The following is a 144,179-nucleotide window of genomic DNA, read 5'->3' as shown; positions in this document are numbered from 1 at the left end:
ATATTACGCCATCTTCAAGTAACAGTTGAGGCAACAGAATAAATGTAGAGGCATTACAATGAATCCCACTTAATACAAACAACTATACAGACCAACACTTCTCTACAAAATTTTTTTTTTCCTCATTGCCAGTTAAATACAGAGTTTTGCTTTCATAGCTTAACAATGAAGGGTCATACACTGAAGCCAATACATATACCTAGCATTTCAAAGCTTGTCCACATACATAGCTGAAGTCAATTACAAGGTTTGGCTTAGAAATGCTAGGGGAACTTCTTTGTAGTTTTCACAGGTATTAAACTTCATCTTGCACACTAAGGTCATCATACATACAGGGCAAAGGCAGAGCTTTTATATTTGCATTTATTCTTCATTTGACTTTTTAAAACACTATGATAGTTGAATATTAAAACAAAAACAAGAGCAAGTAGTGAGCATATTATTACAGTCCTTCACTCATTCACTACTGCACATTAAATGCCAGCAGTGAGTGTTATTCACTGGACCATTAAGAGGTCTGACACTGAACACCACCTCTGGGATGACGTTCATCATCCTCATGTGCTTCTCCATCGTAGTGGCGCCATCTTTCCTGATTTGGATCAAAGTCCACTAGTTCTACTTGATCCATCTCATCAGTCTCTTCCACTTCCTTCCTCTCAGATAGGAGTTTTTCCAGCAAAGACAGTTTTTCAGGAGAAAGAAAGCCATTCTCAGGAAAGTTTACCTTAAATTTGATGATTAGGCGACTCTTTTCATATGGTCTACGATAAATTGGCATGCCTTCATTTAGTACACACTTGATATCTCCATGCTTGACAATCTGACCTGGATGATAGGTGATGACTATGGTTCGGTTGTCAAGAGTAGATACTGGCTTCTGGAAGCCACACAATGCTTCAACCAGCTGTATGTCCATGCACATGAAAAGGTCTTCTCCTCGTCGGGTAAAAACAGCATGGTCCTTCTGATCTAACACAATGATAATATCGCCTGGCTCCAGTCCTGGTTCTTGGTCTCCTTCACCATGGAAGGTTATCTTCTGGCCATCTTTCATGCCTTTGTCAATATGAACTTCTAGAATCTTCTCTCGAACTATCTTCCTTCCTTTGCAGCTTTTACATCTATCTTTAGGACTGATCCGCTCCCCATGGCCCTGGCACTCCATGCACACAGACTGAATTTGCTGAACCATTCCAGGTCCTATCTGATTAATTCTTATTTGCATTCCAGTACCTCAGCAATTGGGACAGCACTGTACTGCTCCTTTCTTACCTCCTCTACCTTCAAATTTTTCACAAATCACATTCTTTTGGAGATCCAGTTTTCTCGTTGCACCATTATATAAGTCTTCTAGCGTTACTGAGAGCTGATGTACAACATTTTTAACTCTCCTTTCTCTCTGCATCCTTCCTCCTCCTCCAAAAAACATATGAAAGACATCCATGGGGGAGCCAAAACCGCCACCTGCTCCACTCTCTTTAATTGCCTGTTCTCCTCCTTTGTCATATAATTCCCTTTTCTTTGCATCAAAGAGAACTTCCTTAAGAAATCTGTTTAAACTTCTCTCCTTCATTTGGATTCTTATCAGGATGGTACTTCAAGGCCAGTTTCCTATAAGCCTTTTTCAATTCTTCCTGAGTAGCATTGGGTTTGACCCCCAAAACATCCTAGTAAGTTGCTTCTTTCACCATCTTCTACTGCCGGTGCGGGCTGAGGCCAGTGTGTGAGGGAGCAGGAAGGAGCACGGAGCTGTGCACAGCTCAGGCAGTTACCACTCCTCCGCCTCTCACCGAACGTTCTGGAAAGTTCTGCTATCACATGTAGCTTTACACAAACTACCACAATCAAAACACTCAACTGATAAAATTCAGTAGAGTTACACCTTACTGCCTTCTCCCCAAACTGCAAAATATGTATAAGCCTATGGATTGTATCAATGTCAATTTCTTAATAGTATACTATATTTGTGTAAGATGTTAACATTGGGAGGGGCTGAGGAAAGACTGCATGAGACTGGCTGCAATCTCCTGTCAATCTAAAATTATTTCAAAATAAAAAGTGACATATACTATAGTACATACATGACATTTTGAAATTATTTTTTCACTCAGCATCTTCCCCTCTAGGCCATCCAAGTCGTTACATGTATTAATAGTTCATTCCTTTATATTAACCAGTAATATGGTATGGATGTACCACTGTTTTATCACTATTCACACTTTGAAGGACATTTGGGTAGTTTCCATTTATTGACTCTTATGAATAAAACTGCTGTGAATGTGTACAAGTTCCTGCATGAAAATATGAAAATAGTTTCCTTTTTTTTTTTTCGACAGAGTTTTGTTCTTTTATCCCAGGCTGGAGTGCAATGGTATGATCTTGGCTCACTGCAACCTCCACCTCCTGGGTTCAAGCCATTCTTCTGCCTCAGCCTCCTGAGTAGTTGGGATTACAGGCACCTGCCACCATGCCTAGCTAATTTTTATATTTTTAGTAGAGATGGGGTTTCACCATGTTGGCCAGGCTGGTCTTGAACTCCCTGAAATAAATTTCCAGGGAAGCAATTGCTGGGCTTTATGTTAAGTCTGTTTTTAGTTTTGAAAACAATTGCTGAACTATTTTCCAGAATGACTGTAGCATTTTATATTCCCATCAGTGGTGTGTAAGTATTGTTTTCTCCACATCTTTGCCAGTATTTGGTGCCATAACTATTTTTTTAGCTGTTCTGATAGATATGTAGTGATATCTTTTTATAGTTTTCATTTTCATTTCTCTAATGGCTAATAATTATGAACATATTTTTATTTATTTGCCATCTGTGTATCCTCTTTGATGAACTGTTTATATCTTTTGTACATTTTCTAATTCAATTGTTTGTATCCTTCTGTTTGGTTTTGAGAATTTAACACATTGTAGATAAAAGGCCTTTGCCAGTTATGTGACTTGGAAATATTTTATCCCAGTTCATAATCTTTTCATTCTTATAACAGGGTTATTCACAGAGGAAAAGCTTTTAATTTGAGTAAAATGTATCAGTTTTTCCTCTTATTAATCATAGTTTTGGCATCAAGTCTAAAAACTCTTGGCCTAGTTCTAAGTCCTGACGTTTTTCACTTATATTGTTTTCTAGACATTTAATAGTTTATTTTTATATTTTAAATCTATGATCCATTTTGAGTTAATTGTTGTTTAAAGCATAAAGTTTAGGTTGAGGTTCATTTTTTTGCCAATAAATGTGCAATTATCTATTGGCTTTTTAAGTTGATCTTAATTCTGGCAAACTTGTTGAATTCTGTTATTAGTTAGAAGTTGCTGTTGATCCTGATGCCTTTGCTATATAACATTATTATCTCCAAATAAGGTGTTTTATCTCTGCCAATATTTACATACCTTAGTTGCTTTTCTTCCTTGTAGAGTTAGCCAAAACCTGTCACTGTATATTGAACTGTAACAATGAGAACAGGCAATTTTTTCTTATCCCTGATCCTAAAGGGACTGCATCTGAGTTTCTTCATTAACCATAATATTTGCTACAGGACTTTGATACATACCTTCACCACAGTAAGGAAATTCTCTTCTGTTTTCACTTACTAAAAAAAAACTATTTTAAATAACTGTGGTATCAAGTAATTTTCTGTATCATCTGAGATAATTATTTTTCTCCATTAATATTTTAATGTGGGAATTACATTGATAGATTTTTCTAATGTAAAATCACCCTTGCATTACTAATATAAAGCCTATTTTATCATAATATACTCTGGTTCACAAAATTGGATTTGGTTGCTGATATTTTATTTAAGATTTTTACCTCTATTGCCATAAGGAAAACTAGGCCATGATTTCCTTGCATTAATCTTACCTGGTTTTAGAGTCATAATTTAACTAGCCACATAAAATAAGGTGATCAGATTACTCCTATTTATTTTTTCAGAATAATTCAAATAAGAAAAGAATTTTTCTTCCTTGAAAAATGAGAACTCGTCTGTAGAAATATCTTGGCTTGATGTACTTTGATTATAATTTCAATTTACTTAACACTTATTGTTTAACTCAAGCTCTTTTTCGTCTTTTTTCTTGTCAATTTCGATGACACTATTTTCTGTAAGAACTTTCCTTGGATTCAGTCTGGTATTCAATATTGTGGACACATATTTAAGGTCTCCATGGGGATTACAGAGAGCATAAGAAAAACATGTCCCCATTTACCCTAGCATAACACCAGAATCATCATCTGAAGCCTATTCAGGGACATCCCAGAAGTTCTGATGGGATCTGGCATGTCCAAAGACCTGCAGGGTCCTGATGGTCCACACTGCTGAAGTATATAATTACTGGGTACAAGCATGACATTTGCTTTCAGACCATAGTTCTCCATGTTCCCATAATATAGCATATTCAATATTTTATTTCCCCTCTTAGAGTTGGTTTCCAGCTCTCTTTCCTGTATTCCACAACTTTCTTGTCCTGACTGGCTTAATATTTACCTTTTCTTGTTATCAATAACTTTCCTCTAGACTATAAAATACTTTCTGCCTCTAATTATATCTGGGCTGTGGACGTGTAACAAGCTATGAGAGAGGTTCTCAATTGAACAAGATATAAAATTTAGCTGTGACTACTTCAGATTCTTAGCTATGTGTCTGATGGTTGCCTATCCTCTAGCTTCACTCACTTAACTACAAAAAAATAATTAGAAGAAATGGCTTCATTCAACACAAATTATTCTCTTCAAGTTCTCATTTTTCTGGTAGGATAACTGAACACCATAGCAATGTGTCTGCCCTCACAGTGGCTTGTCTTTACGTTATTATTTGTAATCTGAAATCAAGTTAATAGCCCCATGTTTCTCCCTAGGATCCTCACTGATAAAAAGCCATGTGCAGTTAAAAAAAATAGTTTGGGGGTATATTCAACTGGTTTGGTTTATAGTGAAGGATGCACAATTTAAATAGTACTGTTAAATCGTACCTTATAAGTAAATTTCACTGCATTAAGTATTATCAAATTTCAGTTGGGCTTCTAGCAAGTGGTAAAATTCCCTTGACTGTCATTCAATTCATTGGATTATTCATAAAATAAAGACATTAAATAAATAGAAACCACATACATAGTACTCAGTAGAGAAGGATATAAATTAGAGTCCTTGGGACCTTTTGTTTTCTGCTATTTGAATAGAGTTTCACTGAATACCGTAGACTTATAGAAATCATAAATTTAAGGTAATCGTAACTAAAGAGCTAAGTGTCTTAACAAACTGGCAAAAAAAATGCAGAAAGTTTGTCTCTTATCCTTGAACATAAAATACAAGAGCATGGTTCCTCAGATATTCATCATTGTCTATCCGTTCTTTGGAGCCTTGCTTCCTGGGGTTAAGAACTATGGAATGCTATGGACTGAATGTTGTGCCCCCCTAAAATGTATCTGTTGAAATCTTAACCTCCAATGTGATGATAACGGGAGATGGGGCCTTTAGGGGGTGTGTAGGTCATGAATGTGTGCCCTTGTAAGAAGAGACAGGAGAGAGTTTGCTTCCCTTCTCTCTGCTTTCTGCCATGTGAGGCTACAACGAGAAGACTGCTATCTGCAAACCAGGATGCAAGCAGGCCCTTGTGACAACAGAAGTGCCAGCACCTTCATCTTGGACTTCCCAGACTGCAGAACTATGAAAAATAAATTTCTGTGTTTAAGCTACCTAGTCTGTGGTATTTTTGTTATAGCATCCAGATTGGACTAAGACATTAGGCAAGAAATCAGTAAAACTGCAAGAAAACATCCTTCTGAAAGCCTCTGAAGGTACAGAATCAAAACCACATATGGTCATTCAGGTAAATTACTATGCTGATGGTGCTTGTAAGGAATGATAGCATTTCCTGAACACAGTGCTAAGGAAATCCAAATTAGAATTCAGAGATAGAAAGAAAAGACTATGCAGTCAATTTCTAGAAGAATCCAGTCTTCAACTAGAAAGAGAAGACTATGTAGTCAAGTTCTAGAAGAATCCAGTCTTCAACTGAGGGCTGAGGATCACCAGTGCCCATTTGCCCAAGTTCAACCTTTCTGAGGCATTTTTTAAGGCAGGTTACCACTAATCTTGGTCACTAACTGTGTTAGAGTTCTTCAGAGAAAGAGACCAATAGGAGTGTGTGTGTGTGTGTGTGTGTGTGTGTGTGTGTGTGTGTGTGTGTGTGTAGAGGGAGATTTATTTTAAAGAATGGGCTCACATGATTATGGGGGCTCCAAGTGGAATGTCTGTAGGGCAGATCAGCAGGCGGGAGCCTTAGTAAGAGCTGATGTTGCTCACTTGAGTCTGAATTCTGCAGGCACTGGCTAGAAACCCAGACAGGGTTTCCATGTTTCAGTCTTGGGGAGAATTTCTTCTACTTCAGGAAACTTTAATCTTTGTTCTAGTAAGGACTTCAACTAATTGGATAAGGCCCACCTACAATACAGAGGATGATATGGTTTGGTTGTGTCCCCACCAAAATCTCATCTTGAATTCCCACATGTTGTGGGAGGGACCCAGTGGGAGGTAACTGAATCATGGGGGCAGGTCTTTTCCTTGCTGTTCTCGTGACAGTAAGTCTCATGAGATCTGATGGCCATTATAAGGGGGAGTTTTCCTGCACAAGCCCTTTTTTTCTTGCTGTCATCCATGTCAGACATGACATGTTCCTTGCCTTCTCTCATGATTGTGAGGCTTCCCCAGCCACATGGAACTGTAAGTCCAGTTAAACCTCTTTCTTTTGTAAATTGCCCAGTCTTGGGTATGTCTTTATCAGCAACATGAAAACAGACTAATATAGAGGATAATCTGTTGTACCCAATGTCTACTGACTTAAGTGTTAATCACATCTAAGAAAAATATTTTCACAGTAACATCTAGACTGGTGTTTGACCAAACAACTGGGCAAAGTCAGCTTGCTTATACCCTAGCCAAGTTGACACATAAAATTAACCATCACACTAACTCATATATTTGGATTTTGGAAGTCCTGGCTACATCTCTAAGGCATAGCAGAGTTTCATCATATCTTGTAAATAAATGCCCGAAATTTGTAAGATGTGGGGCCAATGCTCATCCATCCATTCTATCATTCTGTCCACTACTGTTAGTAGCTGACCACTATTTTGAATGTCAACCCTGTCTTACCAGCTAGTTGCACAATGTGTTAACATTTAGGTTGTTTGGTATGTTCATTGTTTAAACTGTCATAAAGTGTGGAGCTTAAGGTCCTAATTCATTTCTCTAACGTGAGAGTAAAGAAGTTTTGATAGACATATTTGGATAGGACTTGGATTAAACTTCCAACCATATGAAGAGTGTTTTTATTTTTCTAAGGTTTTGGTTGTGTGTGTGAATTTCTTTTTAACTGGATGTATTGAATTTTTATTCAGGAAAATAAAAGGTCTTTTCCATTCAAGGAGAAAATGAGTGTTGGTAGAACTTAAAGGGAACAAAGAAGGCATAGAAGCAGATAAGCTGAGAAATAGTTCCAAATGTAAAAATTTAGGTGATGAGGGATAGAGCCAAGATGGCCGAATTGGAACAGCTCCGGTCTACAGCTCCCAGCCTGAGCGACAGAGAAGACAGGTGATTTCTGCATTTCGGTTTGAGGTACCGGTTTCATCTCACTAGGGAGTGCCAAACAGTGGGTGCAGGACAGTCGGTGAAGCGCACTGTGCATGAGCCGAAGCAGGGCAAGGCATTGCCTCACTCTGGAAGTGCAAGGGGTCAGCGAGTTCCCTTTCCTAGTGAAAGAAAGGGGTAACAGACGGCACCTGGAAAATCGGGTCGGTCCCACCCTAATACTGCACTTTTCCAACGGGCCTGGAAAACGGCACACTAGGAGATTGTGTACCACACCAGGCTCAGAGGGTCCTATGCCCACAGAGCCTCACTGATTGCTAGCACAGCAGTCTGAGATCAAACTGCAAGGCAGCAGCGAGGCTGGGGGAGCAGGGTCCGCCATTGCCCAGGCTTGCTTAGGTAAACAAAGCAGCCAGGAAGCTCGAACTGGGTGGAGACCACCACAGCTCAAGGAGGCCTGCCTGCCTCTGTAGGCTCCACCTCTGGGGGCAGGGCACAGACAAACAAAAATTCAGCAGGAACCTCTGCAGACTTAAATGTCCCTGTCTGACTGACAGCTTTGAAGAGAGTAGTGGTTCTCCCAGCACACAGCTGGAGATTTGAGAACGGACAGACTGCCTCCTAAAGTGGGTCCCTGACCCCTGTGCGGCCTAATTGGGAGGCACCCCCCAGTAGGGACAGACTGACACCTCATTTGGCCGGGTACTCCTCTGAGACAAAACTTCCAGAGACACTATCAGACAGCTGAATTTGTGGTCTCATGAAAATCCGCTGTTCTGCAGCCACCGCTGCTGACACCCAGCCAAACAGGGTCTGGAGTGGACCTCTAGTAAACTCCAACAGACCAGCAGCTGAGGGTCCTGTCTCGTAGAAGGAAAACTAACAAACAGAAAGGACATCCACACCAAAAACCCACCTGTAAGTCACCATCATCAAAGACCAAAAGTAGATAAAACCGCAAAGATGGGGAAAAAACAGAGCAGAAAAACTGGAAACTCTAAAAAGCAGAGCACCTCTCCTCCTCCAAAGGAACACAGTTCCTCACCAGCAACGGAACAAAGCTGGAAGGAGAATGACTTTGACGAGTTGAGAGAAGAAGGCTTCAGATGATCAAACTACTCCGAGCTACGGGAGGAAATTCAAAACAATAGCAAAGAAGTTAAAAACTTTGAAAAACAATTAGACGAATGGATAACTAGAATAACCAATGGAGAGAAGGGCTTAAAGGAGCTGATGGACCTGAAAGCCAAGTATCGAGAACTACGTGAAGATTGCAGAAGCCTCGGTAGCTGATGCGATCAACTGGAAGAAAGGGTATTGCTGATGGAAGATGAAATGAATGAAATGAAGCGAGAAGGGAAGTTTAGAGAAAAAAGAATAAAAAGAAACGAACAAAGCCTCCAAGAAATTTGGGACTATGTGAAAAGACCAAACCTACGCCTGATTGGTGCACCTGAAAATGACGGGGAGAATGGAACCAAGTTGGAAAACACTCTGCAAGATATTATCCAGGAGAACTTCCCCAATCTAGAAAGGCAGGCAAACATTCAGATTCAGGAAATACAGAGAACGCCACAAAGATACTCCTCGAGAAGAGCAACTCCAAGACACATAATTGTCAGATTCACCAAAGTTGAAATGAAGGAAAAAATGTTAAGGGCAGCCAGAGAGAAAGGTCGGGTTACCCACAAAGGGAAGCCCATCAGACTGACAGCTGATCTCTCAGCAGAAACTCTACAAGCCAGAAGAGAGTGGGGGTCGATATTCAACATTCTTAAAGAAAAGAATTTTCAACCCAGAATTTCCTATGCAGCCAAACTAAGCTTCATAAGTTAAGGAAAAATAAAATACTTTACAGACAAGCAAACGCTGAGTGATTTTGTCACCACCAGGCCTGAAGGAAGCACTAAACATGGAAAGGAACAACCGGTACCAGCCCCTGCAAAAACATGCCAAATTGTAGAGACCATCGAGGCTAGGAAGAAACTGCATCAACTAACGAGCAAAATAACCAACTAACATCATAATGACAGGATCAGATTCACACATAACAATATTAACTTTAAACGTAAATGGGCTAAATGCTCCAATTAAAAGACACAGACTGGCAAACTGGATAAGGAGTCAGGACCCATCAGTGTGCTGTATTCAGGAAACCCATCTCACGTGCAGAGACACACAGAGACTCAAAATAAAGGGATGGAGGAAGATCTATCAAGCAAATGGAAAACAAAAAAAGGCAGGGGTTGCAATCCTAGTCTCTGATAAAATAGACTTTAAACCAACAAAGATTAAAAGAGACAAAGAAAGCCATTACATAATGGTAAAGGGATCAATTCAACAAGAAGAGCTAACTATCCTAAATATATATGCACCCAACACAGGAGCACCCAGATTCATAAAGCAAGTCCTCAGTGACCTACAAAGGGACTTAAACTCCCACACAATAATAATGGGAGATTTTAACACCCCACTGTCAGCATTAGACAGATCAATGAGACAGAAAGTTAACAACGGTATCCAGGAATTGAACTCAGCTCTGCGCAAAGTGGACCTAATAGACATCTACAGAACTCTCCACCCCAGGTCAACAGAATATACATTTTTTTCAGCACCACACCACACCTATTCCAAAATTGACCACATAGTTGGAAGTAAATCTCTCCTCAGCAAATGTAAAAGAACAGAAATTATAACAAACTGTCTCTCAGACCACAGTGCAATCAAACTAGAACTCAGGATTAAGAAACTCACTCAAAACCGCTCAACTACATGGAAACTGAACAACCTGCTCCTGAATGACTATTGGGTACATAATGAAATGAAGGCAGAAATAAAGATGTTCTTTGAAACCAACGAGAACAAAGACACAACATACCAGAATCTCTGGGACACATTCAAAGCAGTGTGTAGAGGGAAATTTATAGCACTAAATGCCCACAAGAGAAAGCAGGAAAGATCCAAAATTGACTCCCTAACATCACAATTAAAAGAACTAGAAAAGCAAGAGCAAACACATTCAAAAGCTAGCAGAAGGCTAGAAATAACCAAAATCAGAGCAGAACTGAAGGAAATAGAGACACAAAAAACCCTTCAAAAAATTAATGAATCCAGGAGCTGGTTTTTTGAAAAGATCAACAAAATTGATGGACCGTTAGCAAGACTAATAAAGAAGAAAAGAGAGAAGAATCAAATAGATGCAATAAAAAATGAAAAAGGGGATATCACCACTGATCTCACAGAAATACAATCTACCATCAGAGAATACTACAAACACCTCTATGCAAATAAACTAGAAAATCTAGAAGAAATGGATAAATTCCTCAACAAATACACCCTCCCAAGACTAAACCAGGAAGAAGTTGAATCTCTGAATAGACCAATAACAGGCTCTGAAATTGTGGCAATAATCAATAGCTTACCAACCAAAAAGAGTCCAGGACCTGATGGATTCACAGCTGAATTCTACCAGAGGTACAAGGAGGAGCTGGTACCATTCCTTCTGAAACTATTCCAATGGATAGGAAAAGAGGGAATCCTCCCTAACACATTTTATGAAGCCAGCATCATCCTGATACCAAAGCCTGTCAGAGACATAACCAAAAAAGAGAATTTCAGACCAGTATCCTTGATGAACATTGATGCAAAAATCCTCAATAAAATACTGGCAAACCGAATCCAGCAGCACATCAAAAAGCTTATACACCATGATCAAGTGGGCTTCATCCCTGGGATGCAAGGCTGGTTCAACATACACAAATCAATAAATGTAATCCAGCATATAAACAGAACCAAAGACAAAAACCACATGATGATCTCAATAGATGCAGAAGAGGCCTTTGACAAAATTCAACAATCCTTTGTGCTAAAAACTCTCAATAAATTAGGTATTGATGGGACGTATCTCAAAATAATAAGAGCTATCTATGACAAACCCACAGCCAATATCATACTGAATGGCCAAAAACTGGAAGCATTCCCTTTGAAAACTGGCACAAGACAGGGATGCCCTCTCTCACCACTCCTATTCAACATAGTGCTAGAAGTTCTGACCAGAGCAATCAGGCAGGAGAAGGAAACAAAGGGTATTCAATTAGGAAAAGAGGAAGTCAAATTGTCCCTCTTTGCAGATGACATGATTTTATATCTAGAAAATCCCATCGTCTCAGCCCAAAATCTCCTTAAGCTGATTAGCAACTTCAGCAAAGTCTCAGGATACAAAATCAATGTACAAAAATCACAAGCATTCTTGTACACCAATCACAGACAAACAGAGAGCCAAATCATGAGTGAACTCCCATTCACAATTGCTTCAAAGAGAATAAAATACCTAGGAATCCAACTTACAAGGGATGTGAAGGACCTCTTCAAGGAGAACTACAAACCACTGCTCAATGAAATAAAAGAGGATACAAACAAATGGAAGAATATTCCATGCTCATGGGTTGGAAGAATCAATATCGTGAAAATGGCCATACTGCCCAAGGTAATTTATAGATTCAACGCCATCCCCATCAAGCTACCAATGACTTTCTTCACAGAATTGGAAAAAAATACTTTAAAGTTCATATGGCACCAAAAAAGAGGCCGTATCACCAAGTCAATCCTAAGCCAAAAGAACAAAGCTGGAGGCATCACGCTACCTGACTTCAAACTATACTACAAGGCTACAGTAACCAAAACAGCATGGTACTGGTACCACAACAGAGACATAGATCAATGGAACAGAACAGAGCCCTCAGAAATGATGCCGCATATCTACAACTATCTGATCTTTGACAAACCTGACAATAACAAGAAATGGGGAAAGGATTCCCTATTTAATAAATGGTGCTGGGAAAACTGGCTAGCCATATGTAGAAAGCTGAAACTGGATCCCTTCCTTACACCTTATACAAAGATTAATTCAAGATGGATTAAAGACTTAAATGTTAGACCTAAAACCATTAAAATCCTACAAGAAAACCTAGGCAATACCATTCAGGACATAGGTGTGGGCAAGGACTTCATGTCTAAAACACCAAAAGCAATGGCAACAAAAGCCAAAATTGACAAATGGGATCTCATTAAACTAAAGAGCTTCTGCACAGCAAAAGAAACCACCATCAGAGTGAACAGGCAACCTACAGAATGGGAGAAAATTTTTGCAACCTACTCATCTGACAAACGGCTAATATCCAGAATCTACAATGAACTCAAACAAATTTACAAGAAAACAACAAACAACCCCATCAAAAAGTGGGCAAAGGACATGAACAGACACTTCTCAAAAGAAGACATTTATGCAGCCAAAAAACACATGAAAAAATGCTCATCATCACTGGCCATCAGAGAAATGCAAATCAAAACCACAATTAGATACCATCTCACACCAGTTAGAATGACCATCATTAAAAAGTCAGGAAACAACAGGTGCTGGGGAGGATGTGGAGAAATAGGAACACTTTTACACTGTTGGTGGGACTGTAAACTAGTTCAACCATTGTGGAAGTCAGTGTGGCGATTCCTCAGGGATCTAGAACTAGAAATACCATTTGACCCAGCCATCCCATTACTGGGTATATACCCAAAAGACTAAATCATGCTGCTATAAAGACACATGCACACGTATGTTTATTGCGGCACTATTCACAATAGCAGAGTTGGAACCAACCCAAATGTCCAACAACGATAGACTGGATTAAGAAAATGTGGCACATATACACCATGGAATACTATGCAGCCATAAAAAATGATGAGTTCATGTCCTTTGTAGGGACATGGATGAAACTGGAAAACATCATTCTCAGTAAACTATCACAAGGACAAAAAACCAAACACCGCATGTTCTCACTCATAGGTGGGAATTGAACAGTGAGAACGCATGGACACAGGAAGGGGAACATCACACTCCGGGGACTGTTGTGGGGTGGGGGGAGGGGGGAGGGACAGCATTAGGAGATATACCTAATGCTAAATGAGGAGTTAATGGGTGCAGCAAACCAACATGGCACATGGATACATATGTAACAAACCTGCACATTGTGAACATGTACCCTAAAACCTAAAGTATAATAATAAAAAATAAATAAATAAATAAATAATAAAAAAATAAAATAAAAAATTATAAAATTAATAAAAAATTAAAAAGCGGAATAAAAAGAATTTCAGCGATGAGAAAGACAAGTCGCAAAAATCAATGAGGCAGCTCTGCTCTGAAAATTCTATTAACATTTTGAGATATTCTAACAATCATTTTCAAGTTTTACAATTTCCACAAACAGCAATATTTTGGAGACTTCTAAGACTTGGTAGCATTTCTAAATATGATTACAGTATCCTTAAACTGTCACAGAATTACAAACTGTATGTGGTAATAACTAGGTTCTTATTAGGTAAAAGCACTAGTTATCAAGATACGCTGTTCTTTTTTGCACACTGGTCTGAATATTATATTCTTATCCAACAAATAATGATACTTTCAGAATAACTATAAAATCATTTCAGTGACTTTTATCTACTAGTTTATAAACATTCTATAACTTACTTCATTTTTTGTGCAAGAATGTTGCAGAATCACCAACGTGTTAGGTTGCTTTGCTAAGGCAAAAGATTTGGTGCAGAGAGAAAGATGTGCCAAATGCTAAATAATGGTAGATCATGAGCTAGTTTTAAAAGAACAGAGACCTCAGCCCATAGTTCAAGTGATCAGGACACATATGGACCCTCTAATGCAAGCTTGTCCAACCCACAGTCCGTGGGCCACATGCAGCCCAGGACAGCTTTGAATGCAGTCCGACACAAATTCATAAATTTTCTTAAAACATGAGGGGTTTTTGCAATTTTTTAAGCTTATCTGCTGTTGTTAATTTTAGTGTATTTTATGTGCGACCCAAAACAATTCTTCTTCCAATGTGGCCCAGAGAGGACAAAAGATTGGATACCTATGCTCTAATAGCTGAGAGAGGACTTGGACAAGGGACTAGAGACTCCAGAGTCTGTCTTCAGAGGGAAGCTCCAGCCACTTCCTCCTACAAGACGAAAGAAACTCCTATGCTGAACTATTTCAAAGAGTTCTCCTTCACATGCACAGGAGCTGGAGCAATCCAGGAAGGAGGCAGAACTGTTCCAGCATTATCACTGTAAAGCTCTGCTTCCCCAAAGGTCAGGCCTGGGGTAGTAAATCAGTGCTGAGCACAGACTTGCCTACCAAGAAACTCCTCACAGCCTAGTTCCAATACCATTGCCCTAGATCCCACTGTCCCTCTCCTTAGTGCATAAATCATTCACTTTCAGGGGTCTTAAGAAATATAGGAAACTTTTTAAAGGAGCCCTCCTTAGAAATTATGCCTTTTACCCAGGTTATGGTTCCAATGAGGCAATTTAAGTGAATTGAATCCATCTCTCTCCAGGCTACTATTCTGAGCAATTCCACCACCAGCACTGGCAACCATCCAAGGTACCCACCCACAAGGAGGAGTAACAGGAAGGTCTTGGGGAGCAAAGAGTTGAATGTGTGTTTCAATACATTAGCCACAAGGAAGGGACAATCTGGTCAGGCTGAAAAAAACAAAATTCTGCAGCACAGCATAACATAAGGGAACACATCTTAAGATACATGTAAACAGTGGCAATGAGGCGTGAGGTCTTGCTTGCACTTTCTGATTACATTATTTATATTTGACTTACAGTGTCTTTTGCATAGAGAGAGAACCATCAAGAAGAACCTCTTGACAGCTGTACTTTTGAAAGAGTTATGACAACCCAAGTGGCAATAGGATCGAGTGAAATCAACTCAGCACTAGAGGTAGACATTCAGGGTCCTGAGGTATCACTCAAATCTTTAAGGGAAGCAAGATGAATACTTGGCAAATCAACTGGTAAGATATACCCAGGCCTAGGACAAGACACTGTGATTGTCTTAAGGATTCAAAGCAACTGTTAGAAAGGAGAGAAAAGAGCACCAACTACTATAGAAGAAAATAGCTCAAAGTGCTTACACAACATAACACAGTCCTCCCAAGGACCCTGAATAATATTGCAGGAGGGGATGGCTTAATTAAACATTTGACTCTTGACCCAAGGAGCCCTCAACCTTGGAGCTGGGGCCACTTTAACCCATTAGATACAGTCCTATTCTGGCCTCCAGAATCAATGTTCTTTATAAATATGTTTAACTATAAGTGTAATATTATCCATAGTACATTTTCTCCATAATATATGTGGAGAAATAGATATACTGTAGACAAACATACACACACTGCTTCCACTCTGTTCTTCATTCATCAAAAGAAATAACAAAGATGAAGCCAACACTGAAGGTTTATCCTAACTCTACTATCACTCGCTATGTGACCTTGGGAGCAAACCACTTAGTTTTCCATAGCTATATTTTTTCCTCATCTATGAACTGGGAATAATACCCACACTGTTTTTATGAGCACAAATGAGTTATGGGTAAGCGAAAATGACGCATAAATGTCCAGCACATTTCCCTCTTGTTCACTGGCACAAAATTCTCTACTATTTTGTGTCTAATATTTCCACATCTCTGGGATTAGGAGTCGAAATCAACACCATCAGTCTTTCTTCACTGTCCTTTGCCTAGGTTTTCACTACCAGATGCTGCCCTTCAATACTCCCCTTTTGACCGAGTTTCTCACCATGGCTTGCTTCTGGCCTCTCCTACACATCTGCTCAAATACCTTAGGACTCTAAGGTCCCTGATATCAGATACTCTGAACCACATTGTCCAAGTATCTCTGACTCGCGCTCAATTTTCAGAGCAGCATCTATAGTAGTACTTGAGCCCAGTGACTTCTAAAGACTCCCTGGACTCAGATTACTAACTCTCTTTTCCTCCTCTAGACTCACATGTTTCCATGGGATGGGGAGACTCTCCAAGATTTAGCAATTTCATTTAGTGTTGAGGGAGGCAGAGGAAAGCTGATGTCCGGTATGTCTATTCAGAGATCATGACATAAGCCTATAAGCCTCATTACTGAGGTAATTAACCTCTCAAAATTCCAGATGCCTGCATGCCTTTCTCTGCCATCTCCCCCACCGATGAAAGATAAGACAAAAGGCAAATATTATGAAAACCCTCTCCAGTGAGATTCCCTGCAGAGGCCATTGCCTGCCTGCAGGAACCAAGAAGAGGATTTGTTGAGAAGAATCCCACAGCAGAGGAGTCCAAGGATTGTAAATAATGTGATTCTAAAGTTGGGAGTAAAATTGGACATCTGTATTTTATATATAGTAGCATGATATATAAAATTAGATAAAAATGGATCATAGACCTCAATACAAAGTCTAAAACTTTAAAACTTCTGGAAGAAAACATAAGAGAAATTATTTTTGACCTTGGGCTATGCAGAGTTCTCTGTCTTCTTAGGAAAAAGGACAAAAGCCATGAAAGAAAAAAGGAAAATATAAATCCCAGACTAGAAGAAAATATTTGAAAAATGCGTATCTGATAAAGAATTGGTATCCAGAATATATAAAGCACTCTCAAATCTCAGCAGCAGGAAAACAAAGACCTAATTTTTTTTTAAATAGGCAAAAGAGCTAAACAAACATTTCAACCAAAAAGGCTATACCGTGGCACATAAGAATATGAAAAGATACTCAGCATTGTTATTACTAGAAGTGCAAATGAAAACCACTACACACCTATTATGGATACTACTACACACCTATTAGAATACCTTTTTAAAAAAATAATAAAAGCTCACAATACCAAATACTGAGTAGAATGAGGAACAACTGAAACTTCCATGCATAACTGATGGCAATACAAAATTGTGCAGCCACACCAAAAACAAGTATGTCAGTTTTGCATAAAGTTAAACGTAAGCTCAAAGTTAAACATATGAACCCAAAAGGTATACCTAAAAGGTATTTACAGGGAAATACAGACATATTTCAACATTTTAAAAAAACTGTATAAAATGTTTATAGTAGCTTCATTCACAATTTCCTGACTGAGAAAAAAAAAGTGTCCATCTTCTGGTGAATAGATAAACAGATTATGATACCTGCATAGAGTGAAATCTTACAGAGCAATGAAAAGGAATAAACAATTGATACAGCAGCATGTATAAATCTCCAAAGCATTACTTTAAGTGGAAGAAGCAAAACCAAAAGTTTCCATTCCAGAAACAGCAAAACTGTGGGAACAAAAATGAGATTAATGGTTGTTTGTGGCTGGGAACAGGAGGAGAAGATTGACTATAAATGAGGCCTAGGGGAATGCTCTGAGGTAATGGAAGTGTTCTGTAGCCTTATTGTGGTAGTGGCTATATAGCTACCATGCATCTATCAAAATTCATAAAACTATACACCTAAAAAGGGTGATTCTGCTACATGTAAAATATATGTCACTAAGTTTGACTTTTCAAAAAAACACAAGTGAGAAACTACAGAGTTCTGTTACCATTTTGTCCACTGGTCTCCGAGCAATCACACTGTGATGTTTGAAAAACGTGAACGTGGGCTATGCCACAAGCTAAAAGGTCCAGGAACACCTTCTTCCCGTTTCTGAAGACTCAGAGAGCCACAGGGAAATTCAGAACTGTAAGTCCTCTCAGCAGCAGTGGCCAGTGGTTAAACAGGAGTATTCCTCTAAGAAGACTCTCCTACAACTGAGGCACTGGGAGCAGAAAATAGGGGAGCCTCAATATATCCCTGAGTCATCTGCTAAGTCAAGCTTCTTCAGCCTCATCCATACCAAGATTTTGAGCCAAATAATTATTGTGTGGGGCTGGCCTCGGCACTGCGGGATGTTTAGCAGCATCCTTGGTCTCTGCCTACTGGATACCAGCAGACAGCCCCCTCCACTGTGAGAGCCAAAAATGTTTCCAGACATTGCCAAGTGTCCCCTTGAGTGGGGGCACAATAGCCCCCGGTTGCGATCCACAGGGCTGCATGGAAAGCAAACACTGAAGCAGATCCACTGCCCCTGGGAACACTCAGAGAGACCTACCGCAGGAGTGGACTGATCACTCATGAAGGATTTCACGAGAAAACGTAAACCCAGATGAGAACAAGCTTATGATTACAAGGCTGGGCCCAGTAAGTGGGAACCATGGAAGAAGTCCTCTGGGGGCGACGAAGACAGACAAAAAAGCAGAAGAAAAACAGAAGACAAGGATGAATATGTTCTTACAAAAGATCCTACCACTGTCATGGCTGTGTACTGGGATAATTAAAACATGCCAGAAAAGAGAGAGAACACGTCCAGAAAGAAAAAGCAAAGCTCCAGAAATATCTGAAAAGAGCCAAAAAATTAGAAAGTCTACAAAAATTTAGTACATTTTTACTTTAACTTTCCTTCTCAGTTCCACACCAAGTTAACCTCATGAAGTTGAAAACAAAACAAATAATAAGTAACAACAGCTAGCCCATATTAAAAACAACTACAAACAATCAAAAAATTCCTATGGCAATTTCACTCAGGGCTCCCACTTAGAAATGGGCTGGAGGAAAGAACCTCTTAATATAAATGCACAATATTTAAAACATACCACGAAACCAAATGTACATAATTCACACAACAGTCAAATGGTAATTTCACCACAGATAAAATTCCGAAAAAAATCAGCAAACTCAGAGAGTAAGAACTGGATACAATGATTTCAAGGAAACAAAGACAGAAGTTCAGGTCAGACAACAAAAACAGGATAGAAAGCAGTGAAATAATTGCCCAAGAACTTGTGCTAGGAGTCTGGAAAACAAAGTATTTGTTCAAGACATATGGGAACAGCTACGGGGTATTATATAAAAAGTGAAGTTTGATACAAAGACCAAGACCTTCTGAGTGGGGTCTCTGTGTAATTCTTGCCCAGGACCTGGACTTTTCAAATTAGAACTGACCTGAGCCTGTTAATACAAACAAGCAGGTATGTGAACTGAAAAGAGTCGTGAGAAAGTGAAAAACCAGGCCTTTTTTAAACCATTATTTTTAGATTTCTGCAAAATTTAAAAGGATAAAAAATAAATTTCTTCTTTCTTCCTTTTTTTTTTTTTTTTTTAAGATGAAATCTCACTCTGTCGCCCGGGCTGGAGTGCAGTGGCACGATCTCGGCTCACTGCAACCTCTGCCTCCTGGGTTCAAGCAATTCTCCTGCCTCAGCCTCCTGAGTAGCTGGGACTACAGGCACATGTCACTACGCCTGGCTAATTTTTTGTATTTTTAGTAGAGACAGGGTTTCACCATGTTAGCCAGGATGGTCTCGATCTCCTGACCTCGTGATCCACCTGCCTCAGCCTCCTAAAGTGCTGGGATTAGAGGCGCAAGCCACCGCACTGGCCTAAATTTCTTCTTTCTAAACTTTAATGGATATTTAAAAATCAGAATGTCCGTTATATTTTAACACTGACTTGAAGTTCTTGTTAACCTACCTTTTAAGTATATTTCACTAATGCTATGAAAACTCCATCAACCTGCCTTTAGTTATCCACCTAGAGGATTCAAGATTGGTTTAAGAATGACTACAGAGAAAGAAAGGGTAACTGAGTGGCCTACATATCATTTCAGTTGGGAAAATAAAGAAAAAAATTGATTTAAGGACAATTTATGCACTGTGCATTATAGTACAAAATGTAGAAATTGATTAGAAAAAGAGGCAATTTGATGATAAAAAGAGACAAGGAAAGTAATGCTTTTGTAATATAGCTAGAGAAAGTGTAATCAAGGCACCCAAGGGTCTTGGGATATTATTTTCTATACAGGAAGTATGGAAAAGGCTGCTGTCTACACAATACCTATTCTTCCTTTCTACAACAGAACCCTCTGTATTGTGGGGGTTGGGTAGCAGAAAACAGACTGCACTCACATTTGCAGACATGTTATTTGGGAATGGATGTGAGAAACAACTGCCTGTGGTGAAAGGGTACCATAAAACTGTTGAATACATATCCTTTCATACAAAAAAAAAATGGTATTATCAATCTAAGAGTAACAATTTGGGAAGTCCAAATTTTATACAAAGCACCTTAAAATGTCCATAGCAGCAGCAATAAGCTCAGCTAAAAAATAATTACTAACTCATCTCCCAGATGCCCTTGCTTATATGATCTATGGTATATGACCTAACATACTGGACAGAGCTTCTGAGAAACTCTTTAAACAGGAGTGAATCATCTGCAAGGCATATCATTTTTCTTTTCCCACTGCATCCTTCTAGAATGCAAATAGAATAGATAGAACCCCTTTGTGATCACAGAATGATCTTGTAGATGAAGGCACAAGTTAATGATAGAGGAATAGAAAGGTAGGAGTCTGGGTTGCTGATGGGATCATAGACAAGAACCAGCCCAAGGCTGGCTACAATCAGTCTTCACAGTATGTGAAAGGAAAATAAGCTATCTTATTTCAACCACCGTTTGTTGTTGCTGTGGTGGTGGTGGTGGTGCTCGTGGTGGCGGTGGTGGTAGTGGTGGTTGTTTTGCCCTTTATGTGGTTCAATAAGCCACTGGTTTTTGAGATCTCCTTTATTAATAGCCATTTGCAGTTAGAATGGATATTGCCGTTCCCAATTGCCTAAGAGGGCTAACTCTTACCTAACGGAGATTCTGATAGGCTCTTGTATGACATTATGGTGGGCAGCGCCAGAAACATTGAGAAGATAGTCGAAAAAAAAAAACAAAACACTTGTGCACATGGAGCTTTTCCTCTGAATTAAGCCAAGCTAATTATGTTAATAAATTTTACTGCAATGTTTTAATAAAAAATAATTAATACGGCCGGGCGCGGTGGCTCATGCCTGTAATCCCAGCACTTTGGGAGGCCAAGGCGGGCGGATCACGAGGTCAGGAGATCAAGACCATCCTGGCTAACACGGTGAAACCCCGTCTCTACTAAAAAATACAAAAAAATTAGCCGGGCGAGGTGGCGGGCGCCTGTAGTCCCAGCTACACGGGAGGCTGAGGCAGGAGAATGGCGTGAACCCCGGGGGACGGAGCCTGCAGTGAGCCGAGATCACGCCACTGCACTTCAGCCTGGGTGAAAGAGTGAGACTCCTTCTCAAAAAAAAAAATAATAATAATAATTAGTATATACAAACCCACTTCTACAGTTGGAGGTTAGATTTGAGTGATGATCTGAGTTTTAGAATGAGCCAACCCACTACACACCAACAACAAACAGCCAAATCAGGAATGCAGTCACCATTTGCAATTGCCACAGAAAAATTTCCAGGTATTTTACCTAGTAATACAGCTAACCAGGGAGGTGAAAGATCTCTACAAAGAGAACTACAAAACACTGCTCAAAGAAATCAGAGATGACACGAACAAATGGAAAAATGTTCCATATTCATGGATAGAAGAATCAATATCATTAAAATGACCATAGCGCCCAAGCAATTTATAGACTCAGTGCTATTCCTATTAAACTACCAATTACATTCTTCACAGAACTAGAAAAAAAACTATTTTAAAATTCATTTGGAACCAAAAAGAGCCTGAATAGCCAAGGCAATCCTAAGCAAAAAGAATAAAGCTGGAGGCATCTCGTTACTTAACTTCAAACTATACTACAGGGCTACAGTAACCAAAATAGCATAGTACTGGTACATAAACAGACACATAAGCCAATGGAGCAGAATAGAGAATCCAGAAATAAGGCCGCATACCTGCAACTATATGATCTTTGGCAAAACTGACAAAAACAAGCAATGGGGAAACGACTCCATATTCAATAAATGATGCTGGGATAACTGGGTAGCCATATGCAGAAGATTGAAAACAGACCCATTCTTTATACCATATATAAAAATTAACTCATTAAAGACTTAAATGTGAAACCCAAAACTAGAAAAGCCCTGGAGGACAATCTAGACAATTCCATCCTGGACATAGGAACGGGGCAAAGATTTCATGACAAGGATATCAAAAGCAACTATAACAAAAGAAAAAATTGACAAATGGGATCTAATTAAACTAAAGAGCTTCTTCACAGCAAAAGAAACTATCAACAGAGTGAATGGACAATATACAGAACAGGAGAAAATTTTTGCAAACTATGCATCAGACAATGGTCTAATATCCAGCATCTATAAGAAACTTAAATTTACAAGAAGAAAACAAACAACCTCATTAAAAAGTGGTAGAGGACATGAACAGACACTTTTCAAAAGAAGACATACATGCAGCCAACAATCATATGAAAAGAAAACCCAACATCAGTGATTATTAGAGAAATGCAAATCAAAACCACAATGAGATACCATCTCACACCAGTCAGAATGGCTATTATTAAAAGGACAAAAAAAACAACAGATGTTGGTGAGGTTGTAAGAACTTATACACTGTTGGTGGGAGTGTTAGTTCAACCATTGTGGAAGACAGTTTGGTGATTCCTCAAAGATCTAAAAATAGAAATGCCATTCAATCCAGCAATCCCATTACTAGGTAGGTATATATCCCAAGGAACATAAATCGTTCTATCATAAAACTACATGCCTGCATGTGTTTATTACAGCACTATTCACAATAGCAAAGACATAGAATCAACCTAAATGCCCATCAGTGGTAGACTAGATAAAGAAAATGTGGTATATATACACCATGGAATACTATGCAGCCACAAAAAAGAATAAAATTATTTCCCTTGCAGGAACATGGATGGAGCTGAAAGCCATTAACCTTAGCAAACTAACACAGGAACAGAAAACCAAATACCACATGTTTTCACTTATAACTGGGAGCTAAATGATAAGAACACATGGACACATAGAGGGGAAAAACACACGAAGGCCTATCAGAGTGGAGGCTGAGTGGAGAGAGAGGATCAGGAAAAATAATTAATGGGTACTAGGCTTTATACCTTAGTGACAAAATAATCTGTACAACAAACTCCCATGAAGCAAATTTACCTGCATGACAAACCTGCACATGTATCCCTGAACTTAAAATAAAAGTTACATGTTTTTTAAATTTTTTAAATAATTAGTTAATTGATTAAAAAAGAGTAAGCCAACCCAGCTTTAAAAGCTGCCTGTACACATCAAAAGTGCAAGCAGCAAAAGAAAGACTAGATAAATTGAATTTTAACTAATTTTAAAATTTCTGTGCATCAAGAGAATAAAAATACAACCCACACAATGGGAGAAAGTAATTGCAAATCAGGTCTCCAACAAGGGATTAATAACAAGAATATATAAAGAATTCCTACAACTCAGCAAAAAAAAGCAAACTATCTAGTACAAAAATGTGCAAAGAGCTTGAAAAATATTTCTCCAAGGAAGATATACAAATGGGCAATAAGCACATGCAAAGATGTTCAATATCACTAGTCATTAGGGAAGTGTAAATCAAAACCACAATAAGACACATTCACACCCATTAGTTATGGCTCTTATCAAAAAGCTAGAAAACAAAGTTGGTGAGTATGTGGAGAAATTGGAATGTTTGTTCATTGCTGGTAGAAATGTAAAATGGTGCAGCCACTGTGGAAAAAAATATGATGCTTTCTCAAAAAGTTACACATAGAACTACTATACAGTCCAGCAACTCTTCAAACAGGGATTTGGAGATTCTGACTTTGCTGATTAGCTAACACTTTGCAGAGTGTCAGTTACTACTTGTCCTATGCCCTTATAGACGAAGTCTCTGAAAGCTCCTCTCCATAAACTCAAGATGGGAATGTCTGCATCTTCAGCCCATCAGAGATTTAAGGACTGGAATAGTCTTTTTGGCATAGTATATGGCACAAGGTGAATTAAAAGTAAATCTAAGTCATAGGCTCCCCTACCTTCCATCATATAGGCCTGGTTTGTATATTCATCATCAAATGTCAAGGTGGAGCAAATACATATAAGAAAATCTTGTTCTTGAGCTTCGAATAACAGTGTTCCATTAGCCTGACTTCTCAAAAGCAACTTACACATTGTTTTATTCTATTTGTTCTAAAAAATCAAAAATAAAGTTCAGCAATGCATTAGATTCTTGCTTGACCTAAATCAGCATATGCCAAACTCTAATTCAATTCATTCATAATGATCCCATGTGGAACATCTGAAAGGTTGAATAGAAAGACCTCAAATCATCTATATCAATTAAAATTTTTTCCTTAGAAACCAGGTGATAATGATAGAACGTATCTCCAAGGGGCTGACAATGGGAAGATGCATATACAAACAATAACAAATGGTTCATGAATAATAATATGAATCCTCAAGGATGGGTCAATTAAGACTTCTGAATTTTTTTTTAAAAATCCACTCAGTGTTAAAAATCAGTGACTACAGTTTTATATATATATATATATATGTATATATATATATATATGATATATGATACATATATATATGTGTATATATATATATACACATATATATATATATGATAGAGACCTGTTAGGAGACTGAAAATCACATAAGTTATTTTAACAGGGAGAGTTTAATATAAAGAATTAAATTAGGTAAAGGAATTTTTAACTAAAAATAAAAAAAAGTTAAAGAGCAGTAAAGTGTCATTAAACTAGCAACTACAGGAAGCAGCTACAATCCCTAGGGTTAAGAGAACACAAGGAAGAGGTTGGAACTATTAAAGCTTCTTAGGCTTTGGACAAGCGGCCCCCAGGGAGCTGACTCTCAGACCTCTGAAAAGAGTGTATTTCTTAGCTGGAGGAGGTATCTCTGAGCATGGAGGAGGAAGTCCATGGGGCAGGAACTCAGACTTCTCAAAAAGGTGAATTCCCACTGGTGGCTGCTGGTGTCTCTGAGGGGCACAATAAGGCTGGCTCTGCAAAGATTGGAAAATCTGCAAAATTGATTTAATTGCTTCTATAAAAACAAAGTAACACTGTCACATTGAAGAAATCAGACTGCTGTGATGCTGACTGGAACCCATTCAGTCAGCAAACAGGAAGGATTTCCTTCCTTCTTTTTTCTCTAGCCTTGAAATTCTCTCTCATGTCCCCATTTGTCAGAGTCTAACAGAGAACCAGATTGCAAAGGAATCCTATTGCAGAATCAGGCCCTAATATCACAAAGCAGAGTATAAAAAGTGGATTTGGGCCTGAGACACAATAGCTTAATAATTGATACAATCTACCTCTTTGTCTACTCAGCATCCATACACATATCCATACACATCTTTCTACCTATATTTGAAATTCCATATAACAACAAAAATAACTCCATATTTGCACCTAACATAATGAAACTGTTCTTTAGACAAATGAAGGCATTCTCATCCTCTTCCAAAATATGGGGATGCAAAAGTCCCAGTTGTCACTGGGACAACTAATAATAGAACTCTCTGAGTTATATTAATTATACCTAAAATCCAGTCTCAGCCACATGTAATTGTTCTTCTATCTAGACTATGTTGCAAAGTTTACAAAACTTGCATGAGATTATTTTTAAAAGGAAAATTAAAAAGATATATATGTCTATGTATACACGCACACCTGAAAGAAGATGAATATGTAGCTGCTGCTGTCCTCATTTCTGTAAGGTCACATGGCCATAGTTGATATTTATAACTCCTTTCTTCTACCTTCTGTTCATGTATCCCTTGTCCACAGTCAGGTCTCAGCTAGTCATGATTCTCTACCTTGCAGGTGAACTAAACCCTCATTTCTGAAGATTCTAAATCTCCAGTTGTACTATTTTTTTAGGTACTATAGTTTTCTATTTTCTTTCACTCTTGAACAAGAAAGTATTAAAAACTCCATAGAATTTTCTGAGTCCCAGATATATTTCCTGTTGTCCCTATAGTCTGGCAGGAACCCAATTTCCTATTGTAAATCAGTACCAATGTCCCCAAGTAGTAGTTAACCTCCTTCTTGACATATTAGCCAAAATGGCTAAGTGACAGTCTTAAGTTCAATAGTAGAACAATTGTTGCATCCTTCTTGGGAACCAATACCTCCAATCCAACAAAGTTCAAAGCTGTAGGGAAGGGAAGAAAAAAATTCTGTGGGTGTTTTTTTTTGTTTGTTTGTTTGTTTTGAGATGGAGTCTCTCTTTGTCGCCCAGGCTGGAGTGCAGTGGCACGATCTCGGCTCACTACAAGCTTCGCCTCCCGGGTTCGTGCCATTCTCCTGCTTCAGCCTCCTGAGTAGCTGGGATTAGGGTGGGTTATTAATGTAATAGTGAGAGGAACAATTCCCACATATACACTTTGATTGTTGTACCCACATATTGGTCCATACACTCAGCCAATGAAAGAGGAAGCCTCATATATTGGTTGATGATTCAAAGTACACCCTTGTGTTGTAAATGGGGGAGTGAGTCTCCCTTACAGGGTCTTTAAGGATCGTTTCAACATGGCTGTGGAAATTAAACTCAAAGAAAACTATGAAATTAAATGATTTATTATACTTATAGGTCCTAGAGACAGGAGGTATGCCACCCACACCACACAGGGGCCATATGGGAAGAGCTCCCAGGGAGCACATTCAACCAAGCAGGGGTGAGCCAAGAGAGGGGTTGGGGGGAGAACCCTTCAGCAAGAGCCTTTACTGGGGGTTAGGGTGGAGTACACAAGCAAAAGGTGTGGTGGGGTTATGCAGTTGTGTTTGAATGTCACTAGACCACAGTCCAGGGATGGCAAGACATGAAACTTGGGGCAGGGACGAGCTTTATCACACCAGTGTACCTGGGAAGGGGTCATAGCCTGTTTGTGGGGATAAAAATAAAAATGAAGTTTTGTTACAATACAATACTGCATCCTGTATAACAGAACCACAATCTTTTCAGCTTATTACCTCCCAACTGGAATCATAACTGAATCTCCAGTAAGCTATTTCAGCACTGTGTTAGGACAACTGATCTGGATGATAAGGTAAAGGTCAATTTCATGGACATGAGCCCATTGTCAGACTTATTTTTCTGTGACATTAGTTACTTAATCAGAAGAATAATAGGCAGATTACTTTGATAGTAACACAGACGCTGGAGAGAATATTATGACCATGACATTATGAACGCGAAGTCAAATCCATATCAAGGACACATGTGTCTTCAAGTGAAATCAAGTATCCCCCTGCCCATGATGGTAAAAGGTGAGCGCTAGGTGGCTGGCTAATTCCCTCTGGGAATGGTGCCATGCCAAGGGCTCTGTGTTGACCTCTGCTCTTGACAGGGCAGCTTATCAACAGTAGCAGTAGCCTCCAAGAGGTAAAATTCGTGTTGCCAAGCCCATAAATGGCCTTCACCCCTGCACTGTGGTCACTTTGTACATATGTTCAGTTTGCAACACTGGAGTGTCTGAGTTTGAGGCTGATGTGCACCCACAGAATGTATCATTTTGTTCAGCTATTAAGAGTCTCCTCTGTAATTGGTGCCCTTTGATTAGAATTCAGATGGGGTGCAAATATCTTTATACTACGTGCCTATTCTGAAAAAAATCTAACCACAAACCTCTCCCCTAGACCTCCTTATCATCAATCATCCTGTTCTTTCCAAGTCGCTGACCATCCAATCAAAACCATTAGAAATAGTGAAGATCCATAATTCTGGCCAGCTCTCTACCCAGACAAAGTGAACAACCAAATGCAACCTCAAAGTTCTGACCATTTGGAGGATTTTCCTTTATCACTGTCCTTCAGGCCACTCCTGAACAAGACTTTTATGTGGCAGATATTCAATTCCACTGGTGCCAGCAATTCTTACATAACCATCCATAAACCAGGCCTACTGTTTGTTTCTTCTTAGTCAAAACTTCCCAAAGAATTTTCCATGATGCCACAGGTATGGAAGAAGAAAAAAGAAAATACAGCAGAAGTTAGTTTTGAAGGAGTCTGGGGTATCTATTCGTGCAACTTTCTTATGCCTTTCAGACCAGCCCAAGCTCAATTTCTTATATCCCATTTCCATTTGATAATCTATCGCATTGCTTGTGACTAAAATTATGGCTTGGTAAGAATATCTAGTTTATGACAGGAACCTTAGGTCACTTGATCATTTGATGCCTAATGACTGGACATTCAGCCTCTACTGAGGCCCAGTAGCAAACCTGGAGCTATTTCTCAAAAGAAGAATAGCTATCTACAGAAGGAAGTGTGGATTTGTTCAAAACTCTAAATATCTGCTCTGTAATTATTTTATTGGTGCTTGCCAAAGACTCCATAGAGCATCCCTATTTTCCACAGCATTTTCAAGTTTATCAAATCTGCTGATTGATTAAAGCCTAAGTGGAAAAGAAGCTTTCACTGCTACAGAGCCTTCTCTGGTTGTTTCTATTCAAAACTGACAGCCTACAAGTTACTCAGTAGGAGGTATCATAAACATTCAAATATGACATATGTTGCCTCTTCAAAAATACCAAAGGCAAAATCAACCTAGCATTGTGCCTCTTTGTTGGCTGGTGGTACAAGGTACAATTCATCCTTCACCCTTAAAGTGACATCTCAGAAATTCTCTGAACTTGTGGGTCCCTGAATTTTCAAAGGATTTATAACCTATTCTTTGTTTATGGGCTTTGCAATATGGATTTCACCCCTCAGGGGCTGCTGCTACTGTTGATAGGCTGCCCTGTCAAGAACAGAGGTCAACGCTCTGAGCCCTTGGCATGGCACCATTCCCAGAGGGAATTAGCCAGCCACCTAGTGCTCACCTTTTTCTATCATGGGCAGGGGGATTCTTGACTTCACTTGAAAACACATGTATTCTTGATATTGATTTGACTTTCCAGTCCATAATGGGATTTATAACCCGTTCTTTGGTTCTCATAGCCCTTATTAAGGTATCTAAAGCCCTTGCTACTTCCAGCTCATTAGAGTGAATTAGCATAATATCATCCATGCAGTGGACAAATGTGATGTTTTTCAAAATGTCAAGGTGGGCCAGGCGTGGTGCCTCATGCATGTAATCCCAGCACTTTGGGAGGCCAAGGTGGGCGGATACCCAAGGTCAGGAGTTTGAGACCAGCCTGGCCAACATGGTGAAACCCCATCTCTACTAAAAATACAAAATTAGCCAGGCATGGTGATGGGCGCCCATAATCCCAGCTACTCAGGAGGCTGAGGCAGAAGAATCGCTTGAACCTGGGAGGCAGAGGTTTCAGTGAGCCGAGACCATGCCATTGCACACCAGCCTGGGCAAAAAGAGTGAAATTCCATCTCAAAAAAAAAATTTTTTTTTAAGTCAAGGTGACCAAGATCCCTGTGGAAGATATTGTAAGAAAAAGCACAAAAATTGACATAGCCCTCAAGTAGGATCATGAAAGCGTATTCTTGGTCCTAACATACAAACCATCCACTTTTGTGGTTCTTGCAAATCAATATAGAAAAACAAACATTTTCCAGGTTGGTAACTGCATACAAGATGCCAGGGTCAAAGTTGATTTGCTTCATTAAGGCACCATTCTTGAGCAAAAGCTGAAATTGAAGTCAATACCTGAATAAATGTATGATATTCCACAGCCATTCTCCAAGATCCATCCCACTTCTATAGAGCCCAAATAAGCAAATTGATAGGGATGTGATGGTATCACCACACTTGCATCTTACAAATCTTTGGGAATGGCAATAGCCTCTGAAGTTTCTCCAGCAACGTGGTATTGCTTTTGGGTTACCATCCTGGCAGAGAGAGGAAGTTCCAGGGGCATACACTTGGTCCTCCCTCCCATAATATCTTTACCTCATGAGTCAGCGAATCAATGTGATGATCCTTCCAACTCTCAAGTATGTCTATTCAGATTATACATCCAGTAACCTAGGAAGCAACCACAGGGGCCTGCGGATCTACTGGGCCCATGGTGATTCAAATTTAGGCCAAAACCTCATTTATTACTTGATCTCCATAAATCTTACTTTGAAAAGTGAACCACAGTGGCTTTCTGTTCCCCTGAATTTAGCATCAATTCAGAGCTGGTGTCTAGTAATCCTTCAAAATTATTGATATTTTCTTTTTTCCAGTGTTCATTTACTCTTGTAAAATGCTAGAGATACCTTGAGGAAAGCTTGGAGGAAGACTTATAGTCTGAATATTTTTCTGACATAACATTATAGTGCAAAATATGTGTTTTTTTGTAAAAAGCACTAATGGTAGAGCAAACGGATGGTGACACACTCATGCCTGTCCATTCCTTCATTCAAAAAATATTTGATTGCAGGCCTACTGTGTACCAGGTTGTTCAACTTGATGGATATACAGCAATATCTTTAAAGATCCTACATTTTAGAAAACAGAAAGAGAAATTAATTAAATATTTCAAATAATTTTAGATTATGATAAGTTCAACAAAAAATAAGTAAGATGATATGATGGAGATATTGAGGGGAGATTTTCAAGGTGCTGCTTCAGATAAAGTAGTTTTAAAAGGCTGAGAATGTAAAATTGAGGTTGAAAACTGAAGGAAGCAGTGGAGCCAGCCCTTAGATGAACTCGAAGAATAAATAAGTAACAGGCAGAAAGAATAGGTCGTGCAAAAAAAGACCCTGAGGTGAAAATGTGTGGTGTGGCTGCAGCGCTGTGTTGAGTTGATATGAGATGAGGCCAATGCGCAGGTCATTGCAAGTAAGGAATCTGCACTGTAAGATCAGCTGTAATATGACACGTACTTCCTGCAATTAAAAAACTACGGCACCCATGCGGAAGCAGTCGAACACCTAAGTGACTGGATTTAACACTCAACTTTGTAAGAGGCACTTAAAAATAGTAAAAACCTGATAAAAACAGCACACTTTTGCACTTTTTTTTTTTTTTTTTTGAGACGGAGTCTCGCTCTCGCTCTGTCACCCAGGCTGCAGTGCAGTGGCGCGATCTTGGCTCACTACAAGCTCCGCCTCCCGGGTTCACGCCATTCTCCTGCCTCAGCCTCCCGAGTAGCTGGGACTACAGGCGCCCGCCACCATGCCCGGCTAATTTTTTGCATTTTTTTAGTAGAGACAGGCTTTCACCGTGTTAGCCAGGATGGTCTCAATCTCCTGACCTCGTGATCTGCCTGCCTCGGCCTCCCAATGTGCTGGGATTACAAGCGTGAGCCACCGTGCCCGGCCCACATTTTTAATGATTAAGTTCATAAATACTACAATACATATGACACCTTACCTTAAAAAATACCTGAAGTTTGTAGAAGTAGATGTCAGAAATGATGCAGCTGTGAGTTATTGTGATGTGGTTGCAGAAGGGTCACCTGAAATCCAATGGAAAGTTGTAATGCCTGCTATGTGGGGTGTGGCTTGTAACACAGTTAACTGAGGTCACTTGTGGATGTTTGAGGTGCCTGTGTGCATTCTGTGTGTCCCTGCGCTGAGCCACTCATCAGGTACAGTTTCTGCATTTACTTAGAATTTTTCACACATACGAGAACATGAAATTTTCATCATGCTCAAATTTTTCCTTAACGATCGCTTTTCAAAAGCAAGCATTATAGCAGAACTGACTGTATTTTATTCTAATTGCAGAAGGTACTATCTGAAAGTTTTAAATAACAAAGTAGCATGATATAATTTTTGTTTTAAAAGACCATTTGGATAGTTAACAATAATAATATGTACTTGAAAATTGCTAACAGAACAGATCTTAAATGTTCTCACCACAAAATAAGTGTATGAGGTGAAAAATGCTAAGTGACTTGATTTAATCATTTCACAATGTATACATATATCAAAACATTAAGCTGTGCACCATAACTGTCAGGCCTCTGAGCCCAAGCCAAGCCATTGCATCCCCTGTGACTTGCACATATACATCCAGATGGCCTGAAGTAACTGAAGATCCACAAAAGAAGTAAAAGCCTTAACTGATGATATTCCACCATTGTGATTTGTTTCTGCCACACCCTAGCTGATCAATGTACTTTGTAATCTCCCCCACCCTTAAGAAGGTACTTTGTAATCTTCCCCACCCTTAAGAAGGTTCTTTGTAATTCTCCCTACCCCTGAGAATGTACTTTGTGAGATCCACCCCCTGCCCCCAAAACATTGCTCCAACTCCACCGCCTATCCCAAAACCTATAAGAACTAATGATAATCCACCACCCTTTGCTGACTCTCTTTTCGGACTCAGCCCGCCCGCACCCAGGTGAAATAAACAGCCATGTTGCTCACACAAAGCCTGTTTGGTGGTCTCTTCACATGGACGTGAGTGAAATTTGGTGCCATGACTCAGATCAGGGGACCTCCCTTGGGAGATCAATCCCCTGTCCTCCTGTTCTTTGCTCCATGAAAAAGATCCACCTACGACCTCAGGTCCTCAGACCCACCAGCCCAAGGAACATCTCACCAATTTTAAATCGAGTAAGCAGCCTCTTCTTACTCTCTTCTCCAACCTCTCTCACTATCCCTCAACCACTTTCTCCTTTCCACTCTTCAATCTCTCCCTTCTCTTAATTTCCATTCCTTTCATTTTCAGGTAGAGACAAAGGAGACACATTTTATCCGTGAACCCAAAACTCCGGCACTGTTCACGGACTGGGAAGGCAGCCTTCCCTTGGTGTTTAATCATTGCAGGGATGCCTGTCTGATTATTCACCCATGTTTCAGAGGTGTCAGACCACGCAGGGACGCCTGCCTTGGTCCTTCACCCTTAGCAGCAAGTCCCGCTTTCCTGGGGCAGGGGCAAGTACCCCTCAACCGATTCTCCTTCACCCTTAGCAGCAAGTCCCGCTTTCCTGGGGCAGGGGCAAGTACCTCTCAACCCCTTCTCCTTCACCCTTAGCGGCAAGTCCCACTTTCCTGGGGCAGGGTCAAGTACCCCTCAACCCCTTTTCCTTCACCCTTAGCAGCAAGTCCCACTTTTCTAGGGGGCAAGAACCCCCAATCACTTATTTCCGTGCCCCAACCTCTTATATCTCTGCACCCCAATCCCTTATTTCTGTGCCCCAACCCCTTCTCTGCTTTTCTGGAGGGCAAGAACCCCTCACCCCTTCTCCGTGTCTCTACTCTTTTCTCTGGGCTTGCCTCCTTCACTATGGGCAAGCTTCCACCTCCCATTCCTCCTTCTTCTCCCTTAGTCTGTGTTCTTAAGAACTTAAAACCTCTTCAACTCTCACCTGACCTAAAATCTAAGCGTCTTATTTTCTTCCGCAATGCTGCTTGACCCCAATACAACCTCGTAGTTCCAAATAGCTGGAAAACGGCACTTTGAATTTTTCCATCCTGCAAGATCTAAATAATTCTTGTCGTAAAATAGGCAAACGATCTGAGGTGCCTGATGTCCAGGCATTCTTTTACACATCAGTCCCTTTCTAGTTTCTGTGCCCAATGCAACTCATCCCAAATCTTCCTTCTGTCCCTCCTGCCTGTCCCCTCAGTCCCAACCCCAAGCATCACTGAGTCTTTCTAATCTTCCTTTTCTACAGACCCATCTGACCTCTCCCCTCCTTACCAGGCCGAGCTAGGTCCCAATTCTTCCTCAGCCTCTGCTCCTCCACCCTATAATCCTTTTATCACCTCCCCTCCTCACACCTGGTCCGGCTTACAGTTTTGTTCCCCCACCTGCCCAGCAATTTACTCTTAAAAAGGTAGCTGGAGCTAAAAGCATAGTCAAGGTTAATGCTCCTTTTTCTTTATCCCAAATCAGATAGCATTTAGGCTCTTTTTCATCAAATATAAAAATCCAGCCCAGTTCATGACTTGTTTGGCAGCAACCCTGAGACACTTTACAGCCGTAGACCCTATAAGGTCAAAAGGCCGTCTTATTCTCAATATACATTTTATTACCCAATCTGCTCCCGACATCAAATAAAACTCCAAAAATTAGAATCTGGCCCTCAAACCCCACAACAGGACTTAATTAACCTCACCTTCAAGGTGTACAATAATAGAAAAAAGTTTCAATTCCTTGCCTCCACTGTGAGACAAACCCCAGCCACATCTCCAGCACACAAGAACTTCCAAACACCTGAACCGCAGCAGCCAGGTGTTCTGCCAGAACCTCCTCCCCCAGGAGCTTGCCACACGTGCCGGAAATCTGGCCACTGGGCCAAGGAATGCCCACAGCCCGGGATTCCTCCTAAGCTGTGTCCCATCTGTGCGGGACCCCACTGGAAATTGGACTATTCAATTCACCTGGCAGCCACTCCCAGCGCCCCTGGAACTCTGGCCCAAGGCTCTCTGACTGCCTCCTTCCCAGATCTTCTCAGCTTAGCAGCTGAAGACTGACACTGCCTGATCGCATCGGAAGCCCCCTAAACCATCACGGACGCCGAGCTTTGGGTAACCCTCACAATGGAAAGTAAGCCCATCCCCTTCTTAATCAATATGGAGGCTACCCACTCCACATTATCTTCTTTTCAAGGGCCTGTTTCCCTTGCCTCTGTAAGTGTTGTGGGTATTGACAGCCAGGCTTCTAAACCTTTTAAATCTCCCAACTCTGGTGCCAACTTAGACAATACTCTTTTAAGCACTCCATTTTAGTTATCCCCACCTGTCCAGTTCCCTTATTAGGCTGAGACACTTTAACTAAATTATCTGCTTCCCTGACTATTCCTGGACTACAGCCACATCTCATTGCCACCCTTCTCCCTAACCCCAAGCCTCCTTCACATCTTCCTCTCATATTCCCCCACCTTAACCCACAAGTATAAAATACCTCTACTACCTCCTTGGCAACCGATCATGCACCCCTCACCATCTCATTAAAACCTAATCACCCTTACCCCGCTCAATGCCAATATCCCATCCCACAGCATGCTTTGAAAGGATTAAAGCCTGTTATCACTCACCTGCTACAGCATGACCTTTTAAAGCCTATAAACTCTCCTTACAATTCCCCCATTTTACCTGTCCTAAAACCAGACAAGCCTTACAAGTTAGTTCAGGATCCATGCCTTATCAACCAAATTGTTTTGCCTATCCACCCCACGGTTCCAAACCCATATACTCTCCTATCCTCAATACCTCCCTCTACTACCCACTATTCTGTTCTGGATATCAAACATGCTTTTTTTACTATTCCTTTGCACCCTTCATCCCAGCCTCTCTTTGCTTTCACTTAGACTGACCCTGACACCCATTAGGCTCAGCAAATTACCTGGGCTGTACTGCCGCAAGGCTTCACAGACAGGCCCCATTACTTCAGTCAAGCCCAAATTTCATCCTCATCTGTTACCTATCTTGGCATAATTCTCATAAAAACACATGTGCTCTCCCTGCTGATCGTGTCTGATTAATCTCCCAAACCTCAATCCCTTACAAAACAACAGTTCCTTTCCTTCCTAGGCATGGTTAGTGTGGTCAGAATTCTTACACAAGAGCCAGTACCGCACCCTGTAGCCTTTCTGTCTAAATAACTTGACCTTACTGTTTTAGCCTAGCCCTCATGTCTGCGTGCAGCGGCTGCCACTGCTTTAATACTTTAATAGGCCCTAAAAGTCACAAACTATGCTCAACTCACTCTCTACATTTCTCATAACTTCCAAAATCTATTTTTTTCCTCATACCTAATGCATATACTTTCTGCTCCCTGGCTCCTTCAGCTGTACTCACTCTTTGTTAAGTCCCACAATTACCATTGTTCCTGGCCCAGACTTCAGTCTGGCCTCCCACATTATTCCTGATACCACACCTGACCCCCATGACTGTATCTCTCTGATCCACCTGACATTCACCGCATTTTCCCATATTTCCTTCTTTCCTGTTCCTCACCCTGATCACGCTTGATTTGTTAATGGCAGTTCCACCAGGTCTAATCGCCACACACCAGCAAAGGCAGGCTCTGCTATAGTACAAGCCACTAGCCTGCCTCTTAGAACCTCTCATTTCCTTTCCGTCGTGGAAATCTGTCCTCAAGGAAATAACTTCTCGGTGTTCCACCTGCTATTCTACTACTCCTCAGGGATTATTCAGCGCGCCCCCCCGCACCCCGCCCTTCCCTACACATCAAGCTTGAAGATTTGCCACCACCCAGGACTGGCAAATTAGCTTTACTCAACATGCCCCGAGTCAGATAGCTAAAATACCTCTTAGTCTAGGTAGACACTTTGACTAAATAGGTACAGGCCTTTCCTACAGGGTCTGAGAAGGCCACCGCAGGCATTTCTTCCCTTCTGTCAGACATAATCCCTCAGTTTAGCCTTCCCACCTCTATACAGTCTGATAACAGACCAGCATTTATTAGTCAAATCAGCCAAGCAACTTTTCAGGCTCTTAGTATTCAGTGAAACCTTTATATCCCTTACAGTCCTCCATCTTAAGGAAAAGTAGAACGGACTAAAAGACTAAAGGTCTTTTAAAAACACACCTCACCAAGCTCAGCCACCAACTTAAAAAGGACTGGACAATACTTTTACCACTTTCACTTCTCAGAATTCAGGCCTGTCCTATGAATGCTGCAAGGTACAGCCCATTTGAGCTCCTTTTTATTAGGCCCCAGTCTCATTCCAGACACTGGACCAACTTAGAATGTGCCCCCAAAAAACTTGTCATCCCTACTATTTTCTGTCTAGTCATACTCCTGTTCACCATTCTCAACTATTCATACATGCCCTGCTCTTGTTTACACTGCCGGTTTACACTGTTTCTCCAAGCCATCACAGCTGATATCTCCTCATGCTATCCCCAAACTGCCACTCTTAGCTCTTGAAGTAAATAAATAATCTTTGCTGGCAGGACTATGCTGAATCTCCTTAGGCACTCTCTAATCAGATGTCCTAGGTCCTCCCAATTCTTAGACCTTTTATAACTGTTTTTCTCCTTCTCTTATTCCATTTAATTTTTCAATTCATACAAAACCATATCCAGGCCATCACCAATAATTCTACACGACAAATATTTCTTCTAACAACCCCACAGTATCACCCCTTACCACAAAATCTTCCTTCAGCTTAATCTCTCCCACTCTAAGTTCCCACGCCGCCCCTAATCCCACTTGAAGCAGCCCTGAGAAACATCGCCCATTCTCTCTCCATAGCACCCCCCAAAAATTTTCACCGCCCCAACACTTCAACACTATTCTGTTTTATTTTTCTTATTAATATAAGAAGGCAGGAATGTCAGGCCCCTGAGCCCAAGCCAAGCCATTGCATCCCCTGTGACCTGCACATATACATCCAGATGGCCTGAAGTAACTGAAGATCCACAAAAGAAATAAAAGCCTTAACTGATGATATTCCACCATTGTGATTTGTTTCTGCCACACCCTAACTGATCGATGTACTTTGTAATCTCCCCCACCCTTAAGAAGGTACTTTGTAATCTCCCCCACCCTTAAGAAGGTTCTTTGTAATTCTCCCTACCCCTGAGAATGTACTTTGCAAGATCCACCCCCTGCCCCCAAAACATTGCTCCAACTCCACCGCCTATCCCAAAACCTATAAGAACTAATGATAATCCACCACCCTTTGCTGACTCTCTTTTCGGACTCAGCCCGCCTGCACCCAGGTGAAATAAACAGCCATGTTGCTCACACAAAGCCTGTTTGGTGGTCTCTTCACACGGACGCGCATGCAAATAACTATATACGATCTTTGTTTGTCAGTTCTACCTTAATAAAGCTGAGGGCAGGGGAAAGACTCCAAACCATTACAAGAAAACACTCAAAAAGAATGTGATACACAATAAGAAGAGAAAGAGAACCCCCATTTTCCTGTAGCAACTCTGTGATTGTGCACAGAAAAGGGAGCGAGAACAAAGAAGTGGCCTAGTTGGAGAGTCACTGGCATATAAAGCACATCCATAAAGAATAAACCTGACACTTCACTTACAGAATCTACATACAAAAGTCACTAAAGGAAAATTTGTTGCATGAGTAAATGATCAGATTAATAAAGAAGAACCATTCCTAAGTTCTAAGTGGGAAATGATCACTTTGGTGTGTACAGAATGAGTACAGATGGATATGAATGCCATTTAACTGGGCTGGAAAACAATGAGAAAGTGCAGGTTTAGAGGGAAGCAGCCTAGTGGAAATGACAAGTTGGCAGTTGCATCTGTGCTTTCAACCTCAGTGGAGAGGTAGAGCTAGAGGCATAACCAGCATCTGGATGGTGTTTAACGCAAAACTGGCTGCATGAGACAACCTAGGAAAGGCAGAGGCCCAGGACCTTTCTCTTCACAAGCATGCATTTGAGATTCTATGCAGTTCTTTTCTTGTTCTGATTGGGTGTCTGAGGTTTGTATAGATGGTCACCATGACAAAGAAAGGAGAGCGGAAGGAAAAATGGAAGGAAGGAACTATAAAATTCCAGGTCTGTCATCTAAAATATACTTAGGAAAGAAAGCTACTACGCTAAATTACTAGGTAAAGGTTAATGAATTCACTAACCCTTTCCTTCTATACACAGTTTTTTAACCCATTATTCAATCTGGGATATTCTGTGGCTTTTTGGTAGAAAGAGAAGTAGATACAGTTGAAGACTAAACAGATACTTAGCTTTTAGTGAATACACTTGAATCATCTTGAGTCTTGAAACTTCCTTGGCCATTTATCTGCTTTTAAAGTAATAGCTTTATGTACCAAAACTTTCTAGCCACTCTTTCCCGAAAAAAGCACTTAACAAAATATAAAATATCAATCTTATAAATGGTTTCAGAATTATTTTGCACATTATCACTAATGCTGTTATATTCAAACAGCCACTGTTTTTGACAACCATTGCTATCACCAGCCAAATAAGCTTCTTAACCAATTCACACACTTGAGCAAATCTGCCCTAACTATGGTACTTTTTAATTTTTTTACTCTAGATATTTGTAATAACTGTTTCAAATTTTATAATAGTTCTAGAGTTACAGAACAATTGCAAAGACAGTAAAAGAGGTTCCATATATCCTGCACCCAGATGTCTTTTTACTAACATTTTACATTAGTTGGGTACATAGGATACAATTAATGAACCAATAGTAAAACATTGTTACTAACTAGTGCCAATTGTTTATTCAAATTTCCTTATTATTTTTTATTTAATTAAACTAAGGAATGCAGTTGTCACATCTCCCTAGGTCCCTCTTGGCTATAACAGTTTCTGAGACCTTCCTTGTCTTTGATGACCTTGACAAATTTGAACAATCCTATAAACCTAAATTCCAGTCTAAAGTTTCCTTTACAAAGTTGTGTAAAGCCCCCTTATATGCTAGTTGTAGGAAATATAGTTATTAAACCAGACTCTCAAACTATAACCTGTGAAAATTGGAGATTGTTTACTTGCATTGATTCGACTTTTAATTGGCAGCACCATATTCTGCTGGTGAGAGCAAGAGAAGGCGTGTGGATCCCTGTGTCCACGGACTGACCGTAGGAGGCCTTGACATCCATCCATATTTTGACTGAAGTATTAAAAGCCATTTTAAATAGATCCAAAAGATTCATTTTTACTTTAATTACAGTGATTATGGGATTAATTGCAGTCACAGCTATGGCTGCTGTGGCAGGAGTTGCATTGCACTCTTCTGTTCAGTCAGTAAACTTTGTTAATGATTGGCAAAAAAAATTGTTAATGATTGAACAAAAAAGTCATACACTAAATTTTTAATAGTGGTTAGTTCTAATCAATATGATGTTGAGTGAGTTTTATTTTTTTATTTTGCTTTGCTTTCCTTTATTTTCTTACTTTTCAAAGCATGCTACCCTTAAAATGTGGTTTTAAAGGGGAAGACGATGAAAAGTTATTGATATCATCATCTGTCATTATTCCATGAGAGTTTGGGAATGCCAGAACAGAGTAACCCAGGACAACAAGCTCTGCAGACTGCCCTGTTAGTGCAGGGGTACTCAACCACATACCACTAATGGCTCAGAGTATAAGACTTTACTAAAAATGCAGCTACATTGTTAACCACTTGACTGCAGGGACCATGTGTTAAACAATTTGTGCTTGCCGAGTGCGTTGCATAAAGTAGGGGCAGAGTATATTTGTCAAAAGAAATAATGATCATGGGTGGGAGTGAATATGATGAAGAGAAGTGAGGTAAAGGGTACAAACAAAGAGTTAAATGTAAGGAATAAATTCAATATTTGATAGCAGAGTAGGATGACTATAATTAAAAAATGTATTGTGCTAGGGTAATGGAAGCTTTAAATACCCTGACTTGAACACTATGAATTACATTCATAAGAAAAATTTCTCATGTACCCCATAATTTGCACAAATTAAAAAAAAGGATCATGGTAGAAAAAAAATAAATAATAAAGACCATAAGACACTTAGAAGTTATAGGGGATTGACAGTCACCTGGATCCAACTTTAACAAAAATCACTACATTTATAGTGTTTGACCTCGTAGCCTTCGATCATCCTTATTTAAATGGAGAGACATCCAGCCTCCTGCTGCTTGCCTGGTTCCTAGTTCCACATCAATCTGTCTTTGTCTCAAACATATCCAGAGTTTCCCCACCCCCACCAATTTTCTGGCTATCAGAGAGGGCTCAGCTCTCTGTCCCTCATATATGACTGTGGTCTACCCTACTCAGGGAGATCACATAAGCTTTTCCAAAAGATAGACCTCTTCCCAAGTTCTGGAACTTGACCTCAACAATGTATAGATAGAAATAATTACATAAACACCACAGATGCCCTGTTCTTCCTTCCTACCATAAATATTTTTATAATCAGGTTATAATTAAATGTATATGTCACCCAGACATATACATTTGGTGCCCCCACAAAACAACATTTTGCAAATATTTATCCAACATGTTTTAGTGCTAGCAGGATTAGCGCCATCAAGAAATAATTTTTATAGCACTGCCATTTGTTTTCTTAATTTCTCCTCGAGGGAACTTCCTGTGTTAGCAGGAATAAGACTTGGAAGTCTTCTGAAAATAGTAACCATATAAGAAAAAGAAACGTGATGAATCTTCTTGGGATCCTTTCTAAGAGGTCAGACCTCATGTACTCCATGAAAGAGGTACAGTGGGTTTAAAGAAATAACATCCTGAAATAAAATGTCAAGAAAGGAAAGAAGCAAAATAAGAGGATTACAGAAAAAGCAAATACTCGATAACACTTGTAATTCATGTTGAAAAAACAAAAGATCTGAATTAACATTAGAAAACCCTAAGAACACGAGGGAGAGGACAAAACTGAAACATATATTAAAGCACAGAGAATAATGATAAAGAAATAAAAACCAATAAGGACAGAGAAGAGAGAATCAAACTAAGAATTCTATTTTTCTCTCAGGAAGAGACCAAAACAACTGACAAAATTCAAACTTATAAATAAAGAAGTATCTAAATTTTGAAGATTCTTCAGGGTCACAGATTAAACAGTTCACTTCATTCCTGGGAAAATAAATCCATAATTAGACACACCTGGGTAAATTTTTAACATTAAAATAATAAAGAAAACAATCATAAACTTTCAGGCTAATGGGGTAGAGGGAGAAGGGAAAATTACAGACTAGCCTCACTTTTTTCTCTTATAATGTTAAATTTAAAAAAAAAATCTACAGCTTTTGAACAAAAACAAATTTTATAACCAACCAAGTTGTTTTCTATGAAGAAAAACACTAAAAAGACACAAATATGCATGAACTCGGAAAACATTTCACAAATATCTGTGTTAAAAATACTCATTGAATATATACTGGCCAAAAATGAGATAAATCAAAGTAATAAACATTAATATTAGAAAATTATATATTAAAAGACTGGCGAGTCGTTGCTGAAATTAAACTCCAAATTCAGGAACTTAGTCGGATAATATGTGATGAAACAGATTCTGCCTTCTGTGGATAAATTATGGTCCTGCTTTCCCTGAGTTTCTCTTTTATTCATTCATTAAACAATTATGAAGCACTTCCTTTGTGCCAGGCACTGTTGGCCCCTAAAGATACAGTGATAATACAGTAAATAAGACAGTTGTAACCTCTTCTTTAAGTCATTCTGCAGTCTAATTTTTTCAGTTCTGTCCCTTCTCTAGCAGAAATAATTATTGAGTCACATTCTTCACCCCCAATTTAGCAAGAATTTCTTCTCAAATATGAGGTCTGTTTAGAATAATAACAAGTGTTATTATAGTCCAGCATTTTAAAAACAATAATTAAATTATTTTATAGTTGGGACACTGTGCCAGAAGAATTATCATACAAAAGGTCTTTTGTTTCCCCCTCCACAAAAGCAGAATTGCGCAGAGCAAAATAGCCATTTTCATTGCCAAGAAACTTAAATAATGATTTTTTCCCACTTTAAAGATCACATTTAATGGCCAGGTGCGGTGGCTTAGGCCGGTAATCCCAGCACTTTGAGAGGCCGAGGTGGCCAGATCACCTGAGGTCAGGAGTTTGAGACTAGCCTGACCAACTTCGTGAAACCATCTGTACTAAAAATACAAAAATTTGCCAGGTGTAGTGGCAAATACCCATAATCCCAGCTACTTGGGAGGCTGAGGCAGGAGAACTGCTTGAACCCGGGAGGTGGAGTTTGCAGTGAGCTGAGATCACACCATTGCACTCTAGCCTGGAAAACAAGAGTGAAACTCTGTCTCAAAAAAAAAAAAAAATCACATTTAATGAACAGAATCCCTTGGGCTCTGTAAGTGGAAAAAATGCAGATATCATTTGTCACCATACCCATTTTCACGTTGCCTCACATTTAGGACTTGGGTTGTTTCTGTGTTGACTATACTTTAAAATAAGCCCTTATAGCAAGTAAACACATGAAAATGGTAATGGATGTTATAAAAGGACTTAACTGAACTTGGCTTCATTGCCCCTTCATTTTAGGGTCCTTTCTTCTTTCAAAAAAATGTTGGTGCTAAGGCCTTGGATATTTTAACTCAATATTCTTTCTCTCTCCCAAGCTTGCTTTGCTAGTACTTCAGACCTAAGTAAGTGAAATTGAAATACCAGAATAGTACATTATAGAGTGTTCCAATACTTAACATAAAATCAGTACTGCATAAAGGGAGGATTATTTTCAAAGTTTAATCCTATTTCACAAATCTCTTTTCCTCTTGGATTAATTAGACTGAACAAATATTTTTGTGTCAGAAGTTTAAGTAAATAAAGTATGTCTAATCTACTCAAAATGAAATATTCTTCTGCCATTAAAGATGATGTTTATACAGAACTTGCAAGAATATGGAATCTCAGAAGATGGATTAGGTTGGTTGTGGGGGGAACTATAATAGTCATGGTTTGGTCAGAGAAGCAAATCCACTAGGAAATTTACATAAAATGCATTTACTGTGGGAATTTTTCCCTACCCAGTTGTAGGATCTAGTTAAACAATCTATGTGACCCTGTTGTCTCTGTATCTAGTGCCTTAAGTCCACAGGGTGGGCAATTGGGAAAGAAAGATGGACACAAAGAGGAAAGAGCAAGGGCAAACAGGAGTCTGCTGTCAGGCTCGGATAGTCCCCTACTTGCAAGCTGATAGATTCACCTTCAACTGTTTTATGAATGTTGGGAGAAGACCCAAGACACGTGGATCACAGATAAAGTACTTTGTTACTCACAATACAGCAAATGGCATGAACATCATGCTTGTCATAGTCCCTCTTGCTCCCCAAGTCCCACAGGGGCTTTACAGAAAATCTCAGATGGTTACTGCACATGCAGCATATCTGTATCACAGCTGAGAAACACTGAGTTTGGAGAACCCATTACTTCTGTAATAGGCAGAAGTAGCTTGTTCTTTGTCACAGTGGGAGATACGTCATCTTCAGCATTCTTGCTATAAACACAACATTGAGAAATGACCAAATAAAAGGAGGCTTAAATTCTTGGCACATTTAACAAGAACGCAAAGGCATGCTCACAGCCCATGGTGGATTGCCTCTTCCAGTACCTCTGAGGCTGAGCTGAAAACCATGAAAGATGGATTGGAACCTTCCCTTATTTCTCACCACTTTCAAGCCTCCAACTTTGATGATGGGTGTGCCCTGCAGGGAAGACCAGTGTTTTTTCATCATAAAGTGAAATACACGTCTGGTCCAGGAGTTGGGGAGGCTGAAAGAGAATAAGGCAGGAGCTGCAGCTGATGCAGGTCCAACTATGGTACAATACTGACCAGGTGAGCCTGGTGTGTTTACAGTTCCATTTAGGTTATAGTTCACAATGTACAGAGAAAACTTTAGGCCGAACTTAACATATGTAAGGAGGCAGCTTTAGGTTAAACTTGATTTAACACTGGGAACTGAAGGAGCAACAGAAACCACACTATCCATGTTGTTTTGGAGGGCTCCAAGAACACCTCCCAGTTCAGTGATACTCTAGGAAGCCTCAAAGGTCCTGGTATAAAGTTACAGCGAAGAGCTATTACAGCAAAAGGGCCTAAAGCAAAATCAGCAGAGGAAAAGTCCTATGGGGCAAAGTCCAGAGGAGGCCACACACAAGCTTCCAAGGGCCCTCTTCCAGTGGATTCCTATGGGACACACTTATTATCCCAGCAATAAGTTAAAGGAAGATCGTTAAAGATTCATTTCTCAAGATTTTTACTGGGGGCCAGTTGTGTGGGCACTCTCTGCTTAACATATATCAAAATTCCGAACTCCCAGAAGGAAAGCAGGAATTCCACATAATTCATATTGTTTGAACAATTTAGGCATAGCGAGCTTCTCTTATCAGTTCTGGTCAAGATGAAAACCCTCTCAAAACCCGAATTTCCAGATGCTATCCAATGGCCAATCTTTCAATCAGGCATTTCTAAGACTAGCAGTCCCAAACCTGCTGTGTGAACTCTTTTTTTACACACGTGTCTTCATATGACAACAATCATGACTCCATTGAAACTCTTGCTTTGTTCTCTTTATATGAGTGTAGAAATATGTTCTTCTGTTTGTTTTTTAAAAACTCACAAAAATAAAACACCTTTTCCCATTTCCATTTTCTATGGAGAGGGTTTTCTTCTAAGCTCTCCTCTTAACCTCCCCCTTTCCCTTTATTCACACTGGCCCTAGAAAGGTGGAGTCAGTTGGGTTAACTGATTGCTAAATTTGGAAAGAATAACTGAGGGTGTTTGACTCAATTCACCCTTAGGATTATCCTGGCTTCAGGGAACTCATGTTCCTCTGATATTCCACGAGTCTGACCCTTCAAAGAGAGGCCTACTGCACTAGTGTTGCTGGCACATTCAATGTTAGCAATATTCAATGTTCAATCAATATTCAATATTAGCAATCCGTATGGCAGACCAAGAGCCCTTATCCCAACAGTAAAGATAATTTTTGGACCTCCTCTGCCTTATTTTTTGTTTTAGTTTATTAACTTGATCAGAACCAAGTGGGGAGGGGTGTCTCTGTACATGGAGTCCCTTCAGAGGCTCCAACAAAGAACAGGAATAACTATTTTGAAAATGGTGGGGGTGGAGCCAAGATGGCCGAATAGGAACAGCTCCGGTCTCCAGCTCCCAGCCCCAGCGACACAGAAGACGGGTGATTTCTGCATTTCTGCTTGAGGTACTGGTTTCATCTCACTAGGGAGTGCCTAACAGTGGGTGCAGGACAGTCGGTGAAGCGCACTGTGTGCGAGCCGAAGCAGGGCGAGGCATTGACTCACTCGGGAAGCGCAAGGGGTCAGGGAGTTCCCTTTCCTAGTCAAAGAAAGGGGAAGCAGACGGCACCTGGAATATCGGGTCAGTCCCATCCTAATACTGCGCTTTTCCAACGGGCCTGGAAAACGGCACACTAGGAGATTGTGTCCCGCACCTGGCTCGGAGGGTCCTATGCCCACGGAGTCTCGCTAATTGCTAGCACAGCAGTCTGAGATCAAGCTGCGAGGCGGCAGCGAGGCTGGGGGAGGGGCGCCCGCCATTGCCCAGGCTTGCTTAGGTAAACAAAGCAGCCAGGAAGCTCGAACTGGGTGGAGCCCACCACAGCTCAAGGAGGCCTGCCTGCCTCTGTAGGCTCCACCTCTGGGGGCAGGGCACAGACAAACAAAAACTCTGCAAGAACTTCCACAGACTTAAATGTCCCTGTCTGACTGACAGCTTTGAAGAGAGTAGTGGTTCTCCCAGCACGCAGCTGGAGATCTGAGAACGGTCAGACTGCCTCCTAAAGTGGGTCCCTCACCCCTGAGCAGCCTAACTGGGAGGCACCCCCCCAGTAGGGACAGACTGACACCTCATTCAACCCGGTACTTCTCTGAGACAAAACTTTCAGAGGAACTATCAGACAGCTGAATTTGTGGTCTCACAAAATCCGCTGTTCTGCAGCCACCGCTGCTGACACCCAGCCAAACAGGGTCTGGAGTGCACCTCTAGTAAACTCCAACAGACCTGCAGCTGAGGGTCCTGTCTGGTAGAAGGAAAACTAACAAACAGAAAGGACATCCACACCAAAAACCCATCTGTACATCACCATCATCAAAGACAAAAAGTAGATAAAACCACAAAGATGGGGAAAAAACAGACCAAAAAAACTGGAAACTCTAAAAAACAGAGCACCTCTCCTCCTCCAAAGGAACGCAGTTCCTCACCAGCAACGGAACAAAGCTGGATGGAGGATGACTTTGATGAGTTGAGAGAAGGCTTCAGACGATCAAACTACTCTGAGCTACGAGAGGAAATTCAAAACAACAGCAAAGAAGTTAAAAACTTTGAAAAAAAATTAGAAGAATGGATAACTAGAATAACCAATGGAGAGAAGGGCTTCAAGGAGCCGATGGAGCTGAAAGCCAAGTTTCGAGAACTACGCGAAGATTGCAGAAGCCTCAGTAGCAGATGCGATCAACTGGAAGAAAGGGTATCGCTGATGGAAGATGAAATGAATGAAATGAAGAGAGAAGGGAAGTTTAGAGAAAAAAGGATAAAAAGAAATGAACAAAGCCTCCAAGAAATTTGGGACTATGTGAAAAGACCAAACCTACGTCTGATTGGTGTACCTGAAAATGATGGGGAGAATGGAACCAAGTTGGAAAACACTCTGCAAGATATTATCCAGGAGAACTTCCCCAATCTAACAAGGCAGGCCAGCATTCAGATTCAGGAAATACAGAGAACGCCACAAAGATACTCCTCGAGAAGGGCAACTCCAAGACACATTATTGTCAGATTCACCAAAGTTGAAATGAAAGAAAAAATGTTAAGGGCAGCCAGAGAGAAAGGTCGGGTTACCCACAAAGGGAAGCCCATCAGACTAAGAGCTGATCTCTCAGCAGAAACTCTACAAGCCAGAAGAGAGTGGGGGCCGATATTCAACATTCTTAAAGAAAAGAATTTTCAACCCAGAATCTCCTATCCCGCCAAACTAAGCTTCATAAGTGAAGGAGAAATAAAACACTTTACAGACAAGCAAACGCTGAGTGATTTTGTCACCACCAGGCCTGCCCTAAAAGAGCTCCTGAAGGAAGCACTAAACATGGAAAGGAACAACCGGTACCAGCCACTGCAAAAACATGCCAAATTGTAAAGACCATCGAGACTAGGAAGAAACTATAGCAACTAATGAGCAAAATAACCAACTAACATCATAATGACAGGATCAGATTCACACAAAACAATATTAACGTTAAATGTAAATGGGCTAAATGCTCCAATCAAAAGACACAGACTGGCAAACTGGATAAGGAGTCAGGACCCATCAGTGTGCTGTATTCAGGAAACCCATCTCACGTGCAGAGACACACATAGACTCAAAATAAAGGGATGGAGGAAGATCTATCAAGCAACTGGAAAACAAAAAAAGGCAGGGGTTGCAATCCTAGTCTCTGATAAAATAGACTTTAAACCAACAAAGATCAAAAGAGACAAAGAAGGCCATTACATAATGGTAAAGGGATCAATTCATCAAGAAGAGCTAACTATCCTAAATATATATGCACCCAACACAGGAGCACCCAGATTCATAAAGCAAGTCCTGAGTGACCTACTAAGGGACTTAAACTCCCACACAATAATAATGGGAGATTTTAACACCCCACTGTCAGCATTAGACAGATCAACGAGACAGAAAGTTAACAAGGATATCCAGGAATTGAACTCAGCTCTACATAAAGTGGACCTAATAGACATCTACAGAACTCTCCACCCCAAGTCAACAGAATATACATTTTTTTCAGCACCACACCACACCTATTCCAAAATTGACCACATAGTTGGAAGTAAAGCTCTCCTCAGCAAATGTAAAACAACAGAAATTATAACAAACTGTCTCTCAGACCACAGTGCAATCAAACTAGAACTCAGGATTAAGAAACTCACTCAAAACCGCTCTACTACATGGAAACTGAACAACCTGCCCCTGAATGACTATTGGGTACATAATGAAATGAAGGCAGAAATAAAGATGTTCTTTGAAACCAACGAGAACAAAGACACAACATACCAGAATCTCTGGGACACATTCAAAGCAGTGTGTAGAGGGAAATTTATAGCACTAAATGCCCACAAGAGAAAGCAGGAAAGATCCAAAATTGACTCCCTAACATCACAATTAAAAGAACTAGAAAAGCAAGAGCAAACACATTCAAAAGCTAGCAGAAGGCTAGAAATAACTAAAATCAGAGCAGAACTGAAGGAAATAGAGACACAAAAAACCCTTCAAAAAATTAATGAATCCAGGAGCTGGTTTTTTGAAAAGATCAACAAAATTGATGGACTGCTAGCAAGACTAATAAAGAAGAAAAGAGAGAAGAATCAAATAGATGCAATAAAAAACGAAAAAGGGGATATCACCACCGATCCCACAGAAATACAAGCTACCATCAGAGAATACTACAAACACCTCTATGCAAATAAACTAGAAAATCTAGAAGAAATGGATAAATTCCTCGACAAATACACCCTCCCAAGACTAAACCAGGAAGAAGTTGAATCTCTGAATAGACCAATAACAGGTTCTGAAATTGTGGCAATAATCAATAACTTACCAACCAAAAAGAGTCCAGGACCTGATGGATTCACAGCCGAATTCTACCAGAGGTACAAGGAGGAACTGGTACCATTCCTTCTGAAACTATTCCAATTGATAGAAAAACAGGGAATCCTCCCTAACACATTTTATGAAGCCAGCATCGTCCTGATACCAAAACCTGGCAGAGACATAACCAAAAAAGAGAATTTCAGACCAATATCCTTGATGAACATTGATGCAAAAATCCTCAATAAAATACTGGCAAACCGAATCCAGCAGCACATCAAAAAGCTTATCCACCATGATCAAGTGGGCTTCATCCCTGGGATGCAAGGCTGGTTCAACATACGCAAATCAATAAATGTAATCCAGCATATAAACAGAACCAAAGACAAAAACCACATGATTATCTCAATAGATGCAGAAAAGGCCTTTGACAAAATTCAACAACCCTTCATGCTAAAAACTCTCAATAAATTAGGTATTGATGGGACGTATCTCAAAATAATAAGAGCTATCTACGACAAACCCACAGCCAATATCATACTGAATGGGCAAAAACTGGAAGCATTCCCTCTGAAATCTGGCACAAGACAGGGATGCCCTCTCTCACCGCTCCTGTTCAACATAGTGCTGGAAGTTCTGGCCAGAGCAATCAGGCAGGAGAAGGAAATAAAAGGTATTCAATTAGGAAAAGAGGAAGTCAAATTGTCCCTGTTTGCAGATGACATGATTGTATATCTAGAAAACCCCATTGTCTCAGCCCAAAATCTCCTTAAGCTGATTAGCAACTTCAGCGAAGTCTCAGGATACAAAATTAATGTACAACAATCACAAGCATTCTTGTACACCAATAACAGACAAACAGAGAGCCAAATCATGAGTGAACTCCCATTCACAATTGCTTCAAAGAGAATAAAATACCTAGGAATCCAACTTACAAGGGATGTGAAGGACCTCTTCAAGGAGAACTACAAACCACTGCTCAATGAAATAAAAGAGGATACAAACAAATGGAAGAACATTCCATGCTCATGGGTTGGAAGAATCAATATCGTGAAAATGGCCATACTGCCCAAGGTAATTTATAGATTCAATGCCATCCCCATCAAGCTACCAATGACTTTCTTCACAGAATTGGAAAAAACTACTTTAAAGTTCATATGGAACCAAAAAAGAGCCCGCATCGCCAAGTCAATCCTAAGCCAAAAGAACAAAGCTGGAGGCATCACGCTACCTGACTTTAAACTATACTACAAGGCTACAGTAACCAAAACAGCATGGTACTGGTACCACAACAGAGACATAGATCAATGGAACAGAACAGAGCCCTCAGAAATGATGCCACATAGCTACAACTATCTGATCTTTGACAAACCTGACAAAAACAAGAAATGGGGAAAGGATTCCCTATTTAATAAATGGTGCTGGGAAAACTGGCTAGCCATATGTAGAAAGCTGCAACTGGATCCCTTCCTTACACCTTATACAAAAATTAATTCAAGATGGATTAAAGACTTATATGTTAGACCTAAAACCATTAAAATCCTACAAGAAAACCTAGGCAATACCATTCAGGACATAGGTGTGGGCAAGGACTTCATGTCTAAAACACCAAAAGCAATGGCAACAAAAGCCAAAATCGACAAATGGGATCTCGTTAAACTAAAGAGCTTCTGCACAGCAAAAGAAACTATCATCAGAATGAACAGGCAACCTACAGAATGGGAGAAAATTTTTGCAACCTACTCATCTGACAAAGGGCTAATATCCAGAATCTATAATGAACTCAAACAAATTTACAAGAAAAAAACAAACAACCCCATCAAAAAGTGGGCAGAGGACATGAACAGACACTTCTCAAAAGAAGACATTTATGCAGCCAGAAAACACATGAAGAAATGCTCATCATCACTGGCCATCAGAGAAATGCAAATCAAAACCACAGTGAGATACCATCTCACACCAGTTAGAATGGCCATCATTAAAAAATCAGGAAACAACAGGTGCTGGAGAGGATGTGGAGAAATAGGAACACTTTTACACTGTTGGTGGGACTGTAAACTAGTTCAACCATTGTGGAAGTCAGTGTGGCGATTCCTCAGGGATCTCGAACTAGAAATACCATTTGACCCAGCCATCCCATTACTGGGTATATACCCAAAGGACTATAAATCATGCTGCTATAAAGACACATGCACACGTATGTTTATTGCGGCACTATTCACAATAGCAAAGAGTTGGAACCAACCCAAATGTCCAACAACGATAGACTGGATTAAGAAAATGTGGCACATATACACCATGGAATACTATGCAGCCATAAAAAATGATGAGTTCGTGTCCTTTGTAGGGACATGGATGAAACTGGAAAACATCATTCTCAGTAAACTATCGCAAGGACAAAAAACCAAACACCGCATGTTCTCACTCATAGGTGGGAATTGAACAATGAGAACTCATGGACACAGGAAGGGGAACATCACACTCCGGGGACTGTTGTGGGGTGGGGGGAGGGGGGAGGGACAGCATTAGGAGATACACCTAATGCTAAATGACGAGTTAATGGGTGCAGGAAATCAACATGGCACATGGATACATATGTAACAAACCTGCACATTGTGCACATGTACCCTAAAACCCTAAAGTATAAAAAAAAAAAAAAAAAAAAAAAAAAAAAAAAGAAAATGGTAAAACATTACTTATTAGAGTGGTATTTTTTTCTTTCTCTATGTCCTCAATTTTCTAAAATATCCTATTACTTTCACAATTTTTAAAAATTATTTTTATAACCAACTGAAAATTTTATGCTCAAAACTTCTTGCTTTCTTTAAAGTAAGAAAGGAGCTATAGCTGATTCTTACATAATGAAGTCATGGGGAGAACTACCTTCATACATACACACGGTAAGTTGCAATTTATCTGAGGGCTTTACAGAATCAACAACTATGGAAAAGTCACAAGAATCACAGTGAAAATCTCTTAAATCATGATTGCATAAGATAAAGGATATATTTGCTCTAGATGGGTAACGCTGAATTATACAATGTTATGGATAAATGTATAATCTATACAGCAATGTCGAGTATATTTTAAAGAATAAGCATGCAAAATATAATGTTGTAGCTTCTCCAGCAGTTTGCACATTTGAAGTTGAAGCAGATTTTTCAATGTTTATGCACACCTTAGTTGGCTTTCAATTCCTTTGTACCTCTCTTCAGCAGAAAATCTGAAAGCAAAAACTTTTGTAATTGAGTCAGCTTTTTGGTTCAATTTTACAACCAAAAACCTTTCTAACTTCTTACCTAATGCTTTTTTATTCAGCTTAGTATTTATTAGAGTTCTCGATGTCAAGATTTGATAAAGTTCTCTCTTTCAAGATGCCAATTTTCTGAGATTTGCAACAAATTGCTATTTATTCATATGACACCATGTTTCGTGAAAAGTGTATTATCATTAAACATTAGAATCCGACACTTTGTGGTGGGGTGCTCAGGCTATGAGAAGCAAGAGGGAATGGATGTCTCCACCCTCTCTCACTACAGGTAAAGAAATCTTAAGTGCAATGTTATACTAACTACCCAAATTTTCTCTCTCCAATATTTCTCTCTCTATCTCTGTGTCTTCCTCTCTCTTCTATTCTCTCCCCCTGCCCCAATTAAATTTGCATTGGCTAAAGTGTATGGTGCTATTTCCTTAATAGAGTTAGCAGTGGAAGGATAAAACTGCTTTCTTAGGCGGGGCGCAGTGGCTCATGCCTGTAATCCCTTCAGCACTTTGGGAGGCCGAAGCTGGCAGATCGCTTAAGGCCAGGAGTTTGAGACCAGCCTGGGCAACATGGCGAAACCCCGTATCTACTAAAAATACCCAAATTATCCAGGTATGGTGGTGCTTCTTACTAGGACTTTCATCCATATGGTTGGTATGACAGCTATTTCATACTTTATTTTCTTATGCATTGACAGGATGAAACACAAGATGTGTATTAGTCAGAACTCATGGTTACTATTAGTTTCTTTTAAGATAGTTAGACTAGTTTACCTACCTTAAACAAGTTTCTTTCTTTGTGTCAAGGACACTTTCTTTGTGTCAAATACAGTGTCAAAGATGAAATTACCAGAATATGGGGATAATGAAGAGTCTAAACAAAAATAAGATGATTATTAAAACATGAAATGGATACCTTTCTCACCTTCCTCTTCAACAGATAATCAGGAATGTGAATATAGTAAACACCACTTGGATGGCTACCTATGGAGGTGGGTATCCAACAGCCATGACTGTTCTTAGTAACTTTACTGCACAGCTATAGCTTATTGATGCAGGAATGGTCAGCTAACACAAGCTGGACCACTCAAATACTGTCATTTCCAATATTTGAAATTTTGAACTGAAAGACAAAGAGACAGGGAATTGTTGGAATGGAGTCATAGTAATGGCAACACATAAGGGATGAAAAATTCATGCATTCCTGCTGCTAACTTCCCAAAATATACTCTGCTGTTTTCCATCATACTCAAGATTTAGTTGTTATTTCCCCTAATTCTTTGAGATGAATCAGTGTTGGTTGTTCATCCAACAGTCATTTTCTTCCCTTCCTCTTCCTTGATAACAGAAGCCCTAATTGGTCATTTGTCTAGGAGTCACTGGGCCCCTTCCCAGACCCAAGGCAGTGAAGTCAAAGCCAGGCATGGAGAGTCTCATTCTCCTTACCACTGATTGGTTTATGCACAGGCGTGCTACAGACATTGGGATAAAGTCAACTTTTTATCACCCAAGCTTTTTATCATCCCCTTCCCCCCATATCTGGATATCATCATATCTGTACATGATTCCTGGAACACCCAGAGGCATCATAAAGCCACAAGGAGAGACTCCCCAACAGGCTGTGGTTAGAGAGAACAGCTAGACAAAAGGTACCTGAGTCTCTGATTGAGCTACTGAATTAGCCAACTCTGGGACCTCTGGACTTCTTGTTACTTGAGATAATGAAGGTCCATATTATTTAAGCCAGATGTAACTGTGTTTTTGTTTACTTTGGGGTTAAATAAAACCAAGTTATATATCCAGTATACTCACAATCAATTTCTTTTTTATACAAAGTACCTGAGTTTATTTCTGCTACTTGCTACCAAAGACTATAAATCAGTAGATTGTGGAACTGTGTGTTCCAAGTTTTACCAGGCTGCGTGAACAAATGAGGTCATCTTTACGTTAATACTCCAAACACTGATGCTCTGACCCCACACCTGCTTGACTAGCAGAAAATTCCATGTTTTATTTATATGTTTCTCCTTAAAGGTTTTCAAAAATCTCATGGAAATTCTTAGACTTGCTAAAGATTTACTAGTTACTTGTTTGTTTTTCATTATAATTTTATCAAATAAGCATGTGTCACTAAAAATATTATTTTAATTTTTTCTGTTCTTTAAAGTTTATATAAATTAAATCATAATATATGTATTTTATATCTTGATTCTTTTTTCACTCAACAATGTGTATGCAAGATTTATTCACATTATTTGGTGGAGCTAGAGTTCATTTCATTGCTGAATATTCCAGTAAGTGATATGTAATAATTTAATTTATCCATTCTACTCTAGATATAGATATGGGTTATAGCCAATATTTTTCTTGAATATTTTCTGTCCACGGTAGAATTATACCATCTTTAAAACTGTATATTCTATTTTCATCACTTAACATTTTAGCATAAGCGTTTTTGTGTTGTTAAATTATATTCCTAAAGATTATATCTAACAGCTGTATAACATTTCATTATGTGTACATACTATAATTTATTTAACCATTTCCCTAGGGTTTTCATTTAGATTGTTTTCAATTATTTGTTACTATGAATAATGTTATGGTGAATATCTTTTACATAGATTTATATCTGTATTTCAAAGCATTTCCTTAGGTCATTTCCAAAAACTAGAATTACCATGTCAAGCAGTATAAATGTTTTAAATCAAATTTCCCTGCAGAAGGGTTGGACTCATTTATTCTTTCATGAGGAAGAAATGAGAGTGCCTATTTCACCTCATCCTTATGAGCACTAAATATGCTTGCATGTTGTTCCCTCTCTCCCCTCCCCACCATGTCCCTCTCTCTCATCTCCTTCAAGGGTTTTGATACAAACCTTGATCACTACTGGGTCATGTACCAAAAAAGGACTTTTTATGTATAAGAAATTCTAGATGAATTAGACCTTCAAAAAGAAAAAGCATTCAACAATAATAAATAAAAATATCCCTGGATTTTTAAAGAGAAAAATAGAAGAGGAAGGAGAATAAAACTGTGGCCAAAACTAACTAGACGCTCACCAAACACACATTCTCTTCTAAGCACACAACGAAATTACATTAACTAGTCTCCCTTACATTTGTGTCTATAACAGAGTTCTAGCTAATGGAATATGGGGAGAAGTGGTGCATGCCAACAAAACTTCCCATACATCACCCTACTTTCTCCATCTATAGGCTAAATGAGAAAATTCTAAGGACATAGAGGACAGAGCCATAAAAAGAAAGGAGGCTTAGTCCCTAAGTGATTACATGAAATTCCCTAAATGATCACATAAAATTCCTCCCATCCAGAAATACTCACGCTGAAATGAGTGAGGAATAGATTTTATAAGGTTAAGTGTCTGAGAATTCTGGATTTAGATATTAACAGCAGCTGGAATTGTTTATCTTAACTATTACAAAATACTTATTGAATAATTACTATAGGTGCTTTGTTAGATGTGTTACTTATGTTTCCTTGTTTAATCATTATAGCAATTTGTTGCAGAAGTTCTTATTAGTACCATCTTGAAAATAAGTGATTTGCCCAATTAAAGACAAGTGATTTGCCCAAGAGGGAAGAGTCAGAATTTAAATCTGATGGCAAAGGCCATGCTCATCATGCAATCTCAGGCTTGCTGTAAGTGTTTTATATACAGAGGCTGTATATACATAGGGACTATGGTGCATTCATTCAGCAACCAATCATTGAATGCACACAGGCTCTTTTTTTTTTTACATATATAATGGGGCCTACATCTTCTCATCTCTAAATTATATCTCTTATAAATATAGAAATTGAAACTTAGTCATTTATATTTAGCTAATGTCATAATAAATTGTTTTATATTTTAAATATGAAGGCCATGTATTTACATGTTTTGAGTGGAGGAAAGTGAGGTGGGGCCATAGGAGGGCAGTGGAGAGATTCCTTCTCGATGATTTTGGGCCTGCATCCCATTTCCAAGTCCCATGAGGTGCCCTGGAATGTGGCAAGGCCTTTGAAGCAGTGGCTGATGGAAAGCAATAGAGGATGGGGAACGTTGTAGAGCTGCCTCTTAAGTGAACCACGCAGCAAGTCACTACAGTGGACTTGTTCAAATCACTATGGCATGTTTTAGGCTGCCTGTGCCTCAATAATAACCTACACAAATTTAGCAATCCAGTTCCTAAAGAGAAAATAATCTGTGAATATACACCTTAAAGCTCCAAATTTGCAGAGCAATGTCTATCATCAAAATTAATTTTAGATATCTTCCTTTTATGTCCAGCTTCAGCTAATTATCTGCTAAACTGTATACTACAGATGCTTCAAATTTGCCCCACAACACTAAGATGAAGACATTTCATGCTATTATCTCTTTTTAAAAATCACATCATGTCAGAATCTAAATTCCTCATCTTTCATATTAATAAAAGATTTCCGGCCGGGTGCGGTGGCTCAAGCCTGTAATCCTAGCACTTTGGGAGGCCGAGGTGGGCGGATCATGACGTCAGGAGTTCGAGACCATCCTGGCCAACATAGTGAAACCCTGTCTCTACTAAAAATACAAAAAAATGAGCAGGGCGTGGTGGCGGGCGCCTGTAGTCCCAGCTACTCGGGAGGCTGAGGCAGGAGAACGGCATGAACCCGGGAGGCGGAGCTTGCAGTGAGCCGAGATGGTGCCACTACACTCCAGCCTGGGGGACAGAGCCAGACTCTGTCTCCAAAAAAAAAAAAAAAAAGATTTCCCCAAACTTTATCACTCCCCTTTCCTCAATATCACAAAATAAATTGGTGGAGCTTACACAATCTCATTATGTATATATATATAAAGGGCTTCTAAGGTCATCAGTTCATCTTTGCTCTCCGAAAAGATACAAGTTTAGATGATTCACTTGAAGGGGCAGCTCCAGAACACTCCCATTCCTCAGCCCCCTACTGCCCAACATCAGCGACCGCATCAAAGACCTTGCCATCTTCCAGGGTACTTCATGGGAACTGGGACTGGAATACAAACCAATCCCACAGAAAGGGACCCTCTGTACTCTCCCTGACATCTCAGCCTTAGGGCTGTACCTCACTTCTCTACTCAAAGCCTGCCTTCCTGCTCAGGGGTAATACTGCATAATCCCCTCATCCTACTTCCAATCCTACCACCCAAAACTCATGAACCAGAGACGCTTCTCACAGCTCAAACCTAAGGGAACACAACACCAACCTTTTCTTTCTGGGTTTCATTGAGGAAATGAGATCTTAATTCCTTCCTGGTGAGGATTCAGCAGCAGCAACAACAAGAGAAAAAAACAAGAAAGCAATAATAATAATGCTTTCACATATATAAAAACAGAACCTAGCAATAGACATTGATAACATAAAACTAGTCATTTTACTTAACATTATATTTTAATAAAGAGCCACTGGAATCAGGATCTTCTCAGCATCATTCATTAACTACTCAGGAATAGTCTGCTTCATTCATCTCACAGGCAGCCCCACATTTATTATTCAGCAAATGTTTGTCACATGCTTTCTACATGCCAGCCATGGCACTGGAGGCTGGGGATATAAAAATGTCCATGCTTGAGCATTTCCTCTGTCCAGGTGTGCCTTCACAATTATTAACTCATGTTAGTTCTCAATGAAGTGCACCAATATTATCTTCATTTTATATATGAGGAAAATGTCAGAGAAATCAAGTAACCTGCTCAGTCATAGAGCTGGTAATTGGTGGAGAAGGGATTCTAACTCAGTTGGTCTGGCTTGAGAGCCATACTCTTTATCAGTACCCTAGTGAGATGTATTAGGTATTTCTGTATAGCACCCATATTAGCATAATGATTGCCAGAACACCCCATCCACATCCCCCTACTGAACCCTGGAGTTTCCCATTCCAGCAACCCTTTCCCTAAGACCCACCTAACTCAGATGCATCCTGCCATCCAGGATCCTCCAACCAAAACCCTGATCTGCACTTCCCCAGGGTAGGTATAGACCTTTAACACCCTAAACACTAAAAAGATTTTGGTGGGCATTACCACCCAATATGTACCGAAAACCACAATTTAATGTTTTGAAATGATACAAGCTTAACTACACTGTAAGAAAAGCCGTTTCATTCAGGCCAGCCATGGTGGCTCATGCCTGTGATCTTAGCACTTTGGGAGGTCATGACTAGGAGATCACTTGAGCCCAGGAATTCGAGGCCAGCCTGGGCAACCTCGTCTCTACAAAAAATACAAAAATTAGCTGAGCGTGATGGTACACACCTGTATTCCAAGCTACTCGGGAGGCTGAGGCAAGAGGATCACTTGAACCTGGGAGGTCAAGGCTGTGGTGAGCCACAGCTGGGCCCCGGCACTCCAGCCTGGGTGACAAAGTAAGACCCTGTCCCCCAAAAAAAAGAAATTATTTTGTTCTAAATTTTTAGATATAAATTTATATGAAAGTTTATTGAAGCTGAATCAACATCTCTTCGTTTTCTCCCCCCCTTTTTTCCCCTCTGTCTTCCTGACATAAGCTTACACTTAATGTAGGTAATCCAGTCCAGCCCAGTCCGGCAAGGTATTTAGGAGGCCCACAGGGGAGGCTGCTCCATTAGATTGAAATTACTTTAAGCTCTTAAGCAGAGACTACGTCTCTCCACAAAAAGAGATGATCCTCAGCAGCAGTGATTATCTGTAATTTCTTGAAGTTCTTATGAACTCTAAAATTCTACGTGGCTCTAGCTGTTACAATCATTGTTTGCTTAGGTTTTTTCTTTTAAAGAAGGAGAAATGAAGACACCATGGCCTCAGTCTTCTGTGGAGTTTCTGGTTTATGTCTGCAAAACATTGTGCTCTGCTTGATGATAAATGTACCCATTATCTTAGTTAGAAAGAAAAAAAAATACATTTTTTAAAGTTACATGAATCGATTGCTTTACCTCATCAACAAAATTCCTCCTATTATATCTCTCTCCAGTACATATGCTTGAACTTTATGTTAATTAAAATTAGAAATAATTAAATAAATTACCAAAAAGTATCAGTGTCAACTGCACAAAGGATGCTTTAGGCAGAGAGGAGCATAAGGCTCAGAAATGCTCTTCAAGGACTTATATTCTCTTGGAGGAAAGAGCTGAATAGGATAGTTAAAAGCACATAGTAATAAATTTCCATCAACTGCAGAATATAGATAAGATATACCACTGAAATACAGAAAAATGAGAGATCTCTTGGCTGAAGTGATTAGGCAAGTTTTAAATATGATATTCGGGTTTGGCCGGGACATTAAAACTGAATGGATTTTCATAGGGAAAAAGATGGGAAGATATTCAGGTAACATACTAATGAGAGCAAAGTAGAAAAGCAGAAACTGTGGTTAAGAGTATGAATAGCAACTTAACTAGAGTGGATGATCTATGTCAGGAGAGAAGTGAGAGCTAGGACTAGAAAGATGGTTAGGGACATTCTTTACAGAATGAGGAATTGGGACTTTGGACAGTTGACCATGGGAGCTACCAAAGGTGTTTGGGTTAGTGAAGATATGACGAAAGTGGTGTCTGAAAAGTAAACTGACAAACATGATAGCAGTATTGTCAAGATTTGTTTTCACGGCCGGGCGCGGTGGCTCATGCCTGTAATCCCAGCACTTTGGGAGGCTGAGGAGGGTGGATCACAAGGTCAGGAGTTCAAGACCAGCCTGACCAACATGGCGAAACCCCATCTCTACTAAAAATACAAAAATTAGCCAGGGTGGTGGCAAGCACCTCTAATCCCAGCTACTTGGGAGGCCGAGGCAGGAGAATCGCTTGAGGCAGAGGTTTCAGTGAGCCGAGACTGTGCCACTGCATTCCCGCCTGGGTGGCAGAATGAGACTCTGTGTCAAAATAAAAGATTTGTTTTTATTATTGTCCCCCGACCCCAGAACCTTCATAGACATTTTTCCCCTAATTGCCATCCCCTATAAAATATTAATAACACAGATAAACTGTATGTCTGTTTATGGACTGTGTGTATATATCTGTGCTTTTTATATATAAACATGAAAAGAGTACGATTTTTTCAGCTCCCAATAACCAGTTTTCACCCTCTTATGAGTAACATTGCCCCCACTGAGAATGTGTAGATTGCAGGATGTGTAAAATTGGAGGATGTCTTAGTCCATTTGGGTTGCTATAATAGAATACCATAGACTAAGTAGGTTATAAACAACAGAAATTTATTTACAGTGCTAGAGACTGGGATGTCCAAGATCAAAGTGCCAGCAAACATGGTTGCTAGTGTGGGCCTCTTCCCTTGTTCATAAACGGTACTTTCCAACCATGTCTTCAGATAGTGGAAGGGACAAACAAGCTCCCTGGGGCCTGTGAATAAGGGCACTAATCTCATGCATGAGGCTCCACCTCCCACAAGGTCCCACTTCCTAATATCACCACTTGGGGGGTTAGGATTTTAACATAAATTTGGAGAGACACAAACATTCAGACCATAGCAGAGGATGGTATATCAACAGATGGGAATAGGAAATATTTTTGTATTCCATGTAAAAGCCCAAACCAGCACAGGGGATAAAGAAGACAGGGCCTAATGAAAGAAAATACGTATTCTCAGCAAACTATCGCAAGGACAAAAAACCAAACACCGCATGTTCTCACTCATAGGTGGGAATTGAACAATGAGAACACATAGACACAGGAAGGGGAACGTCACACACCGGGGACTGTTGTGGGGTGGGGGGAGGGGGGAGGGACAGCATTAAGAGATATACCTAATGCTAAATGATGAGTTAATGGGTGCAGCACACCAACATGGCACATGTTTACATATGTAACAAACCTGCACATTGTGCACATGTACCCTAAAACTTAAAGTATAATAATAATCAAATATAAAAAAAAAAGAAAATACGTTAGATCACAGCACAGTTTGGAGGTGGACTGCGCTAACAGCAGGGCAGTCAACCAGGAGGAGGGACAAGGAAGTGCTCTAAAGAGGCAGCCACTTCAGGGTAAGTGCAGGCAGCAGTTTGCACCTGGGTTTCCAGGAGAAGACTATGAGGTCCCAAGGAGGCAGACAGCACCCACTAACAGGGAATCTGAGCTGGAGACTGGGGCCTGAGAGCCACAGTCATCTTGGAGCTGTGGCAGATTCACAAGATTGCCAACTGGCAAGAGGAGACGTTGACAACAGACAAAGCTCCTAGAAACAGAAGCAAAGCAGAAATTAAGTCCTAGGAGCCCAAGACATAGGGGACAAGAGAAGCTCTGATTTGCAGACTAATCTGGGACCCAGAGATGGGCACTCAGACCTGGCCCACAACCCAGGAGGACGATTAGTGATACTTGGTGAAGGAGGTACAGAGGTACAGAGGTGGTTAACCATTACCTTCTTTATGACAGGCTGACTTGGCCTAGTAATAGAAGTAAGGCTGAGTCTTCAAGAAATGAGATATACTGGTCATACAAAGGAATCTAGGCAGTGTTGGCAGAATGGCAGAAGAGGCTGTAAACAGCAATGGCACTTAAGAAGTCATTTCAGAACATACAGTTCAAGACAGAAGTCTGAGCCGTAGACTCAGTTAAATGAGAATAATGGGAGTAAAAAACTCACTTGTAAGAGAACGGAAGGAAAGTCATCAGCACAAGAGAGATGTCATCAAATTTTTGAGAAATGGAAAGCTGAAGAAGTGGTGCCAGAAATACACAGAAAAGAGGCTGCAGATGAAGGGAAAGGCTCTCTCCAAAAACAGACATACAGTTTATCTGTGCTCTTAAAATTTCATGAGGAGTGGCAATTAGGGAAAAAATGTCTATGAATGTTCTGGGGTGGGGGGCATTAATGAAAAAAAGTCTGAAAAATACTGCTTTAACATTTGCCAGTTTACTTTCCAGATATCATTTTTGTCATGCCTCCGCTTGCTCAGAAACCTTCAGTAGCTCCCATGGTCAACCATCTAAAGCCCCAGTTCCTCATTCTGTAGTTTAAAGCTCTTCCTATTTTGCCCCCAACCAAAGGGGGATGGTGAGTTCTTGCTATATTAGTTCCCATGAGAGCTGGTTGTTTGAAAAGCCTAGCAGGAACTCTGCTCTCTCTTGCTTGCTCTTTCGTCATGTGACCTCTGCCCAAGCCAACTTTGCTCCCACTTCTGCCATGAGTGGAAGCAGTCTGAGGCCTTCCCCAAATACGGATGCCAACACCATGCTTCCGGTATAATCCACAGAATCTTGAGCTAAATAAACCTCTCTTCCTTATCAATTACACAGCCTCAGGTATTCCTTTATGACCCAAACGGACTAAGACAGCCACCCTCACATGCTGACATTTAGAGGCCCCCAGGATGATGGCTGTGCAGCAAGCCTAGAGAGAAATCAATGCAATCAAAGGATGGAGGCTCCAGGAAAAAATTTTCAGGAAGAAAAATATGCATAAGGTGCCATCAACATCCCATAATGCTTGGATATTACAAACACTTAAGAAACAATAAAGGCAGTTGTCATGAGGGTGGGAGGGACAAGTATACAAGAAGGGGAATGAAATCATAGGGCACAGCTGGGTTAGATATTAGCCAATTTATCTAAACGTTTTTCTTCCCAATTACAGAATCAATATACTGACAAAGCACACAAGACTTAATTGGGATCAGAGAATATAAACAGAATCAACCCTGACAATTTCAAAGCAAAATTACAGGTGACGTGTTGGAAGATGAAAAGGGAAGAGGAGAGATGAAGGACATTCTAGTGCTCTAACCTTTCAAAATGAGGAGATCCTTTCTATAGTTGTTGGAACGACAAATAAAAATGCAATATATTATTTAAAGTTACATAGGTAATGAAAAGAGGAACTAAGAACAGTCAGTAGAAGAGAAAATGAATGGTGAATGGGGTAAATGAGCTTAACCACCATCTATCATGGCAGGAATCCAATAGAAAAACCTGAAAAGAAGGAATGAAGAAATCATAGTTTATGCATATTATTTATAAGTATGGATAGAACTACCTAAAACAAATAAAAATGGAAAATGATAAAAATGTTAAAAGAGTTCCCCACCATGGGAAATGGAATGGGAGTGGGAAATTGAGAGAATAAGGACTTTTCTTTTTCCTAGGAAGACTTCCATACTATTTAACTTTTTAAACATTTGTATTTATTACTTTGATAAAAATAATAAATTTTTTCTTTAATAAAAATAAGTCATTTGTATAATCCAAATACAGTAATTGGTTCCAAAAATAGGATAGCAGCAGAAATGGAAAGAAGGGGTAGACGGAAAAGATAGAATGAAGAAAGAAGTATGCAGGCTTGATCATTAATTTAACACAAAAGACAAAGAAAGAGATGATATAAAAATATTCCCAAAGATTCAAATCTGAAGCCTTTTATTCAGAAGGCTCTTAGAGCCACTACTAAAAATAGAAAAATTGGGAAGGCATATTTGTCTGTGGGAAATATGATGAATGTACTTTGAGTCATTCGCATATGAGAAGATAACGGTAGCAATAAGTGAATTTACATTTTTAAAACATTTATTTATTTCAAATATCAAAACCTAGCTGGCAAATAGATTCTGCAGAAGGGAATCTTTTTTCTTATATCTCATTACTGCCAGGTAACAACAATGGAGAGAAATGTGCAACATTCGTAGAAAACATTTAAAAACTTTACGAAAGAGAGACATGTTCCATGCTCCATTGAAGGACTGGGAGCAGGAGAGAGGATGGGAATCAGACCAAGGAATACAAACCAGTGCTTTTGAAAACAAAACTGAATGTCCTAAAATGAAAATGTAAAGTGATTCTAAACCACCAAGCAGCAAGTGACTAACCAAGAAGAAGATTAAAATCTAGATTCACTTTTTGTCTAAGTGTTGGGGTGAGGAAGATTTTATAAGAATATCCTGTGATAACACTGGAACAGAAAACCAAACACCGCATGTTCTCACTTATAAGTGGGAGCTGAACAATGAGAACACATGGACACAGGGAGGGGAACAACACTCACTGGGGTCTGTTGAGGGAGGACGGGGGATGAGGGGAGAGCATTAGGGAAAACAGCTAATGCATGCTGGGTTTAATACCTAGGTGATGGGTTGACAGGTGCAGCAAACCACCATGACACACATTTACCTATGTAAAAAACCTGCATGTCCTGCACATGTATCCCAGAACTTTAAATAAAATAAAAGAATATCCTGTGATGCTGAAAAAAGAAAAAAAAAAATCAGTATAAATAGAAGTGTAGTTTGAAGGTGATGGAAGTAAACCTATGTCAACAGCACCACCCTCTGGGCACAAAATAGACTGCCCAGACTTGGGATGTACACACACACACACACACACACACACACACACACACGCGCGCGCACAAAAGGAAAAACATATCCACAGAAGTTTTTGATAACTAAAATTAGGTATAAGTTCTAAATCAAGTAATAAACTGTTTTGCCTCATTCATATCAGCTAAATTAACTGAAGGCATATTATTTGGAGGTTGTACTTCCGCCTAAGACACAGGAAGCTGGAAAGAGCATCACTTTTACCCTAACAAAAATAAAATGGTGTGTATGCTGCAAAATCATGATTCTTGAAATGATCTTTGCTAAGCAGAAAAAGCCTTCCTCACCCGCAAAGATGTTCATGTCTTAATTCCCAAAACTTGTGAATATGGGATCTTATATGGCAAAAGGGATTTTGCAGATGTGATCTTGAGGTGGGGAAATTATTCTGGATTACCCAAGTGGGCTGAATTTAATCACAAGGGTCCTCGAAAGAGAAATAGGGAGGAAGGAGAGAGTCCATCAGAGGAGATGTGGTGATACAAAGCAAATGTCAGAGTTAAGCAATTGCTGGCTTTGAAGATAAAGCAGGGCCACCAGCTAAGGAATGTGCGCAGCCTCTGGAAGCTGAAATAGGCAGGAAAATAGATGGTCGTGAGAGCCCACAGAAAGGGACACGGCTCTGCCCATGCATTTACTTTAGTCCAGTGTTACTAATTTTGGACTTCTGACTTCCAGAAGTATAAGATAATCATTTGTGATATTTTAAGCCACTGTGTTTGTGGTAGGTATATATATTTGATATTTATATATATGTATAAATGCACACACACACACATACACACATTGCTGTAGGAAGAAAAATGGTTCCATTATTGTGAGAAACAGTTTGGCAGTTTCTTATACAGTTACACATAGACTTACCATATAGCCCAGCAATCCCATTCTTATTTACCCAAGAGAAATAACATATATCCACACATAAATATTGCACATGAATCTTTATAGTGACTTTATTCATGATGACTCAGAACTAGAAACAAGCCTGATGTCTACCAACTGGTGAATGAATAAATGTACTGTGTTATATCCATACAACAGAATACTATTCAGAAAACAGAGAACAAGCTAATTACTGATACACACTATAAGCTGGTTGTATCTCAAATGCACTATGCTCTTTGAAAGAATTCAGACTCGGCCGGGCGCAGTGGCTCATGCCTGTAATCCCATCACTTTGGGAGGCCAAGGCAGGCGGATCACCTGAGGTCAGGAGTTTGAGACCAGCCTGGCCAACATGTTGAAACCCCATCTCTACTGAAAATACAAAAATTAGCCAGGTGTGGTAGGCGTCTGTAATCCGAGCTACTCAGGAGGCTGAGGCAGGAGAATCAGTTGAATCCAGGAGGCGGAGGTTACAGTGAGCCAAGATCGCGCCCCTGCACTCCTGCCTGGGCGACAGAGCAAGACTGTCTCAAAAAGTAAAAAATAAAAAAAAAAAAGAAGAAAGAATTCATACTCAAAATGCTATACTGTGTGATTCCATTTATATGACATCCTGGGAGAAAAAAAAAAAACCTATAGAAACCGAAACCAGGTTAGTAATTACCTGGGTTTGGGAGTAGGCAAAAAGGATTGACTAAGAAAGGGTTTTAGAAAACTTTTGGGGGAGAAGACAGGGGTAATGATAATATCCTATAACTTAATTGTCGTGATGGTTTCATAATTGCATGCATTTGACAACATTCAAAACACCATGCACCTTAAAAAAGATGAATTTTACTGAATGTAAACTTAGCCTCAATATACCTAATTCTAAAAAAATTAAAAAGCAAGTAAGTTGACACTGGACTTAATTTGAAACTGGACTGGCCATTTGCTAACTTCAAGATTATCCTGAATTGGTAATACCTGAGCTTTGCAGAATTGTGCAATCTCAAATCAAGCAGAGATTGAGCTGAGCAATAGCCATCATGTTCCCCCACACTCAGGTGGTTTATATGGAAAGTATTTTAGGAACATTCATTATGTTCCTCTTCATAGTTTTCCATTATGAATTATCAAAGATTTTATGTATTTACTTTAGGGTAATGTTTTAAAATATATATTCACCTGATTCGACAATCAAAATATTTAAAAGGTATACAGTGAAATATCTCCCTCTTTTCCCTGTCCCTCATCTACCCAGTTTTCTTCCCCACACACAATCATTATTACTACTTTCTTATGTATCCTTCAAAAGTATTCTATTCTTGCACAGCAAACGCATACATGAATTCTTATTTTTCCTTTTTTTACACAAAGGGTAACCATATTGTGACCATTATTCTACATTTCAATATCTTCATTTAACAGTATTCCTTAATTCTCAGTATTTTTCCACATCAGTACAGAGGGAGCTTTCTTACTCTTTGTGGCTGTGCTGTATCCATTGTACAAATGTACCATCACTACTTTACCCAGCCCCCTATTAACAGGCTTTTAAATTGCTTCCATATTTTGTTATTAGAAGCAATGCTACAATGGAAAGCCTTACGCCTATGTTATTGCACATCAGTGGTATCATAAGACAATTTCTAAAAATACAACGGTTGAATCAAAGAGTATATATATTTATAAATGTGATCTATAATGCCAGATGCCCTCCAAAGAGAATAGAACAATTCACAATGGCACCATCCAGTTATAAGAGCAGCTGACTGAGAAGGCCTTTATCAACAATTATTTTTGTCTTGGCTAATCTGCTCAGTGAAACATTGTACCTCACCATAGTTTTATCTTGCATTATTTTTATTATGAATGAGATTAAACATCTTTCCAATTGTTGACTGATAACTTGTATTGCCTGCTCTGTAAATGACCTTTTCATGTCATTGTCCTTCATTTCTCATGAGTTATTGATCCTTTCCTTTCAATATGAAGGACCTCAATATGTATTAGGGAAACTACACCTATGAGTTGCAAATATTTTTGTGTAGGTGATTGTTTTTTTTTCAAACGTGCCTATAGTGCCTTTGACCATTAATAAATCTTTAACTTTCCATTCTAAAAGTTTAAGGTTTATTAGTTGAATTTAATTAGTCTTTTTGTCATTTATGGCTACTAGGTTTTATGACATATTAACACTTCTTCCGAAGTCAGATAATAGAGTTTATTTTAATATTTGTATGATTTCTTCTTTTTATATTTAAATCATTGATCATCATGAGCTGGGAGTTATGGATCCAGTTTTAGTTTTTTGAGATATCGATCCAAAAGAGAGGGTCCTGGCACTATTTATTTAATAGTTATATTTTCTCTCTTGACTTAAAATGATGTTTTATACTACATTTCTATCTGTATTGAGGCCTATTTCTGTCATTTTTATTCTATTTAATTGGTCTGTCTGCCTACTGTATGAGTACTACACTTCATTTTAGAGCCACTATCAAAAATAGAAAAATCAGAAAGGCATATTTGTCTGTGGGAAATATAATGAATGTACTTTGAATCATTTGCGCTTGAGAAGATAATGGTAGCAGTAAGTGGATTTACGTTTTTAAAACATTTGGGGGGCCTCTAAAAAATGTTACAACAGTTCTAATTTTTGCTTTAGCATGTGGTAATTCTAGCTCCTTATCACAGTCCAATTCTTTTTTTTTAATTTTTTATTTAATTATACTTTAAGTTCTAGGGTACATGTGCACAACGTGCAGATTTGTTACATGGGTAAACACGTGCCATGTTGGTGTGCTGCACCCATCAACTCGTCATTTACATTAGGTATTTCTCCTAATTCTATCCCTCCCCTAGCCCCCTACCCTCTGACAGGCCTTAGTGTGTGATGTTCTCTGCCCTGTGTCCATGTGTTCTCATCGTTCAACTCCCACCTATGAGTGAGAACATGAGGTGTTTGGTTTTTTGTCCTTGTGATAGTTTGCTGAGAATGATGGTTTCCAGCTTCATCCATGTCCCTGCAAAGGACATGAACTCGTCCTTTTCTATGGCTGCATAGTATTCCATGGTGTATGTGTGCCATGTTTTCTTAATCCAGTCTATCATTGATGAACATTTGGGTTAGTTCTAACACTTTGCTATTGTGAATAGTGTCGCAATAAACATACATGTGCATGTGTCTTTATAGTAGCATGATTTATAATACTTTGGGTATACACTCTAATGGGATCGCTGGGTCAAATGGTATTTCTAGTCCTAGATCCTTGAGGAATCGCCACACTGTCTTCCACAATGGTTGAACTAGTTTACACTCTCACCAACAGTGTAAAAGCGTTCCTATTTCTCCACATCCTTTCCAGCATCTGTTGTTTCCTGCGTCAGATGGTATCTCATTGTGGTTTTGACTTGCATTTCTCTGATGACCAGTGATGATGAGCTTTTTTTCATAGGTCTGTTGGCTGCATAAATGTCTTCTTTTGAGAAGTGTTTGTTCATATCCTTTGCTAGCTTTTTGACGGAGTTGTTTTTTTCTTGTATATTTGTTTAAGTTCTTTCTAGATTCTGGATATTAGCCCTTTGTCAGATGGGTAGATTGCAAAAATGTTCTCCCATTCCATAGCCTGCCTGTTCACTCTGATGATAGTTTTTTTTGCCATGCAGAAGCTCTTTCGTTTAATTAGATCTCATTTGTCTATTCTGGCTTTTGTTGCCATTGCTTTTGCTGTTTTAGTCATGAAGTCTTTGTCCATGCCTATGCCCTGAATGGTATTGCTTATGTTTTCTTCTAGGGTTTTTATGGTTTTAGGTCTTACATTTAAGTCTTTAATCCATCTGGAGTTAATTTTTGTATAAGGTATAAGGAAGGGATCCAGTTTCAGCTTTCTACATATGGCTAGCCAGTTTTCCCAGCACCATTTATTAAATATTAAATAGGGAATCCTTTCCCCATTGCTTGTTCTTGTCAGGCTTGTCAAAGATCAGATGACTGTAGATGTGTGGTGTTATTTCTGAGGCCTCTGTTCTGTTCCATTGGTCTATATCTTTGTTTTGGTACCAGTACCATGCTGTTTTGGTTGCTGTAGCCTTGCAGTATTGATGGAACATATCTCAAAATAATAAGAGCTATTTATGACAAACTCATAGCCAACATCTTACTGAATGGGCAAAAAATGGAAGCCTTCCCTTTGAAAACTGGCACAAGACCAGGATGCCCTCTCTCACCACTCCTGTTCAACATAGTGTTGGAAGTTCTAGTCAGGGCAATCAGGCAAGAGAAGCAAATAAAGGGTATTCAATTAGGAAAAGAGGAAGTAAACTTGTCTCTGTTTGCAGGTGACATGATTGTGTATTTAGAAAACCCCATTGTATCAGCCCCAAATCTCCTTAAGCTGATAAGCAACCTCGGCAAAATCTCAGGATACAAAATCAATGTGCAAAAATCACAAGCATTCTTATACACCAATAACGGACAGAGAGCTGAATCAATTCGCAATTGCTACAAAGAGAATAAAATGCCTAGGAATCCAACTTACAAGGGATGTGAAGGACCTCTTCAAGGAGAACTACAAACCACTGCTCAAGGAAATAAAAGAGAACACAAACAAATGGAAGAACATTCCATGCTCATGGATAGGAAGAATCAATATCGTGAAAATGGCCATACTGTCCAAGGTAATTTACAGACTGAATGCCATCCCCATCAAGCTACCACTGACTTTCTTCACAGAATTGGAAAAAACTACTTTAAAGTTCATATGAAACCAAAAAAGAGCCCGCATCGCCAAGTCAATCCTAAGCAAAAAGAACAAAGCTGGAGGCATCATGCTACCTGATCACAGTCCAATTCTTTAGAAAGAATTCTCCTTGGCACTCTTACTTGTCTGTTTTTTCACATAAACTTCCAAAAATTTGCTCTGGGTATTTTAATGAGTTCACATTAAATGTATAATTGAATTTAAGGAGAATTGACAATGTCACAATAATAACCTTATGCACACAGCATTTCATAAATGCAGGTGATGGGTAGAAAAATGCACAGAGCGCTATTGCTGGGTCAGAAGGTAAATACATGTATAGTTTGGGTAAATATTGCCAAACTACCCTCCAGAGGGTTATACCACTTTTTATTCCTAGTGACCATCTGTGAGAATACCTAGTTCACTATAGCTTGCCGTCACAACAACGATGTTCTCCAACTTTTGGATTTTTGACAACGATGTTCTCCAACTTTTGGATTTTTGACAATCTGATAGGTGGGAAAAGGAATCTCAGTGTAATCTGAATTTGCACTTTCCTTATTATGAGTTAAATCAAGCATCTTTTCATGCTTAAGGGCCATATTTCTTATTCTATGAACTGCCTATTCATCTCTTTTGCCCCTTTTTGTTTTTTTCTTACTATAGTACTGGTTTGGGTTTTTTTTCCTTTAAAAAATGTACGTACCTTAATTTAAAACTACTTTATTGCTAAAAAATGCTAACAAACATCTGAGCCTTCAGCAAATCATAGTCTTTTTGCTAGTGGAGGATCTTGCCTCGACGTTAATGGCTGCTGCTTGATCAGGACAGAGGTTGCTGAAAGTTGGGATACTGCAGCAATTTCTTAAAATAAGACAATAATGAAGTTTGCCACATTGATTGACTCTTTTTTTAACAAAAGACTTCTCTGAAGCGGAATCTTTTTTCTAAGAGACAAGCTCTCACTCTGTCACCCAGGCTGGAGGGCAGCAGCATGATCATAGCTTACTGCAGCCTCAAACTCTTAGGCCTCAGCCTCCCATGTAGCTGGAACTACTTGCAACAACCAGATCTTGTGACAACACTAGGGGATGATACTAAACCATTAGAAACCACCCCGGTGATCCAGTTACTTTACACCACTCAGCACTCGGAATCATAATTCAACATGAGATTTGGGTGGGAACACAAAGCCAAACCATATCAACAGCATCTAAAATGGTGAATCTTTTCCAGAATGTTTTCTATTTACTTTGCCCAGATCCATCAAAAGAATCACTATCTATGGCAGCTATGCCCTTATAAAGTACATTTTTTAATAAGACTTAAAGGTTGAAATTACTTCTTGATCTATGGAGTACAGAATATATGTTGTGTTAGCAGGCATGAAAACAGCTCCTCCTAAATCTCCATCAGAGCTCTTAAGTGACAAGGTGTACTGTCAACGTACAGTAATATTTTGAAAAGGATTTTTTTTTCTGAGCAGGTCTCAAAAGTAGGCTTAAAATATCAGCAAACCATGCTATAAACAGATGTGCTATCATCCATTGTTGTACCATTTATAGAATGCAGGCAGAGTAGATTTAGCATGATTTTTAAGGGCCCTAAGATCCAGGGAATGGTAAATGAGCATTGGCTTCAGCTTAACATCACCAGCTGCATTGGCCCCTAAAGAGTCAGCCTGTTCTTTGAAGCTGAAGCCAGGCATTGATGTATCCTCTCTAGCTATAAATTGCATCTTCTAATAGAAGGCTGTTTGTTTACACTAAAAATCTGTGGTTTAGTGTAGCCTCCTTTATCAATTATCTTAGCTAGGTCATCTGGAGAACTAGCGGCAGCTTCTACATCAGCACTTGCTGTTTCAATTTGCACTTTTCTATTACAGAGACGGCTTCTTTTCTTAAACCTCATGAACCAAAACTGCTCACTTACTTTTCTTCTGCAGCTTCCTCACCTCTCAGCCTTCATGGAATTGAAAATTAGGATCTTGCTCTGGATTAGGCTTTGACTGAAGGGAATGTTGTGGCTGGTTTGATCTAACCAGACCACTCAAACTTTCTCTATATCAGCAATACAGCTATTTCACTGTCTTAATCATTCATGTGTTCAATGGAGTAGCGCTTTTAATTTTATTCAAGAAAGAAAATTAAAATTTACATTTATTCACAGTTTGGCTGTTTGGCACCAGTAGCCTAGCTTTCAGCCTGCCTTGGCTTTTGACATGCCTTCCTCACTAAGCTGAATCATTTCAAACTTTTGATTTAAAGTAAGAGATGTGTGAGTCTCTTCTTTTCATTTGAACACTCCGAGGCCATTGCAGGGTTATTAATTGGCCTAATTTCAATATTGTTTTGTCTCAGGGAATAGAAAGGATCAGAGAGAGAGAGAGAGAGAGAGAGAGAGAGAAATGGGGGAACAGCCAGTCGGTGGAGCAGTCAGAACTCACATATTTATCAATTAAGCCCACTGCCTTAAATGGGCATGGTTCATAGCACCTTAATTATGACTAACATTGAAGATCACTGATCACAGATCACCATAAGATACATAATAATGAAAATTTAAAATATTGCAAGGATTACCAAAATGTGACAAACAGATAAAGAGTGAGCACATGCTATTGGAAAAATGGTGCTGATACACTGACTCAATGCAGGGTTGCCACAAACTTACAATTTGTTTTAAAAAAATTTTTTTTTATTTGCAAAGTGCAATAAAACAAGGTGTGTCAGCAGGTACAAAGGAGATTAGATCTTTGTTGTATGAACTGTAAATGTTTTCCCGTTTTTCATTTGTCCTTTAAATTTTCTTAGTGGCGATTTTCCCTCCCTCCCTCCCTCCCTCCTTCCCTCCCTTCCTCCCTTCCTTCCTTTCCTCCTTCCCTCCTTCCAGGCTGACTGCAGCCTTGTGCTCCCGTGCTCAAACAATTCTCTCACCTCAGCCTCCCAAGTAGCTGAGACCAGAGACGTGTGCCACCACATCCAGCTAATTTTTTGTTCGGTTTTTTAAAAAATAAAAATGGAGTTTTGCCATGTTGTCCATGCTGGTCTCAAACTCCTGTCCTCAAGCAATCCACCCACCTTGGCCTCCCAAAATGCTGGAATTACAGGCATGAGTCACTATGCCTGGCCTGCCTTCCTTCTTCATGTAGTTTTTGATTTTTAGGAAATCCAAAATAATTATCTTTTTTCTTATGGCTTCTGGATTTTGGGTGATAGAAAGGCCTCCCACTTCAAGATCATTATGGCAGACATGGAACTGCACCACTTAGATCCCCTTTCAAGAAAAGACTCAGTTCCAAGCTGTGAAAAATGTGGGTTGCTGACAGCCTGCAACTCTTAATCTCCTTCAGGTTTTGCCTCAGCTTTCCAGCCAAGCCAAGCTCTTCTCCAGAAGACACTTAGCCAATAATTGAGTAAGGAAGGTGGTGGCACAGGGCCCAGGCACTTCTGTCTCACAAAGGGCTCTTTGCAGGAAATCTTTGCCTCAGAGTTCTACATGATACTGGCAGAGATTTGGTCAGGTCTGCAGTGCAATCTGATGACGCCCCTTGCCCAATCCTGCCTTCTGCCTGTTCCATTCAATAAACCTGTTGCATCCCTAACTCCATCTCAGCATCTGCTTCCCAGAGAATCTAAAAGGTACAGATCTGATGAAATCCCTCCATGCTTCTTTCTTGTATGTTTATGATTTTATTTTTAAATCTGTTTCATTTTGAGAGTTACCTGATATATGAGGTACAGAATCAGCCTTGTATTTTCCTAGATGGCTCCCCAACTGTCTTCACACCATTTGTTAGAAAAAAATGCTATCTTTACCCAGCAAATTAAGACCTACCTTTAACATATACTAAATTTCCAAATGATTTGTTTCCATATCTGAACTTGCTGTTTTGTCTGTCTATTCATGCTACAGCATTACACTGTTTCAGCTATTCAGGATATATAGTCTAATCTGTGTGAAGAATAGTGCTCCCTCACTACTCTCTTAAGTTTTGCTAACAATCCTTCCTTTTTTGCATGATGTTTAGAATCAGCTTATCTAGTTCCACAAAAATTTGCCTCCCAATAAACTCACAGAGAGCTGGGAAGAAGGTCACTAAGTAGATAAATATAGCAAATGTTTTTTGTGGATTTTTATTTTTTTAATTCTTTTATTAATAAATTTTCAGATCCAGACCTACAGAAAATACAGCAAATGTTAAAGCTCACTGGTGGATTTCTCTTAAAGTGTGACTAATAAATAATCCAGGGCTTATATTTAAAGCCAGTGGCCTATTTTCAACAACAGAACAGAACTCTTTGAAACATATCATCTTCTATATGAAAAGTATAACCAACTGATTCTCAACTTGCCTCTGCATTAAAATTGCCTATGAGCCCTCTCAAAAAAAAAATCCAATATCATGTGTACACATACAGTTTTTAAGATTCCCCTGGTTATTCTGATGAGCATGAATGGTGGTGAAAAGAATATTATCACTATTTTAAAGTTTTCAAAGGAAGATTAGTTCATTTTATTTAAAAAATCTTATTAATGGCAATTACTTGGCTTTAAAAAAAAAATGCAACCAGAAGGGCGTAAGTACAAAAAGAAAAATGACACCAACTGAAATGGCAGTTTGAAAACAGAAAACTGAAAGGCAAATATTAGAAGAGATTGATAAACTGCTTCTTTCTAGAAAAAATTATTGTCTTTTTTATTTAGCTCAAAGAAAGTGACAGATGGTAAATGGGAGGGAAGTTCACAATAGGAAAGAGGAAAGAGAAAGGTAGTACTCTGAATTTTTGCATTAAGTTTTATAATTAGCTTTTCTACTGAGCAAGTAGCACCACAAGCATTGCTTTAATAGATGCCTAAATAAACACGGTGCAAATAAACGAGAGACCTCTTTGATCTTTCCTATATTTAGGAAAAATCATATACTATGAAGGAAATTTAGTCTATGGTGTTGCATTTCTTATTGCCCAAACACCAACTGTAAATTCAGTTCTCAACTAACACCATTGTCAATTATTAGCTTAAAAAGAGATATCACTGTTAAATAAATTTAATAATAAATTTAAACACACAGGTACACATAATTCAGGGGGACAGAAATGTTTATTTTTCATTAATCTTTTGAATACAATCACCATGATTTTACAGGTTTAGTTTAGTTGCGAACTTGACTAATAACATTTCCAAGAGTTCACAATTTCAAGGCTAAGGTTCTGATTAAGGTATCATGGTTACAAATGTAATATAAATGAAGTTTTTAAAAAAGGCTAAAAGCAATCTGGCCTCTTAAAAAATATATATAAATGGAAAATGGCCAGGCATTAAACTTAGTAACATGAGTACACTTTAGTACTACAGCAGTCAAAGAAATCTCCACTAGAGATCAGAAGGAAGCACCACTATTTTCTTCTATGACGTGTATGTGTTGGTCGTGAGCATGCTAGTATGAATAAGGCAATGTGTCAAGCACTGGCATACAAATGCAGCTAAAGGTGCTGAAGGAAGGCAGTGGGGAGGTGCAGGCACACAGCAGGGAGCTCTTCCCCGTGACACGTTACTAATCTTCTCCTCCACAGAGCAGCAGAAGAGCTTTCTTATAGTCCCCAGATGTATCTCCCTGAAATCAAATGTATTCCATTAACCTCCATGACTCACAGAAGCCATAGAAAATTTTAAAACTAACAAATAACTGGCAACAATTTTATTCATAAGACTCTTCTCCCAAGTGGGTAATCTCTGTGACTTTCACATCAGGAATGTTATGCAGGGAGTTTCCTACCAATGTAACCTCAGACACTCAGTATTCCCTCTGGTAACACAAAGAACCGGGAAACTTTAACAACTATAGTCAAATCAAGCCTTCTAAATAGAATAGTTTCTATCACTTGGTATATATCAGCTAACACAGGCAGTGCTGGGGCTGCAGGGCTGTCATGGCTCTCCCTCCGAGACAGAAGGGCAGGACATGCTTTGCATCTGCTTGTCTCACATGCAGACATGCATGATAAATTAATGTTTCAAGCTAAAAGTGCATGGGTAAACTCTCTAGTGTCCTTTGGGCCAGCCAAACCACACACATGCTAAACTAAAAGCTTCTGCTCAATTGAAATCTTGCTTTGCACATGGTCCACATTAACCTTTATCGGAAAAAAAAAAAAAAAAAAGTCAAAAGACTTTAAGCTAAATGTAATTACAGGCCACAGAGCACCTTGTTTTAAAAAGAACAAAAATGATACTAATACCTAGGGGCTCCTTACTCCCAATATGACCTGGTTGGCTCTCTCCTGAATTAGAAACCAGCATCAGAGATAAGGTGATAACAGACAATAAAGAAAGGAAAAGCTGATATGAAATAAAAGAAGAACTAATAAAGACAGCTGGAACTGATAAAAGACAGAAAGAACACATTATTATCATAGGCAAGGGGTTTGGTTTGTTGAGTCATCTGTCACCACTACTAAATAATGCTTCTGAGTTCACCAAGAGCCTCGGCCACATCAATACCCATGCTTTCACTTGGGAGCCATCATCTCTACTTCAGGAAACATTATGCTAAGCTTTTTAACTCATTGCTCTAATCGTGTCACTAAAATTTTAAACTTAACACAAGAATCAGGTTCTCTTATCCTTGTCTTTCGTGCAACATACCGGTCTGCTTTGGATTCCCAAACATAATTTAAAGAAAAGTTCTACTACCTTAATCATGGAATAAAGAGAGGTGGCAAAATTCTTCCTAAACTCCTTCCTGATGTTAAACAGATCAATCTCACTCCTGGAAACCATGACTCTGATGAGGGTATGATCATCTGTCCCAGCTCCCTTTTAAAAAATAAAAAGAGAGAGGCACAATGCTTAAAAACTTCAAACATAGGATCAAATGCTCCCGGGGTGCAGGTGAATCAATAAGGTATAACCATTTAGTAGAACTGGTTAGTAGAATGTTATAAGGGAAAAATTCCCAAGGTCTATCATCTAAAACATAAACAAAAATGAAGAATAATAATTAGTAAGAGAAATGTATTAGATAGAAGGTTCATGGTCTCCACTTACCTTCATAGCATAATAGAGGGTCTCTGCAAGGTAGGCAGGTATACTTCGAATAGATTTCACTAAGAAAATAAACAATACAATGGTCAAATACTATTCTGATATGTAAAGGATTAAGTAATTAAAAATCAAGTGCTGCTCCCTGCTTATAGCTCTACTTCTATAAAAACACAAAAGTACCAGAGGCTAAAGAGCTGTAAGCTTATCTGATTTCCTCACTCACCAAGTATTTTCTTAGACACTGGCTTGGGTTTTCCTTGGAGTTCTGAGGTCTGCATAGAAAGGCATGGAGAATACGGGCACAGGTTTTTTCTATGCCCCTTGGTTCTGTGAGGACTTTTTGGATGCTGCAGTTTGGGCAGCCTGGATTGTTATCATAATACCACAATGTTCTTCATCACCAATAAATTATACAAATCCCTTGGAAGTTTTCATTCCAAGACATTCAAGCAAATAATACAAGATTACTATACTATCTAATTTTTTTAAATTCTTGGGCGATCTTCCTATACTCTCTACATATTCTTTAATATCAATGATTCACACAGAGCAGCATGAGATTTATCCATTTCAGTATAAAAACAGATAAATCAATATCAGAAAGGATCTCTTCTCTGAACATGCACATGTTGAATGTAGGTTTGGGCTGCTCAGACCTCAGTCTGCTTAGCTTCAGAAAACCTATAATGAAAATTCCTTAATATACAAAAATAATCCTTGCATGTGGAGATTTCTTAATTCTCCCTTTTCTAAGTCTTAAGAAAAACAGCCACCAGTAACTGAAAATGTCTTAATTTGTATGTGTATTCTAATTATAAAGGACCTGTCTAAAAGTTTTCTGGTAAAAGTACATTAACTGTGTACTCAAGTGAAAGGCTACTTTTAGAGTTGGTTCATGCACATCTTTAGCTTACTCTCTTGAAGACAGAGAGCACAAAAGTGTGAGCTCAAGGCCAAATACTTGGAACAAACAGCAGACAGAGGCTCACTGCAGACCCACATGAACAAAAGGACCACAAGAGACTCACAAACTAGATTCTCCCTAGCTTTGGAGAATACATAATACTGCAATCAACTGCACAGATTCAGTTCTCCAGTTTTTCCAGATTATTCTGAATATTTAATTAAAATAAAACTAAATTACTTAATTTGAAAACAACCATCATCACATCTTCTATTACATCAAAGATATTCTTCTTTTCTAAACCGGATGACAATTTCTTAGTCTGCCTCAAAGCTGAGAGGACAGTATTCAAAAAAATTCTAAAATTCCACAGGTATCAGAAATAATGTTTACAAGCCTCTGAGATAATGTCCACGACATTTCAGGTTTATCAAGAAATAATATTTTTAATGCATCTTCAAAATGATTTTTAAACAATTATCTTAGTATTACCATAGGATTTAGATGAACTAACCAGACAATCCTGTATTTCCAACATCAAAATAAATTTCTGAATTGGAAATTTGGGAGTTTGCTTCCCCTAAATATCATATCAAGCTCTTCCTTTCATACCTAGGTGGTTATTTTCAGATGCAGCCTCAATCGAATAAAATTCCTTAGCTCTTATCACCAAAAATATCAATACATTGTAAATCACCTACCGACAGCAAGGAGTAGTTGCTCTAAATTGCCAGAAGTCTCCCGGTCAATGGTTTCCTCAATTTGAAATCCTGATATAGTCATGTACTTGTCAAGCACTAGAAAAAATAAAAATGATTCCCTAATCATATAATCTTTCCAGAAAGATGGTATTTACTCTGATTAGGTAGTGTCTTACTGAACACAAATCTCTCCTTCTTCCTTGCTGACAGAACCTTGTGCTCAAAGCCTCAATGTGCCAAGCCGTAAGCAATGGATTGTAAATATACTTTGTTCACTGATTGCCCAGCCCCCTTACTAGTTATAGCCAATGAGACCTAAAGGTAAATCTACTGGAGGGATGCTGAGAAATCTCCTCACTTAGAAAAAGTGATACACAGATACGACTAGTTTACCCTTTCCTTTCCTTCCTGCTGTGAAATGGTTAAGTTTGGAGCTAAAGCAGACATCTTGTGATAATAAAGAAATGAATACGAGAAAGAAAACCAAAACACTAGGGATAATGGAGCAAAAAAAAAACCAGAAAGATCTCAGGACCTGCCAAATCAACCATGGAATCCCACCTCTGGAAAAAAAGCCCAATTTTTAAAGCCACTATTAGGGTTCTCTTTCACTTGCACTAAATTCATTCCCAACTGATACCACAAATGCTGATGAATCCAGAGATGAGGCTGTGGGTACCAACCTCTAGGAGGAAATACGCGTAGTGAGCCACTACTCAATGATGTGTGACTATGAGAGGAACAATCTAGAGATCTGACCACCCTTGCCATCCTCCAATAGTGAAGGGTGGACTCAGGATCTCTAGTTTGTAAAAGCTACAACAGCAGCAAAAACAATGTGAGATTTCTCCAGGTCACCAAAAGGAAGAAATATAAAAACTGATTCATTCGCTAAGTCCCTGCTATGTAGCAGGTATTCTGTCACACTGGCTCATGCACTTTCCAAATTTACCAATGTATCTGCCCCATACAGACTTTTTTTCACTCACCCTTTCTCAAATGAGACACACTTCGTGTTCCAAAGATGGTGATAAACTTTTCTTCATCTGTCCCCCATTTAAGTTCTCCAGCCTGAAATAAAGCCTGCAAAAATTTCAAACTCAATTAATAAATTGTTCCTCCATCTCATTTCCAGGTTCTTAATCACACTTGTTTTTTACTCCCTGAATTTTAACTCACTTGATTCATCATCTTATATTAATAGTTTTCATTTCTAATGCTTCCTACTCTGAAACTCAGCTTACTAAGTTTGGAGCAACTTTGGAGCTTGCCACTGAACTGTGCCACAGAAGTTTCATGGGTCCAAGCAACAAAGCACAGCAATGGTGCAAGGTTACATGTTCCCAAACTGTCTGCCATAACCTCCAATCTTTCAGAAGCAACAGTATGGGTCAGGAGAAAGTTATGACTACCTCACTGTTGATACATCCATTTATAGACTGGGAAAGGATTTAACTGGAAGCTAAGTTGTCTGCCTTTTCTGTTTTGCTTGTTCTATAGCTGTTCAATAGCACATGATTAAGAGTACAGTTCATATTTTCTCTTTACAACTGAGATTTAACCAAGGCTAGCTATAAAATGTTTTCGTATTTCCAAAGATCACAATACATTTTTAAAAGGTTGTGGGTATAGCACAGTGCCTGGCATATAGAAGCATTCAATAAATAGTGGTTGAATAGTCTGAGTGCCCATACTTCCTTTTTGACATGGGAAAAAAAATATGCTTTCTTGTGCTCATATAACTGCCTAAAAAAATAAGCTTACATACAAACATCAACATTGACTCTGAATCCACTTATTGACATGAGAATAATTTATTAAAACCCAAAGAATCAACCTTTACAATGACTGTACTATCCTTTTATTCATTTCAAACTAAGTCTACAAAGCAAGATGAATGTAATTTGCTGAGGCTGCTACTTGCAGATGGCCTTATGCCCATAAGCAGCAATCCAAATAAAGATAGGAAGTGATAATAACGGGCTTGAATATAGAAGTTTTGATCACAGTATGTTTGGACATGTAGATTATGGTGGTAAAGATCTACTTCTTCTTATATTTCTGGAGAATAAGAAAAAAATGAGACTCAAGTATCTTTACGCTCAATTTTAAAATTAATTATTTTAATGATAAAGATGAATAATATCAATTCTGGCCATGTGAACACGCTTTTAAAACCTAAAAACACAGTAACTCTGAAAGTCATGCATGTATCTAAACTTTAGAACTATATCATGATGACACAGATCTTTCTTAACTTTTAAAATCTATTTCAAAAACAACACAAGTTCACTGAGAAATTTTATAAAACTAAGAAAGAACAAAAATAAGAAAATAGAAGTTGCAGGCTAGGCATGGTGGCTCATGCCTGTAATCCTACCATTTTGGGACGCTGAGGCAGGTGGATTGCTTGAGCCCAGGAGTTCAAGACCAGCCTGGGCAACATGTCAAAACCTGTCTCTACTAAAAATACAAAACTTATCCGGGCACGGTGGCAGATGCCTGTAATCCCAGCTACCCGGGAGGCTGAGGCAAGAGAATTGTTTGAACCCAGGAGGCAGAGGTTGCAGTGAGCCTAGATCATGGCACTGCACTCCAGCCTGGGCGACAAGAGCAAGAAGGAAAGGAAAGGGGAAGAGGGAGGGGAGGGGAGGGAGAGGGGACGGAAAGGAGAAGGGAGGGGAGGGAGAGGGGAGGGGAGGGAGAGGGGACAGGAAGGAGAAGGAAGGGGAAGGAAAGGGGAGGGGAAGGAAAGAAAAGGAAAAACGGGAAAGGGGAAAGATAAAGGAAAGAAAAGGAAAAACGGGAAAGGGGAAAGATGAAAGAAAGAAAGAAAGAAAGAAAAGAAAAGTTGCTATTAATATCAATATCCTGAGGATGCTAGTTACTACTTCCAGTGTGCTTCTACATGTAGATAAAATATACAAATATATTAACACCTAAATGGGTGAGGGACTCGTACAATATCACAGACATTGATGCACACATTTCTTATCAACTGTTTTAAATGTCTAGAAATGTTCTCTAGTAGGTACAGGAGTTAAGCCTGTTATATGGGAATAATTGGTGAGATGTCAGTTATTTTTACCACAATGTTTTAATTTTCTTAGGAGAATTATGTTTGGGATCAATATCTATTGTAAAACTATTATTAAATAATCATATGCAATAATAATGATGGCTTCTTCATATAAAACAATGATATTTAACAGTTTTGTTTTAATCTAAGTATCCTTTCTTCTAAATGAGGATGTCCAATATTCATGGATCCATCTGGATGAGGGACCCTTATACCCCTTCCCTAAGCTTTATGGTTCAGCCTGAGTACAGTTTGATAAGCCCTGGTTCAGTGCAAAGGATGAGTCTTTGGAGTCAAAACAAATGTGATCTATCTGCAAGATCTCAGATGAACTACTTAATCTCCTCTTCAGCCTCAGTGTATATAATCATTAACGGAGATTATATAACTTACATAATGCATTGAACAGTGTCAGGTAATCAGTAGCAAGTGCCCAGTAAACTGATTACTTCTCCTTCTCCCTCTTTCCTCTAAGAGTTCAACTCTTCCTCCAGAGAAAGAATAAAACAAGGATTTACTGGGGAAGAAGGTAAATCTGTTTAATCAATTTAACACATTAAAAATGTTAAAAAGTGGATTATCTACAAAATGTTCGGTTCCCAAGTAAATGACTCACTATGGCTTATCAAACCTCTCAAATAATAGAAATCCTCTTAGTGCCAGGTATCAGTAGAGACAAAAATGCAAAAGCTTATAAAAGGGCCCTTTAGCTGTCTCGCCTTACTCTCAACTAAGAAGTCTCAAATTCTCACTAGTGATAACAGTCCAGCTGCCCTTGCTACGAGGTACAAGTTGATGTGTTCCTTTTTACAATGCTGAAAGATTGTTTTCAACAGGTTTATTGATTAATAATACATTTGAAAGAATCAAAAATAATAGCCAGTGTAACATGTTCTGTGTTGCTCCTAGTCACTGGAAGGCTAAGAAAAGCTTGGATTCCATTCAAGGGATATTTTAAAGTAACTCCATAAAGCAGTTTTCACATGTACAGTCTCACATGTACTCTCAGGGTTCTGAATGGTTATATCCACTGCATGACATGTTAAGTGTCACCTATACAGCCTCAGTAATCAAAGGACCAAGGATGCAGGCATTACCTGAGCGCATGTTCAAAATCCAGACTCCCAGACCCTGCCCAGACCCACAGAATCAGAATCTGCAATTGAAGGTCCCCAGGTGCTCCGCATGCCCATGAAAGTTTGAGCAGCAGTGCTATCCAGTAAGTGCTCCAAGGAGAGAAATCAATGAAAACAAGGTTAAAATGTACTGTTTTCCCCTCAGGAGCCTCACGCTACTGCAATGCTCTCATTACATCACTGACTATGCTGGGAAATCTGCCCTCTGCTCGCGAATGCAGGCCTCACTGCAGACATCTGAGAAGACTGGAGTTGGTTTCTTACACTGTGACCCTGAAAAGCTCCCAGAATTCCTATCCTACTCTTGACAGTAGGAATGAGAGAATCAGCACTATCTTCCTAGCAAAGCCACAAACAATGCTTGGAAAGCCGTAAGATCACCTCAGTACTGAAAAAAGCCCCTAACAAGAGTACAACTCTGTAGGGTTGCTCTAGCACTCTCCCCGAAAGAAGGTGGAATTAAGCTAGATCTATGCTTGAGTTGATATTTAATAAGCCCTTTAATGATAGAGAAAATCAGAGAAGGCACTAATACTCAAGAACACTGAATATCTTATAGTGAAATATTCTTATAGTGAAATATTAATATTCAAGAACACTTACTATCTTCTAGTGAAAGAGAAAGAGCTTTGGAGTCAGACAGGCCTCGTTAGGAATTCCAACTCCACTGCTATTCAGTGGAAGCCATGGGTTTGTTTCTTTATCCATAAAAGGGAAATTGCCCCTCTCTGGTAGAGTTATATGCTCATTCATTCATCAGTTATTTACTGAGCACCTCCTCTGTGCCAGAAGCTGAGGATACAATTGAACTGACAGCTCAGGGGGTCCAGGAAGGCAGTCAAGTAAATAGGTGGCTTCCAGAGAAGTTGACAAGAACTGTGACAGGAAGCCTGGGGGGGGCGGCTATGGTTTTCCCTGTGAGGGGCATCTAACTCTAAAGTATCTAAGCTGAAGACTGACTCTTGAAGAGGACTCGGGTGAAGCGGGGTGGCAGGGGCAAGAGGGCGGAGACAGCATGTGAGAGAGGCTGGAGGTATAAGTAAACAAGACACAGATAACAAAGGGGCTTGTAACCCATTTAGGAACCTGGACTTTATCCTGAAGACAATGGAACCACCAGAGTCTGAAGGGGCTGGACACAACTGGCTTGCATTTTCTAAGACAGAGTGAAGCAAGAGTCAAATACTGCACAGAGAGCCCTCGGTAAACATTCAGTTCTTTTTTTCTCTCCAGCCAGACAGATGACAGCATTCTGAAACCATTATAAAATCAACCTACCCAAAAGAACAACCACTCTCCTCTTTCTTGTTAGCAAAGTGAGATCACACATCCATGGGTTGTTCCACTGGAGGAATGAATATGGCTCTTCCTTTTTCAATGATACATGACAAACAACCAAGAATTGTATATTCTTGTAATTGAAACATATGACCAGAAAGATGATTGGTGGTTCTAGGAACCCAAGTAATTCCCTTATTACCAATTTCCAGTTTTCAGCTCTCATGTTTCAAATTTCCTTTCCTATATTTTAATAACTGTTTTATTAACCAGACTGAGACTTTATAGGGGTTTAAAAGTCACTTAAGAGGAAATTTTCATTTGGAGTCACTAAAAAGCAGCTGACAGAAGACCAATCCTACTTAAAATTCTGTCAAAGGAAATGCAGAGAAATTTCCTAATACCAAAGTAACTTGTCATCTCTTATGTAATTAAACACCACTTACTGTTAAATACTTTATTCTTTCTTCTTTATCTTCTCCTGCTAAGAGACCCACTGAATAATTGGCAGTGGAAGTAATAACACCTGTTTTTTGGTAAAATTCTCTATTTTGTGAATGTTCAATAATCACAAAAAAAAAAAAACCATGTCTAGTTGGAACTCACTATATAATTTATTTTATTTTGTTTCAGCTTTAAGGTAAAATATTTTGCTGACCAGGTCAGAATAAGAAAAAGCTACTTATGTAAGTCTTATGCTATGTAAAGAACCCATTAACAAGATTATCACTAGAAGCTATTACAACATACATTGTGATTTTTCATTACCATGAATTATTTCTTCATTTCTACAGCATAATAAAGTCATCATACCCTGGTGTCACTCACCTGAGCATCTTGTTCAACTTGAGCTTCATCAATTCCAGCATCAGGGTCTCTGTTAGCCTATGAGAGGTCATATGTCACATTATTGAACTATAGAGCATTCTCATTCAAAAGGAAAAATGGTTCCATCTGATGGTTATTCAATAACTCTTTCTCTAGGAATAATATGCTTTTATTACGATCAATCCTGCACTATTTCACATTATCATCACACAGCACTGTCCAAAACCAATAATGACTCTCCTGATTTTAAATTCTATGAAAGAACAAGATACCGCTATCATTCTATGAAAGGAACAAGATCTAAAACAAACGTATGAGTTAGCTGTTAAGAATTTAGACCGGATATTCTGAAACACAAACAAGCACAGGCAACATACAGCCAGAATCACTGCAGTAAGAATCAGCAAGTACCACAGATTATTAAAAGAATTTTAAGTGACCTTACTTAACTAGATTCAGCCCAGTCCAACTTCAGGCTTTTTAATCAAACTGTAATTAATCTCCACCCAATACCTGAAGGAGAACCACCAACATCCGCTGGTAGTACCCTGAAGTGTCCTCCACCACGTCATCTTCCAGGCTTGAGCCATATTCTGCAACAAAATAATTTCATACTTATTTACTTCTTCTTTCAACTAGAAAAATAATCTTGCCCCATTAATCAAATGAAAGTGATGTAAAAGAAGAAATAATTATATTTGGTTAACATAAATTCCCTCTATTCCATCTCTGAATGCTCTAAGCAAATGCTTTCAGTGAGTGGTTGGACAAAAATGAATTAAAGTCTCCCAAAGGCACTCAATTCAAACTTAAATCAAGACTCGGCCATTTAGAAATTCTCTCGACCAATGTAGTCATTAATCTATAGATACATGATGGTATTGGAAAGTCTCCAAAACACAATCAATCATAAGCTTAAACTCTGTTTTGCTTTCTTTCAAATCTTTTATATGGTTAGCTTCCAAATGTCTTCTATCTCTAATATTCTGAGATTTATTTCTTTGGGCATGGCCATCACTCCCCCAATAAGGTATTTTTCCTCTGCAGAAATAAAGTTAACTCTGAGAGACAGCAATGATATTTTAAAGTATGCCCCCCTCCCACCTCTATTTCCAGCTGCTCAATGTAAGGCCATATACAAGGGGAGAATTGGGATCTATAAGAGTCTACAAGTCTTTCTCACTACTCTCAAACAGTTGCTATTAAAGGAAAGGAGGCCTTACTCCAAGGTATTTAAATATTTAATTATTATGCAAAAGCAAACAAACTTTAATAAAAGCCTGAAACTTCTATTTTAAAGGGCCCAGAAGAGTTACGTGTTTATTTCAACCAGTTACCCAAATACAAAACCTTGTAGGAATCTTTAATTCTTTCTTCTACACCAACACCTGCAAATATTAACCATTAAATCCTATCACATGTTTCTCCTGTCCCTGATTTATCCTCCTCACACCTCTCACTAACCTAGGTTGGGCCACAATTCCTAAATACCTAGCTTACCTCCAACACACATAACTATCCAATTAGCCTCTCAATTCAAGTCTCCTTCCTCCCTCAATTGTTCCTTCAGCACTCCACTGCTCATTGAGGAATTTACAGTGCCTGTGAATTAAGTCCAAATTCCTAATCCAGTCATGCAAAACCATCTATATCTGAGCCTAACCTCGCTTGTTCCATTTACCTCCCACAATGGACATGCACACATCCTCCACGGCAGCCAGGCCCTCTCTGTCCCTTAATATACTCTCCACAGTCCAGTCTCCATGCCATTAAAGACAGGTTTTCCCAGCTTTACTGAGTTATGATGGACAAATAAAAATTGTATATGTTTAAGGTATACACTGTGATGTTTTCATATATGTGTACGTTGTGAAATGATTACCACAATCAAGCTAATCAGCATATCCATCACTTCATATAGTCTATATTTTTGTGTGTGGTGAGGACATTTAAAATATACTCTATTCACAAATTTCAAGCATATAATACAGTTATACTTTCACTATAGTCACCACGCTGTACATGAGATCCCCAGAACTTATTCATCCTAACTAAAATCGTGTATGCTTTGACCAATATCTCACCAGTCCCTTCTCCCATTCACCCCGCCCCTACACCCTAGCAAACACTGTTTTACTATCTGTTTCTATGAGTTCAATTTTTTTAGATTCAACATAAGAAGTGAGATCATGCATAGCTTATGCCTTGTGCCTAGCTTATTTCACTTTGCATTATGTCCTCCATGTTTATCCATGATGTTGAAATGACAGGATTTCCCCTCTTTAAGACTGAATAGTACTCCTGTGTGTGTGTGTGTCTGTGTTTGTGTGTGTGTGTGTATTCTTTATCTATTCATCTGTCAATGGACACTTTGTAAACCTACCTAGTCTTGAAACTCTGCTGCATGTTTGATTTGCACCATGAAGCCTCCCTAACATCCAAAGCTATGATGACCTCTCTCTTCTGAATGCATTATTGCATTTAACATTATTGGTATTTTACTTTAGTTTGAATTTTATTATCCTTTAAATATTGCAGTCATTCTGTCATGTCACCCCCTGAGGAGACTACAGGCAAACTGCTTGAGGACAGGAGCTGTGTTATGCACACCTTTTGTCACTCATGACAGCCTGTTAACACACTGCCAGACACATAGCCAGTGCTCAATTACACGGCTGAGTAGGACAGACCACACAGTTATTATCCCCTTTGAGCACACCATTTGTAATCCAGTAGCACAACGGCTCTCATCAACGTCAACATCCCCAGAAAGAGATCTTTGAATAGTACATCAAATAAAGTTCAAAGTTGAGATACATGTATCACTTCTGCCTTAGCGGTTGGGAACTTACTGCCTTTAAAAAGAGAAGCAGGAAAGAGAGATTCAGCCATTTAGAAAGGTAATTATATAGTTGCTCTAAACAATTTTTTACTGTTTTGATTTGCTGTTTTGACTTGCTGGGTTAACAAAGCCATTTCTAAGATTAACAAACTAATGGCAAGATACAGCCCCTAGCAAAAGACACTAGGCTTGCAGTCTGTTGACTGGGCTGAGAAACTGGATAGTCTGACCCTCCTCAGTCAGGCAGGAGAAAGAGTTGGCCACAAGAAATCTGGTAAGAAAAGGACTCTCTACCTCTACTTTTTATTTCATTTTCTTGATTCTATTCATGGGACATATTTTAGGCTGAAATGCAGATTTCTGTTCATGAAAAAGACACACTAAAAAGAAAAATCAAAATGCAGAATATTTTATTCAAGCATTGCCATTAGCTAAGACAACATACATTTACTCAAATGTACTTTATCAACTCTGATGTGGGAAAGGGTTTAGGTTTCTCTTCCAAAGTTGCAAAAGTACTTTTCATATAACTCCTAAATTTTGCTAGCATAAAGCTAAATATTTTTAAAGGAGGAAAAACCATTTTTAACTTAATGTTAACATAAAGACAACCTGCATTTCTCTACACTAATTGCAAATCCTATGCAAAAGTAAACTCCATCTTCAGCAGTAGCTTCTTATAAAATATTAAAATAGTAGACGATAACAAGGCAGTCTTTTCCTTACTGAAGGAGAAAAATAGCTTGAAATGCAGGTCATTCATTCATTCATTCAACCATCATTTACTGCCTGCCTCCCATACCTACAAAGGACTGCATTCAAATCAGAGAAATGAAGGAAGTGATAGTGGAGGTGAAGTCAAAATATAACTCACAAACACTTACCTTCTTCATAAACTTGTTTGATGGCTCTTAGTTCTTCAGGTGTCCTTGAAGCAATAATTTCTGTCAGTACTTTTTCATTTGTTCCAGCTCCCTGTTTGGAGATTTTAATAGAGAAAACATGTCAATAAGATTAAAAAGAAACAGCCTGGGGAACAGAGAAAGGCTCCGTCCCAAAAAAAAAGAAACTGATTTTACCAGAATAGATGTTACCCAAATTGCATAGTTATATAAATACTATCCAGTATAACATGGATTTATTTGTATATGAGTTCTATTAGTTATAGAAATAACAAGTTTTAAATGATTTTTCTCTCCAAAGACCATTTTATTCTTTCTGTCTAATGGAAAACAATGTTTATCATGTGTATGTGTTAGTGTTTAGAGGGGCAGGAAAGAAGGAAAGAATATGAGAAAAATTTGTTGAAAATTCTCTCTGAAGCTTTACTTTTAACCTAAAATGATGAGCAATATTATGGTTCCCTAATCAGGCAATTTTCTATTGAAAAAGATAAAATAGCTCATCTGTAATATTTTTTAAACATCCTCAAAATCAGAAGACAGGCATGAAAATAAAATACAAAAAGCTATAAAAATATTAAAATTTTAAATAGCCCAGTATTATTGAGTTTAAATCTACAAAAAGATGAAATGACACACTTGTAATTTTCTCCCTCCTTTACTGCTTATTGCCTCCCAGTTTTGTGTTCCAAGCAACTCTCACTGAAACAATCAGATAAAATTTTTAAAATATAACAAATAAGAGGAAGTAATTACCAAAACGAAATAATACTATTTATGACAAGAATGTTCTTTTCACTCATCCTTTTTTTACCTTCAAGGCATGTTTCAGTTCATAAGCATCATAAAGCCGAGACGGTTTCATCAGAGCCACAATTAATTTTTCAAATTTTCCAGTTAGTTCTGATTTCAGGTCATCTAGAAGATCCTAACCCACAGAAAATACAAATTTGTTAACCAGCAGAAATTGTAATAAGATTCTTAAATATGAATGACAGTCCTTCGCTCTAATGAATTCTTTATGTTGCTGTCTCCAAGTAGAAGGCCCATGAGCTAAACAAAACCCCATAACCTTGAATAACATACTTTTAACCTGTGACCAAAATCTTAAACTAAAGCAAACCCATTTATACGTCAAGATACTTGTTTCTAAAAGATGTTTTTCTTAACTTGAAAAAAAAGAATACCTTTAAAAGTAGTCTAAAAATATTTTATAAAAATACTATTCTGAGAAACATATCTTCTTTTTAATTTCAAAAAATAATCATATAATGAAATTTACAAAGGACATTTAGTCTCTCATACCCAAACATAATAATTTTTTCTTTTCTCTCCCCATATGTAATAACATTCAAATACATAATAGATTATAGTCATTGTTATGACTCCTGACCACTGGGAGATATCTGTTCCTATGGGGAAATTGTGTATGTAATTATGAAAAAATTATGTAATTGTGAAAAAAAATCAGTATTTCCTACCTATAAGTTTCAGCATACCACACAACTAAAAATGGTGTTTAGAATACTTTCTTTTTTGCTTTGCATTTGTTTTCTTAGTTAAGTGACATACGTTTTCAGAGTAAGACTACATTTAAGTTTTCCATGCATGCACTAATTCATTTAAATTTAAATAATTCAAATAATTCATTTAAATAATTCAAATAAATTTTTTGAATTATTAATCAAATAAAAGTATTTAAATCAACTAATTAAAAATCCATTAGTTAAAATCATGACAAAAGGAACCAAGACTGTGACTGTGTTAAAACAAAACATATTTGAATACAGGCTTACACCTAGAAAACGGATAGTAAGACATCCATGTGAACGTGAGTGGGAAACACAGAGGAAAAGAAGAGAGACAGTTCTCACCACAGGATCTTTTGGCACCTCTACAGCATTAGGCAAGGAAAAACAATTACGTGAGGATAAGCTGGGTGAGCACTGTATCCCAAGAGCTGATAATTTAAAGGAGAGTGGAAAAGAAACAGAAGTAGGGAAGTCGGAATCACAAAATAAATGATGCTTACAAAAGAATATCAGTATATTCCAAACTAGTCTTATAACTGATAGCTGTTCTCCCATTCTCTCTTGGGATGAAATGTGGTCTTACCCTGCCGAACAGAGTCTTAAAAGCTGCAGAGATTTCCTGGCGCTGAGCGTTACTTCGGGATGTCAACAGAGTCAGGATGCTCTCCTCATCTGTGCCTGCAATTTATGGTTAACAATTACATTTTGGCTCCTACATGCATACTCTCCCAATGATCTTGGCAACCCGCTTCCCAGTCACCTTATTTCCTTGCTTCTCCCTATGTGAATATAAAATATATTTTATGGCTGGCGCAGTGGCTCACACTTGTAATCCTAGCTATTTGGGAGGCCAAGATGGGAGGATTGCTTGAGGCCAGGAGTTCATGACCTGCCTGGTCAACATAGTGAGACCCCCATCTCTTAGAAAAAAAAAAAAAAAATGTATATATATATATATATATATATACACACACACACACACACACACATATATACACACACATATATATAAATGTTTTATTAAAGTTTATTAAAAATTTACAATATATAAAATGTTATGTTTTCAATATATTCTACCCCCCTATTCCCAACATATTGGGAAATAGATGGAAAAATACTCCTGCCTTTTAAAAAACTTAGTGCACCTAGTTTTTTAAAAACACACAAATAAGTATGAGCTAAGGCAAAACGTTACAAGTGACTCAGGAGAGATCTAGGTATTAAATGGGACTCAAAGAAGGGTCTCCTAGCTGATAGGAGGTGGAAGGGAGTCTTGGAGAATGCTTCATGGAGAAGGTGACACCCACAAGTCTTGAAGGATGGAAGGATTGTGAAAGGCCGTGACAAAAGGAAGGACAGCCTTTAGAATGAGAGAAAAGCTCAGCAGTGGAGAAATACAGGGCTTTCATAAACAGCAGATAAGCCAGCATGGTTGGGTCTGAGAACACATTAAACAGTAATGGGAGATGAGTCTGGAAAGGTGGGCTGGATACAATGGAAGGACTTGCGGGGCCAGAAAGCACATGAACAGTAGTACAAAAGGAGCCTGAGCACAGGAGATCAGTGACACATGGAAATCCTTGAGATGAGAGGTTTTTAAATGACTAGAAAAGAGGCTGGGGAAAGAGAAGAGACTAGCAGAATCAGAATGGGATATCTGATTGGGAACAGAGCTGCACAGCTGCTCACCTGCAGGGATGGCTGCCTTATCGACTCGGGCCTCTACCACACAGGTGAGGGTGACAAGCTCAAAAGCACGGAGGCTGAATTTAACTGCCTGTTCAGTTCTAGAGACTGAATATTAGGGATGGTTTATGGCAAGCTTGTCCAACCCATGGCCGGCAAGCTTGTCCAACCCATGGCCTGCAAGCCACATGTGGCCCAGGACAGCTCTGAATGCAGCCTAACACAAACTCATAAACTTTTTCTTAAAATATTATGAAATTATTTTGCGTTTTTTTTTTAGCTCATCAGCTATCATTATTGTTAGTGTATTTTATGTGTGGCCCAAGACAATTCTTCTAATGTGGCCCAGAGAAGCCAAAAGACTGGACACTCTGGTTTATAGTACTATTTTGTTATCTTAACATCTCTCTTCTCCTATAGATTTCAGATCAAAATATTCTAAAATTATTCTTACTGTAATTAATGACTTGTGTGGAAAAACAAATATCACATTTGCTTTAGAAAGAGGAAGCTAAATTTACCCAGGCCTTTCATGGCCTTCCGAAGAGTTTCTGCATCAGCCCGCTCATCAAATCCAGGGAAGTCAGTCACAGTGCCTCTGAGAACCTAATTCAGGAAACACAGTGGTGTTATTCATATCATGACTAATATGACAAAGTAAATAACACAAACAGGAAGCCACTTGCTATATATCATATTCAGTCATTAAATAAATTTACCATTTGATAAGATTTGTGACCCCTTTTGAACTGGGAAGGGAACCATTTACAATGGGAATTGGCAGGACCGATTCAGCACAGAAGCTATCCTGATCACCTGTAATATCATCAGTGGGAAGGCTGGCTCCCTCTTCTCTGTGACGAAACCCACCAACACCTCCTGGTTCACAGAGGGCACGTCTTTGCAGGTTCCCTTCCCATTAAGTCTCACACCATTTTGATCTATAAGCATACTGAGCCCGCATTAAATCTTAATACCCTATCCTGAGTACTCAATTCTAAGCAGTGCTCTTGTTATGTGCCTTTTGATCTAAGTCCTGTTTCTGTATACTTACTTAGGGACTTTACAATAACCCAGCAAAGCCTGAAATGATCGCTCATGTGCCACAGGAATACAAATTTTTGAATTTAGAACTTTATAAAGGTGTATTGGAAGATATTCTTCATAAAGCTTCCTGTTACACATTACTTTATCATATATATACACTGCTTTTAATAACCTAATAACCAAAATATCTTCATATTTCAAAAAAAGATAGTGATATCGGCTAGGCGCGGTGGCTCACGCCTGTAATCCCAACACTTTGGGAGGCCGAGGCGGGTGGATGACAAGGTCAGGAGATCGAGACCATCCTGGCTAACACGTTGAAACCCCGTCTCCACTAAAAAAATTAGCTGGGAGTGGTGGCGGGCGCCTGTAGTCCCAGCTGCTCGGGAGGCTGAGGCAGGAGAATAGTGTGAACCTGGGAGGCGGAGCTTGCAGTGAGCTGAGATCACACCACTGCACTCCACCTGGGGCAACAGAGCGAGACTGTCTCATTTAAAAAAAAAAAAAAAAAAAACAGTTAGTGATATCATTAGATCCTGAGAGTCATAAGGCTTTATTAATACTGAGCCATAAATGTTTATCTTATGCTAAATGGAGGCTCCCAGAATTTACTTTACCAATAAATATTTTCGCATTCCCTCAAAACTCCTGCTTAGGTACCATCTAAACTGAGAAACAAACAGACAAAAGGACTGTAAAGCTAGCCTGGTTTACAATCTTACATGTCTTATCATAAATGCACAAAAGTACAGTCACCAAAAAGGAGGAAAGTTTCTTTTCCATCTTAGCCTCCAATTGTTGCATATGCCAACAATAACATAATACTAATCAAATTTTAAAAGATGACAACAGAAAGAGATAGCCATGGTGAAGAACTTCCCCAGGGCATAGTGTCAAAGGTCAGTTCAGTGGCCTTCTCTCTTTGGTGGTACTAAATTAGGCTTCCTGAAAAAGTGGCACTTATGGATCCAGGAGATAGTGACAAAGACTCTCCCTTTGTCCACACTTTGAACAGGCTACCCTGAGCCCTCTTCTCAACTAGTCCTTGTCATTGGGCCTCCTTTGCCTGCCTAGCAAGAAGCTTGCTAAGTCAGTTTAAGGAGGATACCCCTACTTTTGGTATCTGATCACCCTCTGTTATGAACTGAATATCTATGTCCCTTCAAAATTCATATGTTGAAACCCTACCCCACCACACGACGGTAAATGGGAGGTAGAGCCTTTGCGAGATAATTAGAATTAGATGAAGTCATGAAAGCAGGGCCCCCAAAATGAGATCAGCATCCTTGTAAGAATCCGGAGACAGCTTGCTTCTCTCTGCTCTGTCATGTGAGGCTACAATAATGTCTAGAAGAGAGCCCTCACCACACCCAACCATGCTGGCACCCTGAGACTTCCAGTCACCAAAACTTTGAGAAATGAATTTCTTTCTTTATAAGCCACCCAGTCTATAGTATTCTGTTATGGCAGCCCAATGAACTAAGCTACCCTCTATATCTGATCAATTTCCTCATCCCCTCCCCTAGCATCTGATTATCCTGGCCTGCCTTCACCAAGAATCCTATTAAATCAGTTTAGCACAAGTCCCCCTAACTTGATGTTTCCTGTTAGTAACTTTCCATGCACTGACCTCACTCTGCTTGTTAGCTATAAATCCCCAATCGTCTTCACTGTATTCAGAGTTGAACCTAATCTCTCTCCCCTGTGGTAATAGTCATGACTTACATTGTAATATTCTTGACTGAGGTCTTCCTTACCATCAGAATAACTTTTTCTTCAACAGTAGTCCTTACCCTTGTTCAAGAAGAGAAGACACACTGTTCTTTCCTCTGAACAGGGTCAGCTATGAGAGAACGTATCAGAAAACCTGACCTCATGAAGCCCCACATGACCTTAACTTCTAAGTCAAGTGGTATGATCATGAGGTCAAAAGAATATAATTCAAGAGAAAAAGAGGTGTTTCCAGGTTGATGTCCCAGCCCCAGGTTGTTGAAAGCACCACTGGTAGCAGCTTTCTCTCCCTCTGTGCCTCAGCTAAACAAGGGACTGTGGCCAACTAGGAAAAGGGGGAGGGGAGCCTCTCTCCCACTTGTCTCGTGGAGAGGTTATGAAACTAAGCCAGAGCTGTTCGTTCCACCAAGAGGGAAATCCACCCACAGCCAGGCTACTCTCCATTTCCACCTCATCTAAGGAGCGCAGACACATAAAGACCAACAGATTCCCTGCCATTCATTCTATACCTTAATCCATATGAAACTGAATGGTTGAATACTGACAACTTCATAAAAGGAGTTATAGTTTAGAAAAGAAATTGATAAGATTTGAGAAGATGATGCTCAAAACTAGCCTGGGTTAGGAAAGTTCTTTCTCTCAGATCAAGTTACACTTCTCTTTAATGAGACCACTTCAAATTGATCAGTATCATTGTAAAAATGAATAAACTCCACAAGTTTTCTTAATGTGAGAACTTAGGACTGAATGCCCCTTGTAGTTCATCTTTCTTTTTACTCATTGACTCACCATCTTTTGAATGTCTCCCACGTCCAAAGTATTATACTAACTACTAGTTAAAAGTCAGGATCCCTCAAGTTAAGTATGAAATGACAGGCATATAACTAATCAAGTGCAGTAGAATATGTACACACAGAGGCTGGATTAGGGCAATGTGAGCACATTTGAGAGGACTATATTGGGAAGTGTGAAAAGAGAAAAAATTCGGAAAAAAATTCCAAACAGTCTTGAAAGTTGCCTGTGAATTTGCCAGGCCAATCTGGCACTTTAGCTGAAGAGTTAAGTATTTCAACAGACTGGAACAAGCAGTAAGGTTGAAACAAAAACAAGGGAAAGGTCACAGTGAAGGGAGGGGAAGGGCATAAAAGCCACGCTAAAATGTGCAGACCTCATCCTGTAGGCAACAGGAAGCCACTGGAGGACACTCAGGCAGGGAAGAACAATGTCAACTCTGCACAGCAATATGCCTCTGGCATCAGTGGACACAATGGAACCGACTGTGCAAGAGTGACAAGAAGACTGCTTAGAAACTAACAACACAAAGAAGGAAAGGAAGACCTAAACAAAGGCCGGGACAGAAACAGGCCCCAGGTAGACAGGAACTACTTAGGGTGATTCTGTTTTTTGGATGAGAAAGAGGATGGCTGGCTTTGCATTTCTCCATAGTAGGCTTGTGAGTTGTCAGCATACGCCGGTAGTAGCTGGAGGAGGCCACCATGCAAGACAATATTAATGGGGTGGAAAGAGCCAGAGGAGAAGGAAAGGGAAGGTGACCTACAATCAGAGTGGCAGCTGGTATCTGCTGAGTGCAGCAATGCACCAGGCACCGTCCCAGAGCTTCACATAGATCATCTCAGGGAAATCCCATCTTACAGACAAAGAAACATACTGGCTCAGAAAGGTTCTAGCAAGTGAGTCACCAAATGACCTTCAAGCAAGCAAGTTGCAGAGATGGGACTTGAAGCCACAGGACCTTGGCTCCTGGGCTCTTACCCATGAAGCTACACTGCACTCCTAAAGGCAAGAAGAAAATCCAAGGAGGGTGATGACATGGAAGCTGAAGGAGACAAATGTTCCAAAAGGAAAGAAAGAGGAGGCAGTGTCCAATACCACAGCAAGTCAAGGAAGAGCTAAGAGTAAAAGGGTCCACTGGATTTGGTAACTAGGAGGTCTTTGGTGGTGTTTAACAGTCTGGCTATAGGACACTCAGGAATGAATTGAGGGAAAGACCATCTCAACGAAACAATAGTTTGCAAACCAGGCTTTTAAAAACACAGTTAAGAAAAAAAAAAAAAAAAAGGCTTGATAAGGTTTGTAGGCTATGAAGAAACTTCTGGAGAGACAGAGAGGTTAAAAACAGGAAGAGGTTAGAAACAGAAGAGACATGAGGGATTTGCCTAAAGAAAAAAGATATCTGACACCAGAGACTGAAGGAAATTAGGTGAAAGGTGAATGGAAGAAAAGCATCTTAAAAATCTCACCTACTAAGTATGAAGAAACAACTGCTGGTCCTCTTTTTGAGAGCTTTCTAGAAATTGTGAAACACTTTTGCTACATTCCATGCAATCAGAGTCACCCACCAAGAATAGCAAAGCCACGTAGCGGTATTAAGAGACCAGATGTGAATCAGAGAAATGAGTCAGAAGGGCAGAACCCTTGTTTGGACATCCTGCGCAAACCCCATCACTGCCCACACAAAACTGTCTGCAAATGTGACTTTAAATGACTCATTCAAGAGGGCTTCCCCTGTTTCCTGGAGTCCCCACACTTTACCCAGATTAATGCCAACTCTTAAGTAGGTACCGTTCCCTCACCCATTCACCCATCCTCAGTTCATCCTCAGTTCCCTTTATCTGCTACCACCAATGCCTTACGAAGAGAATTATAATATATTCTTAGATAAAACTTGGCCAAAATATACAATTCACTCTTTTAATTCTCACCTTCAAAAATATCCATTCTTTAGGTCTATAATTTTGTTGGCTTTTTTTTTTCTCTAAATGAAAAAGTTCTTTACTCACAAGGACTAGGTATGCCAAAATAAAATGAATAAAACCAACCAAACAACAAAGGAAGGGTTGCTTTTCTAGACACAGAACTTAGACATAAATAACAATTTCAAGTTTAAAGATGAGAAAGTATTCACCTGTCTGGAACATTTTAAATAAAGCCTTCCTGAAGACACAGAAAAGGACTAAACTCTCTTTGTTCTCCAGTTCCATATAATCAATATTTACTCAAATACCGCCCCCCACACCCCACCTCCAGCATTCCACATAATATTAACTAGGAGCTGGAAATCATGAAGCAAACCACAAGCTGAGCACCTGCTAAGCCACTATGCAGTGATTTTTAAGGGTGGTTCTTCTGAGGCCCAGGTTTCCAAAGACCTTGAAGCCACTCCTAAAAACAGTAAGCTGGGAAGACAATGGCCTCCCCACTCCATGTACGTACACTAGGGCCCTATCTTATGTACGTACTAGAGGCCCATTAATATTTCCTGCAATAATGGTTCCCACTAATGAGAAAATAAATTATTTTATCACTGTACTAAGAAAAAAATAAGAAGGGCATAAAAGAGGGAAATGTCAGTGTGACCTGATTATACTTTGAGCTGCAAAGCAAAATAAGTTTCAGGGAAAAAATTAGGACCTCCAAGAAGACTGAGGAGTACAAACACATCAGAGGTCAGAGACATGCTCTCAACCCCCAATCCTAACCCTTGCTCTAATCCCAACTCAGAAAAAGTGAATGATATAGTTCAAAGTGTTAAACTCGAACTGGCCTATTGCTTACTTTTGTGTAATTTCCTTTCCTTTTCAGGCTCCATCTTACTTGTTTTTGCTTCTTTCCATTTGTCTATCCATCCTACCACCTTTGACCTGTTTCTTAAAATCAAATGCAAGGGAAAAAAAACAACACTGGAGAAGAGATTAAGTTGTTTGCATCGTGGTAGAAAAGAAGGTTTTGATAACAAAGTAAAGATTTGTAAAATGATTTAAATTTTTGTTGTGTATTTCTTTAATGCTCTGTGTTTAATGTTGTTGTCTCTTTACCAGTGTAAGAATGACTTCCCTTGACAAACACCAATAAAATGGAAAGTTAAATTGTGTGCTCCTACAAGTTGCCCAAGAATAACTCCAGTGATGTCTTGAGTGAGTTAAAGTGAGCAGGTGGCATTGGCCTCCCATGAGTTCACGCTGGAGGTCAGAGGAGAGTAGGCTCTTTTACCAAATTGTTCCATTGGGCATTCCATGAATAAAACTTGAAAAGTTCTATCCCTTCCAAGACAAGGCTTGATTTCCCCACCTCACTGCAGTTTCACTCCATCATGCCAAACTCTTTTGCACCTCTAAGTATTTATTTGCTGTTGTTGCCTCTCTGTATGATGGCTTCCCTTCTTTGTCCCATACAAAGAATGCCAACTAAGTAACCTCAATTTCCCCTTCTGTGAAACAAAAATAGTAATACCTATTTCCTAAACTATGTGGACTAAATAACGCACACAAAAGACTTGGCAATGCATCTATTATATCAATAAATCTTAGATCCATTTCCCATTGCGCTCATGTTTAACAATACTTGGCACATAGTGGAAATGCAAAAGCCTCATGCATTCATGAATGCATGCATCGATGAAAAAGAGAACAGTTAAGAACTAGTGTCCAGCCAGGCGCAGTGGCTCATGCCTGTAATCCCAGCACTTTGGGAGGCCGAGGCACATGGATCACTTGAGGTTAGGAGTTCAAGACTAGCCTGGCCAACATGGCGAAACTCCGTCTCTACTAAAAATACAAAAATTAGCCAGGCGTGGTGGCACATGCCTGTAATCCCAGCTACTTGGGAGGCTGAGGCAGGAGAATCACTTGAACCCAGGAAGCAGAGGTTGCAGTGAGCTGAGATCATGCCACGGCACTCCAGCCTGGACAACAAAGCAAGACTCCATCTCGGGGGAGAAAAAAAAAAAACAAAAAACTAGTGTCCAAAGAAATGAAGCCAGGAGTATAATTCCTTGCAATTAATCAATTGATGATATGTTTACATATTATGTAAATTAACTAAACTGAAAGACTGGGTCTAAAGAAGTACTTAAAGCAAAGGTCTTAGGAGCCCCAATTTTTAAAAAACAGATGCATTTGTGAAATTTTAGAATAGTATGAAGGTTATATGAATAAAATGTATTTCAGGAATGAATCTACGCTGTAAAAGCACTGTTATATTTCTACCATTTTGAACTTCTAAGTCATTAAAAGAAGAAAGCCGGACTGCCTGTAACTAGCTTGATCACCTATGTAGGCCTTCCAAGGAGAACTATTAGATAAGGAAATCAGGGTTTGCTGAACGCCAATCAATTGCTCAGTGGCTTGCAAAGCAGCCAAGTAGTTTTGGATCTAGTGCCTTCTCAGCAGCCAAAATGAACTTAAGAGTTAAACAGATAAGGAACTGAGAGAGACCACTAGGAGTAGCACAGGCCATGAGTAAACAGGTAACCCTGATCTAAGATCCCAAAAGTGAACATTAGCTCCAGAGAGACTTGACTTTAAAAAATGAATGGCATGAAAAGATGCAATCAATATCCAGTCAGCTCCTCTGGAAGGAGCTTCATCTTATTTATTTACATTTATCCTGCTTGCTCGGCACAGGGCTTTTTAAAATTATTATAATAATTTTAAACCAACGGAAAATATTTCTGATCAAACCTTGTAACTTAAACATATACCACAGAGATAATTCTGATGTTCATGAGAACACCTGGACACAGGAAGGGGAACATCACACACCCACACCGGGACCTGTTGTGAGGTTGGGGGAGGGGGGAGGGATAGCATTAGGAGATATACCTAAAGTAAATGACGAGTTAATGGGTACAGCACACCAACATGGCACATGTATACATATGTAACAAACCTGCACGTTGTGCACACGTACCCTAGAACTTACAGTATAACAAAAAATATATATAATAAAAAAAAATAAAAAATAAACAAAAAAAAATTCTGATGTTCATGAAGCTTCTAATGAACAATTACGTAGCCTAGTTTTGCCTTCCTGACATTCTTACTGCTCAGACGCCGCACCCAACTTTAATACTAAACTTTTTCTTTTAAGACGTCGTCTCACTCTGTTGCCCAGGCTGGAGTGCAACAGTGGCACGATCTCAGCTCACTGCAACCTCCGCCTCCCGGGTTCAGGTGATTCTCCTGCCTCAGCCTCCCGAGTAGCTGGGATTACAGTTGTGCACCACCACACCAGACTAATTTTTGTGTTTTTAAAAGAGACAGGGTTTCACCATGTTGGTTAGGCTGGTCTCGAACTCCTGACCTCGTGATCCGCATGTCTCAGCCTCCCAAAGTGCTAGGATTACAGGCATGAGCCACCATGCCTGGCCAATACTAAATATTTTAACAAAATGTTTTACTTTCATGATTTCCAAAAATAGTAACAAAACTAGAGCAAAATTTAACACTCTATCTTTTTTAAAACATTACTTGTAACTTTTATGAGGAGTAAAAACTGTAGTTTTGGTAGAAAACAGTCTTGGTGTTATATTGTCATAGGGCTCAGGTACATAATTTTATATGCAAACCACCATTCTCCTAGGTTTTGTATACACACGGCCTTTATGATACTAATCATTCTTTGAAATTATTAAAATTAATGTCCACAACTGGAAAATGTGTTCACTTATACTATTTGGGTAAACAGTCTACATAATGAAAAGGAATTGATGAACCCTCAGACATCACTGGGGAACTTACAAGAGATTCAAGAAACTGCCAAATGAGCAAAGATAGAGGGAATTATTATTTGATGCTTGTTAAATCTTCATGTACATCACCACACCAGCATATCAAGATAGGAAAAATATTACTCAGGAAAGTTAATTCCACATAAAAGTATCCTTTCTATGGAGAAGAACTTAAACTAAACTTTCCACTTGAAGTAATATGAGAATTGGTTTACTGTAACATTTAAGTGCAAAAGAAGAGGTAAGAATGGGATCACTGTATGAGTTTAATAATCGACTCATCTTAATCCTCCCATTTTCACTTGGAAAGGACCAAGAAACCTTTTTCAATTTTGATAAGTCAATCTGATAAAAAGTGAACTATAAATAAGAGAGAGCATTGTTTTAGCAGTTAAAACACTTGTTTAAAAAAAACTATCTGGACTCTGACAAGCCAGTTAGATTGACAAGATCTGCGAAATCAGTTTTGGAGTTTTTAAGCCCTGATATCTTATTCACAAAAGACTGTATAACATGGTCAATATTTAAAGACGTTAAACTATCTTCTCTTTCCTACATTTTTGATAAACATTAATAACAGTAAAGAAGCCAGGCGCAGTGGGATTACAGTCCTGAGGCCGAAGAGGGAGGATCACTTGAGGCAAGGAGTTTGAGACCAGCCTGGCCAACATGGTGAAACCCCGTCTCTACTAAAAATACAAAATTAGCTGGGCGTGGTGGGGCGCCTGTAATCCCAGCTACTTGGGAAGCTGAGACACGAGAATTGCTTGAACCCGGGAGGCAGAGGTTGTAGTGGGCGAGATTACTACGTCACTGGACTCCAGCCTGGGCGACAGAGTGAGACTCCGTCTCAAACAAAAAGGAAAAAAAAAAAAAAACAGTAAAGAAAGCCTGTAGTAGATTACCAATTTTTGAAACAGTCCCAAGGCAAATTCAATTGAGAACTCGTTCCACGAGTTCATTGCTTAAGAAAAACAGCGCTTGTGTTTAATCTTTTGGATTAAAAAAAAAAAATCAGAGCCTACAACCTACAGTTTTAGTAAAACTGGGCTGAGCAACTGGAAAAAGCCAATGCTCAATCACAGTATTAAAATACAGAAAACTTGGCGGAAAAAAAATAAAGGAAGTCGCGGGGCGGGGCGGGGGGAATGCGTTCGCCTCACATGACCACGATGAGCTGTTCTTGCTCTGGTTCTAATTTGAGCTACTCTCTGGATTTTGGGGAAGGCCCACTTTTACACATTCACTCATGAAAAGGGAGCGCACACAAATCCGGCCACGTCACCAGCTGCTGCGGGCGAAGGCAGCTTGGCGGCGTCGGTGCTGGTTCCGGAGGGCGCTCAGTGGGAAGAACCGGGACACAGGAAAGGGGGCAGGGAAGCAAAGGGGGTACAAGAAAGGTGGAAGCGATGTCCCCAAAGCAGGTTCCGTTTCCTCCTAAACTTTTTGGCTTTCAGACAAATCCTAAAAAGTCCCTCGTCGTAGCATACAAAGTTGTGGGTAAATCCAGCGCAGTGCGCGGCGCACGGCCTTACCTGTGCCATGGCGACGAGTCAGGTCAGGGGAAGATGAAGTAGGACTGCAAAAGAGAAGAAACCTCGGGTTTAGCGCGCCACTCGCAACTCGCGCCCTCCCCAAGCGCAGGTCCGAGGGGACCCGGCGGCGCTCAGACAGCCCGGAGGGCCCCGCCACTGGGCCGACCCGCCCTCTCGCAGCTACCTCGACAGCTCTCGGCCAAGCGTTCGCGCGAATCCAGTGCCCGGCGACCCCGCTCCCCTCTCCAGAAGGAGCCCCCTCCCCTGGCTGCGACCACTCACCCAGACTGTGGGACCCAAGTGCCCCGAACCCCCGGGAGAGCGGCGGAGAGCCGGGCGACGGTACGCGGGGCGACGCCGAGATGCGGACGCTGAAGGATCCGGCAGCTGCGCCCAGACTGATCCAAGCAACGGAAACGCCAGCGGCCCCGCCCCGGCCCTGCCCGGCTTGGCCCGGCCCACCCCCGCCAGGGCCTCAACCGCAGGCCGGCCGCGCCAGCCAGGCCCGCCCCTGCCCGGGCCTCAGCGCGCCTGCGTGGGTCGCGGCTCTTCCCAGTCGGTCTCCCGCGGCGAGGACTGTCCCGCTAGTCTCCCGGGCCTGGGTGGGGCGCAGCCGCAGCGCTGCTGGAACCAGGAGGGGGCGCCGCTCCCCCGAGGGCCCCGGGGACCTCTGGTCCTCGCGCCGCGGGAAGGGCGTGGGGAGCTGTCCAGGCCTCGGGGTTTTGGAGGTGCTTGAGCCTCCCTGCCCTCTGTGACCGCAGGAACCGTAGCCTCACTCGGGTGCTCAACATAGCAGTGCGTGGGTGTCTTTTTGGAGGCGAGACAAAATCATCGCAGCTAAGGACAGCGCGCCTTTGTCGATGGGATAGAAAAAACGTGAAGGGAGGGCCGTTTCCCAAGTTGTTTTTGTTTCTGTTTTGTTTTGTTGTTGTTGTTTTAATGCCTGTTATTGCTTCCTAGATGGCCTCTCTTAAATGTATAGCCTTCTAGTAGCATATGTGGGGTATTTGAAAGCCTCTGCTTCCAATCAGTTTCTGTTTTCAAAACTAGCCTAGAACTTTAATATGACTTAAATTTGAGCCATGCCTCATATTGGTTCAACATAAAATATATGAGTATATGAGAGAGAGGGGGAGGGAGGGAGAATCTACAGCGTATTGTACTAGCATGGTGCTGTGTTCTGTGAAAGGGCTTTATATACAAAGCAGCCCCCAAACGCGAAGGAGCCAAGAAACCAAAGAACAAGACGGACAAATCCAGTCTGTAGGTAATAGGTGTGTTATTGGAGGATATCGTAGACAGAAGCATGGCCTTGGGCGGCGGCAAGCAGATAAATTTCTGCACTGTTACTCCCCAGACCCTGGCCTCATGTACTGTAAGGAAAGAGTAAACTGCTCTGTGCAAGACAATTAAAGGCAGCCCTCCGGAACATGTGAGAATGCTGTATGTATCATAGCCTACAATGTGGGCAATAGCATCAAGGTTGACATGTTCTTATGCTAAGGACAGTTAAAAAAAAAATCCTAGGAATCAGGAGGTATTCATGGGACTGGGGTTATTAAAGGTCAACATGGCGGATTAGCATCTAGGATATAATCACTTTTGTCTCCATATGCTGGAAAAGGAAAAGTAGAAGACACAGTGACCTTCTCAGACTTACTGGTGTGGGGAGGGAAGGTGCCAGGGCAGAGGGGGCAAGAGGACAAGTTTGCGACACTAGATGCAGTGTTCTAGACATATGCTAGAATGGGAAGTGCAAAGTGCTTCTCAACGTGGAGGTTAGGGGTAAGAGATGAGGATCTAGTCTTCTTTGAGAATGAGGAAGAATAAATTAAATGGACAGCAAATGTGGTTCTTTGTATACAACTTCTCATTCGCTTTCACGTGTGAACCACATGCCTATTCCAGCCCTGACAAAGTCACAACAGAGTGGTTGTTATCTGGAAAAGGAGGCAAAATTGCAAAATTTGTGGAGCTTGCCAACCCCATCACCCCCACCCCACTGGCAGGTTGCCTTTCCTCTGGGAGCTTCCTCTCCACCAGCCCAGCTGTCTACTCAGCCTCAGGCTCTCCCCAAGTCAGCACCTCTCCCGGGTTTTCTTTACAGGTATTAATATACCTGAAGGCAGCCCTTTTCTGAGCATCTGTCTCCGTTGCCCCAGCTTTTCTACTTTGTCTCTGCCCTGCGCCAAAAGCAGGACCCTTAATCTTGCCTAGAGCATTCTTTTTTCTCACCCACATCCACTTGAACTCAGTTTGCTTCTCTCACTTTCTACTCTCACATTAATGGAATTAAACAGGACCTCAGAGATCCTGTATTTAACAATCATTGATTTTACAGGGACATGAGACTCATCATGGGTTAGTGACTTGCTTTATGTCCTGCAGCTAAATACTGACAAAATCGATGAGTTATTGGACTCAGAGTCTTGAAGTACTCCAGTCAGCATTTCTTTCACTTCCGGTAATATCAGTTTATTCAACTCCTACTCTGGTCCAGGCACAGATCTAGGCGCTGGGGTAAACACGGTAAGTGAAACAAAGGCCCTGCCCTCATAGGTCATACATTCTGGTGGAGGAAACAAACAATAAATAAATATCTAATATGTCCTGTGTGATGTGTGGTATAAAGAAAATAAAGGCCAGGGAATGGAAATGAAGGGAACACTATTTTGCAGAGGTGATATGAAGCCATTTCTGAGAAGCCTTGAACAGAAACCTAAATTGATACAATTTAATTGTATTTGACAACGGTACACTGAGCACCTGTGCAAAGGCCATACCTAAGAATTTGCACCTTAATATTATAGATAAAGCATGTATACAAACACCACAACGAGAGACTATAAATCATGAAAGAAATGCATAGAATGCAATCAAAATGCAATTAGTTTCAGAGGAAAGAGCTAATATTTTGCCAAATGGTTGACATAGCATTTGCATAAGGCTTTTGAGAGAGGATATTTTATCAAACTATGAAGGGGATAAAGGGTGGTCTGGTTAAGTGAACTGCAAAACCAAAAGAAGGAAAGTATCTCTTTGTGTCTGTGTGATTTGAACTGTCTAAAATGGCTGGAGTGGAAGGTACAATATTAGAGTTGAGAGATGTAGAAACTAAAACACAAAGAAGCTCAGCGACTTACTTAGAATGAAGAGAGATTGCCACATAAAGATTCTGCGTTGAATTGTGTATTTAATTGATGGATTTTGAACAGCTGATGTTCTTAACTACCGAGTGATATAAATGATAGGCACTCAGGAAATCTTTTTCACTACCTCTTGTCAGCCTAATAACAGAGAGGGAGACTTTCTAAAAGAAAATGATATTTATTTGGGAATGGGCATTACAATGGGAATATGTGTGCCATATTAAACTATTTTGCATATTCAGGGAGGTAAAGGAAGGCAAAGGTTTTTCAAGGAATAAGGAAGATTAAATCATTGTTTTTGAGATAATTATCCTTGGCTACAGTAATCAATAACTAGAGTGGCACCAGTCTAATGTTGTACAGGCAGTTGCTGGGCAGATGTCTCCGCAGAAGTTCTCTCTCTCTCTCTCTCTGTGTGTGTGTGTGTGTGTGTGTGTGTGTGTGTGTGTGGTTGCAATGGCCTTTGTCCAAAGTTGTGGTTTTTGCAGTATTTTTCAATAGTTCTTGTTATCAGGCATTTATGTATTAGAACCCTCCCTTCATGGCCTTCCGCAGCCATTTGTCAGGGATTTGTCTTGTTTTTTAACACAAGTGACTCCATTTTGATAAGGACAGCTTTCACACTCTTAAAAACAAGTGTCCGTCATTCATCCCCCAATGGCCTTTATCAGTGTCCAAATGTCATTTTTAGAATCTCTGCCAGATTCGCCAGTTAACTCTTTCATCTTTCTAATTAAACTTTCTCTTCTTATACATTTAAAAATTAAAGTCCTTCTTTCTCAGTGTATTGTCTTTGTGTCGTGTTCATTATAAGTACTACATAATAATTTTGGGGAGTTTTTTATACTAGTCTTAGATATAAATAATGAGTTTCAGCTGTTTTCCATGAGACACTCAGGTCACATCAATTTTCTTTGTATTGGAGAAATATAACAAATGCCAGAGAACTAATTTACAAACACACTCTTGAAACTCTATTTATTTGTTAACTCAGGATTTTCCCTATTTCTCTCAATTATTTGGATCATTCAGGAACTAGCCAATTTATTCTAAATAAGTCACGGAGCTTCTTTGTGTTTTAGTTTCTACATCTCTCAACTGTAATATTTTGATCATATATTCATGGCGCTACTGTTTCCCTTGATTATAATGACACATAAAAGAAAATGAGTTACAGACTTTCTATAAATAAGTACAAAACAACTCTTCTTTAATTTTAGAGGAATTGGAATCTTGTTTTTTAGAAAATTATAACATTTTCAACCAGTCTACTTTAAAAATTGATTTTGTTTAATAAATATATCTGTTACAAATTATGGCAAGTTAAAGAAGAAGAAAAGATGGCAGGAGAATGAATTGCATGAAGCAGAAGAAACGAGAGAGTGGCTGAGGAGTAAGGTAGGGGCTAGATACAAAGGGAAAGGAGGAACATCATGTCTTCCAGGCAAGATCTGGAAAAAGCACACTCTCTGAAGACAGAGACAGTTGAGTTCAAATCCCTACTCTGCCTGCATACCAGGGATGTGACTTGGACAAATTATGTGATTTCTCTGATCCTTGGCTTCATTATCTAGAGTGGAGTCTAGTTTCAAATAAGTTAATTTGTGAAACTGCCTAACAAATTGTGAAAAAGGGTTGATTCCATTCCCCCATGGCTCTTTTTTCTTTCAGAAACCCTCACCATCATTCTCAGCTCCTGTTCTGATGATTAAGGGCCCACCTTCATATTAAAAGCAAAAATAACCTCCTCTGGACCCACTGCTCCACTGCAGCAGGACCTATTGCCAGCCAGTCTCTCAGAGATGGCAGGTCCAACTCTTGGGGGCCAACCTGATGCTTCCTGGTGCCATTCCCCCTTCTTCCCACCTATTCTTCCTCATCCGGAGTCTACCATCAATGGCCCCTGTCAACAAACAACTAGCCTAGACCCCCACCCTCTACCCTTCTCTCCACATGCAGGCCCTCTGATCCCTATCTGCTGGTGCCAACAACTGTAAAACCGTCACCTGGAATTTAATTCAAGTCACCTATCTGGCCTCAACTCATTCATGTCTTAAAGTCCCAGGGTGAGATTAAAGGTGGGGCTGCCTTCCTCGGTGGGCTCTGCCAAGTCTTTTTCCGCCATCATCTCTACATCCCAGCAGTGATACTGGAATGTAGCTTTATTCTAGTGGCTCCCCATTCTTGCTCTTTAGATTTAAAGTGGTTGTAGTGTCCCTGGAGAAAATAGGTCTCTTAGTGTATTCAGGCTGCCATAACAAAATTGCACGAAGTAAGTAGCTTATAAACAACAGAAATGTGTTTATCACAGTCTGAAGCCTGGAAAGTCCAAGATCAAGCTTCCACAGATTTGGGGTCAGGTGAGGGCTTGCTTCCTCATAGACAGCCATCTTTACTGTAACCTCACATGGCAGAAGAGACTAGCTAGCTCTCTGGGGTCTCTTTTTTAATGGCACTCTTAGTCCCTTTTCTGCTGCAATAAAAATACCACATATTGGGTAATTTATAAAGAACAGAAGTTTATTTGGCTCACAGTTCTGGAGACGGGGAAGTCCAAGAGCATGGCACCAGCATTTGGTGAGGGCCTTCATGCTATATCATCCTGTGGAGGAAGGCAGAAGGTAGAAGGGAAACCAAGCACTTGAGACCAAGAGAAAGGGGACCAAATTCATCCTTTTTATCAGGAACTGACTCCCGAAATAACTAACCCACTCCCGTTCGAGAGGGCATAACCCTCATGACCTACTCACCTCTTAAAGGCCCACCTCTCAACACTGTTGCATTGAGGATTAAGTCTCTAACACATGGACATTTGAGGGCACGTTCAAACCATAGCAGGCACTAATCTTAATCATGAAGTGGAGTTCCCATGACCTAATCATCTCCCAAAGGCCCTACCCCTAATGCCATCACCTTAGAGGTGAGGATTTCAACATATCCATTTGAGAGGGACACATTCAGACATAGCGACAGGTCCAGGTATCTTTCAGAAACTCATCCTGAGTTAACAGTGCTAACTATCCCCTTATTGAGATCCATGTGCTCACCAAGAAATTAAAAGCGGAGACTCCTCAGGAGATTTTCAGTTTTAGATGTCTTTCCATTTTTTTTTTTATTTTATTATTATTAAAAAATATGGAACGATTCATGAATTTGTATGTCATCCTTTTGCAGGGGCCATGCTAATCTTCTCTGTATCCTTCCAATTTTAGTGTATGTTCTGCCGAAGCGAGCACTCCATTGTTTTTATTCAAAACATTTGTATTTATCCAGTAAAATGTAAATCAACTTTCCTAGCAGGACACTGGAATGTAGATCTTGGGTAATTAGAATATCTCATAGGAATCTTTCATGCAGAATCTTTAGGTGTGATTGAGATTCTCAACACTACTAGTAAAAGAAGCAGTAAAGGCTGGGCACGGTGGCTCACATCCGTAATCCCAGCACTTTGGGAGGCCGAGGCAAGTGGATCACTTGAGCTCAGCAATTCAAGACCATCCTGGGCAACATGGCAAAACCCCATCCCTACAAAAAATACAAAAATTAGGGGGGTGTAGTGGCACACACCTGAAGTCCCAGCTAGCTACTTGGGAGGCTGAGGTAGGAGGATCACTTGAACCCAGGAGGTAAAGGCTACAGTGAGCTGAGTTTGCTCCACTGCATTCAAGCATGGGAGATAGAGACCCTGTCTCAAAAAAATAAAATAAAATAAAAGAGAAAGAGAGAAGAAGAAGAAGCAATAAAAATATTAAGCATGCTTATAAAAGGACAAGCATCCTGTGTCTCTTGTTTATTGCTGAATCCCCAACACCTAGCACAGTGCACATATTAATACATTAACTCATCCATTCAAAACATTTCATGAGCACCAGGCCAGGCATGGTGGCTCACACCTATACTCCCAGCACTTTGGGAGGCTGAGGCAGGCGGATCATCTGAGGTCAGGAGTTCGGGACCAGCCTGGCCAACATGATAAAACCCCGTCTCTACTAAAAATGCAAAAATTAGTCAGGTGTGGTGGTGCACGCCTGTAATCCCAGCTACTCGGGGGCTGAGGCAGGAGAACCACTTGAACCCAGGAGGTGGAGGTTGTAGTGAGCCGAGATTGTGCCACCACTGCACTCCAGCCTGGGAGATAGAGCAAGACTCCATCTCAAAAACAAAACAAAACAAGACAAAAAAACTCATGAGCGCTAAGTAACTGCTCATGAAATGTTTTGAATGGATGAGTGAATGTATGTATGAATGCATTGAATGCATTATAGTATAGGGTTATTGGGTTTTTTAAAAGAAGGTTCCTATTAACTGCAAACTACTTATATTAAGAAGGCTATGAAATGAGATATGAAAAAGAGTTAAAAGGAAATTTTATAAGAGAGAACTTTGCCAGGGGAATAAATGTATTCTCAGACAGCATTCTGAATTCCAAAAAGAACTCATCCGTGGTTAGGTTAAGTTTTATTTTATGATTTTAACTAGTGTATGACCTTGGACAATGATTTGATTTTTCTTTATTTGGAATGTTGGTTACATGTGCTGACTTGTTTAATGCCTAAAAATAACAAGAAGATGAGTTTAAATTTCTCACCCCTTTTTTTTCTTCCAAAAGCTCTCACCACTAAATCCCACCTTCATTTTCCTTGCTGATGATTCAGTCCCCATCCATCCCACTCAAAATCTAAAATTAGCCAGGATCAGTGGCTTGTGCCTGTAATCCCAGAAACTCGGGAGGCTGAGGCTAGGAGGGTCACTTGAGCCCAAGAGGTCGAGGCCAGCCTGGGCAACATAGGGAGACCCTGTTCATGAAAAATAAAATAAAAATTTTAAAAATCAGTCAGGCGTGGTGGTAGATGCCTGTAGCCCTAGCTACCTGGGAGGCTGAGGCAGGAAGATCGCCTGAGCCCAAGAGTTCAAGGCTGCAGTGAGCTGTGATTGCCACTGCAGTTCAGCCTAGGTGACAGAGCAAGACCCCACCTCAAAAAAAAAAAAAAAATTATGGGCCGGGCGCAGTGGCTCATGCCCACCCTCAGCACTCCTGTTTCTCAGGCCTTCAAACCTAAACTGGAATCCACACATAATCAGCTCTCAGGCTCTCAGGCTCAGGCCTCAGAATTTTACTGTCAGCTCCCTGGGTCTTCAGCTCACAGACGGTAGACTGTGGGAATTCTTAGTCTCTATAATCGTGAGAGCAATTCCTTATAATATACCTCATTATGTATATATCTCCATATCCTATTGCTTCTGTTATTCTGGAGAACCCAAACTTTAGTATTCTAAAGAAAAAAAAACTTTTTTCTACTCATGCAACACTTATGACACCAAATGTGTGGAGTTTATCCTCACATTTAGCAATTCTCCAACTCTCCAGCCACAAACTGGATGTCCTACAAGTAAACTATGACACTAACAACCTGGAGTTAATGCATACCCCACAAGACTGCTGCCCCACCTTCAGATGCCTGTCACACGTACCAAGTTGTCACCTGTAGTATAAATTAGGACTTCCCACAAGCTACTCTTCGGGTTTGGTAATTCGCTATAATGGCTCACAAGACTCTGGAAAACATTTACTTACTTTTACTAGTTTATTATAAAGGATGTTGCCAAGGATGCAGATGAAAATGTACATAGGGCAAGGCATGGGGGTGGGGCACAGGGCTTCCAGGCCCTCTCCAGGCATGGCACCCTTGCAGCAACTCCATTTGTTCAGCAACCCAGGAGCTCTTCACAGCCTGTTGTTTATGATTGTTATGGAGGCTTCATTAAATAGGCATGATTGATTGAATCATGGGCAATTGGTTATTGAACTCAATCTCTAGCCCCTCTCTCCTCCTCATAGGAGGGGTGTGGGGATCAAAGTTCCAACCCTTTAATCACATAGTTGGTTCCTATGGCAACTATCCCCCATCCTCTAAGAGCTACCTCCTTAGCACAAACTCAGGTATGGTTGGAAGGGGCTTATGAATAACAAAAGATGCTCCTCTCACCCCTACCTACCACCCAGAAAATCCCAAAGGTTTTAGGAGGTCTGTGCCAGGAACCAGGAACAAAAACCAAATATACGTTTTTTTATTCTATCACAATATCACAAATATGCTGATGTAGATGTTAGAAGCCACAAACACAAGTATACAAGAAAGGCCTGCACAGATGGGTACATATGTGTGGCGTTGTGTGAGTGTCCATCCTAGAAGTCGGCCTCACAGGCATCAATGCATGTGATGGGGAGAACCTAGCCTTGAGAGTCAGGAAGTCTGCATTCTAGTCTCGGAACTGCCAAGAATTTGCACCGTGAGCTTAGATACAACACACTAACCTCTCCTGACCTGTTTTCATATTCGTAACTGAAGAGGTTCAACTATGACCCCAAGATTTTTTCAATTCTAAAGTGTCAGAGATTCTGGGATAGCCTAGCATCACCATTCATATATATATTATATATATAAATATATATATAATATATGCATATATATTATATATATATATATATATTTTTTTTTTTTTTTTGAGACAGAGCCTTGCTCTGTCGCCCAGGCTGGAGTGCAGTGGCATGATCTCAGCTCACTGCAACCTCTGCCTCCTGGGTTCATGCCATTCTTGTGCCTCAGCCTCCCGAGTAGCTGGAACTACAGGCGCTCGCCACCACGCCTGGCTAATTTTTTTGTATTTTTAGTAGAGACGGGGTTTCACCATGTTAGCCAGGATGGTCTTGATCTCCTGACCTCATGATCTGCCCGCCTTGGCCTCCCAAAGTGCTGGGATTGCAGGCATGAGCCACCGCGCCCAGCCACCATTCATATATATTTTCTCTGCATTAACCACAGTGCAAGTTTTCCCCTTCATGCAAACTTATTTGAGTGAGGTGAAATGCGGGCTAAGGGAAGAGGGAAACAGAGAGAAGGCATCTTGTCTGAGAAAGGAGATGAAGACTCCCCTTCTAAAGGATGGTGAAGGGAATTGGGTAACAGTCACTCTCTCGCACCCTGGACACTGCCATTCCCACTTTGATTCCTCCTGTCCTCCATGTTTTCTCATTATCCAACCACATCAGCAATAATTACTCCTTGACGTCATCCAAACCAGCAGCCCCTCTTTTTCCACCCAGCCTACCACTCTTTCTCCTGCTTTCAGTTTCTTCTCTGTCCAACATATGGCCTCAACACTGAATGCTTTAATTTACCATGTTGTCATTGTCCTCATCCTCCTCACTCCAGTCAGCTCTCGTCACACCCCTGCTGACTCATACCCCACCATCACCCGCCCATGAGTGCTGGCTACTGAGTGCAACCACATCATACCACAGACTGGCCTTATGACAGATTTGAGGTCATGATCAAGAAAACCAGAGCCAGGCAGAAGTTAAAGTGATGAAAACAAATTTTATTCAAGACTATTGCAATAGGGAAAGCGGGACCTCAGTGTAGAACTGCGCTCCATTCTGAATGCATCAGTGATAAGTGCGGATGTATAGTCAGGGAGTAGGGCATTGGTGGATAGAAAATTGCTATGAGGATACATCAAGGCTGGGGGAATTCTGGCTGAACCAATCTAACAGAATTCCTGCTGAAGGCAGGCCGAGGTGATTAGAGACCAACAATGGTGAGGAAAGAGTTTTGATTAGATATCAAGGATGATTAAGTATCGAGGGTGGGGGATTCTTACTAAACTGCCTTGGCAGTGTTACTTACGAAAACTGGACTTTACAAAGAAGTGCACACGTGGGCCTAGGAGAACTTTCGAAAGCCTAACTAAAGTTCGGCCAAGCAAAGAATCTTTGTCAGTCATCAGCATTTCTTATCCAGTCTTTATTCAGTATGTTCCTGCTCAGCTCTTTCCCCATGCCTCATGACGTTAGTTTTAACCTTTCATGGTTGTTATCCTTCAGATCCCAGCCCTCACCTTTTCCCCCAGCAGGTGGCCTTAACTCTGACTCAACGTACTTGCCCCTGTTTTTCATCTGACACCTACAAACTCATCTTTGTCCACACTCATTCTTACCTCCTTCTTTCTTGCTCAAAGGGTGAGAGGCCCCTCTTCCTGCCTAAGGTTTAGTGTTTATCCTCCAAGATTATGATTTTTGTTTTTCTTTTGAAACAGACTGGAGTGCAGTGACGCCATTTCAGCTCACTGCAACCTCCACCTCCCAGGTTCAAGTGAGCCTCCCTTCTCAGCCTCCCAAGTAGCTGAGACTACAAGTGTGTACCACCACACCCAGCTGATTTTTTTGTATTTTTTTGTAGAAACAGAGTTTTGCCACATTGCCCAGGCTGGTCTTGAGCTCCTGAACTCAAGCAATCCGCCCACCTCAGCCTCCCAAACTGCTCAGATTACAGGTGTGAGCCACCATGCCTAGCCCAGGATTTTGATCTTGATCTCACATGTATTTAAAACTTTTCTGTCCACTAGCTTCTTCCTTTCAGCCCAAATTAGCAAACCTGTTTAAGCCAGGACCCTTTTAGCCACAAGTGAAAGGAATCCAAATCAAGCTAGCTTAGGTATAAAGTGTGTCAAGCAAGATCCTTAATGATAAGCAGCAGAACCCATTCTATTTCAGCAAAAAAATTATTAAAGGACTATAGGTAGCTCATACAATTTCTGAAAGGATCAGAAAATCTGGCTTGGTGGCCATGTAGGCTAGACAATGCCCAAATCACACTGCCACCCTCTCCAGTGAAAAGGCCACCACTACTGGCACCACTGATGGGGCATCCCCACATTAAGTTCACAGAAATTTTAAAAACCAACAACAGAAATAAAGAAAAATTGTGAAGGGAATTGTGATGACCTGCTCAGAGCTCTCTGTCTCATGTTCCTTTCTCATAGGCCAGTGACCAGCTTTCTGCTTGTGGCAAGAATACAGCCATAGTTAGCTCAGTCTTTCATTCCACTAGCTCCACAAAAGCCGTCTTTCCAAAGCTCAACTTCAAAAAATCAGATTGAAGTAGCAAGGTCACAGACCCCAGTGGCAGCCCCCACCCACATGATCTAGTGGAACATCTCCTGGAAAAATTTTTCATAAGTAGTCTGGATCTGCTAAAAATCTATTAATTTGAAGTATGAAGTAAAATGAAGCATTTCCTGCCTCTGTAAATCAGTGTTTCTCAACCATGGCACTATTGACATATTGACCTGGATAATTATTTGTTGGGGAATAGGGGGTAGGGTAAGGGTAGCTTTCCTGTCCATTGCAGGATGTTTAACAGCATCTTCAGCCTCTACTCACTATTCACCATTAGTACCCTCCCTCTCCAGTTGTGACAAACAAAAGTGTCTTCCAACATTGCCCAATGTACTCTGCTAAGCAAAATCACCTGCATCTGAGAACCATGTCACCCAGCCTGCAGTGGCCTGACCATAGCAAACCACACTTCCAAACCCCCATCTCCAGCTCAGTCCTCTCTCCTGAGCTCTAGGCTGATATATCTACCTGCTTGCTACTCATGTCTCAACCAAGATATCCCATAGCTAACTCAAACATGCCCAAACCTAACTCATCATTTTTCCTCCAAGACTAGCTTTTTCCCCACAGTTCCTGTCCTGGTTGAAGATATCACTGTTGATCAGTCATCCATACCAGAATCTTGGCAGTATTCTGGATCCTTCATCTTTCTTCACCTCTCCCTCTCCCATCAGCACATCTAAAGAAGTAGATTCTGGCCGGGCGTGGTGGCTCACGCCTGTAATCCAGCACTTTGGGAGGCCGAGGCGGGCGGATCACGAGGTCAGCAGATCAAAACCATCCTGGCTAACACAGTGAAACCCAGTCTCTACTAAAAATACAAAAAATCAGCCGGGCGCGGTAGCGGGCCCCTGTAGTCCCAGCTACTCCGGAGGCTGAGGCGGGAGAATGGCAAGAACCCGGGAGGCGGAGCTTGCGGTGAGCCGAGATCGCGCCACTGCACTCCAGCCTGGGCGACAGAGTCAGACTCTGTCTCAAAAAAAAAAAGTAGATTCTAACAACACCTTTCTTAGCTTGTATTAGCCTCCTCCTACCCAACTGTAAGTTTCCTGCAAGTTTTCTGCTGGGCTCTTAATTTCTCCTCTCTCTCTAATTTACTTTCCAAATTGCTTTAAGATTTACTTTTTTCTAAATGCAAATATGACCACGTCGTTCCATACTTCAAATTAACAGATTTTTAGCAGATCCAGATTGCTTGTGAAAAGTAGTCGAGACTCTTTAGCAAGGTGTACAATGACCTTCCTGAACTTTTCCATGTCCCTCTCTCCAACCTTACTTCACCTCTGCTTTCTTGCTGAGAAACTACATAAAAATCCCTGGTTTTGGCTGGGCACAGTGGCTCAAGCCTGTAATCCCAGCACTTTGGGAGGCTGAGGTGAGTGGATTACGAGGTCAGGAGTTCGAGACCAGCCTGGCCAACATGGTGAAACCCCGTCTCTATTAAAGATACAAAAAATTAGCTGACCGTGGTGGCACGTGCCTATAATCCCACCTACTTGGGAGGCCGGGTCAGGAGAATCTCTTGAACCCGGGAGGCAGAGGTTGCATCGAGCCGAGATCACTCCATTACACTCCAGCCTGGGCGACAAGGCGAGACTCTGTCTAAAAAAAAAAAAAAAAAAAAATTCCTGGTTTTGCATTTGCTATCTCCCCTGCCTGCTCCAACATCCTCTCCCTACCTCCTACATTCTCTTAGTTCACCTGGTGAACTCCTACTCCTGCTTCAAAACCCACTGCAACCATCTTCTCTTAATTTTTTTCTTTCTCATAAGGCTCCTCCTTGACCAGGTGTCCTAATATCTTAACTGCAAGCTGAAAACCCAGGACCACGGCCACCTGCTAGTTTGCTCTTGAATTCCTGTCCCACAGAAATTGTGAGATTTAAAAAAAAAAAAAAAAAAAGAAGTTTACTGTTTTAAGCCACCAAATCTGAGATGATTTGCTACAGAACAATAGATGACTAATCCAAAGTTTGCTTACAGAGGTCAACATGACTGATATTCTAGACCCAAGTTTCAAGTTTAGGGTGCTCAGTGTTCCTAACTCAAGCTTCACCTGGGTTTTGAATAAAACCCATGAACTACTTTTATTTCTGTTTCATTTTGAAACACAGTAAAAATAACTACAGTAAGGAATGTTTTGAGTGGATTATCTAATTAATATTCACAAAGCATTATGCAAAGGAAGAGTTCTGAAGAAAATATTTTTACTTATTATTTAACGACTCAGGATAGGGATTGAAAGAGCATTAAAACATAGTCTCCTTTGACTTTTATCTTGAGTCTATAGGATATAAACAGAGAATCTAACTCCAATTTTTTAGATAATCTGCTAGGAATGTAATTTTGATTTCAGGAAGAAAACTCTCCGCTATATAGAAAACTTCTAAACCTTTCTATACAGTTTACTCATTTTAAAAATTTTTTTGTAGAAACAACTGAAATGTCCATCGAAGAAGAATAAATACATTGTGGTTTATTTATATAATGGAATGATGTCCAACAACAAAAAAGAACACAACTGCATGGAATAATCTCAAAAACGTGTTCAGCAAAAGAAGCAGGACAGAAGAAAAACCATTCTATCTGATTCCATCTACATGAAGTTCAGGAACAGGAAAACTAAGCTATGATAATAGAAATCAGAGTTAGCTGTTTTTGGGGAATGGAAGGCTTTGGGGAGTTTTGAGGGTGAGGTTGACTAAAAGGGGGAGCAACAAAACTTCCTGAGATAATGGAAAGGTTCTATATCTTGATATGGATGATGGTTACATGAGTGTATGTATTTGTCAAATTTCATCAATTATAGTTTGTTATAATTTATGTCTATTAATTAAATTAAACATTATTTATGCTTATAATTAAATTAAACTTATTGACTAAATTATGTTTATTATTTATTGTTTATAAACAATAAATTTATGTATGTATAATATAAATAAATTTATGTATGTATAATATAAATAAAATATATTATTTCAATAAATATTTATTATAAATATATAAATACTTACGTTTATTTTACCTCATGGAAATTTTGCCTTAATCTAAAAAAGACAACACGAAAAAATAGTATGTAATACTAAAATCAAATCATGTTTCTCTATTGAAAGGCAATCACTCTTTGAGAAGACATAAACAGGGCATTCAGAACATCAAATAGAAAGAGCTTCCACCATCACACAAGTGAAACAAAATCAGTATTTCCAAATATTTTTCAGAAGCTACCTTTGGGAAGAGTAAACCTCAGCTGTTGGAGCTACGATAAATACCCATTGATTCTGAGCACAAGCCCTGTCCTCTCTCCAGCTGGACTTGGTAGGAAAATCACCATCCAGCTTGCCTCACTCCTGAGCCTTTGCTCTGAACCGAGCGCACTCACAGGGCGGGGGCTGGGCCTCCCCGCTGAGGGGCGGCAGGCAAGGCAGAGCCCAGGAGATGAGGAGTAAGCGGCAGTGGGCGGGAGTCACAGCGGTCCGCGGGTGACTCAGCGTCCAGGAATCCCAGGGGGCCAGAAAGAAGATTTTGGCAAAGAAAGGAGGCCAGAGGAAAAAAAAACCACATTGACAAGGCCTCACAGCTGCCGGAGGGACAGATGTCAGCTGCTGCTGGGACAGAAGGGGAGAGATTGGCAGCCTTAGCCAAGACTGGGCAAGGCCAGGGGCCTCTGCATGACAATACGGGACAGCAACTGGGAACGAAGGAATCGCGATCTGGCCCGACGTGGGGAGAACAGAAAAAGTGAAAACGGTGGGGCCACTGAGGCAGAAGGCATCATGTGGGTAGGAAATCATTTTATAAAGAATTTGGGCATCTACCAATGAAATACAGACACCAGATTCCTCACCTGGTCTCTAGGATCGCTCTTGCCCTGCAGCTCAACATCCCTTATGACTCACCTTCTTCTCAGGATGAAGTTCGTCATCATGATCATGGTTTATGGATCCTTTATCATTTCGCCTACATCACGGAGAGAGTCCCTTCAGAGATACTGAGTTTGTTTGGAAATGCGCAGGGGATTTGCAAATCTGGGATATGCCAGCTGTGGGGCCCCATAAGTATATCCAAAGAGATTGAGGGAAAGCTTATAAAACCAAAAGAGACAAGTAGACGTAATTTGTTTTGAGGCAAAGAGAACACTGCTTACAGGGGCTTGTGGCAGGAGTTGATGCCAGTTCATTAGTGAAGATAGTGTCCGGCAAGTGTTCTTGTGCATCTGGCTAGCTAGTTTGAGAAGTCCTTGGCAAGTAAAAAAGAATGAGATCATGTCCTTTTCAGGAACACGGATGGAACTGGAAGCCATTATCCTTAGCAAACTAATGCAGGAACAGAAAACCAAAGATTGCATGTTCTCACTTATAAGTTTGGGAGCTAAATGATGAGAACTCAGACACAAAGAAGGGAACAGACACTGGAGCCTACTTGAGGATAAAGGGCAGGAGAAGGAAGAGGATCAGAAAAAATAACTATTGGGTACCAGGCTTACTACCTGGGTGACGAGATAATCTGTATAACCAACCCCCATGAATGAGTTTACCTATGTAACAAACCTTCACATGCACTCCTGAACTTAAAAAAAAAAAAGTTTAAAAAAAGTCCTTGGCAAAAGTTCTTGTTATAGGGATACGTGCATAAGACCCTCTTCAGAAAGTCTTTGAAATCATTCTTATCATAGGCATATGTGCCTGAGAACCTTCCCTTCTCAACACATCAACTCCCCTTACCTTCTTAGAGAATTATATCTCCACCACATCCTAGACCACCCCTAGTCCCAGTATGTTTCTCTCAGGTTGTAGCTTACAGGTCATTGGCTTGTTCCAAAGCCTTTCCTTACCAGCCCCCCTAATTTGGATTAGGTACTTTTCTATGGATTATCTAGCACCAAGTACCTTCTTCTATGGTACCTTCCTCTAGCTTTGCCATTGGGTATTATGGTTGCCTATTAATTTTTTAACTATGAAATATTTAAAACTATAGAAATGTAAAGGTATTTTGCTACCATTTAAACCTTGTTACAATTAAATACCTTGTTAATGAAACCAATTTTAAAAATAGAGGAATAAAATATTAAAGACAGAGAATGTTAACAGTTATTCCTGTACATATATTTATTACTTATATATCTAATCATATACAAATATAGTATTGCTTGATTTATTTTAAATTTAATACAATTAGACATGGTATGCACTATACATGCTCTTTAGCTATTTCTTTCACTCTACATTGTGTTTTGACATATTGATGAAGAAATTTAGACCACAAGAACAAATTGTAAAAGAAAAACTAATAAATTTGACTACACTAAAATGTAAAACTCTGAACATCAATATGTTACATAAATGAAGTTAAGAGTTGCAGAATGTAATTACTTCTTTTTAAAATGTATTACTCTATTAAAGATATTCATTTCATAATTTTAAAAGTCAAAAACTTTTTTACCACGTTAGCAATAAAAAAAAAAGTCTCCTGTCTTATTCCCACTAACTTCCATTCTCCAGAAGCAAAAATTTTTTAATTGTTTTAACCATTTTTTCTGGACTTGACCTCTATGTTTTAAAATAACATGATTATGTTGACATTTTAAAAATAGTATCTATCGACTCCATACCATTAAAGATAATGATGTAGCTTTCCTCTGTCTGTCTCTTTCTGTCCCTCCATCATTTCAATACTTACAGTTTCTGGTCGGAGCAGTATTCAGTGCTTACGTTACCATGATTACATAAATATAATTCATAGAAGATCCATGTTAATGCCCTCTGATTTCAGTCTCTCTCATCTATGACTTTTTTCCTTATTATTTCCACTACTTTCATTGGTTTCATGTCCTGGATGCCTACAACTTATTTGCTTCTAAACACAACCTTAAAAGAAGAATTTCTTTAATGCATTCAAATTCAACAGGCAATACACACACATGTGTGTGCACACACATAGGTATGTGTATGCATTTTCCCCTAGAGACATCCCTTGTAAAGCACTTTCTGACCTGGTGCAGTGTCTTACAGCTGTTATCCCAGCACTTTGGGAAGCAGAGAGGGGAGAATTGCTTGAGCCCAGGAGTTCAAGACCAGCCTTGGCAACATAGCAAGACCCTGTCTCTACAAAAAAAATTTAAAAATGAGCTGGGTGTGGTGGCATGCACTGATAGTCCCAGCTACTCAAGAGGCTGATGTGGGAAGATCACTTGAGCCTGGCAGGTTGAAGTTTCAGTGAGCTGTGATCATGGCACTTCTGCCTGGGCAACAAAACAAGACCCTATCTAAAAAAAATAAAAAAAATAAAAAATAAATAAATAAAAAAAGCACTCTCTTAACCTATCTGGTTGAATTGTTCTATTACCGGCCACCAGCTCTCCAGTTGGGACTTCCCATCATTGTTATTGTGGACATAGGATGAAAAAGCTATTCCCATTGGCCAGGAACTGTCCCAATTTCATGACCTACATCTGGCAATCCCTAAGGCTAAGGCAAACTGGAATAATCAGTCAACGTATCTGGACAGTTCTCTGTTTCCTAGATCCTATGTTGTATTCTTCCTGGTTTATTTCCTCAGTTTGTGGAATCCATGCTCTAATATTTTCCTGAAAAATAATAAAAAGGACATAATTTTTTTAAAAAACATGCATGTCAGAAATATTTTTAATATGTCTTCATATGTGTTAGAAAATTTGGCAAGGAATAGGAATCAAGACTTGAAGTCATTTTCCATCTGAATTTGAAAGATTTGGCTGCACTGGCTTTTGGCTTTCCCATGTGGCAGGTGAGAAGTCTGGTATCTTTCCACTTCTGGGTCTTTTGAATATCTGGGTACTTGTAGGCTCTTTTCTTTATCTCCAGGGTTCTGAAATTTCTCATGGCATGCCTTTGTGTGTTTTTGTTTTTTATGCATTATGCAGGGCACAAAGTGAGCTCTCTCCATCTATAAACTCATGACTTCTGTTCAGGAAAAATGTTTTTGCTTATTTCTGTGAAAATATCCTACCCTATCTTTTTATAATCTGTCTTTCTGGAACTCCTGCTTATTTGGGTGTTGAGCTTCTTGAACTCTACTATTTTCCTTTTCTCTTCTGTTTTTCATTTCTTTATTTTTGATTGACTTTCTGGATTTTCCCAACTTCCCTTCCAGACTTTATTCTGAAATTTTGGTTCATTCATTCAATTGTTTGTTTTTATGTTTTCTTCTGGTCCATACATAGCTGCTATTTTCTTGAAGATTCAGTTCTGTTATGACATAGGCCTTCCTTAAGTGTCTGGTGATCCTTGGCTATCTGCTTATATTTAAAACAAGGCAATAAAAAAGTGACAGGAACAGACTGACACTTATTCTTGTAAGGTGATCTGGTAAGGTTGTTTTATTGTTTGTTGTTTGTTTATTTGTTTTAGTTTTTGTTTTCTAGCTTCCCACAGAGAACTCAACCACGACTCCCACCTGAGAAGTAAGTTTGGCTGCCAATTCATTTCTTTTACTGACTTGCAACTAATCTTCCAATTTTGAGGACTACCTGCACCCCCTCTGTTAATATTTCTAAGTAGTTCTGAGATTCTATAGTTCAAAGCATCCCTCACCTCAGCTTTCTCTGGTGTGTTAAGTCAGTTTTATCACTACTCCACCTGCTTTCTAGTTTCCAAAATTCCACTGCTTCTATCTCGTCTACATAGAGGTATTTCACGTAAGTATTTCAGTTTTGTCTTTATAGCTTTGTGTACTTCATTGTCCCTTTCCTGTAATTCTGGGAGGGAGGGTCAGTGGACATATGTTCATTCAGCCATGTTTAGCCAGAAGTCGTGAAATCGCCTCTTTTTTTTGTCGGTATGTATTTCTTGTTAGATTTGAAGCTAACTGAGGTGAGGTGAAGACCATAACTAGGTCATTGTTACAGTCTAACATCTAGCATAATGCCTGGCATATGTTAGGACCTCAATAAGTAAGGTTTTATTGAATGAATACACATATAGCACAATGATATTTTTTAAATGTTAACCAGTGTCCAGCTTTGTTTTTCTCTCCAGTATTTTATTTTCCCTTTTTCAGCTAATCTATTATCGTTGTTTCAGAGAACACATAGAACAATAAAAAGCAAATTATTCTTCCATCCTGCGTTTCAAAAGCTTAAGTCTTTAGGAAAATTGAAAGGACTCATGGCATAGAGGAAATACTGAAGCAAAGCATTATGATAACATTGTGAAGCATACCAGTACTATGCCCCTAGAACTAGGAGATTGACCTGAAATAGAATCAGAGCTTAGCTCCAGGGGAGCAGCAAAGTCCTGCTGAAAAAATGGTTAGTGTGCCTAGGCAATTGGGACCAGTTTCTCGCTCTAGAATGGCACAGGTGCAGCAGAAAGTTTCCCTCAAATTTAAGAATAAAAACAAGGTAAACAGAGCATTCCAGAGGATCTAAAGAGCCTCCTAGATACGAATTAATGTCAAGAAATGCCTGAATGGACTGCTCAATGAGGAAACATTGCATTGCCCATGTCAGTGGATGCAACATTGTCCTAGTCCATTTAGTGCTACTTCAACAGGATACCTGAGACTGGGTAATTCATGAACAGAAACTTATTTATTGGCTCATAATTCTGAAGGCTGGGAAGTCCAAGATTAAGGAGTCATATCTGGTGAGAGCCTTCTTGCTGCAGAAGGCACCATGGTGGTGAGAGAGAGATCAAGAGAAGGCCAAGCTCACTTTTACAACTAACCTACTACTGCAATAATGACACTAATCTATGCATGAGGGCAGAGCCCTCATGACCTAATCACTTTTTAATGGTTCCACCTCTCATAACTGTTGCATTGGGGATTACATTTCCAGCATATAAACTTTGGGGGACACATTCAAATTATAGCAAACATGACAGATGACACTGAGCATTAGATCCTTCCCCAGCCTGATGCCTTGGCACTATGTAAGTCCCTTGGTTCTTAAATGAAATCCTTGGGAAATCCCAAAATTGACTGAGATTAAGTTTCTGTCACCCAAGTAAAATGAAAGCTCAATATTGAAATTGAATTTATTAAAATATTAATATAAAATTATATTTCACCAACATTTCTATTGGTAAGTTGAAATTTGTATACACTATACAATATGGTAATTCTGACTCCCAGAGACTTACTTTAAAATTCATTTAAAAAAACTTATAAAACAAGTATTTACACAACAAATGACCAAATATTTTTTACATAGGAACATGCCATATTAAAGTAGAGATTTATACTTGTGAATGACATACCAAAAAACACCAAAGACATGGTGAGTAGAACAAGTAGATTTGGGGGATTTTTAAAATAATATTTGTAATCTTAACAAAATAATAAGGAAATACAGAAACATCTGTCAGGAATGTATGTTGGGACCTCCCCTTTCAGCTGAGATGAAGGCCATTGCTCTCACTGAGACAACTAGAAAAGCTGGATAATATATACAAAATAGCATCTGTTTGAAGGCATTGAAGCGATGAGGAAACTCAGACTTGGGCAACAATTTCTGGAGAATGAGAAAACTTAGAGAGGAATGTTGACATTTTACAACTGATTTTTCCTTTGGGGCATTTGCTAGTTCAGAGTACTTGGCAAGAGGGAAAGAATCCAGGCAACAGACTTGGGCAGAAGGCCTCTAAGAGGCAGTAAAGACAGCAGAATTCTTGGTTCCAGTTTTGGAGACTGGAAAAATCCAAATCTCGTGAGGCTGGAAACCCAATGAAAAAGGTTAATGGAAAACTGAGTCTGACACTTGACCTGTTTTCCTATGAAAACATTTGCCAAATTCTGAGGCTGCATGGAGCAGGATATTAAGCAACTAAGCAAAAAGTGTCTAAATACAGTAAAGGTTTTGCAGTCTTGAAAGTCTCACCAGGAGGAAAGGGCCTCAGTGAACACCCCAGGTTCTCAGGGGGAACTCTACGAGAGCTACTCTCTAGGAACAGAGATGAATCTGAGATGGAAAAGAGACTCACAAAAACAGTAATGTACAATATGACATTCTGGAAAAGGCAAAACTATGGAGACAGTACAAAGATCAGTAGTTGCCAGGGGCTTGGGGTAGGGAGGGATGAGTAGGTGGAGCACAGAAAATTTTTAGGGCAGCGAAAATACTCTTTATGATACTATGATGGTGGACACATATCTCTTTTCATTTGTCAAAACCCATAAAATGTACAGTACCAAGAGTGAACCCTACTGTAAACTATGAACTTTGGATGATAATGGTGTGTTGATGTAGATTGATCAATTGTAAAAAATACACTTCTCTGGGGTGGGATATTGATAGTAAGGGAGGTTGTGGGGGGTTGACAGGGAATATATGGGAACTCTATAAGTTCTACCCAATTTTGCTGGGAACCTAAAACTGCTCTAAAAAGAAAAGTCTAGTTTTAAAAAATCTGTAATGCAGTCTGGAATTGGTTCTGTCTCTCATTGGGTTCAGGTGATCGGCTCCCTAGCAGAGGACGGGGTAGGACATCTCTGGAAGAATCTATTACTCCAAAGCTTTTATAATTTAAATAATACAATGTCTGGCATTGGATCAAAATTTAGCAGGCATTCCAGGAGTTAGAAACAATTTCTAAAAACCAAGAGGAAATATCTAAAAACCAAGGGGAGGCCGGGCGCGGTGGCTCACGCCTGTAATCCTAGCACTTTGGGAGGCTGAGGCGGGCGGATCATGAGGTCAGGAGATCAAGACCATCCTGGCTAACACGGTGAAACCCCGTTTCTACTAAAAGTACAAAAAATGAGCCGGGCGTGGTGGCGGGCGCCTGTAGTCCCAGCTACTCAGGAGGCTGAGGCAGGAGAATGGCCTGAACCCGGGAGGCAGAGCTTGCAGTGAGCTGAGATTGCGCCACTGTACTCCAGCCTGGGCTACAGAGCAAGACTCCATCTCAAAAATAAATAAATAAATAAATAAATACCAAGGGGATGATCTGAGTCAGATATTTCAGTTATCAAGAAAACTTAAATAAGTATGATTAATATATTCAGAAAAAAATAGATAAAATGAGTGTTTACCATTACTTAAAACTAAATATAGGCATGAATTGTGGTGCATAATATATATCAAAAAGGTAATAATAACAATATTTCACACTTATTGAAGGCTCATGTTGTGCCAGACATTGCTCTAAGTGACTCTGATTTCCCACAACAGTCCTGTAAAATAAACACTATTGGGGTGCCCACTCTACAAATGAGGAAACTGAGATACAAGATGGTTAAATAAATGCTTACAGTTAAATGACTAATAGATGGCAGAGCTAGAATTTGAACTCGGACAGTCCAATCCCAGAGTTCTCTTTTAATCATGATACTGTATAGTGCATGTATCTTATACAACTGCAAGAGCCATAGATCGATAATGTTTTGATTAAAGAGATGTAAAAAGTTTGATAATTAAAATTATTATTATTATTTTTGAGACAGAGTTTCACTCTGTCACCCAGGCTGGAGTGCAACGGCATGATCACGGTGCACAGCAGCCTCAACCTCCCCGGCTCAAGCAACCCTCCCCGCTGAGACCTCCCAAGTAGCGGGGAATAGAGGTACACACCACCATGCCTGGCTCATTTTTCTATTTTTTTGTAGAGACAGGGTCTCACTATATTGCCTCGGCTAGTAGAACTCCTGGGCTCAAGCAATCCTCCCACCTTGGCCTCCAAAGTGAGGGATTATATGCATGAACTGTGCCCAGCCTTAAAATTATTTTGGTCACTACATTTTTTTCTGTTTTTCTCATGGCCCCAAACTATGTGAATGTGAAATAGTTCCAATTTAGCCTAAATTGTGTAGAAATATATGTTTATGCAATTTAGGCTATTAATTGCCCAATAATGTTTGCTTGTGTGTATGAAAGATTGAGAAGAAAGGTATCTAATTTTAAGTAGACTAAAAATAGAAAATAGAAACATACATGTAAAATTTGACCAAAAACAGTGTTCAATATTAACCACCACCTAAGTTACTTTTATAAACTTCTGCCTGGACACTCTCTAATTATTATAATTGCCACCTGTGGATTTTTAGCTGCAGAACTACACAGTTAATTCATTTATCTAACCTGTGGGTAGGGAACTTTGACAGAGAATTCCACCCCACTGTAGATCTCTACTCTTCTCAGCAAGACTCTCTGAATAAAGAAAGTCTTCCTCCTCTGACACACATGGTTCTTTTTGACAGACACACATACCTGGTTCACCATTTTACCAGATAAACATTTAAGGAATGTATTTGAAATGACAGTGGACTCAAAGGCAGGAATCGCCTTCCTGCCCCAACTCCCTTCCCCAACATCTTTTTGCTGCCAGAAAAATCTACCATTAGATTTGATTTCCCCAAGTCTCTTCTATACAGATAAATCAAACATTTGTCATCATACTTACCTTAGTACGAATTAATGAATTGACTCAATCTCATAGGCAACTAGCTGTGGTCAGGGACATGATGAAGTTTGAGTTTGGGATGCAGTAAGCACAGCCATGAATTTTTTAACATAAACTACTTAGTTGTGATGTTATGAAGATAAAAATGTAACCTCCTTCTTAGGATTGTTGTGAGGATTGCATGAGAATAATGAGCATAAAAATGCTTAAGATAGTTTTAGGCACCCAGTAGGTGCTCAATAAAGTATAACTTTTTTTTGAGATAGGGTTTGTCTCTGTCATCCAGACTGGAGTACAGTGGCGCAATCATGACTCACTGCAGCCTCGACCTCCTGGGCTCAAGCAATCCTCCCATCTCAACCTCCCAAGTAGCTGGGACTGCAGGTGCACTCCACCACAACCAGCTAGTTTTTGTATGTTTTAGTAGAGACAGGGTTTTGCCACATTTTTCAGGCTGGTCTCAAACTCCTGGCTGCAAGTAATCCACCCGCCTTGTCCTCCCAAAGTGCTGGGATTACGGGGGTGAGCCACCTCACCTGGCCAATGATAACTTTCATAATTAATTATAATGACTTTGAAAGTGATTTTAAAAATTTTAAGGAACCAAATATACTTTAAAAGAACTGGCAGGTGATTGTGGTAGTAGTTCTGAATAAAATGTAATGAAAGAAAAAGTTAATCCAACTCACAGAGTTAGTTTTTGTTTTCGAACATCACTTTTTGCTGCTTTGAATGATGTGCAAAAGACTTAGAAACATCTTGTGATCAAATTGTTTAGCATACATATCTTGTGGAATCAGAATATCAAGTTTATAGTTAAGATTGTCTCTCCATTTATTAAATGATTTGTAATCTCTTCATATCTCTTTTTATTAAATAAAGTAATCTTATTGCTATGGTTTGAATGTTTGTGTTCACTCCAGAATTCATGTTGAAATTTAATCCTCAATGCAACGGTATGAAGAGGTGGGGCCTGTAGGAAGTGATTAAATCATGAGGGCAGAGCCTCATAAATGGGATTAGCAACCTTATAAAAGGTCTGTAGGGAGATAGCAAGGGCTTTTTTGCTCTGCTGCCATGCGAGGACACAGCATTTGTCCCCTCTGGAAGACAGAGCAATGAGGCCCCATCTTGGAAGCAGAGAGAAGGCCCCTACTAGACACTGAACCTGCCAGCACCCTGATCTTGGTCTTTCCAGCCTCCAGAACTATGAGAAATAAATGTCTGTTGTCTATAAATTATCCAGTCTAAGGTATTTTGTGAGAGCAGTAGGAATTATCACCTAACATAATGCCCACTCACACAGGGTTAGGTACACTATTGCTTTTCTGATACGAAAATTATCTTGTTGACTCAGTATCAGCAGGATATGTCCATTGAGCTATTTTCCCAATAACAACGTGGAGTGTACATATAACTAGCATTTTCTCACTGAGTTCCCTTTGTGACCAGAAGTAAACCTTTGCCAGCTTGTTAAAAAGTTTTACAGCTGCAGTTTGGCTACCAATAAAAAATAAGCTAATTGTCTCGTGGGATGCAAGAACTTGGGAGTTTGCCTCATTAGCACTGTGTTTCAGCCAACCTAGCTTCTCAAAATGATTCCCCTGGGCTAGTTTTCTGGTTAGCCTTGTGTGTGATATCATCTTTTACTGTTACCTGAGAAGCATGTTATCTATGGATTAGTGTGCTTGGAGAGAGAGCTGAAAAGGCAGAAGCCTATTTGAACCAGGATGCCAGGTGGGTTGGAGGACTGGCTGGAGTCCTCCATGAGCTACTGATTGCTGGTTAGTGGCCCTGTCACTTACCAGCTGTGTGACCTTGAGCAAGTCATTCACTAGCATCTCAGCTTTTCTCACAGGATAAACAATATTGTTAAAGTGAGGCGTCTCTAAATTCCCCTTCTCACCCTAATATTGTTTTACTCTTACCTCTGAAAGATGAAAATGAATTTGAAGATCTTTTGTTATTAAGAGGCACCATTTTCAAAGGCTAAGATGATAACTACATATTTAGAGGAAAAAATTTTAATAAATTTAGATTACACAGACTAGTGGAAACAAAATTAAAATCAACTAATTTCTCAAGAGTCACACTGAAGTGTACCTTTAAGCTGAAATGAACAGGCCGGGCGTGGTGCTTCACGCCTGTAGTCACAGCACTTTGGGAGGCTGAGGTGGGTGGATTACTTGAGGTCAGGAGTTCAAGACCAGCCTGGCCAACATGGTGAAACCCTGTCTCTACTAAAAATACAAAAATTAGCCGGATGTGGTGGTGCACACCTGTAATCTCAGCTACTTGAGAGGCTGAGGCAGGAGAATCGCTTGAACCCAGCAGTCAGCCAATATCACGCCATTGCACTCCAGCCTGGGTACAGAGCGAGACTCTGTCTCGAAAAAACAAAACAAAACAAAACAAAAAGAAGTGAAATGAAATGACCCTACAAATAAATATAGCCAACTGATTTTTGACAAAAGCAAAAGTACAAGAGCAATTCAATGGAGAAAGGATATTCTTTTCAACAAATAGTGCTACAATAATTGTAATGTGCAGAAAGAAATGAAACTAGACCTAAACTGTATTCATTTCACAAAAATTAATCGAAAATTGATCACAGGAAGTGAAACAGAACTTCCCACTCCTTAAGTGTGGGCTACACATAGTGACTTCTTTCCAAATAGTACAGTATGGAAAGGCAGGAAAAATGCATCACCTTATGGTAGAAAAACCTGACAAGTACTACCTCAGCCAGGTAATCAAGATCATCACCAACAGTGATGTCGTGTTGATATGATATACACCTGATATGATTTGATGTGGATTGTGCTTTACCTCTGTGGTCTTCCTCTATAGAACCCCAAAATCCAGTCTAATCAGGAGAAAAAAATCAAACCAGTCCCAACTGAGACACATTCTACAAAATACCTGACCAATATTTCTCAAAATTTTCAAGGTTATCAAAAACAAAGGAAGTCTAAGAAACTGTTGTAGCCAAAAGGAACCTAAGGAAACATGATGATGACATAAAATATTATATCCTGAATAAAGTCCTGGAAAGAAAAAGGACATTTGATAAAAACTAAGGAAATGTGAACAAAAAAGGACTTTGGTTAATAGTGTGTCAATATTAGTTCACTAATTGTGTCATATATACCATAATAATGTAAAATGTTAAGGATGGGGGAACTGGGTGTGAGGTACACAGAACTATCTGTACTATCACTGCAATGTTTCTGTAAAGCTAAAATTCTTCCAAAAATTAAAGTTTATTTTTTAAATATCAGAATTTTTATGTATTTCCAGGTAAAATGTTCACACCGACACCTTTGTTTTGAATTTTTTTCTTTCCTTTTTCATAGTTAATGATATAGCTGCTGCTATATGATATAATCCCACCCTTTATTTGGTTCTCCAAGGATCCTTTGATTTTGGAAATAAGTTGACTCCATAAAATTACATATTTAAAGGTAAAATACCACCAACGAACATTAAGGAATAAAGCAGCTCACTTTTTGTGTGCAAGCATTTCATCAAAAAAACAGTAAGAGGCCATGCTCAGTGGCTCACACCTATAATCTCAACACTCTGGGAGGCTGAGGCGGGCAGATCACTTGAGGTCAGGAGTTTGAGACCAGCCTGGCCAACATGGTGAAACCCTGTCTCTACTGAAAATACAAAAAAATTAGCCAGGTGTAGTGGCAGACACCTGTAACCCCAGCTACTGGGGAGGCTGAGGCAGGAGAATAGCTTGAACCTGGGAGGTAGAGGTTGCGGTGAACTGAGATTGTGCCACTGCACTCCAGTCTGGGTGACAGAGTGAGACTCCATCTCAAAAAACAAAAACAAACAAACAAACAAAAACAAAAACAAAACCAACAAACCACCACCTTAATAATAAGAAACAGACATACTTAGAAGCCTCCCTGGTTTGGAGATTATCTTACTCTATAAAATTAAATTATACAGAGTGTATTGAAATAGACAAAAGGCCCTAGCAGGCTGGACCCTTTATGGAACTGTTCGTTTCTGCTAGGTTACACTTGAACTTACTGCCTATTGAAATTCTCTCCGGGAATGTGACCTGGTACATATTCTGCTACATGTGGTGTTCAGAAACTTGCATTCTGGTCCTAATTGACCCACCAACAAATATCAAAAAATATGTAACAATGAGTCTCCACTTTTTTTGTGAACAAATATGGAATTGGATTGAGCTGACTCCTAAGGCTTCTTCCTGTTTTGTGATTGCAGACATGAGGGTAATATTACCACTGGCTGATATAACATGAATTTGTTTTTCAGATTAGCTGGTCTCACCTGGCACAGAGTGGAGTCCTGAGAGGGTATAGGATGGGTAGGAAGAGAAAGGCTGAAGTTTAATCAAGGAAAGAGAAGTCTTAGAAGAGGCCTGACTCCAAGTATTTAGAGGATGGTCACATGGGAAGAGTTAACAGACATGTTCTGGGACATTCCAGAGAACAAGCTTAGGGCCAACCCATAGGTAGGAATGACCCACGTACGAACCAGCATAACTCATCTTTCAGGGATGGAGAGGCCTCAGCCAAAGACACCCTACAAGAGAGTGGTTCACTGGATTGTGGTGACTTTTCATAGCAGGGCAAGCAGATTCCCACTCACCTGTTTTTTCTGTTTTTAAAATGCATAAGTTCTTCCTTCTCTTTCCTTCAGCTCTTCCCTTCTTCCAGTAACCCCCATTCACTCCGAGTTTCTGATACCCAGCCCTGCAGGTGTTTTTAGTACAAATATTTTGTCTCTCAGGTGTTTGGGGCAGAGAAAAAAAAGATAAGAAGCACTGATCTAGTTCACTTAAAAGCCCTGTGCAATGCTAAGAGTGAGTACAACAGAAAGCATCAGCTCTGTGTAACCCCATCCTTCACAGTCCTCATGTCCCCTGACAGCCCCTCTCTTTGCGGTCTCGTCTTCATATCCCTGTGTAATATCTCCTTTCAGAGCACAAGCTATGGAGCTGGGTGTGGTGGATCATGCCTGTAATCCCAGCTACTCAGGAAGCTTATGCAGGAGGATTGCTTGGGCCCAGGAGTTTGAGATGGGTCTGGGCAACATAGCAAGACCACATCTCAAAAACAACAACAACAGCAACAGCAAAAAACAAACAAAACATTGCTTCATAACAAAGGTGGTTTCACCAGGCTTGGAATAAGCCCTTCTTGATTTCTGGGACAACTCTTTTAAATGCTTAAGACTCTTCCTACACATTTTAACCCAAGTACATAGGAGATCTATGCAAGAAGTCTCCCTTAAATCTACAACATTTTTCGGCGGGGGAAGGCATGCTTTGCCACAGTGCAATATTGGAATCTAGAGGAGCTCATTTCTTCCTTCAGTGGGAAAGCCACAGGCACTAAGTAGATACACCAATGTTCCATCCCTTAAGTGATGTCTTCATTGAAAGCCACAATGCATTACTGACGGACGTTCCTGGAACAATGGCTTTTTCTCTGAGACCATAGTTCTCTTCCAGACCATCAGAGGAAATGAAAAGAGCACAGACACATGCCTGTGAGCAGGCTGCCTGAGAAGCCCTGCCATTTCCCATTTTTCCTAATAACTCAGAAAATAAGCAGTTAGCCAGGCCCGGTGGCTCAGGCCTGTAGTCTTAGCACTTTGGGAAGCCGAGGCAGGAGGATCACTTGAAGTCCAGAGTTTGTGACCAGCCTGGCCAACATGGTGAAACCCCATCTCTACTAAAAATACAGAAAAATTAGCTGAGCATAGTGGTGGCACCTGTAATCCCAGCTACTCAGGAGGCTAAGGCAGGAGAGTCGCTTGAACCCAGGAGGTAGAGGTTGCAATGAGCCGAGATCACGCCACTGCACTCCGGCCTGGGCAACAGAATGAGACTCCATCTCAAAAAAAAAAAAAAAGAAAAGAAAAAAAAAAGCAGTCAACATAGAAAGTGGCCTCAAGAAGGAAGGACATATCTAAAACTTTTTTTTTCTTACTTCCCCCTGCTCAGAACAAAGTTTGAGATCACCATCTTGAAGTCTAACACTGATGAAAACACAGTTTTATAGAACATGAACGTCAAAACCACAGCACTTTTTTGTTTTTATAGGACAAGTTGAGTATCTGTTTTGTAGTTTATCAGTTTTATTGATCATGAGAACACATATAGCAACTGCCTGGCTTCTAAGTCACATAGTATTTTATTATATTTCTTTTCTCAGACAAAGAAGATAACTCAAGTAGTAAAATATTGGGCTGAATGACTATCTAAACTCTAAGTAGGTTTCACACTAGACTGATCAGCAGTTACCTGCATCTGACCAGCCACAGCAGCTGCTGGGTACTCATTTCTGTAGCAGGGCCATTCACCTGTTCACTGTTTAGTTCATTCAAGGGGCCCCTTTATCTGTCAGGAGGAAATTAGCCATAGAATCAAGTCCTGCCACATTAGTGCTTCCACTGTACCTAATACTGACCTCTGCTGTTGTTCTAACCACATTACATGGAAGCCATTTATTTGCCTATCTGTCTTGACTACTAAGTTGTGAACTCTTTGAGAATTGAAAGTGTGTCTTATTCATCTACTGAGCTTCGATGATTGGTATAAATAACTGCTCAATATGCATTTACTGGATGAGTGAACAAACCAATACGCAGCCATCAGACAGGCCTATTGGTTAAAAAGATGTGCTCTGGTGGCAAACATCTGTTTTAAAATTCTGGTTCCCCAGTTTCCAACTGTGTAAGTTGAACAGTTACTGAACAATTACTTAATCTGTTTGCACCTCAGTTAACCTGTTAAGGGGGGTTAATATTAGACCTTTTCTCACAGTGTTGTTGAGTTAGTATATACGAAGCATGTAGAAAAATGCAAGCACACTAATGTTTAGTATATGTTCACTGTGGTTGCTATTGTTATGAATACAATCATTATTACTAGGCAAAAATAATACCCCTATTAAGAATACTAGAAGAATTTAATACATGAGTTCATGGCTCTTTGCACCAGCGCCTCTGATAGTGAAAAGGCAAGCCAGATACATACCACATGGTGGAGAAATATGTTTAAAATGTGCTTTGTCCTGGCTATGTAGTGGCTTACGCCCGTAATCCTAACACTTTGGGAGGCTGAGGCGGGCGGATCACTTGAGGCCAGGGGTTCAAGACCAGCCTGGCCAACATGGCGAAACCCCATCTCTACTAAAAATACAAAAAGGTAGCCGGGTGTGGTCGTGGGCGCCTGTAATCCCAGCTACTCGGGAGGCTGAACCACAAGAATCACTTGAACCAACTGAGATCGCACCACTGCACTCCAGCATGGATGACAAAGTGAGACTCTGTCTCAAAAAGACAAACAAACAAACGAAAGTGCTTTGTCCTCCATGAATAAAATTCAGCTAATACTGGGCAAGTATTCACTATGTGCCCCGCATCTGTTAGATCTTTTATACATGTGACCTTATTTCAGTTTCAAAGCAAGTGTGAGAGAAAGAACTTTTGTTATTTTTCCCTTTTGAGTTTTGCTCTGCTGCCCAAGCTGGAGTACAATGGTGCGATCTTGGCTCACTGAAGCCTGTACCCACTGGGTACAAGCGATTCTCCTGCTGCAGCCTCCTGAGTAGCTGGGACTACAAGTGTGGGAATGTCCCAGCTAATTTTTGTATTTTTAGTAGAGAAGGGGTTTCACCATGTTGGCCAGGCTGGTGTTGAACTCCTGACCTCAGATGATTCAACTGCCTCTGCCTCCCAAAGTGCTGAGATTACAGGCGTGAGCCACCGCGCCTGGCCATTTTTCTCATTTTTTAAAAGATGAGGAGAATGAGGCTCAGAAATGTTAAACAATTTGCTGAACATGATACACAGGTAGGTGAATCATCTGGCCCCAGAGTGCATCATCTTTCTGTTCCAAGCTGCCTCCAATGCAACAAACAGAGAGCAGAAGCATCACGGGAATGTTGTTAGATGTTCCCTGTGGCATTGCCCAATGAATGAGGATGAAGCCAGGCATCCTCAGCCTTTGGTCCCAAGCACAGTAATCCCCAAAGAATGGTGGTTCTGAGGTCTCCCTCCAGCCCTGAATAAAGTCCCCTGGATACATTTCTGGGAATTGAAGGATACAATTTCTTTAAAAAATATTTTAAGGCAAGTAGTTATTAAATATTACAGTCATAATTAAATAATTCATAATACCTCAAATTTCCCCTCGGGAGACATCTGTCAAAACCATGCTATGCCCAGCTACAAAATTCTAATGATAAATTTCATAGATTCTAACCCAGATCATTTCTCAAAGAGGCACTAATATCTCTGGGGGGTTTTAAATCATGGCACTGCTGTCAAGTTGTAAGTATTATCATCTTCATTTTGTGGGTGAGGAAACTGAATTTTTAAGGATTTAAAAGACTTGGCTAAGGTCATACAGCTAATGAGGAACAGAGAAGGACTGGAATCCAGATTTTCAGCTTCTACACTGCCACTCTGGCAATCAAGCCCTAAGCCATTTACCGTGGAAAAGCTTTATGACAAGCACTGCACTAAGGGCCAGAAATGGAAAAGTGAGTAAGACATAGTTCCCAAACTTGTGGGGAGATACGCTCATAACTAACACAATAAAATGTAAACATGGTGATAGACAATATCTATAAAATGCCACTGGGGCACATGGAATTCTTTTTTTTTTTTTTTTTTTTTTTTTTGAGACGGAGTCTCGCTCTGTCGCCCAGGCTGGAGTGCAGTGGCGCCATCTTGGCTCACTGCAAGCTCCGCCTGCCGGGTTCACGCCATTCTCCTGCCTCAGCCCCTCCGAGTAGCTGGGACTACAGGCGCCCGCCACCACGCCCGGCTAATTTTTTTTTTCGTATTTTTAGTAGAGACGGGGTTTCACCGTGGTCTCGATTTCCTGACCTCGTGATCCGCCCGCCTCGGCCTCCGAAAGTGCTGGAATTACAAGCGTGAGCCACCGCGCCCGGCCGGAATTCTTTAAAAAGCATGTGACAATTGAAATGGGTGTTGGAGAGTAAGAGTTTGCCCAGGAGGGTAAGTGCAGTCTAAGCAGAAGGCGATTCTTGTGCATGGAGTATGCGGGAGTGGCCCCTTGATTCTTGCATTTTGAAAGGCGAGACCTTTCAAATAGTCTTATTTATGATACAACAGTAATAAACCGGACAAGGGTACCTTTTTTTTTTTTAACTTTGAGTTCTGGGATACACGTACAGAACGTACAGGTTTGTTACATAGGTATACATGTGCTGTGGTGGTTACTTGTACGTATCAACTCGTCATCTAGGTTTTAAGTCACACATGTATTAGGCATTTGTCCTAATGCTCTCCCTCCCCTTGGCCCCCACTCCCTAACAGGCCCTGGCATGTGTTGTTCCTCTCCCTGTGTCCGTGTATTCTCTTTTTTTAATTTAATTTAATTTTTTTTTTTGAGACAGAGTCTCGCTCTGTCGCCCAGGCTGGAGTGCAGTGGTGTGATCTCAGCTCACTGCAAGCTCGGCCTCCCGGGTTCACACCATTCTCCTGCTTCAGCCTCCCGAGTAGCTGGGACTACAGGTGCCTGCCACCACGCCTGACTAATTTTTTGCATTTTTTTTTTTTTGTATTTTTAGTAGAGATGGGGTTTCACCGTGTTAGCCAGGATGGTCTCGATCTCCTGACCTTGTGATCTGCCCGCCTTGGCCTCCCAAAGTGCTGGGATTACAGGCGTGAGCCACCACGCCCAGCCTGTGTCCATGTATTCTCATTGTTCAACTCCCACTTATGAGTGAGAACATGCGGTGTTTGGTTTTCAGTTTCTGTGTTAGTTTGCTGAGGATGATGGCTTCCAGCTCCATTCATGTTCCTGCAAAGGACATGATCTCATTCCTTTTTAATGGCTGCATAGTATTCCATGGTGTATATGTGCCACATTTTCATTATCCAGTCTATCATTGATAGGCATTTGGGTTGGTTCCATGTCTTTGCTATTGTAAATAGTTCTGCATTAAACATACATGTGCATGTATCTTTATAGTAGAATGATTTATATTCCTTTGGGTATATACCGAGTAATGGGATTGCTGAGTCAAATGATATTTCTGGTTCTAGACCCTTGAGGAATCACCACACTGTCTTCCACAATGGTTGAACTAATTTACATTCCCACCAACAGTGTAAAAATGTTCCTATTTCTCCACAGCCTCACCAGCATCTATTGTTTCTTGACTTTTTAATAATCCCCATTTTGACTGGCATGAGACGGTATCTTATTGTGGTTTTGATTTGCATTTCTCTAATTATCAGTAATGTAGAGCTTTTTTTCATATGTTTGTTGGCCGCATAAATGTCTTCTTTTGAGAAGTGTCTGTTCATATACTTTGCCCACTTTTTGATGGGTTTGTTTGTTTTTTTCTTGTGAATTTGTTTAAGTTCCTTGCAGATTCTGGATATTAGACCTTTGTCAGATGGGTAGATTGCAAAAATTTTCTCCCATTCTGTAGGTTGCCTGTTCACTCTGATAACGGTTTCTTTTGCTGGGCAGAAGCTCTTTAGTTTAATTATACCCCATTTGTCAATTTTAGCTTTTGTTGCAATTGCTTTTGGCGTTTTTGTCATGAAGTTGTTGCCCATGCCTATGTCCTGAATGGTATTGCCTAGGTTTTCTTCTAGGGTTTTTATCGTTTTGGGTTTTACACATGTCTTTAATTCATCTTGAGTTAATTTTTGTATAAGGTGTAAGGAAGGGGTCCAGTTCCAGTTTTCTGCATATGGCCAGCCAGTTTTCTCAGAACCATTTATTAGATAGGGAATCCTTTCCCCATTGCTTGTTTTTGTCAGGTTTGTTGAAGATCAGATGGTTGTAGATGTGTGGTGTTATTTCTGAGGTCTCTGTTCTGTTCCATTGGTCTATATGGCAAGAGGACCCTTTAAACTTGACAGGTTTACATATATAATATGTGTGTATGTCGACATACATGTGCATGGAGTGTGTAGGAAACATGGGAGAGTGGCCCCTTTATTCTTGTTATATGTGGATATATGCATACCCACAGTATACATATATATATTAGTATATATATATATCTCTATATATCTGTATATATTAGTATATACACAGTATATATATGAATATATGTATATACACACATGTAGTATATATATATATATGGCATTTCATTGAAATTCTTAAGACTGACACATTTTAGGACTATTATCTTGGCTTTTCTCTTTAATCTATCTCAGTGTTTCTTGATTAGGGCCAATTTTTAAATGTCTCTGAACATTTTTGGTTGTCACAACTGGGGACAGGATGGGGAAAGGTGTTACCGGCATCCTACAATGCACAGGACAGCTCTGGCAAGAAAAAATTATCCAGTCCAAATAGTCAATTATGCTGAGGCTGAGAAACCCCGCTTCTCTGCTTAGGAAGCCAGGGTCCTCCATCAAACTATCACCAAAGCCCAGAGAAAGGGTGCCGGAACCAAACCAAAGGCACAGGCATTTCAATTTCAGAGGAATTAGTACTGAGGCTGATGACCTTGTTCTTGCTTCACAACCTGACAAAAGCCTGCTCTGTGTTATCTAGGTAAAGAGACACCATAGAGATTACATAAAAAGCAGGTGGTTCAGGGGCCTAAGAACGGATGGTATCCATTAAAAATCAATTCACTAATAGTTTACCTAATAAACAGAACCACCAGGCTAAGTTTTAAAGGCCCTGCCTGCTTCTGCAGAGTGAAACAAGGGTAAACAGTTAATATATTTTTCTGTGTGCTTCTGTCTTTATTCTGTTTACTTAATAGCAATAACAACAACCATTGCCATTGCTGAGCACTCACTAGATATCAAGCACCATGCTAACTGCTTTCCGTGAATTGTATCATGGAACCTTCCCCATTATGATATTATTTCCAGGGCGTATATTTTCCCCTGCTGGAGACTCATCCTTATGATGAGAGAAAACACTGAAGCAGTTCCACAAAAGAAGCAGTTACACCACTTATGAAACAACGCATGGTTATCAAAACCAGAGAAAATGTAGCCATCAAACGAGCAGATTTCAGTAAGCACTAAGGTCCTCCATCTGTCAGGTTTGGTGCTATTTTCTAAGAAGGTCTTACCCTCAAGGAGGATATTAATAATATTATTTTTGTAAGAATAAAATAAAAAATAAAACTTAGTTTCTATTTTTTACTAACATTCACATTTAGATACCCATATATGTATAGCTTTAGATCCCCTATCTCCCTTACTGATTGTATGCTATATTCCAGACAAGAAAAGTGTTATCCTTTAAACAAACCTACTATGTTTCAGAACGTGGCTTAACCTGGGCTCAGTGCCAGGGTTCAGGCCAATTAACTAGAGGGACAGGTGGGAGTTTACTTGTGGGAGCTGCCTTGTTTAAGAACTTAGATTTGGATAGAAAGAGACCAGAGTGGGAAGAACCACCGAGGACTGCATGGTTCGTGTTCTCAAGCTCCACTTTGCAGTGATTTTCCAGGGCTTTTGTCCTTGACTCCAATAAGATTTGTTTTTCTTGCCCCCAGGAAAAGTTTCACAAAACACTATTTACACTTTCTCTGTGTGACGCACTCGTATTTTCTGTTCTGATTCTATTTTATTCCATTAAATTTTCTCTAATGCTAGTGTTGAATTAGTGGGTGACCGTATGTCCTGGTTTGCCCAGCACAGTCCTAGTTGATGCTCTTATCCCCTACAATTATTAATGACTCTCCCTTTCAGCCATTAAATTGATTTCATAATTCATTGCTCAGGTTTGGAAAAATCCTGCTGTGGAAAAAGAAGCTTCAAGCAGCAGGTGAAAGAACTGTTTTCACAAGCAGGGGAGAGGCCCCGGACCCTGTAGAGCCGCCTCAGGGCCAAAGAAACAGCGCGGTGAGGGATTCATATTTTCTGAATCACGGTCTGTGCCTTTGTCAGGGTACTCAGGCAGCTGTAAGATGTCACCCCCAAGTGGTTTCTCAGTGGGTCATGGAGCAGGGTCCCTTTTCTCCCATAGACCACAGACGTGAGAGAGAAGGATCTATGTTTCAATCCATTGACTCACCGAGACGCGTGGAGCTTGCTAAGGAATTTGGGATTCCTATACTGCAGTATGCAGATTACAGCAGTAACCTAGGAACATCGAATTATTTCTGACAATGTTTAAACTCACGATTTAAAGAAATTAATTACAATTAATTTTCGTAAATATCTGTGTGACCAGGCCAGACGAGGTGGCTCACACCTGTAATCCCAGCACTTTGGTGAGCTGAAGTGGGCTGATCACTTGTGGTCACGAGTTCAAGACCAGCCTGGCCAAAATGGTGAAACTCCGCCTCTACTAAAAATACAAAAATTAGCCAGGCGTGGAGGCACATGCCTGTGGTTGCAGCTACTCAGGAGGCTGAGGCAGGAGGATCACTTGAACCCGGGAGCTGGAGGTTGCAGTGAGCCAAGATTGCACCACTGCACTCCAGTCTGGGCCACAGAGCAAGACTCTGTCTCAAGAAAATAAAATAAATCTGTGTAACCAAAATATGCTAGAAACAAATGATATTTACTTAACAATGTTGCCTATTCATAGTAAGATTTTCAAAAGTAAAAAAACAAAAATTTTTGTTTTCTTTAAAAAGAAATGTGTTCAGAGGTACAAAATTTTCAGTAGCTTTTCTGTGAATAACATTTAAATTTGAAATGAACAGATTAAACATTTTAAAAACATTTTTTCCTATGGAAAAGGAAAATTTTAATTACTTTAAACTGCTTTGGATATTCATTTACTTAAATCCTTCTCCATATTTTTCCAATCTTAAAATATGTTTGAGATGAGTAAAATCACATAGAATTTGTTAAAGATACTGCAATTCAGGAGGAAGTGTTTGAAAAGAGGACTGACCCATATTCTCTTCAAATATTTTATTCTTACTTTTTTTTAAAACAAAGAAGGGTAGTTTTTTGCTACATTTTTTAAAAAATGATTGCTATGATTTGTGTCCCCTCCAAAACTCATGTTGAAACTTAATCCCCAAAGTGGCAGTATTGAAAGTTGGGGCCATTAAGAGGTGATTGAATCATAAGGGCTCTGCCCTCGTGAATGAATTATTAATCCATTGATAGGTTAATGGATTATCAGGGATGGGGAACTAGTGGCTTTATAAGAAGAGGAAAGACCTGAGTTAGCATGTTAGCATGCTGAGCCCCCTCACCATGTGATGCCCTGTGCTGCCTCAGGACTCTGCAGAGAGTCCCCACTAGCAAGAAGGCCCTCACCAGATGCGGCCCCTCAACCTTGGACTTCTCAGCCTCCAGAACTTCAAGAAATAAATTTCCTTCTTTATAAATTACCCAGCTTCAAGTATTCTAAGCAGCAGAAAACAGACTAATGCAATGATTTTCACATTCCTACTTGAAGTGACTAATAGCAAAATATTTCAATCTTTTCGTCTTTCAAAAATAATTATGTTTTATCATTCCTAGTGACGCTTCCCTCTCTTCAAGTCTCATTTAAGAAAACTGAAAAGTATTCAGATTCTCAAAGTCAATTGGTCATAAATGGAATTTACAGGTTTTTTTTTCTTTGCTGCTGCCTCTGAGCATGGCTTCAGCAGTGCCACATCATGAATCCAGCAATGTATAGCAATGTATATTCACACATTCTTCTCATGTACTGTGCTAGGCTGTGGAGCTTAAGGCAACAGACAGCTTCTCGCTTTTTTTTTAGCTTTCCAGGCAAGAGCCCAAAACAACTTGTTAAAATAGGTGTTTTAAGAAAGATAGAAATGAAAGAGCTATAACCATGATAGAATGCTTTGAAATGTCTTCTATCCCAGTAGTCCCTCCTCTAGAATACCAGACTGTCCTTGCAAATGATAAGCTGGACCTTTATTGTCCAAATTCAGGGGGCTGCAAAGGTGGGTGCTCCCTAATACTCCATTGGCATCAGCTTAAATGTTGATGGATGTGGATCTGATTCAAACAGCCCAGGGAAGCAACTCTTGTTAAAATTTCTAAGACCTTATGCCGAGCCACCTCATTCCTTCTGCATCTCTTCTTTAAGCACTTCTTTCACTTGGATTCCAGGATAGCTCTCTGGCCTGCTTTTTTCCCACCTCTCTGACCTCCTGCCTCATCTCTTTTGCTGGGTCCTCTCCATTTGCTCACACTCTGAACATTGCAGTGCATTAGGGTTAGTCCTTGGCATCTTTTTTCCCCTTCCCATACTCACTTTTTAGGTTATCTCATTTATTCTCACCACCCTCACTTGCTGAGCAGTCTCATTCATTCTCATGGCTTCAAATGCAATCTATATGTTAATGACTCCCAAATGTAGAATTCTGAACTCAAGCTTAATGCATCTACAACTGAATTTCTATTATTGCTTCCACCCCCAGTCTGCTCCTTTTATTGTCTTCTCCATCTCAATTGATGGCAACCTCAACTTCCCAGTTGCTCAGGCCAGAAACCTTGGAGTCATTTTTGACACCTCTCTTCCTTTCACATTCTGCATCAGCAAATGTGATTGTCTCTGCCTCAAAATGTAGCTGAGGGTAGGGTATGGTGGCTCACGCCTGTAATCCCAGCACTTTGGGAGGCCGAGGCAGGCAGATCACTTGAGGTTAGGAGTTTGAGACAAGCCTGGCCAACATGGTGAAACTCTATCTCTACTACAAATACAAAAATTAGCCGGGCATGGAGGTGGGCACTTGTGGTTTCAGCTACTTGTGAGGCTGAGGCAGGAGAGTCACTTGAACCCAGAAGGCAGAGGTTATAGTGAGCTGAGATCATGCACTGCACTCCAGCCTGGGTGACAGAGCAAGACTCCACATTAAAAGAAAAAAAAATCTAACCAGAATTTGACCTACCCAGTACTGCCACATTATACAATTCCAAGAGGCCCCTCTGACGTTAAACATATAGTAAGTGATGCCTCTGGAAGCTCTGGATCTGTGAGTCTCACCACCTCCACTACCACCATCTTAGTTCAACCATCATCATCCCTTGCCTCATTGTGCAACAGCCTCACAACTTGTATGTCAACTTCCTCCTTCCCTATTCAGTGTATCCTCAACATAATGCCATCAAGATTCTGTCAAAGCACAAATCCTATCATATCACTTCTCTCCTGAAAACTTTCCAATGGATTCTCAATTCAGAGTAAAAGTAAACATTTTACAGTGACCTCTAAGACCCTACTTGATATGGTTGCCTGTCACCAACCTGATCTCATTTTCTACAAGTATTCTGCCCTTCCCTCACTCCATCCTTGGCAAACTGAACACTTCGCTATTCATCAAACACGCCAGGAACCACAGGGTCTTTGCACTTTCTGTTCACCTTGCCTGGAATGATCTTACCCCAGATTTCTCTCTCTTTGTTAGGTCTTTATTCTAATATCATCTTCTGAATGAGGCCAGCCCTGGCCACCCTATCTAAAATTTTAATCATTTTCCCCTGTACTCCCTTTGCCCTTCCCTGCTTTATATGTTCTCATTAGCACATTTCACTACCTAAAGCAGTGGGAAGATACAGCATCATCATCC

The 144,179-nt window shown here is 39.9% G+C and overlaps 1 protein-coding gene, 1 long non-coding RNA gene, 1 other non-coding gene and 1 pseudogene across 4 annotated transcripts; all 4 read right to left on the bottom strand.

The window, feature by feature from the left end:
* Nucleotides 1-508: 508 nt before the first annotated feature.
* LOC101176276 lies at nucleotides 509-1,694 on the bottom strand (annotated as a pseudogene). The gene has a single exon (XR_178499.3). The product of XR_178499.3 is annotated as a dnaJ homolog subfamily A member 1 pseudogene (transcript).
* Nucleotides 1,695-51,928: 50,234 nt separating this feature from the next.
* LOC115835891 lies at nucleotides 51,929-58,545 on the bottom strand. The gene is made up of 3 exons (XR_004030852.1): nucleotides 57,696-58,545; nucleotides 53,253-53,348; nucleotides 51,929-52,436 (listed from the first exon to the last, which is right to left on the bottom strand). It is a non-coding gene; the product is annotated as an uncharacterized LOC115835891 (long non-coding RNA).
* A 16,943-nt stretch (nucleotides 58,546-75,488) lies between these two features.
* On the bottom strand, nucleotides 75,489-103,714 carry ANXA5 (annexin A5). The gene is made up of 13 exons (XM_003271333.4): nucleotides 103,464-103,714; nucleotides 103,182-103,225; nucleotides 92,861-92,945; nucleotides 91,237-91,331; nucleotides 89,936-90,049; nucleotides 89,104-89,194; nucleotides 85,891-85,970; nucleotides 85,378-85,434; nucleotides 80,046-80,139; nucleotides 79,057-79,152; nucleotides 77,455-77,513; nucleotides 77,101-77,223; nucleotides 75,489-76,021 (listed from the first exon to the last, which is right to left on the bottom strand). The coding sequence occupies exons 2-13, from the start codon at nucleotides 103,188-103,190 to the stop codon at nucleotides 75,962-75,964; spliced, it is 963 nt and encodes a 320-aa protein (XP_003271381.1). The 5' UTR covers nucleotides 103,191-103,225; nucleotides 103,464-103,714; the 3' UTR covers nucleotides 75,489-75,961.
* A 5,745-nt stretch (nucleotides 103,715-109,459) lies between these two features.
* Nucleotides 109,460-109,566, bottom strand: LOC115836223. Its single transcript, XR_004031189.1, has one exon. It is a non-coding gene; the product is annotated as a U6 spliceosomal RNA (small nuclear RNA).
* Nucleotides 109,567-144,179: the final 34,613 nt, after the last annotated feature.

Source organism: Nomascus leucogenys, chromosome 7b (genome assembly GCF_006542625.1).
Source record: "Nomascus leucogenys isolate Asia chromosome 7b, Asia_NLE_v1, whole genome shotgun sequence".
NCBI lineage: Eukaryota > Metazoa > Chordata > Mammalia > Primates > Hylobatidae > Nomascus > Nomascus leucogenys.
This window is presented reverse-complemented; position numbering and strand designations above follow the sequence as displayed.

Excerpts from the sequence above, each read along its gene's own strand:
- ANXA5 (XM_003271333.4), bottom strand. Across the intron at positions 85,435-85,890 it reads TGTTGGTGGTTCTCCTTCAG|GCTAACAGAGACCCTGATGC; the intron begins GTATTGGGTGGA and ends GACCTCTCATAG. Across the intron at positions 79,153-80,045 it reads TGTGTCTCATTTGAGAAAGG|TGCTTGACAAGTACATGACT; the intron begins GTGAGTGAAAAA and ends TATTTTTTCTAG.